The sequence below is a fragment of the Argentina anserina genome, chromosome 7 (assembly GCF_933775445.1).
Source record: "Argentina anserina chromosome 7, drPotAnse1.1, whole genome shotgun sequence".
Taxonomy (NCBI): Eukaryota; Viridiplantae; Streptophyta; class Magnoliopsida; order Rosales; family Rosaceae; genus Argentina; species Argentina anserina.
The window spans coordinates 18257677-18361894 of NC_065878.1; the positions used below are offsets into that span (position 1 = coordinate 18257677).

General features: G+C 38.7%; 9 protein-coding genes, 2 long non-coding RNA genes and 1 pseudogene across 13 annotated transcripts; 5 read left to right on the top strand and 7 right to left on the bottom strand.

Annotated features, from left to right (window-relative positions):
* Positions 1-770: 770 nt before the first annotated feature.
* On the bottom strand, positions 771-4167 carry LOC126802328 (probable receptor-like protein kinase At5g59700). Its single transcript, XM_050529940.1, has one exon. The coding sequence runs from the start codon at positions 3443-3445 to the stop codon at positions 1007-1009; it is 2439 nt and encodes an 812-aa protein (XP_050385897.1). The 5' UTR covers positions 3446-4167; the 3' UTR covers positions 771-1006.
* A 1468-nt stretch (positions 4168-5635) lies between these two features.
* LOC126803079 (uncharacterized) lies at positions 5636-7451 on the bottom strand. Of its 3 annotated transcripts, none has more exons than XR_007673053.1 (3): positions 6355-7451; positions 6232-6277; positions 5636-6071 (listed from the first exon to the last, which is right to left on the bottom strand). It is a non-coding gene; the product is annotated as an uncharacterized LOC126803079 (long non-coding RNA). The 3 variants fall into 3 exon arrangements; XR_007673052.1 differs by having other exon boundaries at positions 6227-6277; XR_007673051.1 differs by having other exon boundaries at positions 6207-6277.
* Positions 7452-10123: 2672 nt separating this feature from the next.
* LOC126802422 (chalcone--flavanone isomerase 1) lies at positions 10124-11500 on the bottom strand. The gene is made up of 3 exons (XM_050530049.1): positions 11204-11500; positions 10575-10798; positions 10124-10488 (listed from the first exon to the last, which is right to left on the bottom strand). Exons 2-3 carry the CDS (start codon positions 10767-10769, stop codon positions 10258-10260), a joined length of 426 nt encoding a protein of 141 aa, XP_050386006.1. The 5' UTR covers positions 10770-10798; positions 11204-11500; the 3' UTR covers positions 10124-10257.
* Positions 11501-12302: 802 nt separating this feature from the next.
* Positions 12303-20678, top strand: LOC126801618 (protein GRIP). Its single transcript, XM_050529034.1, has 18 exons — positions 12303-12615; positions 12700-12936; positions 13041-13136; positions 13707-13759; positions 13866-13962; positions 14352-14425; positions 14823-14943; positions 15466-15576; positions 16139-16215; positions 17251-17317; positions 17722-17787; positions 18671-18778; positions 18875-19005; positions 19158-19224; positions 19306-19373; positions 19471-19564; positions 19896-19966; positions 20063-20678. Exons 1-18 carry the CDS (start codon positions 12466-12468, stop codon positions 20439-20441), a joined length of 2067 nt encoding a protein of 688 aa, XP_050384991.1. The 5' UTR covers positions 12303-12465; the 3' UTR covers positions 20442-20678.
* Positions 20679-23640: 2962 nt separating this feature from the next.
* LOC126802909 (probable membrane-associated kinase regulator 4) lies at positions 23641-25000 on the top strand. Its single transcript, XM_050530624.1, has one exon. It carries the CDS (start codon positions 23644-23646, stop codon positions 24760-24762), a length of 1119 nt encoding a protein of 372 aa, XP_050386581.1. The 5' UTR covers positions 23641-23643; the 3' UTR covers positions 24763-25000.
* A 10761-nt stretch (positions 25001-35761) lies between these two features.
* LOC126803708 (putative F-box protein At3g58860) lies at positions 35762-36701 on the top strand. The gene is made up of 2 exons (XM_050531462.1): positions 35762-36568; positions 36675-36701. Exons 1-2 carry the CDS (start codon positions 35762-35764, stop codon positions 36699-36701), a joined length of 834 nt encoding a protein of 277 aa, XP_050387419.1.
* LOC126801488 (ankyrin repeat-containing protein ITN1-like) lies at positions 36551-38691 on the bottom strand (annotated as a pseudogene).
* A 14817-nt stretch (positions 38692-53508) lies between these two features.
* LOC126802281 (ankyrin repeat-containing protein ITN1-like) lies at positions 53509-57273 on the bottom strand. The gene is made up of 4 exons (XM_050529888.1): positions 57080-57273; positions 56375-56854; positions 55725-56143; positions 53509-54631 (listed from the first exon to the last, which is right to left on the bottom strand). Exons 1-4 carry the CDS (start codon positions 57099-57101, stop codon positions 53801-53803), a joined length of 1752 nt encoding a protein of 583 aa, XP_050385845.1. The 5' UTR covers positions 57102-57273; the 3' UTR covers positions 53509-53800.
* A 24243-nt stretch (positions 57274-81516) lies between these two features.
* LOC126803710 (uncharacterized) lies at positions 81517-85386 on the top strand. Its single transcript, XM_050531463.1, has one exon. The coding sequence runs from the start codon at positions 81517-81519 to the stop codon at positions 85384-85386; it is 3870 nt and encodes a 1289-aa protein (XP_050387420.1).
* Positions 85387-86902: 1516 nt separating this feature from the next.
* LOC126803711 (probable LRR receptor-like serine/threonine-protein kinase At3g47570) lies at positions 86903-88719 on the top strand. The gene is made up of 2 exons (XM_050531465.1): positions 86903-87800; positions 88238-88719. Exons 1-2 carry the CDS (start codon positions 86903-86905, stop codon positions 88717-88719), a joined length of 1380 nt encoding a protein of 459 aa, XP_050387422.1.
* Positions 88720-98527: 9808 nt separating this feature from the next.
* Positions 98528-99931, bottom strand: LOC126801945 (3-ketoacyl-CoA synthase 19-like). The gene has a single exon (XM_050529443.1). The coding sequence runs from the start codon at positions 99929-99931 to the stop codon at positions 98528-98530; it is 1404 nt and encodes a 467-aa protein (XP_050385400.1).
* Positions 99932-101032: 1101 nt separating this feature from the next.
* Positions 101033-103979, bottom strand: LOC126801946 (uncharacterized). The gene is made up of 4 exons (XR_007672887.1): positions 103672-103979; positions 102629-102870; positions 102082-102260; positions 101033-101481 (listed from the first exon to the last, which is right to left on the bottom strand). It is a non-coding gene; the product is annotated as an uncharacterized LOC126801946 (long non-coding RNA).
* Positions 103980-104218: the final 239 nt, after the last annotated feature.

A 104218-nucleotide genomic window follows, 5' to 3' on the forward strand; every position in this document is an offset into this window, starting at 1 on the left:
AGAGGAAGCTTCACGAGAGATCTGAGTAGCTTGAGACGTTTAAGAGGCAAAAAAACATACAAGTCTTGAGTTGTGTTCCACGTCAAGATTTCAAGATCACCAAGCCACAGAAACCCGCAACCAAGCCTTGTTTGAAGACAATACCGGTGGCAAAAAAGGCGGGTGGTTTGCAGACTATGCAACTTGATAGGCTTCTTGCTTGTTAGTGCTATCTAAGTTGTACTACGCTGTAGATTGATGTTATTTGGTACACTTATCTTGATTGAATTCACAACTTGATTCAATGCTTAAGAGATTCAGTAAAGATCAGAACAGAAAGAAAAGAATACTGAATTCTGGTATATCACTTGTTCTATTGTTCATATCATCTTACTGTCACTATAGCATTACCATTTACAATAGTAGATATTGTCTTGAGTTCAAGTTTCCGTCACCATGATAAATAAAAACAAAGATGGTAATTAAACAAGCAGGAACTAGATATCAGCGTTTCAGTTACCCCTGTATCAAAGAGACCAACAACAATGTCACTCACTTTTTAATGGTTAACCAATGAAGTTCCACACGACCTTGTTGTCTGCACTCTGCAGCTTGTGATACCTATATGGAGTCACAGAGAGTACTTGATCGATTCCTGCACATACACAACCACAAGACTCATATGTGTGATCTCTTGCCATACCATATGTCATGTTACCGAAATTTTCTCTTGCATACAAACACATTTGTATATATACAAAAGAGCAAGGGACCAAAGTCAGAACCTAATATTGTGTAAAAGCATACAACCACATTCATTCGAATATGAATACATGAAAGAACCTACTATGCATAATCCTGAAGGTTCTCTGGTAGATGCTTTGTCCATGCATATGTTTAGACACTGAGAACCGATTTGAATCTCACCTTACACCGTACATTACTCTCTTCACCAGGCAAAATATTACACAAAAATGAAAGAGGAAAAAGGAAAAAGAAAATTGATTTCTTGAAGCTTCATTGCAATCTACCTCATGTCCTCTCTCACCATCTGGGCAAATACCTTGCTCATCGAGACCCCAGCAATGTCCCTTAAACTTCCCATGCTCAATTCTACAGTAGACACAGTGCTGGTCTCCAAGTTGTTGACAGGACTAGCATGATTAGACCTTCCCTGATTTCCTTCGAGTTGAAGCACAAATTCCAAGTTCCACAACACATCACCCACAGTAGGTCGATCAACACCACATTCTGATAAGCACTTTGCAGCTACATCTCCATACTTCCTCAATGTGTCTGGCTTTACTTGACCTGCAAGACGAGGATCGACAATCTCCTCCAGCTGACCATTTTGATGTCGCTTCGTTGCATATTCAACTAGACTTACCTCTTCCCTTGGAAGTGATGGATCAATGGCAGGTCTTCCACAAAGGATTTCGAACATCACCACCCCAAATGAGTACACATCTGATTTCTCAGTTAGCTGTTGCCTTGTCAAGTACTCTGGATCAAGATACCCGAAACTTCCTTTTACAGCAGTGCTGACATGTGTCTGATCAGTCTCGGGGCCATTTTTTGAAAGCCCAAAGTCAGCAACCTTGGCCATCAAGTTCCCATCGAGCAGTATATTCGCAGACTTAACATCACGGTGAATGATTGTCTTTTCAGAGCTGGTATGAAGATAGTGAAGTCCTTTCGCAGCTCCAACGCAGATTTCAAGCCTCTTCCTCCAGCTTAAACATGGATGATCTGAGCCATACAGATGGCTTTTCAAGCTCCCATTTTCCATGTACTCGTAAATGATGATCAACTCATCTTTCTCATCACAATAACCGATCAAGGAGACCAAATGGCGATGGCGGAACTGAGACAACATTTCAATCTCAGTCCGAAATTCTGCAATACCCTGCTTTGATTGAGGAGCTCCTCTCTTAACCGCCACTTTGGTATGGTCCTTTAAAATTCCTTTGTAAACCTTGCCGAAACCACCAACTCCAATAAGCAGATTCTCACTGAAATTTTCAGTAGCCTCTTGAATTGCTGCTAACGGGAAGCGGTACCCAATCTTTGAGGCAGAAAACATAACCGTCCCATTGGCGTCTTTACCTTCTTCTGCATTCTCCATGACATCTTCTGCCTTCAAATGTATGGCATGTGCTAATCTTCTTCTATAAAATAGGAACAAAACGATAGCCAAAACAATAGCGAAAAATACTCCAACAGCCAAACCCACTATAACACCAAGTTTGATCTTAGAGCTGTTCCTCAACGAGACATCAAGGCTGCTCCTTGAGTTGCTTATTTTCATGATCTCGAGGCCATTAAGAATGGTGATTGGGTATAGATAACCTCCATCTGGGCTATAAGGGCCAACACTTACGTTCATCTTAGGGATATCACTTGCCCTCGTGATGACATCCATAAAATAAGGGCGGCCTAAGAAATTTGATGTCAGATTTTTAAGATCAAGACTGTCAGAGGCGTACAAATCATTGATAAAAACTTTGAACATGACCTTCTCAGTAGCGTTACTAGTCATGTCACAAAAGTGAAACCGAACCAAATACTTGAAACCGGGATCAACATCAAAGTTCCATGTCAGATTGGCAACCATTCTTGGTTCATTTGTCGTTTTGAGCATGGTTGCAGTGCCATAGACAGAAGAAGGAGCAATGTACTTCGTTGGTGAAGCAGAGAACTCGACAGCTTCTGGCTTCGACACATATCTTGCAGCACCCTCATTATTCAGGTACCAATAATCAGAATCCCAAAATCTCCCCAAGGTATCATTTAGGGAAGAAACTGTTACATTACCCATGTTCACCCTCCAAACTGTCTCCAATGCCAGCTTACTCAAACTTTGTTCAGTCTCCTTCAAACCAATGGCTCTAGCGCCCTTAGGAATAAGCTCATCAGGGAGCAAAACAATTTCCAATGCATTCACAAAAGCAAACGAATTGGAGGAAGGAGTGAAGGTCAGAACCAAGCTGCTAGAAGTTACATTTAGAATGTACTCCTTCATTAGAAAATCACCCTCTATTTGAAAATCTTTCAAAAGGGTAAAACTTTGAGCAGACACAGAAAACTTTGCTTGGCTCATAATGTAGCTGTTGTGAACAAAAGGGTGGAAGTAGAGGCGAACCCAATGACGCCCCTGCTTCTTTATTGGAAATGTGTAACGAGAACCTTCAGGGAATATAAGGGCAGTTTCGAAAACAGCTGGATCAATGGAGGAAGGAATGGAACTGGAATTTAAAGTGGTTTTGGCAATGAGTTTTTGTGGTGATGAAAGAACAGTTGAATAAGACTCATCTGGTAGAAACACACGATTACCAACTGTTTGATTGGTCGATGATCCACAATCAATCAGAAAATTATCTATAGGATCATATCCTAATGAACCAAACATCAAACAGAAAGCTGAAGAAACCCAAATGAGCAATCTAACAGTCCCTCCTCTCATCATAATCGAATCTTGAGAAAAAAAAGAGCAATGGGCAAAGAACCTTTCAAACACAAAAGGGGCAAAGCTAAGACTACAATAGAAAATTGCAGAACCTAGTGCCTTACATGCTTCATTACAAGATCAAAACAAAGAAGATGAACAAGTTCCCAACTTGTTCGATTATAAGAGAATTATATGGCTCCACAACTAGGCAGGGACAAAGCTTTATGTAATAATAAGATAACAATGGCAACACTAGTCTGCTATCTCTTTCATCAACAGAATCAAAACAAGAACAACCCAACAAAAACAGAGCCAAAAAAACAAACCAAGTAAGGTTGGGGTCGAGTTCACCTTAACACAACAATGAAGATCCACACTAAAGATTCAGCATTTTGGGATTTGATCACAAACCCAAGTAAAAGAGAAGTGCTTTCACTTCAATGAGCTCCGCCACCAGCTCAGTAGTCGTCGTCGATATAAATAATTAAACTCCAAAAACACAACAAACGTGGCGAGACCTAACGCTGACTGCAACAAACATCTTACATCTGTACTTGTATATTAATATCCCAGGGCCTAGTGTTTGACGAGTTCATACAATGATGAGCAAAAACACAAAAGGAAATGGGGTGGGAGACCATGGATAACGATCAGAAGGGTTGTCGGAGAAGTTTGAAGCTGACCAAATAATAGAGGGAATTGGGAGACAGCTAAGAATTGTTGGAATAGTTTATGGTGTTTTGGTCGTAGAAATCAAAAATGCGAGAGTGAGATGGGGTTTCGTGTGATGTGATGAGTAGGGGGGGGGGGAAGAATATTTTGACGTCGTCGGATTTCGTTGACGATTTTCTTTGTCGTTGTCAGCTGTTGGGAGCAACTACGCGTTTTCCACAACCACTTTAATTTGTAGCAGTGTGTGTGAATACTTTCGGTGAGTTTTGGAGATTGGGCCTTGTGCTTTGGTGGCAGGCCCAACTTCAGATAAGCGTTAGAACAATTAGGGTTTTGGTCACGTACAATTTGGTTTATGAGACACCATTCAAAGACCTAGTTAGTGACGTGCTTGTCAAGGCACACGACCTTATTAATAGGGCTGGGCACGGGTCCGGCCCGGGCAATTTTTTTCAGGGTCCGGGTTCGGCCTGGTTGTAGTGTGACGGGCCGGGCTTTTTTCTAAAAAAACCAGGACCCGGGCAAAACCCGGCCCGGGTCAATTAATTGCATGGCCCAGATAAAACTCGGACCGGTAATATCCGGGCCGAGCCCGCCCGGTTTTCCGGGCCTAATTTTGTTTTTGGCTAGTTGGCGGCGAATCGGCAGTGCGAGGCGACGACAATGGGAATTATGGGATTAGAATTAGTTAAGTTTAAGGTTATTTAGTTATGTTCCAGTGTCATTGTATCTATTCTATAAGTTTATGATCACTTACGAAAACCAATTACATAATAACACCTAATGTCCCGGGTTTCCGGGTTTTTTTTGTTTAAAGATTTGAAGGCCCGGAACCGGCCCGGACATAACAAAGCCCGGCTCGTTTATCACATGATAACATATGAGCCCGGCAAAAAATCCGGCCCGCCCGAACGGGCCCGGCGGTCCGGTCCGGGTTTTTTTTCTTTTTCGGGCTTTTTGCCCAGCCCTACTTATTAAAGCTCTGTACAGCAAACTTGAACCCCCAAACCCTGTTATATTCAACTTTTTAGGTTCTGATTCTAAGCTCCGAGTCGTATAAATTATGTTCAGCAAATTGACGATTACGATTGACGAGACAATCAAAGACGGATCGGTCCGATAACGTTCGTTATGTATCTTTGTTTATATTGGATACTGACATGTTAGAAACAATGACATGAAAGATACATTCATCTAACTAGTATAAGTGGAAAGAAGGTATGACATCTCTATTTATATTACTACAATTGAAAAATTTCTCAATTCAAGAAGAAATAACTGAATCAGTTTAGTTTTGTCTCTATTTATATAACAGAACTGATATTTTGATACTAATTATTGGTCCATGATCCCTTTAAACAGACTTGAAGCCATCAAGTGTTAAAGTAAGGTACTGAACTGGAATAATGAATTCAAATGAGTAACAGTTTTAAGCCAAATAAGCCACATTGCTCGTTTCACAAAGAAACTTATTTCATACCCCCAAAACAACAATAAATCCAAAAAAAAATAGGCATAATTGGTTCCTGTTGAGAATGAGTTGTACCTCATGATTGATAACTTCATAGCAGTCACTTTGTTATAAACATGATATACAAAAGCAGGGTTTAAATGAACATTATTAAAACTGGCTCATGTTCTATACTTTTGGCATGAGAGGTTAAATGAACATCAAATGTGTCCAAATTGATGAAATTAATCTAAACTGAAGCACACATGGGCTATTTTTTTATGATTTGCAGCTTGCTACTTCTTAGAATATCTAGAAGCTATAGAGGATTGAGTAAATGACACCAAATAGATTGAGGTTATACCTTTATGATTGAAAAAGGAAAGGGAGTTGCCGCCAATTATTTCTTCTCCCTCAGCATGAACCCAGAGTATCAACAGAAGAAGCAAGCATAGAAAACAATAGAAGCCATCAACCGCCAAGATATGCACCCCAAAAAATATAATCAAACACAACCCAAAGCTGGAAATAGTGAAATTTTAAAAGCAGTCAGCATATAGCTAAGTAACCATTACATGATACATGACGTTTAAATCATTTTCTAATCAACAAATACAGTAAATAACAACGAAACCGATGTAGCTAAGTAACCAATACCAGAAGAGAAATTGATGAACCTTACTCTAGTCGTACACTTGAAAATTTGATCTGCAAACCCAAACTCTCACCTACAAAGATAGACCAAGCAAGCATGAACTACAAACTTATAATCAAAACTTGAGAAACATGTGAGCTATAGACTTACACGGTGGCCGTTGTTCTTCACTGTAATTTAGACACATACTCCGACTGACACGGAGTTTATCACTATGGAAATCTGAAGCTGCATAGTGGATATTTTGTAAGAAACAAAAAACTTAATTACTTTACATATATTATTTATAATAAGATAGTATTGTTCAACTATAATGAAACTTTAGTCCCGCATCAAATGTTAATCTTTAAGCTTCTCTCGCTAATTTCCCAACTGGCTCATCCTTTAGATTCAATTACTCACCCAGACTCAGAGCATCTAATTAGTTTATAATAATAAACTAAACCCAATCGATTAGTGATTAACAAAAAAGGTTTGAGTTGGGAAAAAAATGACTAAACCCCATGATCCCATTATTGATCAATTAAAATGGAATTCTTTCGATTCTCTAAATTATAAAGCTTTAAACGAAATATATATATATATATATATATATATATATATATATGAAAACGATGGCTTTGAGCTTCCATAGCAACCCAGAACAAAACTTAGCCACATGCAAAAAGATCAAAACACCAATTGGAATCAAGTGAAAACCAAGAATAAAAACTTAACATGACTAAAGATACTGGATAAAGATGATTGAGGAAGAGAGATGGATAATTGAGCTTTGATTTCCTGCTCCATTTGCACAGCAACAAAGACAGAAACGAAAATCATACTCGCCCTACTTCGTTGAGAGAGAGAGAGTTCCGCAAACTGAACGAAAAACTGATTTGAGCACATCCAAACATAAGGCGATGGAAACGGATTGGACAAAACAAAACCAACGCGAGAAGAAACACATAAGAAATGCATTCCCTCAAAATGGCAAAACATAGTTGAAATACCTGGCTCGACAGCTGACAGCCAAACCCCTAAATTCGATGGCAAGAATGTAAATACCAATGAACAGTAAGCTTGATCTCCCTTCCTCCTCTAGGGGAGGCGCTTTGCGCTGGGAGATCAGATTAGCAACATCAGTTTTCCTCAGAGAAAAAAACTGAAGATGAGGAAGAGAAACCCAAACTAAACCACCTACAATCACAAAGAGAGACAGGAGGAAGAGAGCACTGAGAGAAGGAGAAGGGAGACACACAAATGAATTCAATCTATTTCACTATAATCACCAAACGAATGAAGGGGTTTTTTGAGAGGAGAGAGATGCAGATGGAGCAAGAGGAGATCAAAAGTAAAGTCAGCATTAAAACCCGGGTCCACAGAACCTATTCTTTTCACTTTCTGTAAGCCGAGCCGAGCCGACACCGACTGTAGTGCAACTGTAGCGATACTGTTGCTATACTGTTGAAATTGCAACCGGCGTATAATATATAGGAAATTAGTATGCAATGCAAATTTCAAGCTAGCAATAGAACAAACAAACACACACAAGAAAGTGAAGAAACGCTATTAATTTGCGCAGAAAATAAGTTTCCGCTAATTCCGTGTGAGGCCGGAGATGGAGGAGGAGGGGATGAACTCTTTTCATGATCTGGATCCACTCTTGTAAACACTTCCATTGCACTGATGATCGGAGGTAGGGTGGAGCTACTAGCCGAGGCCAATGTCACGTTAATTGTTGAACCCTCCACGATCACAGGGTATAATGTGATCACCTTGCATTTGGTGAACTCAAGCGTCACTGAGGATTTCATTTCACTGTTGATGTAGATCTGAATGATTCTGGTATCGCCTGGTTTAGGTAGGATTGTTGTTTCGGCGAAATAAAGCACAAAGTAACCTGACTGGGAGGTTGTTTGTGGGAGGCCAACGGACAAGGTTATTGGATGGGTAAGGTCTACTGATTCCACCGCAGTGCGTAACACTGAAATAGGAGGGTCATTTTCTGGGGAGAGTATATCTGGTAAGGTAGTAACTTCCGTGCAGTTTGGCGGCGTTGTTCCTCGTGTCCATATTCGGTTGTAGTTTTCTGATAATAACCCCGTATACCTGAATCATCAATCAATGCAAAACTCGACATCAACTGCCGGAAATTTCTTAGCTAGTTTTACATGGCATTCTTAATTTCTATAACATGCATGCATGTGACGCTGTTATATGAAACGAATCATACACAAACTTTCAGTTTTTACCAAGACAATTTGATAGTTGATACACAAGTTTTCTTAGCTACTTAATCGATAATTCGATATAATGGCAATATCTTGCAAGTGCTTGTTACGAAGATACGATTGTGTATGCTTACATACTGAATAGCTAGTTTAGGATTTTTGCAAGTACATACGTACCTTATTTCATCACCACCAAAGTTTATCCTGGATACTAAATCGAAAGTGTTGTTCGTCTCCATCTTAGAGTACAATGGATTAAAAGGAGACGATAACGGAACAGCTTCTATTGAAGAAATAAAGGGAATCCCTCCATCCTCAACTTGCACAACGCAAAGACTAATGAAACCTGACGCATGAGTCTCATACAAAGCTTCATGGTATAATACTGATCCTTCTTCCCCGGTTGATAATTTGACTGTCGACCATTTTTGGCCATCGATATGAGTCTCAAATGACGGAGGGTTCGAGAGACCATCATAATTGCCGTAGTAGAACCCAACCCGAATAAGGTAGCGTACGGTTTGCTTATTAACAGGCAAAGCATAGCAATTTTGTTGCGTCTGATCTGGGAATGATCGGAGGGTGTTCATTTCTACAAGTGATTGCTCTTGTTGAACTTCTTTGTTGATGCCCGTTTGGATCAAGTCCTTGTCAGTGACCCACGTCAGTAGATTTGTGGGATCGACTCGCACAGCATTGTTCCCACAATCAATGTTCAACCATCCAATAGTTACTGAAGAGTTGTCAAGATAGAACAATAAATCTCACAAAACCGAAATTAAGTTCAAAACATTAACGATAAAAGTAGTTCTTAATGATACACAAACATAATATTTACCCTGAACTTGGTGACACTAGCTGGGATTTCGAGGATCTCTTTTTTTTTTTTGAACTAACAGGTTGATTGCATATTTTGCGTGAGGCAAACATGCTGTAAGAAACTACATAACGTATGAATTTCACTTGCATAGATATATACTTATATGAATTTCACTTCAGCTGAGATAAGCAAGAGGCAGAACTAGTTTATGTCAAATAACGTACTCTGAGAAGAAACACCGAGCAGATGAAAAGCCAGAAGCAGCGCCACTGGTGTCCATGAATTTCTATTCATGAAGACCGGATTAATTGAAATTGTGATATCATCTGCAGTACATTGCTGTATGTTATACAGCAATGTTTTAAAGGCAAAAGAGAGGGGAACGTGCACGAGGGGAAGTGTGTGAAGTTTTGGGAAGGATTTGCTGTATGTATGGCATACAGCCGCGTACAACAGATTTTTCCTCAACTCTCTTATAGAAGCCCTATGATGGATGGCTATACTTAAGATTCTCTACCACACACACACATATATAAAGAAATTAAATCAAGTTCCCTTCGATATCTCCACCCGGCCGGGGACCCGTTAGTTACATCGATCACTTTCAAAACGAGCGGCCGGCTTCACATATACAACTAATACAAGTACAAGAAATACTAAAGCTTAGTAACCACGTTTTCCAGCAACTTTGGAACTGTACGTATCAATTTTGGTACATCGGCAACAATCCCAAATTAACATGTAGCGTACCAATGAATGTCGCATGTAGAAAGAAATTCAACCACCCTTTGATATCTCAAACCTTCTCATCCCCTTAATATTCGAATTCATTGGTCAACAGAAAATACATCACAAACTAAAGCAGGCCTTCAGATACTTAATAAGAGCAATGTAGAACAGAACAAACTAAAAATGCATGCTTGATTATTTCTCATATGGACAGAAAAGAAAGGTTATCAGAAGCTAAAAGCAGACCATCAAGTACAGAATAAGATCATTTCATTGTTTTTTCTACTAGTTTCAGGCCTTAACTTCTGCTTCCTTTGGGTACTCTTCCACTTTCCCATTTCCGGCCACGCAATGATCACTCTCTTTCAACAATTCTGATAGCCTTGTCGCGACACTTTTCCTTGCTTCAGGAGAAACACCTTGCTTTCCTATGATTGACTCCAGAACTGATTCTGAAAGTAACTTGTTCTCAATCACCGCATTCCCAACTTCGGGTATGGAACCATCTTTGGAGAAGCCGATCTGTATCCGAATCGAAACAAATATGTCAAAACTGAAGAACTCCAGATGTCAAACAAAATGTGAATGTGAATACTATGTTTACTAACCGTCAATGATCCATTTAGTGATTGTGTGAAGAAGATAGAGGCTCCGGGTGGGAAAGTCTGATCTTTGAAGACCTCAATGAAGTTCTCAATGACGTTAGCTTCTGCATCAGTGTATATTCCAAATTTCTTCCAAATCGCAACACAATTCTCTGAAACCTTCTCCGGGTATTGCTGGCCCGTCAGTGGTAGAATCATCGTCACCTGTGTGAATTTCTCAAACGGACCTGCAAAAGTGATATATATAGTCAACTAGTTTACATCCGACCAACATATTCAAATTTACTGCAAATAACAAAGGCAGAATCCATTTAGATGTTCATCCTAATTGTTCCAGTGTCGGTCCTGATCTCACAATTGCAAATCTACTGAGCTAATTTATATCAATCAGCTAATTAAGTGATCTAAGTTCTGTAATCACAATAATTATTAGCTCAAGAAAAGGTTTGGTCAAAGGTTACAAATTTATCATTTCCAGTGTCAATTGCTTAGTTAACAAGTAAATTCGATTAGACAAAAACTAGGCCTTGAATTTCAATGATTTGAAGTACATTACACAATCATAATCTCAAAATCCACAACTCTGTTTAGTTTTAGCCATTGATAAAAAAAAAAATCAATCCATTTTTTACCTGTTACAATCTCCCTGAAAAACTCAACGGACTCCGTCAACTCCTCGGCCGTCTTACCCTTCCACCTAGCGGCCAGCGCCGGCACGGCCTTATTCTCCAAATAGACTCCGATCGCCGAGAGCTTAACAAAATTCCCATGTATCTCTAGCCCCCTCACTCCTGATCACATCAGCAAAACACCAACAATCAAAACCAAAACTCAAAAGCCAAAGAAAATAAAACATTTCCGATTCTAATTGTGCCATTTGATGTAATTGTTATTTTTGGGATAGAGATGATTTTGGTAAGGAGAACTGTGTGTGAGGGTCTGGTTATATATGGTAAAACCGGTGATGCTTTGGTAGAGTTTGCTGTTTCCATGGGAGGGAGTTTCAGAGAGAGAGAGAGAGAGAGAGAGAGAGAGAGAGAGAGAGCATTCATGGAAGTAGATGGCGCGTGAGCAAGGGAAGGTAGGAGGCTTTAAAACGTGGAGGGAACTCAGGGAAGATTTCACCGGTGGATCAATGGAGGGAAATAAGAAATTTTATTTGGGTATGGATATTTGGGTCAGAAATTTTATACTACAACATGGTTCTTATTCTCATCCTAGAAAGTCCACTCCTTCCTTTCATATTTTAGGAGTAGTGTGGTTGAGTGGGGAATATATGGTTGGGGCGAAATGAGATTCGACATGTCAGTGACATATTTGGAGATGTAAGTTAGAGTAGTGTACTATTAGTGTAACGTTGTACATAATTTATGTCAACGAAAACGATTGACATAGCCATATAGGAATAAGTTTTGTCATTTCATCATGCCTTTGTAGTTTTTGGTTTAGGCGTAGTAGGTAGAGAGAGATGGGGTGGTGCCCAAATTGCCCATCAAACCACAATTAATTGAAAATTAAGAAAGGAGCTTTAGGTGTTAAGCTCAAATGATTTAGGGTTTTAAAGGTCTACTGTCCCCGTTAAGAGCACCATAAGAGATTTGCATTTGTTATTAGGAACTAGACCGGTAGTTTGCACTTTGCGTTACTAAGTCGACCAAAACGACGTCGCTTAAGTTGAGAATCGTTGCCACGTTAATATAAACGATGAAGTCTTCTTCTTCTTCTTCTTCTTCTTCTTCTTCCAAACTGACAATGGCTCTCTCGATCCAACACGAACCCTTCCCCCATTTCCCCTAAACCCCAAACCGCTCATCGTCTCCCTCAAATCAAACCCTAATTTTCGACCTAAGATTCGTGACTATATACTCGCCTCCACACAACACTCGTAGCAAAAATGTCGTGGCTGAGATCGGCGGTGAACAAAGCCGTGGAGGTTGGGAACAACAACAACCTCACCCGCACCGTCAAGAACTACGCTGATTCCGTCGTCCAGCAGGCCGGCCACGCAGTCGCCGAAGGCGCCAAGCGCTTCCAGGACCGTCTGGTAAGTCTCAACAGATTTTCGAATTGAAATTTACTACACACATTTGATTCTGTGCTCAGCGGTGAGGCGTTTGATGTTTCGCAGGGCAATCGGAGCTTTCGGAGTGTGAAGAAGAGTGTTCAGAGGTTGGAGGAGGCAGCTGTGACGTGTAGAGGACCGGAGAGGGCTGAGATACTGAGGCGGTGGGTGGTTCTGCTCAAGGAGGTGGAGAGGCTGAAGCTTTCTCAGGTGGAAGTGAAGGAAAGCGCTGCGGCGGAGCAGGGCAGTGGCGGTGGCGGTGCTTCGGAGGATGTTAGTGATATTAGGAAGAAGATTTCGATGGTTAGTAGAGTTGTTGTTCTTGTTTTTTTTTTTTTGGCTCTGGTTTTATAGTGAAAATGTGAAAGAAGCTTATGGAGTGTAATGTTGTTGTTTGTTGTGAATAGGTTTTGTATTACGACTCTGATGCTGGCGGTGAGCCTATGAATTTCCGGGATGTTTTTCTTATGAGTCAGGCTCTGGAGGGCATTACATTGTCTATGGTATGGTTTTTTAGTATTGAATGCCGCCAGTGTGGTTGGAATTAACCATGACATTGCTGTTAAGGAAACTTGCGGTTTTTTTTTCTGTATAGAAAGCGTTTGAACTATTGTTAGGTTGCTGTCGTGCATGGACGTGGGGGTGGTGAGTACATTGTGAATCAAAACTGATGCTGGATATAGTAAAGTTAACATTCATTTGGGCCTTGTTGTAACTACTAGGGTGTTTGAGAAATGATCCAGGCAGAGAAATGATGTTAAATATGCATGACCTAATGTTTCACATGGAGTAAATGGTTGCTTAAAAATTAGATGGCAGAACTTAACCGAGCAGGATGGAAAGTAATCTGAGTTTAGGATTGTTTCTCTGTGGGATGCTCTTACTTTTGCTCAGGTGCTGCCTCGTATGCTATTGGGTTATGGAACACCTGTGCTCACGACTTTAAAGAAGGAATATATTTAAGTATCGTATTTCTTTATCACACATACTTAATTACAAACTATTAAGTTGGCATGATTCTAAATTGCTGATTATGGAAGTTAACTGCAGGTTAACTTTTTTCTATGATTCAGATTATTGAAGCACCGAATGATGAAGAGGTTGCGTTACTCTCGGAGATGTTTAGGTAAAAATTAATCACTAATGAATTGTGTCCGCTTTAGCATGGGTATGCTCTGTTTAGTCTTCTTTTGTTTTCTCTTTCTAACTTTTGTTTAATATGAAATCTACAGGCTCTGTCTTACTGGAGGGAAAGAAGTTCACAATGCTATTGTGAGCAGCATACAGGACTTGGCTAAAGCTTTTTCTAGCTACAACGATGAAGTATTGGTAAATACATGAAACTTTTAGTACGGAATACATCTTATTAAGAAATTTGGGGATTTCTGGAAATCTGATTTTATATTTTTGTAAAGTGTGAGTAAAAATTGTTCTCGTTCTTTTAATGTCGGATATATTCATACAATACAACTGTCCCTTATGCCTCTACTAGAAAGGGTCATGAAACATGATGCAAATTTCCTTCACAGTTTCACTATACTATAATATTCTCAGATTTATTACTTTAATGGGAGTTATGATTACTCCGTTCATTTCATGCCATTTTAGTTCTATTACTTTAATGGGAGTAGTACTTGCTCTGTTCAATTTATGCCAAAGTAGTTTCTTCTACTTTCTCAAATGAAGGCTGTTAGTTCATCATATAGTTTTGTATACAGGTAAAGCGAGAGGAATTGCTTCAATTTGCACAAGGTGCAATTACAGGATTGAAGATAAATGCTGATCTCAGAAGGTGTGTGAAATTGGAGCTTTACTCTCCCCATCTCTCTGTGCTATTTGGTGTTGGTATTATCAAGCTTACTTAGTTCTATCAATATACTCAATCGTAGGTTATGCACATCATCTTAACGTAGCAATTTCAAGAGCAATATTTTACGTCTACACAAAATTGCATTTACTTATCCCAAAGAATGAATGTTGCTAACTCAGTTCACTCAGTTGATAAATGATCACGAGAAACTTCCATCTTCAATATGTTAATCTCCTTGACTAGAATAGGCAGTGAATTTAAGTTCTAGATCGAGCTCTCATTATATTCAGACAGTTGGACAACATAACGTCACTCATCTGCGATGAGGTTGGGCCAATAATCATGTTAATTACGTCTGTAGTATGTGGCCTTTTTACAGAATAGATGATGAGGCCTCTAAATTAAAGAAGAAGCTTGGTGAAAGGACGCCACTGATGACGTCTCCATCAACTGAAGGTCATGACAAAGCATCGGAAGAAACAAAATTAGAAAGCGTAGAGGTAAGGTTTGCTGTCATTAACTGTGCCTCATTGGTTTTGTATAATAAACTTGAAGTGCAAAGACATGGAGAGTACCCTGATGAAGAATCTTCATAGATTTGTCATGCTATTTATATTACTTGCTTGACCAAAGACAATTAGATTACTGCTAAGGTCATAAGCATTTGAATTAGCTGGCTTTGTCATTTTAATTGTAGTTGTTGTGCATTTTAACTATTTTTTTAAAGTTAAAGGTTCCTAGTGAATCTAAATTAAATGCATAAGATAAACGAGCATACAGTAAGTGAATCCAATTAAAGAGTTCCATGGGCTTTTTAAAAACGGGACCTAACAAAAACACAATCATGCGCACGATGTAGTTGAACTGTGCCCTGTAAAGATGTACATGTTCATTTTTAAGTGCTGTGTTTGATCCTTCTTAAGACTGAATTTAATGGATTGCTGAAAGTTTTAAATTGATAGTGTATTCTGTAGCATAAAAGGTTATTGATATGGAATTTACTTGGCTTGTGTTTCTGGTAGGCATTAAAAAAAGCACTTGCACAAATTCGAGCTTGTTCCAGATTAGAAGGGCTTTTACAGAAGAAGAAACTCTTGAACAATGGAGATACTTCAGAGATCCATGCTCAAAAAGTACGTCTTGCTTTGTTTTCTTTATCTCTAGTTGGTCACAAGTCTGAAAGCAGTCTCAAATTTTGTTCGAAGGTTGCCTCTTGTGACTTCTATGTTGTTTAGTTTATACCATTGCCTTGTGGTCCTTATGTTGGCTGTGATATGGACAAAGTGTCCATTAAACAATGTAAATTGCTAAATGCTGCTACTCTTTTGGAGATGCAACTATTTGTCTGTAGTACTAGGAGCACAGCTGTTGAATCGAAATGTGTAGAAGGTTTATCTAGCCTGAGGCAAGATATTTATTTTTATGTGATGCATGCATAAATTTTTTATCCACTGTTCTCATGTTTGATTGAAAAGTTGGTGCTAATATGTTGCATTTTTCTTTTTGGAATCTGCCATCTTATTGCTACGGCCTTATGAAATGATGAATACTTGTACTTCACTTTTATGTTTTTTGAGTGTGTGTGCAACTTCATTGTGATATTTCTCACTCATACACCCATGAATTTTCCCTGTTCGTTTACCCTGTCTGTGTTATGGAATTCTGTAACCAACACTATTTCAATTGTGTAATCAGGTTGACAAATTGAAGGTTTTATCAGAATCTCTTGCTAGCTCTTCGGTAAAAGCTGAAAATCGTATTTCAGATAACAGGTAGAACAAGGCAACTTCAGGAATCTATTATTCTCATGTTAAGTTCTTTAATTAGAGGTTTATTCGTGGATATACTTCTTTGTAGCATTAGCATATATATATATATATATATATAGGCCGTTTCAGGTGTGGACGCATGCGGACGTCCCGATTCCGGCAACGGTAGGCCGCAATGGCGCGGTGGATCAGCACAGCCGCACTACCCACCTCCCGGCGATCCCGTCTGTGCCGGCCGCAACTCGATCAGTGACCCATGGCGGCCGGAATCTGCAAAAATCAAGTTTCTGGGCAGATTCCGGCGATTTCGCGATTCCGGCCGCCGTGGGTCGCCGATAGAACTCCGACCGGCACAGATAGGACTGCTGAGAGGTGGGGAGTGTGGCTGTCGTCGCCGTTGCAGCCTGCCGTCACCGGAATCGGCGAATCCGTACCTTACGTAAGGTACAGACGTTCGCACCTGAAAATTCTCATATACATATATATATGCGTGTGTGTGTCAATCTAACAAACTTATCAGAATCTTTACAATTTTACAATCACCTCTAGGTTTAGTATTGAAACATTACAGCATAAGTAACCAGAGACCTTCATTTCCTCACCAGGGGATCAAAATCTAGCAGTTGAGAAGTGAGAACAAACCAAAGAAGTCATGGGGTTCACTTTTTCACTTCAATCTATTCTTCATTTCGTAGATGTAATGGTGTGACCACAAATCCATTAATCACCAGAAACGTTGCCGTAATTACGGTCAACACTTCTAAGAATCATAGCTCTTTTAGTTGGGTTTCATTATAACCATTAACCTGTATTGTCTATAAATCCTCTAAATAGAATGAAAATAATAATAATAATTGATTTTGGGAATAGAGAGGATCCTCACATTCTTAATCATAAAGGGACTTCAATGAAGTTCTTGTAAAACCCTTTGTTGCTTCTTGGATGATTCCGTATTTTTATGTAGTCTCTACTGAAAGAGTGTTTTCAGAATGTCTCATTCCGACAAAAATTAATGTATTTGTAACTCTTATATGACAGAATCCAAAAAGAGGAAGCTCTAAAAGTTCGTGTGACCAAGGCAAGTGAAGTTGGTGAAAGAGAGAAGGTACTGTGCTGGACTAACATGTAAATATGGGATGATTATGTAGTCTGTACTTGAATGCCACCTATTCCAAACAGACTCTTAGGTGATATCATTCTCTCTCTATCATGAGGACATGTCAACATACTTGAATTCATGTGGTGTTTCATATATATATATATATATATATATATATGTATTTAATTTCGAGAGCGGACGTCCGCAATATGTATTTAATTTCCAAGGTTACAGTAGCAGTCATTGTAATCCTCCTTTTCAGCTTTTGTTCTTTTACATTTAACCAGCTGAATTTTGTTTGCTGTATAATGTGTAACTTGGTTTTATTTAATATCAGAAATTAGGAGCTTCTTTCTTCCGTCCATAATTGTGGGAGGAAATTTTAGATTTTATCTTGACTTTCATTTCAGGAAATAGAAGCTGAGGTTGCAGAGCTTGAAAGACAAAGGGACGATCTTGAGGCTCAATTGAAAAAGGTTACTTCACTTACTTTATATCTATGATTTCCTAAATGCGTACTTCCTTGAACTTTTTCTTTTATTTTGTTGTATCTTGCCCTAATTATATACTCATGTTTGCTCCAACATAGAAAACAAGTATCTATGTATAATTACATTATATTTGCTCCTATATCCCGGTTTTCTTGTTAATCTTATATTCTGGTTCTTTTGATATTGCAGTTTTATGAAAATATGTATACGAGGATCATGCATGCATCTACTAATATTGTTTTTCAAAAGAATTTCTAAAAATCGTTCCTAGATTCGTTACCATGCTGTTAAAGTACACCCATTAGTTTCAAGCCTTGGCACCAACAGCTAGTTAAGGCACTATGCCCATACAAGTGAGCTAAGCAAGATTATCTCAAGTGAGAGGACGGTCCAATCATGTTGTTTGAAAAGATGTCCTAGCTGCGTGGGAATTGATCCCCCAAACTTTCTCTAGCCTTTTTAAAAGAGAAAAAAAAAATTAAGACTGTCTCGGGCACACAATATCTTCTGCCTGAAATTGTCTCATAATTCTTACCTAAATCTTCCCATCCTCGCTTCATGGAACTAATGGAACTCAAAATCTCAACCCAATTCTTTTGTAGGATTTTTCAAAGGAAAATAACAAATTTCATGAAAAATAGGAAATGAGTGTTTCAAATTGCGAAAATCACTGCTGATCTTATAGTTTTTTTATAATTATTGATCTTGGTTTCACTTTTTATTTTGCTGTTTGTATTATTCTCTGAAATTATATTTTTTTATGATGATGATGTTTTCCTTCTCCAAATGTGTATTGAATTAGCTTCCCTTCCATGATTGTGAATCTGAAAGAGGGGCCAATTTGATCATGATGATTCTTTTGGTACAGGTTAATATCTCATTGGCTGCCGCTAATTCTCGCCTTCACAATACCAGGGAAGAGAGGGACCAATTTGAGGAAGCTAATACCAAGATTGTTGCTCACTTGGAAACAAAGGTTTTGATTTTATCCTGGATCTTAACCACCTCGCCCCCACACGGTTCATTCAATTGTAGTCATTTTTTTTAATTCTTTTTTGAATTTTTTTTACAGGAAGATGAACTATCAAAATCCATTGCCTCATGTAAGGTTGAGGCAGATGTTCTACAGACATGGATTAATTTTTTGGAAGATACTTGGGTACTCCAGCGTTCCTATGCAGAAATCAAGGAGAAGCAGGTCAAGTATGTTCTTCAACTCTGTTTAATGCTAAATGTTCATTGCTCCATCACCTTGTTCCAAAAAAACCCGAAAGTTGTAGTTGAATATATGGTTTGTTTTCTTTCTTCTGCTGTATAGATAGTGTTTGAATAGTTATTTCTTTTTACGTTTTAAGCGATGAATTGGAGAAACATGAGGACTATTTTGTGAACTTTGCCATTGATCTTCTCTCTGCCTACAAGGTATTGACGCCTCCACATTGCAGTCTCTCTTTCTCTTTATCTATCTTTTTCTTTAAGTTAACATCTCATGTTCTAATGCAGAAAGAGTTGGGCCCTTCTATCAGCCGTATAGGAAAATTTGTGGAGAATCTTAAGAATTTGAGCAAAAAGTAATGTTTTATTCATCTTTTTTCGTTGACACCATGATACTTGTGCCTTTGTTCTGTTTGGTCTGTTATTAATGTATGTTGACCGAACATTATACAGGTCAGGAGTTGTATCTAATGCAGAGAATGAGGAAGCTAAAGTATTAAATCCATTAAGAAGTCTTGAGGAGGAATATTTGGACCATGAAACCAAGGTAAACACACACAGATCTCGAGATAAGGACTCTGGGTTCCTTTAGCGATTCAATAGGTAGACTTTCTAAATCTAAAATGCTTGATTTGAAAAAGATAAAACAAAAAAAAGAACTTACTAGTTTGCTATTTAGCATCTTGAGTGAGGAATGTAGGATGGTTCTGTATGAAAGTTAGTTTTTCATGTCAATTTTGGGTCTGATCCAAACTTTTCGTCTGCATGGGTATGCTTCAGAGTTCAGATTTTGGTTTCGAGGCACCCAATTCTGTTCTAGAACTTTTGTTGGTACTTGACACACAGGCATTTATCAAGTATTGTTGTTTTTATTTCAGATTATTACCACCTTCAGTGTAGTTGATAACATGAAAGCGCACTTTTATTCAGAACAGGCTAAAGCTTCCAGGTATGATTTTCTGGTGGTTTATTCAGTTTTCTGTTTTTTTTTTTTCATTTTTATGCAATAAAAAAACCCTAAATATGACTTGGCTTGCCTAACTAGGAAAGAAGATCCAAAAGTTAAGGAGCTGTTTGATGATATTGAAAAATTAAGAGCGCAATTTGAAACTGTTGAGAGACCAATATTACAAATAGAGACTCCAGTTCCCCAAGCCGAAACTCCATCTGGTGACAAGTTTCAGAGCGCTCCCTCTGCTGAGGCAGCAGACGGCTCAGCTTCGCAGAAAGCTGAGACAACGAAGCATTCGGAGTCGGGTGCAGTCAAGGTAGAGCAAGTGCACGACCCTGAAGATGACCTAGCAAAGCTCGAATCAGAGTTTGGCAAGGTTGGTCAAGACTACTCAACAGAGGAGGTCGGTGAGTGGGAATTTGACGAGCTTGAGAGGGAATTACAATCTGGTGATTCATCAACTACCAAATAGACATATAATTATGTCGGATAGGTGGCTGTCTATTTAAATTTTAATAGATATCCTCTGTATAAAGTATGATCAAATCTGTCCCTGACCACCCAAAGGCGTTGCATACTTTCTTAGTAACTACTTTGTATCAACCTTTACTGATTTGTTAATTCTTCGTTGAATTCTCAAACCCGTATGTTGTAATGTCGAATATTTAGACAGAACGAGTGGAATGGAAGGTGTTGGTGTTAGTTGATATTTTAGCTTCTCGGCTATCTCCGTCGCAAAACCTACAACTCAGAATGTGGTGTTGGATTGCTTTCTTTTCTCTGTAGTGGGGAACTGGGGATCACCCCTTCTGACGTTTAACTTTAAGCGGGCCTCCCATGCTTCCACACCAAGAAATGGAGGAGTGCAGCTGTGCAGGTAAGAATGTGGGTGCCTTCAGATTTTTTTGTTTATGCAGCTTAGGAATGGTATCCCAATATAGAAGTAGCAATTTAGTTTTCATCTTTCAAGAGCATCATCATTATTCCAGGTCCTATGATTCCAGCAATAGGGTACAGAAGCTAGTGGACTGGGAATTTCTTGCACAAAGCCCCTCTAAAAGTAGTTTGTAGAATGACTTCTAAAGGGTGATGCTGAGAACTGTTTAGCAATCTTCAACCCTCGGTGCTGGTGGGATAGCCGGCAAGGCTGCCCGTACACTGAATCGGAGAGGCTCTAGTTTGTCAAACAGGGAACCAATTAGATAATCCTCAATCTAAGGTTGTGGGTCGATTATGTAGAACTTGTGGCTTTGCTTTGCTTGATCTACTTGTGATCCAGTTTGTCCCGCATATAGATAATGCAATATGTTGGTCAGTGACCAAAATTTGCTGATGCAAGAGTTGAAGATTAAGTTGAGGTTGGAGGGTCCAAGGATAAAGAGGAAACACTTGCTATAGGAGACAATTGGGGATCCTACCAAAGTCATTTGTCTTGATGAAGAACCAACATTAAACGTACTTCTTCACATTCGTTCCCAAATATCAGTTCAAAACTACTCGTTTCTAGCCATTTTCCTACACGAAATTGTTATTCACGCTCTTAGTTTGCCACTATGTACTCTAAACTTTAAATTTTTCAGTTTGAAACACTTGTAAAAGAAGTGTCATAAAATGACAAACTAAGAGTGTGAATAACATCGTCATTCTAATATGTTTTTTCTAATAGGCAAACTGCCATTAATTTATTGAAATCAAACTAACAAAGGAGAGAGACAAAATAACTTGACCTCTTATGTCTGATACTCCAACAAAGAGAATAAACAAAAGCTCAATCTGACATGTGTACACCCACACATGCAAAACCATATATATAAAAAACTCCTAGCAAATAGCAAACATTCAACTAAGAAACCCTTAATTAAAGGACGATATGAAGCTGATAGCATTGGCAGACAGTTATGAGATACCAAGAATAGAGAAAATAGACATATCGTGATGCTTCTTGTAAGGATGAAAAGAATGCATAGCAGACTCTGAACAATTCTAAAAGATGACGTTAGTCTTTCAACACATTAAAAATCTTACATTAAATACATAGACATTAAGCTCATTCATGGTTTTAAACTTGAAAAAAATAATATTCTTATATGCTCCTATGCTCTGATTATTCTCTTATTTATATCGAAACTAAATGAAAATGATATGGCGATACTTGTGAAAATAGTAGTCAAAATACCAACAATGAACGATGTATTTTGATATCAATAGAATATATTGATCCATTGTTTTTCATCACTAGTGTCTAAGATAGCTCTCTAGACATAACCAACCATTTGGACTTTGGAGAAGGAGGGAATCCCCATGGCTTTGTTTAGTGTGTTGAAATTGAAAAATGAAACGGACAGAAAAAGATTGAACGTAAAGGTCGGGAAGTTGCTAGGTTAAACGAAGAAGACAATAATCAAAGTCTCGAGCTTCGCATGGCAATGCATCCGGAATTTCCATATCCCACCACCAAATGTCGGATTCTGTTTGTCTTTTGATGAGCTCCACACCTCTCACTCTCTTCCTCTATAAAAAAATCTTATCTACTTAAGCTCTCATTCCATTGTTTAAAGAAAACCAAGTTCATGATGGAAGATCCAAAAGCATCAAAGCTCTGTGTGCACGTACTGATAAAACTTGTTAGAAAGTTGGGTTCGTTTTGTTTTCTTTATCGTGATCATTAAATATCAGAGTGAAAAACAAACCCGGGAATTCAGTAAAAGTAGCTAGCAGATCATCAGGTGAAGTAGCATAAAGTCATTCTTTAATTAGTTCTAATTAACTATAAGCATTACTCTATTGATTAGAAGTGATTTTCAGGTTCTGCTTTCTGATTAGTAGGGGGACTGAGAGATAAAAGTGTCTCTTTAGCTCTAAGTACTTCATTACTATATTGATTACAAGAGCTTTTCATGTTGAGAGAGAGAGAGAGAGAGAGAGTTTTATATTGGAAGAATGCAGAAAAGCCAGGTTTTAAGATGTGAGTTGGTTCCCAATTTGAATTTGAGGAGTAACTACACACATGTATATATTTTCATGTACATGATCCTAACTGATGAGTATTTAACTCACTAGCTAATAGAATAGCTTATATTTTCATGTACTTTTGAATTATTCTGCTTCTATGCACTAAAGTCTCAGATATTAAGATCTTTTATCTAGTAAATCCAAAAACAATTTTAAGTTAAAAAAGCCAAGTAGATGATTAGTAGCTTGAAGAATCAAAATGAACTCATTCTTACATCATGCCATCATGGTGCTTATTAATTCTAGCGTTATATGCTTTTTAGCTGTTTGGTCCCAAATGACTTTATATGATTAAGTCCTAGTGATCAAAGTTGCTTAACCATTGCAGTTTTTCTCCTCCCAGTCAATTCTTTGTCTTCTACATATAACCAAAAGAAATGAGCCACAAGAAAACCTTTTCTCTTCAAGAAAAAAAAAACAGAATTAATTAAAGAAATTGGCCAACAAACTAAGGTCCACACTCCATATATATAATGTTTGAAATTGTATATGTGGAAATTGGAATAAACAGAGTGACTGCTACTTTGAACCCTTTTAAAAGGCTGCATAACCCCTTCAAAACCCTCACAAAGCTCAGCTTCATTTGAAATACTTCTCTTCCAAGTTTCAAACATCAGATTCTTTCTTGTATTAACACCATAGAGAAAGTACTCAAAGTAGTGATGGCTGTTGAACACTTATCCTATAATCCTTCAGAAGATGACTACATAGACATGGAAGTCGGTTCATACTCCGCCTTCTTCTCCCATTCCATGAGCTCTCCTCCACACCCAAGAGAGTTTGAGTTTCAAATGTCATCAAGCTCACTAGAAATAGAGCCTCCAACTACTTCACCAGCTGATGAACTTTTCTACAAAGGAAAGCTCCTTCCTCTTCACCTCCCACCGCGTTTACAAATGGTTGAAAAACTACTCCAAAACTCCATTTCATGCCATAAGCCAAAAGATAGATATGAAGATTTCTATAGTACCCCATTAGCTACTACTTTCACAACTCCAACAACAATGAGTACACCATTTGAATCCTGCAACATCTCACCTGCTGAGTCTTGTCAAGTAAGCAGAGAGCTGAACCGGGATGAGTATATATTCGAGTATGCAACTGAAGAAAGTGGATTTGGATATGTCCATGAAAACTCCAAAAAGTCTTGGACCAAAAAGTTGAAGCAGTACTCCTCACTTGGGTCTAAGCTCAAGGCTTCAAGGGCTTATCTTAAGTCCTTGTTTGGCAAAACTGGTTGCTCTAATGAGTCCAGTGCTCTAGCAGCAGCTAAGAATGCAGATGAAGGAATGGTTATGAAATCCGAGGACTTGAGTAAGTATGAGAAGATGGGAAAGAGAAAGCCCTTTGGACAAATTCAGAAGGATAAATATAGAATGTCTGCTTCTGGCATGAGGAGCTTCAACAAGAAAAAGTTCAATGAAAATGGTGCTGGTCTTCACAGAAGGTCATTTTCGTTAGCTATCAAGCGACATTCATCAAAGAATTCTACTTCCCCATCCTCCTCATCCTCCTCCTCCTCCTCCTCATCATCATCATCAGCTTCTTCAATATCATGTTCAAATCATTCAAATGGGACTCAGGGGCCAAAGTTTCTGAAGAGATGCAACAGTGCAAATTCAGAAATGGAGAGTTCAATTCAGGGGGCCATTGCACACTGCAAGCAATCTCAGCAAACACTTCGTTCGAGAAAGACTGCTAGTGAAGTTGGATTTTACTCATTGCCAACTTCACTGTCACCTTGTCAGGACAAGGAAGGACCACATCTTTGCCGGGGATGAGAACAAAGAGAACTTTGTTTTGCTGTGATTTTCTTTAACTTGCTTCACAAATTTTCTGAATGGAGATGGTTTGGTACACTGCCTCTAAAACTACCAAGCAGGAAAATCCTGTTATAGTTTGTTCAAAGCCTCAATGATATTTCTGTCCTACACTAGTATAGAACCTCAAATCGCATTCAACAGTTTGATTGATTGATGTGCTTTGAGTCATTTGCTACCTCTATTTTAGTGGTTTTTGATATTCTGTCTTTCCTTAACAAGCAATAATTTCATGTTTCTTTTCTTTTTTACTAGATAAATTCTTCCAGCTCAACATTAAACGTAGTCCTAATTCCCCACATTGCTGATCGATTTTCTCTAGATCACGTTCAACTGCCTAACAAATTTTACATTCCGAACAGCTGTATAGAAAGTGTAGGATAAAACGAAGCTATACTGAACATATACTCCTGAATTATTTTAGCTACTTTAGAAAACATGCCATCATCATTATCAAGTTTTCATCAGTGCTGCAGTAGTTAGATCTGTCGAAAGAGTGGAAACCAAGTCTACATTATCTGTGGCTCCTTTTTTTTCTTTTCTTTTTTTTGAGGTGAAGGAGGTCAGATATCTTTGTGGCTCCTGATTCCACATGATCGAAGTCAGGCTAAAACTGTTTATAAGGAAGATTACAGTGTCTGATTACTGGATAAAGAGAATGGTTACTATACAAACATTGTATCATTGATCAATCAGCTCTATCATTTGTACTAATACTTATTTAACTTCAAAGTAAACCTTAGATTAAGCAAAGATCACCATCATTATGTCCCAGCCAATCATCCAAACACGAGTTTCGAATACCCTCCTGTCTCTTAAGAATAGCTAAAAGACATATCTAACTCTCAATTGTTTCACAGTAGTGTAATACCATTGCATTCTGTACTCATTCTCTGCTTTCGGAAAATTGTATATATATGAGGTACGAGTAAATGCATGTCATTTGTTGATCCAAGAATCATTTTGTGTTCTTAACATATTCAACTTGAGATGACGAAATGCTATCGAGTGCAGGACAAACAACCTTTAGTTGGCTTTTGGTTACTTTCATTTGCTTTTCCATAATAATCTTAGTGGGTTATACTCCTTAAATTGAGTGAGCATGTCAACCAGAAATTTGACAGGATTAGAGGGCAAAAGAAGGAAATAATGGTTATTGCTTCATCTTTTTAGTTTAACATAACACAGAATCCATACCCATTGAAAAGTTAAAATATGTGGAAAGTTAGCAACATAGAGGCGGATTCAAAATCCGGTATATGTCTAGGGGAAGAGTTTTTTTTTTTTTTTTGTAATTTCTTGTTGCATATGAGACACATCAAAAGAATTTTTTTCACGAAACAATAACAAAGTGCACATGAGAAAACCTTTTCAATGTTAATATTAAATGAAAGTGAAAATAATTTTCTTATCTCCACTACTATAACTAAAAGTCTTCATTTGGTGTCAACAGTCTTACCTTAAAAATGATCTGCTAGAAATACTCATACCACATAGAATGATAAATTGAAATAATAATATATAGGGGAGGGTCAAAAAGAAAATAATAAAAGAAAATGAGAAAAATAAAATTACAATAGATAAAAAGGGCAAATTTATACCGTAAAAAGGTAAAAAGGAGTGCTAGAGACACCAACCATTTATACCAAAATCTTATTCCAAGTGCTGTGGATGTGCCAACTCACTAGCTATATTTGGAAGAAATTGCTAACATAAGGGAGGTCGGGACCTCCCATTTACTTTGAAAAATAACTAAAATGTTATTTACACCTTCTTAATTTTTTCAAAATGCCCACACTCTAATAAAATCAACAAATCTCTATTTTTTTACTTTAAAATTCATTCAATTGATTTAAACATATTACAATTTTATCGAGTTTCTCAGTATAATTAACAAATAAAATTTATCTACATTTATAACAACAAAATGCATTTAAACGGGCAGATCACAATAAATTGGAAAAATAAAACAGCTAAAAATTTACAAAAAAAATAAACGTCTATAAAATGAGAACAATATTTTTGTTTGGATGCATGTGAATTATTGAAACGATATTATCATAGTTTAGTTAGATGAGGGAGGAGTCTGTTTGAAATTATTAAGGTAAGAAAAAAATTTGAGAAATCAAATATATGGTATTGAGATCTTTGTTTTTTTATTTTAATTCTTATATTTGTATGTATTGGTAATTTTCATTAATTGACAAAGTCAGTACTAATTTGAAAAATGAAGGAGGTCGGTCTAAGTACTGTTTTGGGAGGTGTGAATAGAAGCACCCGAATGGAATCCTTACTCAAAGAAAAAGATAGTAAAGATTTCTATTCTTTGACGATCATTTGGTTTTTTATTCGAAAATTTGTTTGTTTGGTTTTGATAGATTTTGATTATATTTAACCTTTTTTTTTACTTGTATTATTTCTATATCATTAGTCTCTTAATAGAAAGATTGATGACAAGGCAAGTGCCACATCATTTGATATCAATATTTGGTATAACTTTTTGGTGTATCAAGTATTTTGTGTAAAGAAAAAGTGAAAAAAATGGAACTTCTATTCATACGTCCCAAAATGGCACATACACCTCCTTTTTTCAAACCAACCTTGACAAAATCAACACATGTGAAATGACAACAAATATTAAGACTACAATATAAAATAAAATAAAATAAATCTCAACTCTTATTCCAGTACATACGGCATAAATCTTAAATGAGAGAAAATATTCAATCGATGGTTAAGTAAAATTTTAATATCCAAGAACAATATATCCAAAATCATTCACAATTAATATTTAAGTAAAATTTTATGTTAGTTTCAAAGGTTATGTAATCTGTAGACATTATCTTTTCGAAATATAATGTGCATATTGTATCGATATTAATTTTTTAGGTTTTAGTTTCTGTTTACAGTGACTTTATTTTTCAGTTTCACTGTAATGATCATAATCAATGATATGATGTTAAAGAATTTTTAGATAAATAAATTTGGCAATGTAATGTAACTTTGAACAAACAAGTCAACTATGAATCTAGACAAACTAAGAGCTTATTGAATGGACAAAAAAATCACTATGATAGAGGTCTGATTAAAGGAGGTATAATTAACAATTGTGGAGGTACATATAATATTTTATTAATTTAATTGAACAATGAGTATTTTAGGAAAAATATAGAGGTCTAAATAGCACTTAGCTATTTTATAAAAGCGCATTGGACGTCCATTGACTAAAGAGGTGTATGTACCATTTTGGGAGGTATGAATAGAAACTCCCTAAAGAAAATGAGAATGAAAAAAACGTGCATGTTAATGAATTTTTAAAGGATGAAGAAATTATTCGCTTATGTGAAAATAAAGATGAAAACTCAAAAACTGCGTCGAGTGGGATTCAAACCTCAAATAAGAAGGAAAATGAATTAGACACTTAACCAACTAAACCAAAGCTGCTTTGGTTACCAATAAACACTTACATTTATATGTAAGAAAATTCTGTCTAGCCTTAAAGCCAGACGACCTACCACCTAGATCAGCCATTGTAGCAACAAAGAAATATTTATCATTGTTGTTATCATAAGTTTTATTTAATCTTTGTATGAACATTGTTACATAAATCACAATTTTTCGATGAGGGAGGTCTAAAAAACAGCTTGTTGGCATGGATTCTTGATAAAAATCTAAGACAAGCTATACATGAACTTCTCATAAGAGGTTGCATACCTTCAACGTGATATTGTGAGCAGTAAATGAAAGAACTATGAACCCACTTATTAAAAGGAAATGGTGGGAAATGAGCTGCAATTACCATTACCAGTTCAGGTGTTTGAAGTCTACTAGTCTAATGTACTTTTAAGCACTTTGCATATATAATACAAGGGGGTAGATCTGTGAAATCCCAAATTATAGTTAATAATATACTCCGATTATTATCCATTAGATTTACTAGCGATTAACGGTTAAGATAACTCATAAAAACTGTTAACACTCCTGTTTAAACTTCAAAGACATAATAGAAAGTAATAATTACTGCTCCTTTTGGAATACAATTAAGAGTGAATAGTTCTTTTCCTATTGAAACTCAAAAAGGGAGAAAAGAGAGACGATTAGTTTTTGACATTGCACGATGAAATGAAACTTCAATCTCTTCTCTACCTCAATCTCACTATTTTGATTTTTGAAGTTGAAGATTGAATAATTTTGAAGATGTATATCAGTTCATTGTGATTTTCTATTTTGAGCAAATTGTCAAATAGTTTAGACTTTGTATGTCTATGAATGCAAGATAAATTTGGTAGTCCATACGAAAAAAATGTTGATGCAATTTCTAATTTTTCGTAATTATGAGAAGAAATCACAATAATTATTTCATATTACAAAACGGGTAGTTAACATGTATAATTAATTCTAAAGAATTGTAAAAAAAAAAAAGAGAGAGAATGAATTCATAGTGTGTACACATATATATATATATATATAAGAAATAACTAATTAATTGTATTTATATTCAACTGTTAATCGCTGGTAGATCTAATGGATAGTAATCATTAATACCTAATTTAGTGCAAGAACTAAGAAGTCTTTTGCTCAAACAGCTTACATCAATTTCATGATGAATATTTAATTTCAAAGTAAACCTTAGATTAAGCAATTCACCATCAATATATCTCAGCCAATTATCTAAACACGAGTTCTGAATACTCTCATGTCTGTCTCTTAAAAATAGCTAAAAGACATATCTAACTCTCAATTGTTTCACAATGCCATTACATTTTTTACTGATTCTCTGCTTTTGAAATTTTTATATATATATGAGGTAAAGAGTAAATGTATGTCATTTGTTGATCCACAGATCATTTTGCGTTCTTAACATATTCAATTTGAGATGATGAAATGTTATCGAGTGCATGAGTGCATGACAAACAACCTTTAGTTGGCTTTTTTCATTTGTTTTTCCATAATAATTGATAAAAACACAAAGTGTGACGATATTAATGAGTTTATACCCCAATTTAGTTTTGTTTTTCATTTATTTTTGTGTTGTTGAGTCATTATGTTATTTTTAGACTCTAGAGTTTTAATTTTGTATATTTTCTCTAAAAAGAATTCCGATATGCTCCTCCTTGTTTGTAGGAAAAAAAATTTGAGAAATGACCATTAGGTTCTCAAGTTGATTTCTAACCTTATTTCTCAATTTAGTTAAAAACTAACCATATGAAGGTACAAATAGTCAGTATTACCCTTAGTGTATATTTTGCTGCATTTTCGTTGAGTTGAGATTGAGATCGTTGATAATCATGCCAACTAAAACTTTGCTAACCTGTGAATTATCATCCAAAAAAAAGGTTGAATCTATGAGGAATTGATTGACGAGACTGTAAAGATTAAACATGCTAATTTGCCATGAGTGAGGGGCCATAATAAGATATATTGAAGGATGAAGGATGAGTTGGCTGGGATTTAGGTGTAGCCATGTGGGTGTAATATATGGAGTAATTGATATTGAGAAAAGAGAAACCGGGCAAGAGGATGGAATGTCAATTAAAAAAATTCTCGTTCTAAAAGTCATGGGAGATTGGATTGGTCCATTATTGTTGGATCTATAACTACCGAAGGAATGAACTCTTAATCGAACAAAAGGAATGGAGGAACTAATCAAATTATAGAGATTAGATACACTAAGATAAAGATCTTACAAGTGATTATCGATCATGTTATTAAAAAAGTTGACAGTACGTATAGGTTCAAGCCGACATATATAGTCGGTGATTATCGATCTTGTTATTAATGAAGAAACAACGAGATGTACACTAAGGGTAATACTGACTATTTGTACTTTTCATATGGTTAGTTTTCAACTAAATTTAAAATCAGGTTAGAAATCAATTTGACAACCAAATAATTGTCATTTTTCAAAATTTCTAGTAGAAAACCTTGCATGGTTGGGAAAAGAAAGATGAAATCAGAAAATGAATGAGTGGGATGTTATGCAAATAACGGATCTTTGACTAAGCAATGAAGAAGGGAATAAAAATAAATATTAAGGCCATAAGTGAGATGTTATAGAAAACTAAAAGGCATTGTCCCATTATCAGAGAGTCATAAGTGATAGATAACCAAGAAAACGGAAAAACTGGGTGTATTCAATAATGAATTTATTAAATTGTTTTGGATTTTGAGAGTTTAGACGTATTCAATTCAGATTTTTAAAAGTCTTTTAAAATCTTGTGGTATTCAATTAAGATTTCAAATAGTTTTTTTGAATCTTTTGGTATTCAAAACTCCAACGCCTTTTTATGATTTTATTAGTTTTGCAGATTATGAAAGATTCTACGGGGCTTAGTATAAATATCAAACCCTATAAAAAATATGGCCTCCATACATGAGATTTTGACAGACTTTGTATTCCTCTCCACCAGATACAATCAAAACGATAAAAGTTAAATCGACCATGAACTATCTCCAGAGCTATTTAGTATTGACGATCGATGATAGGGGTACCTCCTCTGGTTGAGTGGCCAGTCACTCTTGTCACATCGTCGTCAACTCCTCAGGTACGTTTTTACCACGGTCTCACAGCCAAGGGGCTATCTTCTTTTCTATATTGTTAATTTTCTATTTTTTTATGTGGGAAGGATTCATAAAGGGGCAGGAACATTGCCAAAAGTGACATAGGTTCAGAGGGATTTACTAATTTGACATTGGACCTTACTTTTTCAATACATGTTTGTGTTGGATGTTGTAGAAAGATTAAAAAAAATGTTGCTTTAGGTCAGGTACTTGCTATGTCTGATAACTCGGGATCTCTGATATGTTCTCATTGTTTCGTTATAGATGCCTACAAAAACTGAAATATGGATTATTAGTTGGAAAAAAGTGAGGTAGTAAAAGTATGGATTTGCAAGTTTGAATAGGTACGTAGCATTTAACTAAGTAAACTGTGTTAATAGAAGGTCTCATACTCTCATTACACTTATCACAGGTTATTGTCATTAGATGTTACATTGTGCTTGGAGGAGAACGTTTATGTGTTAAGATATTCAAGATTGCATTCTCTGCCTGCTATTAATATATATGGGCAACTTATGTTTATTTGATTAGGGTTCTTATTCTTTTATCTTAAAAATGGATTTTTACGTGTTTATTTTTCTCCTTCAAGATGGATTTTTGCGTGCTTATTTTTCTCTTTCAAGATGGATTTTTGCTCCAGCGTTATGCACCATTTGAAAACTCTTTAGACAAATAAGTTGTCTTATATGACTTCTCTTAGTTCTCTATGCTTTTTTTATTAGTTGTACGCATCACTTTTTTTTGTCTTTATCAGTTGATATCCTGTGGTTATTCACTATGATTCATATGATGCTAAGATATGCAGTAGATGTCAGATGCAGTGCCAGTACATCTCAGCACCAGTTTAACCATTTGAGGGAATGTAATGAATTATATCTTACCATTATTTTGACCAATAAGAAACAACTTTGGTTAGAATGAGAATTGTAAATAGGTTCACAAGTTTGATTTTTCAAACATGTAAATCCATGAGTCTAGTTGGAATAGCAAATTTTGAAAGTATGTACATAATCATGTAATAAATATATCTCATATTATGTTCTTTATCTGTTTATATGGGAATCGCAATGCTTCGAGTCTCTTTATCTTCAGGAGTGTGTTCTACAAGTTATTTATACCTCTAATCATATCCATGTGATTTCTATTGTTTTGAGAAACCATGGTAGAATATGGGAAGAATGAGATGTGTGTGCACAATATCCTACTGCTATTTCAGTAGGGAATTACAATGCAGGAAATGACATTACAATTATGAAGATATAAAAACCATCTTCTCAAACTAGTGATCTAATTACTATTTTGAAGATATATATTCACAATACACTGATATTTGAAGGTAGGTTCTGATCATTTACATTGGCAGTCATACTTGATGATGACTTGCACTCATACTTGATCATTTACAGCGACATTGTTGTAGGGTCTTAAAATAGAATGCAAAAGAATCTATCAAAATCTAAATAAATCTTGCTAGTAGAATGCATTAGAGTATGTGGAAATCTATATGGAATCAAAACCCATAGAGTCTGCACAATCTATGGAATATAAAAAGTCATGCAACTTCTTTTAAAATCCAGATTGAATACAACCCCTTAAAGTGATGAGATCTCTCATGTAGGCAAATGTTGAAGTGTATGATTGACAAAAGCTAGCCAGTGTTCCTCTATAAAGTATAAATAAAGAGCTTGTGAGACATCTTCATGATCATTCCCTGACCGAAAACCTTTCCCGAAACTCTGCTCAATTCACTTTCTAGATTTCCAATACTTACAAGGCCGTGACCATCATCCATCCACCACTCTACAAGCTCTAAGGCGCTAAGTCAAGGACGCTCCACCACCATAGCAAAGACGAGTTCATCACTTTGTTGTCAATCCGCTATGGAACACTTCAAAGTGTTACTATGTCTTTAGCCATTTTTATTCAATTCTTGTATGTAAAAACATGTGAATTATTTTGTGATTTGCTTGTTTGGATTTGCAAGTTGTGTAATTGGAGAAATGGAATTTTCAGAATATTTTTATTAATATTTTTGAGATTTTTAGTATATTATTACGTAAATTTCAATAATTATTTGATGATGCATGTTGCAATTTTGTGCCCTTTTATGTGTTTAGGAAAATGTTTTTAGTTAGGTTTATAAGTTTGCATGCTAGAATCACGCTAAGTATTTTTGTGTGTTTGTTTAATTTACCAAGGGTGGTTGTTATTTGTTAGACACAAAGTAAACGGATAATAATTAGTGCTACAAAGTGGTGAAAAAATCATGCTTCAATGGTTGAACAATTCTAGAAACAACATGTTAATTGCTATGTGCAATGGTTAATATGCATGTTTGAGTCCATTCTTTAGTTAGATAGACTACTATTTGAGAGAATTACACCAAGTGTTTTCTATAATTAGTAGTATTAAGCATGGTACGTAAGGACTTTTCCGATCCAAGTCTAGATTAGAAAGAATTAGATAAATGACTTTGACCTATAAAGCTTTTCATTAGGTTCTTATCTGTACATTTAAGGAAGGCACAATTTTGTAGCATGTTGAAATGAATTATTTGTTTTTACACTTAATAATTTACGAGTGGTGTTAATTCAGGTTAAGGAAGTCGATCATTGTATCTATTTTTATTTTTATTTTTATTGTCCATAGATTAGGAACCAAATTTCTAAACCCCCAACTTTACTGTTTTATTTATTAATTGACCTTTAATAGTTTAAGGTACCTTAACAATCCCCGGATATAACTATCATTGTTGTCTTATACTAACAATGACAATTTTGCAGGGTTAATTATGAGGCTAATTTCGGCCGCATCAATATAACATAATACATAGTTAGCACCAAAGAAATATTTACATTTTTTTGGTATTACACGTTTTTTTTTAATTTTTGTACGAATAATGTTACATAAATCACATTTTGTCCATGGATTGACTTGCATTCTTGATAAAATCCTAAAATGAGCTATACATACATGAACTTCTCATAAGAAGTTGCAGTCTTGCAGACCCTCAACAGGATATCGTGAGTAACTAAAGGAACTGTGAACCGATTTATTAAAATCAGAGAGGGTTGGAATGAGCTAAAATTGCCATTACCAGTTAAGTAGTTTGAAGTCTAGAATACTTTTTAAGTCCTTAGCATAATACAATGAGATATTTGGGGAAATTAAAAGAAGCGAAGCAATTTACTTAGTAGAATTGTTGTGCGTACGTAAATTAATTTGACCTATGTGTATACTTTGCTTTGTCTCAGATAGGGGCATAGAGTAAGAGCATGCACAAGCATGTTCATCAAACCAAAATGTCAAATACGATTTCATGCGAGTCAAATAACTCGGGATCATTTTTGCCACAACAATGTCTAAACAGAGTTAAAAGCATTATTTTCAATTTCTCTTACTATTGCCTGAATAAACTTACATTATTCAATAGGGTCTCTGCACCATCTACTTTTACGTTTAGTGCATGTGGATGGTTCGGCCCTGCAACAGAATGAATGAGATCAAAAACTATATTGATCGGTATGCATTTTACTGAAAATGTTTGTTTTGTAAGTTTGAGCACTAATGTTGAACGTACGCTATAAACTAACACATTTACCCTCCTACAGAATACTTGGTGAGAACATAGCAGTCTCGTTCTACATGGACATGGCGATCAAATAAGCAGGGATGTATAGTACTCTCGTATCAGCGCTATGTGGCAGAACTTATGGATAAAGAAATGCGACCATGGAGGTAAAGGCCGTCATGAGGTCATCACAAACTATGTAATGAAATGTGAGTAACGCAAAAATGCATCAACTACCGTGAGTACCGTCCCATATATATATAAACCATAGATGATCGCAGCTCCTTACGATTGTGATACAGCAAAGATACAGTGATACATGGCTATGTAAATATCAGATTTGGGATTAATACTATGTAAATCTCCAACTCACCCCTCCCCTCCCATCCCATCTATCTCTTCCTTGTCCTTCTCTCATTTGAGTCATTTCCCTCCAATCAATCCAATAATCAACTGGAATTCAACCCAAACAAAGAGAAAGACAAAGACAAACTTGCCCCATCTATTCAGATGTGGCGCCCTTTTGGCGAGGTTGGATCAAAATTGTAAAAAGGGGCATTTCTGTCATTCGCTATCTTCCCGTGCCAGGCTTTGGAGTCCCATTTATCCCTAAATGTGACAAACTTTAGGTTACCATCTACTCAAAAAAAACTTTAGGTTACCATATTGTGAATAATTTTACTATTTTAGATCCGGTTTACAATTTCGAGTTAAAGTAGGTTTTCCTAGTCCTAGATGGATTCTATCTAAACTCATATATAAGAAGCTATGGCTGTTACTGAGTACCGTACAGACGACCAAACAAAATCACACAAGTGAAAGCACGTTATGGCTCACTTACCGGACATTGTTATCAACCAAATCTTCCGAATGGTTGACACCAAAACCGCTGTCCGCATGAGCTTTCTTTCTAAGCAATGGGAAGGCATGTTGTCTTCACTCCCCGTGATAGATTTTGACGAGGGTGATTATCAACAGTTCCACAAAGACGAGTTGTCGATTCAGCACAACCAGTTCATCAACATCTTACATGATTATTTGAAAGTATGTGTCAAAGATCGCGAAGCAAAACCGACAACCCTCTTGGATAAATTTAGGCTTCGGATGACAAGATACTCATCCAGAGACGCCAGTATTGTGTATAAGTTACTGTCTTGTTCAATCGAGAGAGGAGTGAAAGAGTTAGATATCAGCCTTGGAGGGTTTACCGTGAAACGTTACTACTACCTGTGCCGGACCAACCTTATCAATGCAAAAACTCTGATCACTCTAAATTTGGAGCATGTTAGAATGAAGAACATTGACAGTTTTGTCGAGCCTATTGACTACTCTGTCTCTGTGCGCCTTCTTCCTTCTTTGAAAACCATGTCTCTTAAAACTGTTCAATTCGATCACAATGCTCTCTTCTTCTTAGTTTGGGAATGCCCTTACATTGAGCATCTATCGTTAGCTTCATGTTCTTTTGAATTCCCCGAGATTCTTCTTAAAAGTCATACACTCAAATCCATGGAAATTAAGAACTGCAAGGCTTCGAAAGCTGAACTTCACCTCGAACATCTTGAATCTCTTACCATCATTTCATCAGACTTTCCGTTGACAAGTGTGGACTTGAAAAGATGCTTGGAATTGAAACATGTGAGTATTTATGCTCAGTACTTGGAACGTTTATTTTTACATGGAGAATGTCATGCTGTCAAAGCCATAATCGATGCTCCAGCTCTAAGTTTTATTGGTTACACAGGTCATCTGGAGTCCAAAGTTTCTTTAAAAGCTCCAAATTTATATAATTCATATATCGAACCGTTGAAGGAAGAGTTACCACCGTTCACTGAGCCATGGAAGCATGTTCAAAAACTGAAAAAATTTCTTCAACAATTTGGTAATTGCAAGGAGATGACCCTCTGTGTTGACCATTTTGAGGATCTCATATTTCCAGAGGATTTCAGAAAGACCTCGGCTTCACCAATATTGCCAAATCTTGAATTTGTTGAACTTGCAATTCAGAACCCTCCTACATATGAGAGAGATAAGCAAGACTTGAAGGACTCCTTGCATTGGATGGCACCTGCTCTAACTTCAGAACCCTCCTACATATGAGAGAGAGAGAGAGAGAGAGAGAGAGACTTGAAGGACTTAATTTTACCACCTTTTTCTCTGTTTTGGTCTCGCCTCTGACCACTGTAATTTGTACCACCACAACCGCCAACGATGTAAAAAGGGCAATGGCATTGAAAATGAAGAAGATTTTGAATGGAGGAGTGTTCACTACCACAGCAATCACATCATTGTTATCACCACCGGGCACATTGAAGATAGCTGCAAAAGCAAGCAAATAGAACAGCCACAACAGTGACTGAGTTCGTCACATTGTTGATTCCTTCTCTATGGAGCTTCCTGAGATCTTTCGAAATATTCTGAACATTGTTTTTTGTTTTTTTGTTTGTTTGTTCAAGCTGGATATGAACATCATTCTTGATCTGAGTCACTGTCTTTCTCAATTCATCCCTTGGTTGATTCAGTTCATTAGCTCTAACTTCTGCTGATTCTTCTGAAAGTGGAAGCTCTTCAGCAATGTCAAGAGCAGTTTTGTGGTCCCTGTTCAGTGCATTAACATTGCTGTCTGGTAGGGATAACAACTTAATTACTATCTGCAAGGAAAGACTAAAAAAATAGTTAGTGCAATCATTTCATAATTTCAATTGATCAATTTACTTACTCAAATTAAAGGATAGATGTTAAGCATCCAATTAAAGAAATATATATCATATTTGAAAAAGAGAAGAAAGCTTTTGCACAAACTGAGAACAACTGTGCGCAAAAGCTAGTGAGTTTATATTAGTTTTCTTGGGCTAAAACTAAAGTATGCAGGAAATACAGAAAAGTGACAGAAGCAAAATATTGACTCTACAGGAGCTGCAAACCCATGTTTGAGAGGAACAATGCTAAAGATGATGGAAAATCTAAGCCAATTTAATCACATTTTCACACCCGGCAAGCAAATAAGAAGTTAAAGTTCATTGTAATTATATTAACATCAAGAAGTTAGTTTAATTCAAAAACTGGCATTGATTGTTACACAGGTTTAGCTCATCTTATAGCTATTACATGTAGAAATCATATAATGAGTAAAAAAAGGACTTTGAAAAAGAAACTGAATCTCAGAATAAATGGTTAAACACATAGGATAGGCCAATAGAATAGGTAAGTAAACTTATGTACATAATAAAAACAAACAGAAGTTCTCGCGCACAATGGTGGAACTCCAAAGCTTTTTGGGGAGGTAAGCAAAAAAGGTAAATCATCGGGCAAATATAAAGTACCTCAGCTCACTTCTTCCTGGTGGCTACATGCAATGCAATGTTACCAAATTTGTCAGGAAGCATCACAATTGCAGTTTTGCCCTTTCACCATAAAGAAGCAGTTTCACCACCTCACAGCTTGTCCCTTTCACAGCCATATGCAAGGCAGTTTGCCATTTCTTGTCAGTCCTTCGAGCCAACTGTGGATCCCTATCTAGCAATATTCCTACAATCTCCACATGCCCTGGTTTGCAGCCAGATGCAATGCATTCTTCCCATTTGCCTTTGATATCTCCAACAAGGTAGAATCCTTTGACAAGAGTTCATCAACCACACCACAGCTATATGCCCTCTTTGAGCTGCAGATATAAGTGCCGTTGCATTGGATGGGCCAGTTGTCTTGCTTAGGCCGGGGTCAGGTACGAGTGTCAACACAGTTTCATTCTCACATTCAATCCGTCATTGAACAAAACTTGATAGCATTAAACCAACCAAGTACTTCCAATCCTATATTCATCCATAGTCTATAAATCAAAATTGATCATTCTTTATAATCACAAACATAAAAACAACTACTTAGACATCTCCAATTCATCAAAAGCTAATCAGAATTCACCAAAATTTTCATAAAGCATCAGAGATTAAGCTGACGAAATCATTACCATGATGGCCTTGAGTGCAGCAATATGCAAAGCACTAAACCTGGACCGATACTTCTTCACAACACTCTCCTCATGAAATACTTCAACTACTCCTTGACCACCTCCGATTGTCCTCTATCCGCTGCCGTGAACAACACCGTCACACCCAGCTCATTCACCTCAATCACCACCACCGCCACCCTCACCACAGCCATCCCATCATTTTTATCAGCAATGTCAACAGCGGTTTTGAGGACCCTGATCATAGCATTAGCATTGCTGTCTGGTAGAGATAACATCTAGTTTACTATCTGCAAGGAAAGATTAAAGACAAAAAGTTTATTTTATTCAGAGAATTTATTTAGTTATTTCAATGATCGATTTGCTTACACAAATTGAAGAAATGATGTCACTTCCAATACAAGATAGATATAATATTTGAAAGACAGCATAAAGCTTTTAAACTGAGAACAACTGTGTTCAAGAACTAGTGAATTTATACTAGCTTCCTTGGACTATAGCTTAAGCATGCAAGAAATACAAAAAAGCCAGGTGGCGAAAACTACAGCAGCTGCAACCCATGTTTATGAGGAACAATGAAGAAGATGATGATTTCAAAAAATTAATCACATCTCCACACCCATCTAGCAGATAAGAACTTAAAGTTCATGGCAATTATATTAACATTTACAGGTTAGTTTGGATCACAAAAGGATATCGACTGTTAAGAAGGTTAAGCTACGGTAGGGAGATGTTGGTGGTATTCTAGCAAACTATACTAGAGAGTGATTATCAAACTATGCCTTTCATCCTATCGTAAAGACAAACATATAATCCAACGCACCAAAAAGAGTCCTAATGACACTTCAAACCAATGGCATCGGTTTCGAACAAGTGCTTGAAATTCGCAAGACGCTTATGGCATTATGATATGTAACCACATAGCATTGAATAATTACATTTGACTTGAGCCACTTACAATCCAACAGTATCAAAAGGAATTAAACTTGCAACGTTACCATTCAAAACATGCATCGGTAAACAAAAAGGTAGATCAAAGAGAGTTAAAAGTACCTACCTCAGCTTGCTCCTTCGTGATGGGTACTTGTAAAGCCGTGTTACTAAACACTGGCTGCACGAAAAGTACGAGAATCAAAACATTTCCATCATCACATTCAATCAGATTTGAACCTGTAACAATATCATACTCAGACTCCTAAACTAAATTTTGAACATTAGCATTAAACCAGTGTGCTTTCAATCCTAAAACCATCCATAGTTCTATAAACCCTAAACCAAAATCGATCACAATCTTCATAATCACGAAGTAATCAGAAATTAAATACTTAGGCATCTCCAGTTCATCAAAATCTAATCAGAATTCACCCAAAATTTCACAAACCATCAGAGAATAAGGTTAAGTACCATCACCGAAACTTTACAACTCCTGATCCTCTCTATCCGCCGCCGCGAACAACGACGTTCACCGCCGCCGCCCTAACCTCAGCGCCGCCCGACCAATCCTCCATGACCGCCGCCGCCATGGTCAAACAACCAACCACCGCCACATCAGCACAACAACAAAATCAGAATTGTAACCGCCACCGCCGTAGTTGGACGCCCATCAAAGCAACCGCCGCCATCATATCCCTCACCACACCATGCCTACTGACAGCGGCCGGTCCGACGACGTCTGAGGGACGCGCCGCCCGCGCGTGTAGGCGCGTTCCAAAACGATCTTTAAATATCAAAGTGCTATCAGTCGTTTTGTAAATAAATACCAATCTATATACAATCGGGGCCACATCGTTGGAAAGGCGGCGTGACACGTGTCAGATATTATTTCTTTATATTAATCAATGGCTATGATTGTGTTTCTGTTGTTATCCGACGGCTGAGTACTCACAGACACAAGTTCGTTAAACAACGACGCCGTTTCATTTGCCCCCCTTATATTGAGACAAATGAGTCTTCTTCATTTCTTAGTTCTTCTTGTTTCAGTCTTCATTGTTCTCTATAGTCTCTAGTCTGAAACCTTTCTCAATCGACGACGAACGTGTCTTCCCAAATTGTACAGCAGAAAAGAAATGGGTATCCAATTTCTACTCGATCATTCTTTGTTTTTCCTCTGTATCTTGTTTTGTGTTCTTTAATTTATGTGGTCTCCCTACTCTGTTATTTCTTGTATTGATCATTTCCTTACTGAATTTCTTGTTAACTATCATTTTTCATAGCCGGAGGTTCGAGAAGTAACAACAGGTACAATGCAAGAAGAAATTTCCATATCTCAAACGCTAGAGCTCAGAGCCTCGTCCGAACTAGTAAGCATATACCTGCTTGATCATCAATCTTTTTATTTCTTATCGTATTTCTTCTGAGTTATTAGCTTTCAGTGTTACATTGTTTCTTGTAGTTTTCTTCAACTCTCATCATTATGCAATCCGTTACGCTATTTTGCTCACATCATATTTCTTTGAATCAACAGTATTCTTGAAGCTCTCTCTATCTTGTCTTCTTGTTGTTTTCTCGGCAATATTTGTTTTTTTTTTGGGTGGGGGGATTGTTAATTAAGGCTTAGCTTTCTTTTATCAATCTGCATTTTTAGGGTTTACAAGAAGCATCATGCATTGTATGTATGATGTGAAGTAGTTCCACGTTTATGGCTCTGTTTTTAAATTGGATAATCACGTACACACACCTCAATCTATTATGGCGTCTTTTTTTTATTTTCTGTTTACTTTGTTGCTTGTTGCTGTGTTGTGTGGTACGAATATTTCAGTCTTTGTTTGGTCTTCCCAGACCTAAGCTTGGAACAGTGTACCCAAAAAATTGATCAAGACACCCACCCGTGTGGGAAAAAATAACGTGTCAAGGTTCTTTACTCCTTCCTCTGTCAAGTAGTGACTAAAAAAAAATTCAATTTCCATAAACTTAATTTACTAAAAGTCCCAAGTAGAAGTATCAACTGTTCTAAATATGAAAGTTCGGTCATTTTTTTCCGATCGATTACAAGAAATTAAGTTAGGCTATTGCTTTGCATGCATTGTTTCCTTCTTTTTGCATTTTGGTTCAGTCCTATAATAAGTTAACCATATTTCAGATTATGGGGAAACTCACCCGCAGCCGCAAGAGTATAACCAAGGGGAAAATCACCAGCAGCCGCGAGAGTATAACAGAATCCGCGCTCAGGTGCAGAGCTATGAAAGTAAGCGTTAGTTTACATAAATTTCTTTCATTTTTTTTCTCTGAGAAGAAGTTTGGAAATTTGTTAGATTGCCCTATGAAGCATTTACATTAATTGTTCAGGGCATCGGACCATATTTGTTACGTTTAGTGTCGATGGATATCCCCTGGAGCAGCATGATATTGAGGAATACAGCACTCGGTAAGGGTTAATCTTTTAGGTATTTGTATTTTATTTATCTTTAATTTTAGATTATCTGACTTCTAATCAATTCTTTATGTCGTAAACAGTACTGTAGGTGATGATGTTGCTGTCGCATACTACATGGACATGCCAGAAAAAGGATGGATCGTGCTATCAGACGAGTGGTATGTTGATCAGCTTCTGGGCGTGCATGGGATCAGAAATCAACCCATGTTCGTTAAGCGCTACAAGGTCAACACGCGTCAAACGTAATGCCTGCACAAAAGAAAGCAGAAGTGTTGTATCACTGGTCCCATAGTCACTGCCGACTGCCATGTGCTTCTTACGTTTGTTTAATCGCTCGGAGTTGCATGCATGAATTCGAACTAGTTGATTGGTACTTTGGTAGCTGGTGAAAAGTTTATCTCATTCTTAGCTTCTTCTTCTTCTCTTTTGTAAGAACAAATCTTGATTTTTCATTTAGTTACAGTAAAGATATGTAACTATGTACGTAGTGATCGTCTCAGAAAAGGAGATATATAACTCTATGGCTAACGTTTGGGGTTCATCTGTTATTGTGCATCAATGTATGGCATACACACAATTGTGTGTGGTGATGTAGGGGTATCATGTTATGCACGTGGGGCTGTAAGAGTAGTTTGTGGAGAAAATGTTGCTGCAGCGCATCACATAATTTTCCAACGTTTGGCTGGGTTAGTAATAGTAAAATGCATAAGCTTTTCTAGACGGATTTTAGTTAGTCGCCCAGTTCATCATAAGCTTCTTCTTCTTCTTAGATTGTTCGATCTATACGTGCGAGAAAAGACTTTAACATATCATCCCCTTCCGGCGGCTGCTTGTATGTATATATATATAACTTGACGCCTTCATTGATCATAGAGATCGTAGAAGTATAAGTATACCATAACCCGGTCTCAATCAAGCGACGAACTTAGCCCGGCCGTCAGAACAGCATGCAGCTTGGTATTTTTGTTGACACCTCTGTATATAATGAGCGAATAACAAAAGTGTTTCTCCTCCATTTTCCGTAGCTGCATGGCATATATATTGAAATCAAAAGTGCTATCACTTTCCGATTGGACATGAAGATAAACTACATCGTCAGTCTAGCTTAATTAATTGATGGTGAGGACCTCGTCGTCGTTGGCAGCAAAGTTGAGGAACGTTCCGATCCAAATGAGATTATCAGACCTTGAATAGAAGAACGTTTAAAAAAAAAATTAAAAGTAAATGTTCATTACGTACAAAACCTAAGTACGATACATGAGTGTTCAGGCCAGGGGCGGAAGTAAGTGATGGGATGGTAGGACTATAGCCCATCCGAAATTTTGGCTAAAATATCCCCAACTTTATGTATATCATGATCATCTCCCTTCTTTCCTTGTTTGGCTGTTAGTTTCGTTAACAAGCGCTATTTCTGAGCCCAAAGATTTTTATCTTTGTTTTTGTTATGCTGCAACTTGTTATAGCCAAGCAGTAAGAAGTTGATGAATTCATGTAAGTGTTTAATGTTGGTAGTTTTGATTGTATCATTGAATTTGAAGTTTGTTTGAGACACTGCCCATTCGATCGAATTTTTTATGCAAAGTATACTTGCTCTTGTTGTTTCTGGGAGACTTTGTTCATGAAGTTATATTCCTTTTCTTGTCATATTTCAATGTCTCAAAATTGGGATTATCTGGGTTCGTTTAGGGTTCTTTAGAGATTTGTAGTTTGTTCTGCAAAACAGAAATTGAATTGAGTTCGTTATTATTGAGGTATCTCTTATTTTTCGTATAATTTTCATTCTCTTATTATTTCTTATCATGAGATACTGAGAAATTTGATGTGGATCGGATCTCATGTGTTGTGGCTACTCAAATAGTTATTATGAGGATTTTCCAGTTTTCCTTTGCAATTGGTCATATTTGTCGACTTTCCGAGTTATCAAGCTCTAATAATGAATGAGGTTGTTTTGTTATATCATAGGATATGGAAACTATATGCCTCGAGTGAGGTTTATAAGAATGATAAGATTAGCTTTCGGGTGGTATATTTTGAAACTTGAAGTAAATCTTTGTTGAAATCAGTTCGAAGCAATTCGACTTTTTAGCGAATATAGAATATGAAGTGGATAGTATGCCATTTACCATTTGATATCCGATAATGTTGATTATTGATTCTTAATTTCTTATCATATGTCATGGACACAGGTTTGCAACTTATTCTGGAAGTGAAAATCAGCTTCATGGATGATGGTCTTGGGAAGATAAAAGTGATTCCAGATCATTTTAAAGCATCCCCATCCAGTGGTGACTCTTCTCAAAACGTAACTTCATCTATTTCACGGCCAAAAGCAGATAATTGCTTGAGGCTAATTTCATATGTTCTACATCGAAATATAATGTAAATTGGAAAACGGTGTGTTGATTGTATTCACTTTGCTTGATCTCAAAACGTAACCTCATCTATTTCACGGCCAAGAGCAGATAATTACTTGTGTTTTGTGCATATGATCTGCTCGTCTGTCTGGCTATTTGTATATTCGAACTATAATGACTCTTAAGTATTAACAAGTAAAATTCTACTTTGAATTAACGTTGCCAAATATGGTATGCTCACTTTAATCTTTGTTTTCTTTATGATAGAGTTGGACAACATTACCAGGAGAACCTCCTCCCCTTGATGATACTAATGTTGATGACTGGCTTCCGCGTTTTGTTGTATTGCAAGGGACCTGTATGTTCTTCTAGTTCTTATCCGCAGGTAAGTAACCATTTAATCAGACATAGTCATGTTTCTTGTGCCTCCTTAATTTGTGTTTGCCAAATTATTTGCCACTGTCTGGCAACAAGATATAGTTTAATGCTGTAGGATATCCTGGTTTGATTGATTGGCATGATTTCTCATTTCATTGCATTGTGCATTTCGTTTAAATCTTAATTTATGGTCAAAAACTCAAATTGGGGTATGGTAGAGCTAATTTTCAAACTTTGAAGCTCATACGAAATTCTCTATCATGGCTTCTCCTATAACGTGTAACATAATATGTTCACTGATGAGCTTTATTTCTTGTTCATTTTCCAGATATAAGTCTCAAGACTCTACCCTATTATCTGATATTGTTGAAATAGGCCTCTTGCTAAGCTTTACACAAGATGATGAAGGAACTCGATATGCATTTTATATTTTAACATGTCAAGGACTGCGGTACGAGTGCTCTAGTGTTTCTGAGATACAGGTAGGGTAGGACGAAGTTTCTGTTTCAAGATTGACATTTTTTTTGGCTTAGTCCTAAAATCTGTGATCAATCCCCTGATTTTCGTCCCTCTTTATGTCCCTCATGTTGTATTTTTGAATTTAAATAGTAAAGGCATGAGGCTGAGCCTCCAATTGGGTTCCAAACCTCAAACAAAAATTTGTATGCATGTGAAAAGTAGCTATACCCATCTTGAATTCCTAGTTCCGCCCCTGGTTCAGGCCAAAAGAAAAGGGCGTTTTGGATTACCCAGTTCATGGTGGATTAACGTACGTTTTCTCAGTTTGGTAATACACTTGATAATCAATACAAATGAAATTCAGGGTGAATTCCACAGTGCACAATTTACCATGGATGTAACGACCCCAAAATTTCAAGCTTAAAAACTCAAAATTCTAAAGTCGTTAAACACAAAATAATCTCAAATAAATCGAAATCATTAAAGTGTAACAGCGGATCAATTCTGAGTTCTCAATACAACTCAGACAACCAAATTATTACAACCCAAATTTATAATCCATACATAAAATGGAAATGTAATAATCCTCGTAAATCACTCACAAATCTCACAAATAAAATTACACAAATTCTCACACACAAATCCACGCTGAAATCTCACCACAAGTAGGATATGACGACGTCGAGCCTCTGTAGTCGTCACTCAACCTCCACTAATCAGCACCTGCGGAATTATCCTCTACACCATCGAATTGGTGCACCGGGATTGTAAACACAAACCCGGTAAGCTTATAGCTCGTATGAGTAAAAAATCAAAATATAATTCGCATAACAAAATATACGAAAGATCACAAAACACAAATATAAATGCCCTCATGAGTCAATGGACAGCCCATCTGGTTGTCCCAAAGAAAAATGAAACGAAACGCTCATGAGAAAATTAAGTAACCCTTCTGGTTACCCAATGCATTTATAATACGGGTACCAAGAACGCTGGTACACATCTGTTACCCTTCTCGTAATACACCGCTGATATTGGATAGCCACCCGCTACCCAACATCCAAAATAAACTGAGTACCCATGAGCAGATAACCACCCGTTACCTCACATGCAGTACTAAGGCAGACAGACTAGAGCTCTAAGTGTATCGTAACTTTCGCCCGGCCAAAGGCTAGGTTCCGACTTGCCAAACACGTACAATAATCTCACATCATATTGTACCAAATCACGTCCCAAGACAAATCAATATTTTAACAATCTCAATGTTAAAATCATGTACAATAATCTCACATCATATTGTACAATTCAAATCACATGCTCAATACATTCACAATAAAATCATAACGGTATATTATATAGCAAACTATATATATTCGTACGTATTTACCATTTATACAATATATATATGGTCCACTATATCTTATACATGTCATATTTCACAACACTTGCTCAATACACAATCTTCCGTCATCAAAATGATCATTTCTAATGAATTAATAACAGTATATAATATAATGAACTATATATATATATATGCACTTATTACCATTATACAGTATATATATATAATCCACTAAATGTATACATGTTGTAATTCATTATTAAATACTCTTGCAAAATCTTGAATCACCGCGAGGGTAGATTCGTAAATATGTGAGATTTTACTCACCTTATTGACTTGAGCGTAATTCCACAATTCCCGAAGATAATTCATTTCCTTGATCTAACGATCACCTTGAAAAGATAAGAAAAGCATTTAGAATCGTTTCGTAAACCTTTAAATGCCGAAACAGTAATAATCAGTTACTATTCAGCAATTTTCGGTTTTACGAAGTTACTGTTCAGTATTACTGTTCACTGTTACTATTCACGATTACTGTACAAATATACAATTAATACGTATTTCTGTATGTATAAATATTATATACGTATTTCTGTACGTATAAATACTATTTAAATGTAAATACAATCTCAGTAAATAAAATTTAGTAAATTACCCTTTTACAATTACTTTTTACATTTACTGAAAGTAATTTATATTTACATTCACCGTAGGTAAAATTTAATTACATTTACCGTACGTAAATAAAATTTACATTTACATTTAAGTAAATTACCAAAATACCCTTCTGTCAAAACTGTTCACACCGCCGCACGTGGCGGCGCGTGGGGCACACACGCCACCCGCCGACAGGCTGCGCGTGGGGCTCACTCGCCGACGCCACCAACGGCGCGTGTCACGCCACCGCCGCCCCAAATCTCTCATTTTCTTCCTCCTCTTCCTCCCCACGGCCTCACGCCGCCCCCAGACCCTCCTACGTCCTCACACGCGCCGCCTAAGGCGGTGGTACCCCTCCATCCTCTCCAACCTCCGATCTCCACCAAAACATCACAACACCACACGAAAATTCAACAACAACATCACATCAACAAACCTAGGCTATCCTCACCTCGATTGGAGCTCGAAAACCACCGGAGGCGAGCTTAGATGCGGCGGTGAGAAAAACAGGAACTTGGAGACGTTCGAGCGGCTTCACGACGGCGGGGCACGGGCTGGCGATCTGGAGGGTTGCTGTGGATGTCCCTGCGACGACGCCGAGCCAGGCGGTGCACGTCACGGCGGCCCAGAGAGGGAGGATCGAAGAGAGAATTTCTTTGGAGGAAGAGGAAGAAGTTTCGGGGTGAGAGGGAGAGAGAGAGAGAGAGAGCGGCGGAAATGAAGGGTTTCCTGTTATGGAAACCCTAGTTAAAAAAAATTCCTTTTTATACTAGTTTCCAAATCGGAAACTAACTTCCGACGTGAATAACTTTTACGTACGATGTCCGTTTCGATCGCGTCACATACTCACGAACTCGTATCGACGAGCTCTACAACTTTCATGAAGAAAGTTTTCACAACCGAGCGACAGAATAAAAGTCGATAAAATCGTTCGGAAACGTAACGTTTTTCGAATCAAACGTTCCGATAACGTTTCCGTTTCCGTTCCGTAAAGTTGCAAACAATTATATTTATTTAAACTGAAATTCATAACTTTATAGAATTCAAATTGAATCAAATAATGTATTGAAATTTAGGGTTATTACAATGGAAGCGCAAAGAAATATATAGCAGACGCAAAAGAAATTTTAAGAGAAAAAAAGTTGATGAAAGTAGTTAATTCCACGGCCTAACCCTTTTTGTTACTCCCAGCTAGAGGTCCCGGAGTTTAGACTAAAATTCTTGATGGGTAATATGTCACCCTATGATAATTTTAGGGGTATTTCACTATACACCTAATTTTTTAAAGCTTTTTTAAAATAAATTTCCCTAATTTTCTTTATTATACACTGAATTATTGTCATTCTCTTAAATCTAAATTACAAGATGTCACTATTAAAAGCTGATTAGTCAATCAACAAATTATGTTCTCATTTACTACTTTAATTATAGATTTTCATAGTCCCTTAATAATTGTAATATATATTTTTTACGCATCATAAATTTAGAAATAATGGAACATTCTTTAATTACATATCTATATTTCATAAGTTTTTCCAATTTCAATCAATTCAATATCAAAATCACTTAATGGTGACACAAACTTTTTTTTTTGAATAATTAAACATTCTATTTCATATCACAACAATGCAACATATGTTTGAGGTATATATAAGATTTTGTATTTTTAATTACAACCTAATGATTAGGTATGTATCTATATGGATGTTTACATATTTCCTAGGAATTTTTATATCAACCTGTTTGTTAGGTATCTATCATTCCAAAGATCTTTTTCATAGGTTGAATTTGTAATTTATAATGTTATGCATGCTTCTATCTATTAGGTATCAGTAGAGAGTAAAAAAAATGAAAAGTTGAAACCTAAAACAAAGGTTTATTGCCATACAAAGTTCATGTACATTGATCTGAAAAGAAAAGATTTGAGAAAACATATATACATACATATTGCATGGATAACGACATATTTACCTTATTGTTAGATTCATAAAATTAAAATGAACAAATGATACAAATACACAACAAGCTAGTTTGAAATTCTCTTTTAGGATCTATAAAAGTTGGACTAGTGTTTGTGTTCTGAAACTTTGATATTAGCTATATAAAGAATTTTTCTCAAGAAAAATTTGAAATCAAATCTTTCAGAAAACTAATGTAATGAAAAATTATTGGAGTGTTTGAATTAGACATGTAAAATGAAAAATTATAAATAAATGCTAAGATTAAGCAAACTAAAATGATCAAAAGGGTAAAATAGACTTGTATAAAAAGAATTTTTCTCAAGAAAAATTTGAAATCAAATCTTTCAGAAAACTAATGTAATGAAAAATTATTGGAGTGTTTGAATTAGACATGTAAAATGAAAAATTATAAATAAATGCTAAGATTAAGCAAACTAAAATGATCAAAAGGGTAAAATAGACTTGTATAAAAAGAATTTGGGTGTAGATTGAAAAAACATTTGGGTGTGGGTTTAATTTTAAATGGGGGCTCCAATCTTGGGTTATCTCTAATTTTCTCATAATTTTATGGACTTGACATTTGACACTAGTGGAGCATGATCATATATTTTAATATTGTGGGAGTAATTTTACTATATATTTATTTTAGGTCAGGGTTAGTTGTTTGAGTAAGAGTAGTTTTCCTAGTCCTAGATGATGGATTCTATCTAATTAAGATTACCCATATTTAGCTCCGAAGTTAAAGAGTGGATTTCTTTATTTGATCAACCGTTTGTTCACATTTCCACATCTCTACCGTATAGACCCTAAAATATTATGTATAGATCACTTCTTTAAAGTTTCATCCAATTTAATGATTGTTTGAGCTTTATTAATCATGATTTATACAAATGGACGTTCATGTTGAACAATTCTGTGTGTTCATTGATTTAATACAGCTTTGATATACCTTGACGATCACCAAATTGATTAAAAATTTGTGTAGATGATCTTGTCATACATACTTAAATACTAAATAGTGGAGATGTAGAAATGTGACCGAAAAATTGGTCAAATAAGGAATCCCGCTCTGGGAGGAAACTATATGTATATATATATATATAGTCATATAGCTATGAGGCTATGCTTTCTATTTGTAGGTGAGGAGAACAAAACAAGCAAAAACACACAATGGACTTGGTTATAAACAAGATCTTCCGACTTGTTACAACCAAAGACACTCTGCGAATGAGCTTTCTTTATAGAGAAAATTAGTGTTACACCCATTTTTCAAGCCCTCTTATAAGATTAGCTCTCACCCAATTTTATTTTTAATCTACACCCAAAATCTTTTTCAACATTCCTTACAGGGTTTTATTAAATAATTAACATATTCCAATTTTCTTGTTCAATTCATAGTTTTACACTTTTACCCTTCCAATTAGTTTCCTTTTTCAACACCTTAAATATAGTTGTCAGAATTTTTCAAATGCAATAAATATTTAAAATTTATAAACATCAGTGAATGTAGTGTAAATTAAGGAAATAAATTAGGTAGAAGAAATTATATGAAAAAGTCAAACGACAAAATTAGATTGATGCATTTTTTATTTATGTGTTAATCGCATTGATCGAATGCAATAAAATCTTTTTTTTCTCTACCTCTAAGTTCATTATTTATGTTACTTACCATAGTCAGGAAACAAACAAAAACATAATTTTCATTCTTCGACGTGTCTAATTCTCTATGTTTGATTTTATTTTATACTTTTATGAGAGAATGAAAAGTTGTCTACTTACAAAACAGATACCAATCTCATTACCTACAAAACAGATGTCTATTATACATTACCTACAAAACAAATGTCTAATCTACATTACCTATGAAACAAATATATACTTTGCACATACCTACTAAACAAATTAAATACCTCAATTGATATTCCAATACTCAAGAAAAAAAAACCTACCACTACAATAGAAGTAACACTCAATACATACTTCATAGATTCAAGACCTCTCACCCTTGTATACCTACTAAATAGAACAAAAAAACAATGAACACCCAAAAACACCACACAAGAAAAAACGTACATTCATATTACTTGTAATCAAGACTAGAAACACACATAAGTATGTACCTACTCGTTAGAAGGAAAATTAAACACATACCTATCATGGAGAATCATATCTCGAATAGAGGTATTGGAAAACATATACTTTTTCGCTAGAAGAAAATTCAAGAAATCCACAAAACAGGTGTACTAACCAAAATCAACACAACTATTTTCACACTATTGATGAAATCATATCACCTCTTATAGCATTGAAATTAGTTGTGGTGATTAATTTTAAAACTTTAATCAATGGTATGGGAGCTACAATCAAATGATAGAAAAAATAGGTAGGCGCAATATGTGGAAAAATGAGGTAGTATGAGTTATTATTTGTCCCAATGACAAACTTGGTAATCTTGCAAATTTAGGTTTTATTATTCAGGTTTAAAATTTATTTTTCTTAAATTTTTTATTTAATCTAATAAATAGGTGGGTGTAAATTGAAGTGAAGAGTTAAATCTAAAATAGGTATACCTTTTAGGGTGCACATCTAAATGCCCCTTCTTTCTAAGCATGTTGTCTACACTCCCCATTTTAGAATTCGACGAGGGTGATCATCGGTTTCACAAAGACAACGACTTTGTTCAGCACAAAAAATTTACCAACATAACATTACTTGGTAGTCGGTAGTTGGTACTATGTGAGAAAGATAGAAAAGCGAAGAAATAACTCCCTCAGACAAATTCGGGCTTCGGATAATTAGATACTCATCCGGAGACGCCAGTATGATACATAAGTTACTGTCTTGTTCAATCAAGAGAGGAGTGAAATAGTGGGATATTAACCTTGGAGGGTTTACCGTGAAAAACTACTACTACCTGTGCCCAACCTTAAATTTGGAGCATGTTAGAATGAAGAACATTGACAGTTTTGTCGAGCCTATTGACTACTGTCTCTGTGCGCCTTCTTCCTGCTTCTTTGAAAATCATGTCTCTTAAACCTGTTCAATTCGATCACGATGCTCTCTTTTCTTAGTTTGGGAGTGCGGAGTGCCCTTACATTGAGCATGTATCGTTATCTTCATGTTCTTTTGAATTCCCCGAGATTCTTCCTAAAAGTCATACACTCAAATCCATGGAACTTAAGAACTGCAAGGCTTCGAAAGCTGAACTTCACCTCGAACATCTTGAATCTCTTACCATCGATCATTTCATCAGATTTTCCGTTGACAAGTGTGCCTGAAAAGATGCTTGGAATTGAAACATGTGAGTATATATATGCTCAGTACTTGCAACGTTTATTTGGCCGTTAATTTTTACATGGAGAATGTCATGATGTCAATGCCATAATCGATGCTCCAGCCATTAGTTTTATTGGTTACACAGGTCATCTGGAGTCCAAAGTTTCTTTAAAAGCTCCAAAATTATATAATTCATATATCGAACCGTTGAAGGAAGAATCATCATTGTTCCCCGAGCCATGGAAGCATGTTCAAAAACTGAAAGATTTTCTTCAACAATTTGGTAATTGCAAGGAGATGACCCTCTGTGTTGTCCATTTTGAGGATCTCATATTTCCAGAAGATTTTAGAAAGGCCTTGGCTTCACCAATATTGCCAAATCTAGAATTTGTTGAACTTGCAATTCAGAACCCTCCTACATATGAGAGAGATAAGCAAAACTTGAAGGGACTCCATGTATTGGATGGCACCTGCTCTCATATGAGAGAGAGAGAGAGAGAGAGAGAGAGAGAGAGAGAGAGAGAGAGAGAGAGAGAGAGAGACTTGAAGGACTCCTCGCATTGGATGGCTAATTGGTTGGACACCTATTCAAACTAGATTAATGCGTAGAAATTAGGAACACAAATCTGTTTAGGTATACCAAACACTGAAATCCAACCTTTTTTGGCTTGATGAAAGCAGTTATTTTCCTAACTCTTTCTACTCCCAGCTAGAGGTTTCTAATTTTTGGAATCGATCAATAAGCAACATGTTACGCATTATCTTGTAGAAGTAGGAGATTCTCTAATCAAATCGTTAAGCGCATGCAAAGAAAAAAGGGTTTAAATCTTGATTAGTTCAAGTTATAACAAAAACTGTTTCTTGTCTTCACAAATATAACATATATACACAGAGGCAGTGTTACAGGACAATTGCGGTTGTTCTAATATGGAGAAAGGAAGCAGAGAATAACTGGGGACAAATACGTTACACTTATTTAACTCCGGGATCATTCCGGAAGGGGTGTCTCCGAATACTCTGCTCCTATTAAAGTGTTTCAACATCCATTGGAGTGGTGTTTCAGTCGCTAAGAACCTACAAGTTCCGCAAAGGATTCACACATCAGATTAAAGGGCATATATTCGATCAATTTCCGAATTGGAGTAGTCTGAGGGCATCCATGAGTTGGATCCGCTCCTCCTTGTGCTCTTATCTTTCTTCCTCAAGGCTCGGTGCCGCTTTGACTTCACCACATAATATGTCATGGTGCCAAGAACCGCTGCCATTATCATTCCCCCAACAACTGTTACCAGAATTGCAGCCCACTTATGATGTCGACCAACCACAATATAAGAGGAGGCCATGAATGCCACTGAAGTGCAAACTGAGGCAAGCCACATCAACTTGTTGATGATTTCTACCACCTTTTTCTCTGCTTTTGTCTCGCCTCTGACCAATGTAATTTGAACCACCACAACGGCCAAAGATGTAAAAAGAGCAAAGGCATTAAAAATGAAGAAGATTTTGAATGGAAGAGAGTTCACTACCACAGCAGTCCCATCATCCTTATCACCACCAGGCACAGTGAAGATAGCTGCAAAAGCAACCGTTGCAAACAGAACAGCCACAACAGTGACTGAGTTGGTCGCATTGTTGATTCCTTCTCTATGGAGCTTCCTGAGATCTTTTGAAATATTCTGAACATTTTTATTGGTTTTCCTTGTTTGTTCAAGCTGGATATGAACATCATTCTTGATCTGAGTCACTGTCTTTCTCAATTCATCCCTTGGTTGATTCAGTTCATTAGCTCTAACAGCACCGTATTTATAAAGACAAGCTCTGACTTCTGCTGATTCTTCTGAAAGTGGAAGCTCTTCAGCAATGTCAAGAGCGGTTTTGTGGTCCCTGTTCAGTGCATTAACATTGCTGTCTGGTAGGGATAACAACTCATTTACTATCTGCAAGGAAAGAAAAACAAGTTACCACAATTCATTTTATAATTTCAATGATCAAATACCTTGCTCAAATTGAAGGATAGATGTTAAGCATCCGATGATAAAAAAAAGTTTATCATATTTGAAAAAGAGAAGAAAGCTTTTGCACAAACTGAGAACAACTGTGCGCAAAAGCTAGTGAGTTTAAGCGAGTTTTGTTGGACTAAAACTAAAATATGCAAAATTAACTCTACAGGAACTGCAAACTCATGTTTGAGAGGAACAATGTTAAAGATGAGGGAAAAGATGAGGGAACCCATCTTCGATCTCAGGACCTCATGGTCTCTGCAATTAAAGCATAGCCTATAGACCACTGAGTGACCAGCAAAGTTCATTGTAATTATATTAGCATCAAGAAGTTAGTTCAATTCAAAAACTGATATTAATTGTTACACAGTTTTAGCTCATATTATAGCTATTACATGTAGAAATCATACAAGGTGTAAAAAAAATTACTTTGAAACAGAAGCTGAATCTCAGAGGAAAAGCTTAAACACATAGGAAAGGCCCATAGAATAGGTAAGTAAAGTTATGTACATAATAGAAACAAACAGAAGTTCTTGCACACAATGGCGGAACTACAAAGCTATGTTTGGGAGGGCCAGCACATGTTTTTTGTACCAAATCTCATGAAACACATTGCTAAGTACATATGCAACAAGCAAAATTTTCAAGATTTTGCAGGGGCCAGGACCACCTCTGGCACCAATGAATCTCCAGTAGTGCTTGCACAAATACAAATCAAGGTTCTATGTTCTTCTGCCTTCTGCCCACTAGAGGGGGTGTTCTAGCAAGCAAAGTAGAGAGTGGTAAACAAGCTATGTGTTTCATCCTATCTCAAAGACAAACGTATACCTTTTATGATCCTTAAAACAAAATGCCATCGTCTATGCAACAGGTGCTCAAAATTCACCAGACGGTTACGGATTTATGATATGTAACGACATAACATTAAATAGTTACATTTGACTTATTAATATGAATTGACTTATAACGTTATCGATCAAAAGATACATTGATAAACAAAAAGGTAAATCATAGAGCAAATATAAAGTACCTCAGCTCGCTTCTTCCTGGTGGCTACATGTAATGCGGTGTTACCAAATTTGTCAGGAAGCATCACAATTGCTGCATCTGCATCAAGAAGCAGTTTCACCACCTCACAGCTTGTCCCTTTCACAGCCATATGCAAGGCAGTTTGCCCTTTCTTGTCAGTCCTTCGTGCCAACTGTGGATCCCTATTTAGCAATGCTCTTACAATCTCCACATGCCCTGGACCCCCTGGTCTTGCCGCCAGATGCAATGCATTCTTCCCATTTGCCTTTGATATCTCCAACAAGGTAGAATCCTTTGACAACAGTTCATCAACCACAGCTATATGCCCTCTATGAGCGGCAGATATAAGTGGGGTTGCATTTGATGGCCCAGTTGTCTTGCTTAGGCCAGGATCGTGATCTAGGAGTACCTGAACAATGGCTGCAACACAAGTACGAGAATATCAATACATTTTCATTCTCACATTCAATCAGACATAGACCAAAATTGATCAGTAGCATTAAACCAACCAAGTACTCCCAATCTTATATTCATCCATAGTGTATAAACTAAAATTGATCATTCTTCACAATCGCAAACATAAAAATCAACTACTTAAACATCTCCAATTCATCAAAAGCTAATCAGAGATTAAGCTGACAAAATCAATACCATGATGGCCTTGAGTGGCAGCAATATGCAAAGCACTAAATCCGGACCGATTCTTCTTCACAACACTCTCCTTATTCGAATACTTCAGCAACTCCTTGACCACCTCCAGATGGCCTCTATCCGCCGCCGTGAATAACGCCGTCTCCCCCAGCTCATTGACCTCATTCACCACCGCCGCCCTCACCTCCGCCACCTCCGAGTCAAACTCCTCCCCGCTGACGGTCCCCACCATCTGCGAGTCGATATCCTGCAGAATCTGCTTCACCGCCGCCAGATCGCCCTTCTGCGCCGCCAGGTGGAGCTCCGTGTCGTTGTGCCGCCCCGTCACCTGCTTCACATACTTCTTCTTCCCCGCCTGGTCCATCCTCTTCCCCGAGTTCGACAGCACCAGCGCCGGCGGCGTCGCAGCCGATGCAGCCGCCGACGGCGATATCTCCGATGGTGACGCCATCATCACACCCTTCTCTATATCTATCTCACCTAATCAAAAATTCAAACCAACATAACTTGAATCATTCACCGGACAAAAAAAAGCAACAACCTTTCCGGTAAAGAATCCCTCTTTATCTATTTCTGATCATCTAAGCCATGTGGGCTGGGAGAGTAGCGATACAAAATATATTCAAACTCGAATTGAGAATCTTTCTTTTCAATCAAATCAGCTAATAAATAAATAAAGGTCTGATTAAGCAATAAAGTAAGTACCTTGTTGAATAGTTGAAGACATGGTGGTTTTGGTGTGGGAGTGTGGGAGCTATGGGGATGAGTTTTTCATGTGAGATGGGAAAGTGAAGGAGATTGGGAGGCTGATAATGGAGACAATAAAGGAAGGAAGGGGAAAGAAGACAAAATGGGTTCGGGGGAAGAAGGTGCAGGGAAGGAAGGGAAAAGCACTAGTCCCTCTTGTCGTCGTTGGAGTGACGGCTAGAGACTCTTTTGGATATTCTTTATTTCTGGCGGAAGTATGACTTTCCATGTCACCTGGAATTAAACTGCCACCATTTCACTCTTTACTGGTCTTACTTGCAATTGCCGTGAAAATACCCGTCACTCCCTCTTCTACTTTTCTTTATTTTTTTTCCTTTCTATTTTTTTTTAAATTTTGATTCATATCATCATATGCTATGAAGTCTGAACTTGTTCGACAGAAAATTAGGAGTGGTATCGATATAGAATAAGGGGTGGTAAAGATATCGTTGTCAAAAAGTAATTCATTCGTGTAATTAATATGTTTTATGAGTCTTTGTGAGTAATAAAATTTTAATTTTTTTTTAAATAACGCGAAAATTTAAATTAATGAGTAAAGTACGAAACAATATGAATACATTATTATCTTTTCTTAGACAACGTAAATTGAGAACGTGTGAAATGACTAAGCATTAACCAACAATCCTAGAAAAAACTAGAACTACAACCAGACCTTAATTAGTTATTTCTATACGAAGTCTTTGTAGTCGGCACATGAGTAACATATACCTTATTTAAAAAACCGGACCACCTTACATAGAATGAGCCTCCCCAGGTTTCAATGAAAACTTGATCAATCTATTAAATGCCCGAGGCCTAGAACAACATAAACCAAGCACTGGCCCAAGATCAGCAAATCTAAGCCTACAACCTTTCCACCTACAGCCAGATCTACTAGTTCCCACATCCCCCACGTCCCAAGTAGCTAAGGCACAACTAAACTCTCGTTGACCACCACCAACTACCGTGGTATTGTTGAAACAATTGTCGTCTTGTCCAACAAAGACATTCAGAATCAGGTACTGATGCACCACCTGCAATCCTTTAATACCATTGGTGTTGCCGGCGACACCAGGGACCAACAAAGCCGAGCCCGAACTCTCCATGTCAAAATCCAAGGACTCCAACACAAACACAAAACTCTCTTGAATGAATTGAGATCAATTCAGTTGGAAATTTATGACAAACCAAGGCAAAGGCATAAATTTAAGTGATGACTGGTAGGAGTGGCACTTCTGAATCGAGTCGAAATAACCAATCAGCACAACTATCAGCACACTAAGACTAATAAATAGCCCAGTCTTGCAATACCAGCAGTGAGCCAGTAGCACTAGCTGTGCAACGAGCCACCCCGCGGCCCAAACCAACTACGGACACGCCCTGAATGATTTACCTCAATTCAATTATAAAATGTCAAACCCTTGACCTCATAAGGTAAGTGAACTCAACTATTCATTATTACTCTGCATAAATTATTACCAACCTGACTTGAGCTTCAGAGAGTTGAAGACCACGCTGTCGTGGTCTCCACTTTGACGACTCATGCTACTTATGACAGGAAAAGAATGAGGAGCACGGCTTATCGCATAAATAAAGAGTGTAGCGTATTGTATCAGCGCATTACACTACATTAACATTGACGTCGTGTGTGGGAATCGAACCCACAACCACGTGGTTAAAAGCCACATACTCTACTAGTTGAGCTAAGGTTTGGTCTTCTTCTTCGCTTCCTCTTCTCCAAAACCCACAACACATCAAAACCTGTCGAAATAAACCCACACACATCTCCACCGCCATGTCTTACTCCACCGTTGATCCACCCTCCACCTCCTTCATCAGCAACACCACCACCACCAAGGTCAAATCTCATCTTCAATCCCCATAAAAAGCTCCCACCTTTACTTCTCAAGTTCTCATCTTTACCTCCAAAGCTCTCACCTTTATGTTTTTTTTTGTTCTTTGCAGAAGAATTTGGGTCTCTGCTTTCTCTCCCACGTCATCGGCGTCACTTCAGCGAAGCAAGAGATCAGTCTCCAAGATAATCTGCTTCGTCATGGCCCCATCAGAGTGGAGGCCAACCACTACTGCCTTGGTTAGTCAAGTTTTGTTTTTGATTGGTTTTTCCATTTTGGGTTTATTGGGAAGCTTAATATTGGTGTTGGGTTTTGGTTGGTTTTGGCAGATCAGGACTGGAATGACGATGACAAAGAAGAATCAGAAGATACTAGACATGAAAGATTGAAACTTGCTGTATGAATGAAGGAAGGGTCAAAGAGATATTACTTACAAAAGTAAGAACAACGTAGGTTGATTGATTGGATTGGATATGTGTGGATTGAGAAGAGAAATTGCAAGGGCTTCTAGATGATGACAAGAATTTTTTTTTTTTAAAACCGAATCGAATCAGTCGTTTTAGTTTTCAGTTTGACTTTTTCGTGAACTGTAAATCGAACCGAATCGAGGCCCAATTTTAATTTAGTTTTCAGTTTGGTCTCAAAATCGAACCATTTGGGCTGAATCTACCCCTAATGATTGGAGAAAAGTAGGAAGGACTAGAGCACCATCCTATCAGTTTTTAATAATGACATTTTATAATTTAAAAATAAAAGAATGTCAACAATCTAGAATATAATGAAAAAAAAGTAGGTAGATTATTTTTAAAAGAGTTTTTTTTAATTGGGTTTATAGTGAAATACCATCTTTTTAGGAGAGTTACTACAAAAAATATGAACAAGAGGCACATACCATTAGTAGCTTTTACCCCATGTGGCCATTTCCTAAAACCCAAAAATCCCCCTACAAATGTGGTTTTGAAATTATATTTCCACTAATGATATGTGCCTCTTGTTCATATTTTTTTGTAGTGAGGCAGGATAATTATACAGTATTGCCTAAGTGTGGGAGAAATGAGTTGTAGCTACTAATAAGTGATCGAGTGCCTTGTTTCGACTTCTATATTATGAGTTCTTTGTGTGTAGATTTCCCCTGAGATCCAACGGAGACTAGCAATGTTGTATCTTAGCAATGTTGTATCTTAATGGTGAGTAATAAGTGATGTAATCCAATTGGGTTTATGGGAATTATTAGAGGAGGCAAACCGGTCCAGTTCATAGCTATACTCTGTCTAAATGCAAACCCATTTGTTACCATTCTTCGGATACCATTTGTATTATTATGTGAAATTCCCAGATTAAGAATGTTTTATTATATTCTCAAATGACTCCTGGATTTGGTCCCTAATAGCATCTCCATTAATTTGTCACTTAGAGGCCCAATAGTTCTAAAAGGCAACCTGAAATCAACTCCAGCTCAATTGCTAATTGCATGTGTATTTAACATCTTGTAGGCCGGTTAAATTTGGCACCTTTGAACGCGAGTGTCTTTATTTATTTATTATTGTTTCTTCATCCTCAACGCTTTTAGTCTCTCTCTGGTACTCGACTCTTTGTACAAAAGAAAAGAAAAGAAAAGAATGACATATATTAAGATAATATTTAAATTAAACATCTCTATTAGAAATTAAGATTAGTTAAAATAACAAATACTATATGTGCCATGGGACTAGGATATTCTCCTAATAGTTATATCCTAATATCACCTAATAAAACAATATTAACTGTCTGATCTTAATTGAGAGTCAAGATGTGTCTAACATTAGGCTTTTCAGTTTTTTACTCTCACGTCTCTATCTCTTCCATTTGTTCGTTGCAATGTCTCTTCATATTCTTGTCCCATTTTGGAACAAGACCGGCCACCTATAGCCCAAAAACTCTGAGAAATTTAGATGAGTTCCATTCCATCATTATTAATTCACCACTAACTGGGCGTTCAAATGCATAAAGTGATGCAAAAAAAAAAAAAACCAGAACAACCTTCATGTATATCAACCAAATTAAATAGATCTCCAGCAAAATGTTTACATATATATATAAATCTGCATATTAACTTCTGGGTTTTCATCCAACATCTTCAATCTGCTATTCTGCTTATTTTTTTCCCTCACTAGTAAAAACAAAAAAGACCTCTTAATCTTCAGGATAGGTGTTGAAAAACAAAGATATAGAACCCACTAATTAAACAACAAAAACCCTCGCATTGGAAGCATAAGACAATAACCCAATCATAGACTTCAAGTCGCATGCCCCATGACCCCAAAAGTGGTTGTTGTGTTTCTTGAAACAGTTATCTTTTTTAAGAAATCGGATACAACAAAGAGCAAGAGAAAGAGGTTGTTCTCATCAGAAGACACCCCAAATGGATCTTTTGGCTAGCGTGCAAGACAAAGAGAGGGCCCGAGCCGCCGCGGAGGACGCCGAAGCCAACCGTTGGGTAGAGTACCGGACGGAGACAAAGATGATAATGGGGGTTTCAAACGAGAAATTGCAAAAAGACAGATAGGGGAGTAGATGAGAAAAGACTCAAAAGTTAAGGTTGGATACATCTTGGCCCTCAATTTAGATCGAACGTCAAAATTATCTTATTAGGTAATATTAGAAGATAACTATTAGGAGAGGATCCTAGTCCCTATCGAAGATGCTAATAACCTCATGGTTCTGGACTTCTGGTCAACTAAAGTTAGCTAGCTACTTCAGTACTTCGGGATGATCTATTGAGGGAATTTAAGCTAATTAAGAGCTTTCCCACTGACAAAACTCAAAGACTCGCAAATTTCCTGAACCTTCAGCCACGCTAGAAACTAGTTCAAACGTGTCATTCTCATCAGTCAACATTTATCAACCATGACTAGTAGTACTAGCATCGGCATCAGCCTCGATTGGTACGCATAGAGACATCTTCGAAGTTCAAACCCGATCCCGCATCAAACCACCTTCTTAATTAGTTAATTTCCAATACAATTGAGAAATTTTGAGAAGGTTTTATTGGGTCGTGGTTCGTTTCTAAATTTCTCTGAATCAATGAAAGAAAAAGAAAAAGGCTTGCCCTCCATTGATGTGAGGCCCTCAGCGCCGCAATGCCTGTCCTGCCTCGAGCCTCATTCATACTTCAACCAAACTAAGCCATATATATCATGAGCTTAAACGAATAATTGAACAAAAGAAATCAGTCCATTTCAGTTAATATACATCTTTTCAAAGACATGCATGATTGACCTGCTGGATTAAAGACTTGGATTCAAGGCCAAGTCGAAGTCCTGTCTCTACCTGCTCACTGCCAACAGCACTGATAATAATTAATGAGCCATAGCTTAGACTCTGCTAGCTACATGAGTACTTGAAAGGTTGTTAAATACCATGCACATTTTGACAGCATAACTCGACTTTTCTTGCCTAATTTTTTCCTACACCGGCATACTAGCTTCCTGCTGCTTATACAAACTGAATGAAGAGCTTCACATACCTTCATGTCCTGTCCATTCTCCTTTTCATCAACCTTCTTCAACCTTCCTCTGTTGTAAGTTCGTTAGGCAATGAAACCGATCACTTGGCTTTGCTCAAATTCAAAGAATATGTAGTCGCCGATCCACACGGGGTTTTGAACTCATGGAATGACTCCCTTCACTTCTGCAAATGGGGAGGAATTACTTGTGGCAGACGGCATCAAAGAGTAACAGCCCTGAACCTACCACACGCTGATTTGAGTGGAACCATATCACCTTACATTGGCAACCTCTCCTTTCTCATGACCTTCAGCCTTTACAACAACAGCTTCTCTGGCAAGATCCCCCAACAAGTCGCTCAGTTGTTCCGACTGCGACGTCTCAATCTCACTTCCAACATGTTAGAGGGGGGAATTCCAGTCAACCTGACATCCTGTCCGGAATTAAGTGTCATAACCATTGGATTCAACCGCCTTACTGGAAAAATTCCATCAGAGGTTGGCTCGTTGATGAAGCTTGTGTATCTCAATCTAGAGCAAAACAGTCTGACTGGATTCATTCCCGTAATAACCCTAAATTTCAAACAATATTAGTTTGATTTGATTTCTATAAAATTTCGAATTTTAATTTAAAACGAATGTGATTGTTTGCGATGTTACGAGACGAAACGCGGAAACGTTCTCGGAACGTTTAATAAGAAAAACGTTACATTTCCGAACGAAATTATTGACTTTTATTCCGTCGCTCGGTTGCGAAAACTTTCTTCACGAAAGTTGTAGAGCTCGTCGACACGAGTTCGTGAGCATGTGACGCGTTCTAATCGGACAATTTACGTAAAAGTTATTAACGTCGGAAGTTAGTTTCCGATTTGGAAACTAGTATAAATAGGTTAATTGTGTGTTTAGGGTTTCCATATCAGGAAACCCACACTCTCTCTCTTCTCTCCGCCTCCCTCCCTCTTTCTCTCTCCCCGAAAACTCTCTCCCTCTCCTCAGAAAATTGCCTCCGTGCGATCTGCTTCCCTTGGCCTCCGTGTCGTGCACCGCCGCTCCCTACGGCATCACGAGGCCCTCCGCACTAGACCCCGAGCTCGCGCCGCCCTGTTTCGCCGCCGAGAGTCTCCCCTCTCTCTCCGAACCTTCTGCATCTCGTCACGACCTCCGCCTCCAAGCCGTCGCGTTCCTCACAGCCGGTCCCTGGAGCACCGCGTGACCTCCGCAGCAACCCTCAAGCCCACCGCTATTCGAATCGACGTCGCACGCCCCTCACACATCACCGACGACAAATCGAGCTTCCATCGTTCGAATTAGGTAAAAATTGATGTAATTGAATTGTGGTTTGTGATTGTTGGATGTTTGGGATTGATTTGGGAGGTTTCTGGATCGATTGGGGAAGGATTGAGGAGAATCAGAGGCGTAGGTGGCGAGGGTTGAGCACCGCTGCCTTAGGCGGCGCGTGTGAGAGGGTGAGGTGGTCTAGGGGCGGCGTGAGGCTGTGGGGAGGAAGAGAGAGGGAGGAGGGAGAGATTGGGCGCGGCGGTGGCGTGCTACACGCCGGTTTTAGGCTCGGCGCGTGTGCCCCACGCGCTGCCACATTGAGTGGCGCGTGCACCCCACGCGCCGCCACACGCGGCGGAGGCGTGAACAGTGATTCCGAGAAGGGTATTTTGGTAATTTACTTAAGTACGGTAAATGTAAATGTAAATTTTATTTACGTACGGTAAATGTAATTTAATTTTACCTACAGTAAATGTAAATATAAATTACTTTCAGTAAATGTAAAAAGTAATTTGTAAAACGGTAATTTAGTAAATTTTATTTACTGAGATTGTATTTACATTTAAACAGTACGTATACGTACATAAATACGTATATAGTATTTATACGTACAGAAATACGTATTAATTGTATATTTGTACAGTAACCGTGAATAGTAATAGTGAACAGTAACACCGAACAGTAACTTCGTAAAACCGAAAATTGCTGAACAGTAACAGATTATTACTGTTTCGGCATTTAAAGGTTTACGAAACGATTCTAAATTCTTTTCTTATCTTTTCAAGGTGATCGTTAAATCGAGGAAAGGAATTATCTTCGGGAATTGTGGGATTACGCTCAAGTCAATAAGGTGAGTAAAATCTCACATATTTACGAATCTACCCTCACGGTGATTCAAGATTTTGCAAGAGTATTTAATAATGAATTACAACATGTATACAATTTAGTGGATTATATATATACTGTATAATGGTAATAAGTACATATATATATAGTTCATTATATTATATACTGTTATTAATTCATTAGAAATGGTCATTTTAATGACGGAAGTTTGTGTATTGAACATGTGTGGTGAGATATGACATGTATAAGATATAGTGGACTATATATGTATTGTATAAATGGTAAATAAGTACGAATATATATAGTTTGCTATATAATATACTGTTATGATTTTATTGTGATTATATTAAGCATGTGATTTGAATTGTACAATATGATGTGAGATTATTGTACGTGATTTTTAACATTGAGATTGTTAAAATGTGAATTGTCTTCGGACCTGATTTTTGGTACAATATGATGTGAGATTATTGTACGTGTTTGGCAAGTCGAAACCTAGCCTTTGGCCGGGCGAAAGTTACGATACAGTTAGAGCTCTAGTCTGTCTGCTTTAGTACTGCATGTGAGGTAACGGGTGGTTATCTGCTCATGGGTACTCAGATTGTTTTAGATGTTGGGTAGCGGGTGGCTATCCAATATCGGCGGTGTATTACGAGAGGGGTAACAGATGTGTACCAGCGTTCTTGGTACCCGTATTATAAATGCATTTGGGTAACCAGAAAGGTTACTTAATTTTCTCATGAGCGTTTCATTTCATATTCCTTTGGGACAACCAGATGGGCTGTCCATTGACTCATGAGGGCATTTATATTTGTTGATTTGTGATTTTTCGTATATTTTGATATGCGAATTATATTTTGATTTTACTCATACGAGCTATAAGCTTACCGGGTTTGTGTTTACAATCCCGGTGCACCAATTCGATGGTGTAGGGGATAATTTCGCAGGTGCTGATTAGTGGAGATTGAGTGACGACTCCGGAGGCTCGAAGTCGTTCGTATCCTGCTTGTGGTGAGGTTTCTAGCGTGGATTTGTGTGTGAGATTTGGTGTGGTTTGATTTGTGAGTTTTGTGAGAGTTGTGAGGATTATTACATTTCCATTTATGTAATGTTGAATCATAAATTGGGTTGTAATAATTGGTTTTCTGAGTTGTTTTGAGAACTCAGTAATGATCCGCTGTGCATTTTAAATGATTTCGATTTCATTGAAATTGTTTGTGTTTAACGACTTTAAAATTTTGAGTTTTAAGCTCGAAATTTTGGGGTCGTTACAGTTGGTATCAGAGCCTAAGTGCGTATTTGGCGATTATCAATATCATCCGGGAGCGATGATCCGACTGCAGGCGGGCACCCATCACATGCTCCTCGGTATTGATATGTCGTCGGGTACGCGAGAGTGTTTTTGGAGCCATACCTAATGGTTTGGTCCTCTGGGATGTATCGTGATGATACTTCGATGATTCATCTTATCCTGAAATTTCATGTTAATACCTATTGAATCTGTTTTAGTTGAATTCGAGATTTCACAAGTATTGACTCAGTGTTTCGTTGTTTGAAGGTGATGAACGCTGATAAGGGCCGAGGACGGGCGAGAGGCCGAGGTCAGGTAGGGCCGCGGACCGAGTCCGCAACGTGGAGAACCTGTATGAGGAGGCTGCTCCACATGAGGAGCAGGTTGAGCCAGTTCCTGCGGTTAGAGATGACGGTCGAGTGTTGAAGCTGATCAAAGATATTAGTGCACTGTCAGCACCGACCTTTCATGGGGGACTAGATCATATGGTAGCTGACCATTGGATCGAGGGTATGGAGACTTATTTTGAGATGATAGAGTGCACAGAAATTGAGAAGAGAAAGATAGCTACATTCTTTCTCAAGGGTGATGCTCTAGACTGGTGGAAGAGCATGAGACAAACTGTGGATGTGTCTACATTCACATGGGGAGGTTTCACCACCATATTCCGAGAGAAGTATTTTCCAGCCTCAGTACAGGAGGACTTAGGGTTGGAGTTTCTGGCACTGGTGCAGGGAGACATGACCATTAGAGAGTATGATGCTCGATTCTCACAGCTGTATCGGTATGTCAGGCCTATGGGTACGATCGCTTTAGCTTAGAAGTATCTACGAGGGCTGAAACAGGAGTACAAAACCATGATATCAGTCTTTTGCCTGACTACTAGGGAGTTGATATTTGAGAGTGCCATGAACTTGGAGCAAGCAAATAAGACTCAAGTAGGAGATGTGGGAAGCAGAGACATAAAGGGAAAAGGCAAGGCGATCTGTACAGGTAGCGAGCACTCAGGACTGACGGGTAGGTCATGGAAGAGGCCAAGACCCCACTATCAGGTTCCGGCAAGGGCGGCACCCCTAGCTAACAGGGTTGCACCATTCAGACCATTGGCAGCGGTGAGGTGTTAGGGCTGCAACGAGATGGGACATTACGCCTCAGCATGTCCGAAACTGAAGAGAGCAGGCTGCCACCGGTGCGGGCAAGTGGGACACATAGCTCGAGATTGTATCCGACCACTGCAGGGTAGGCAAGAACGGCCGCAGAGACAGCTACCAGCGGGCCAAGCTAGAGTGTTCGCAGTGGGTCAGCGAGACACAGGAGTGGAAGGTACATTATCACTGTTTGACTACCTTGCTAGAGTATTGTTTGATACGGGAGCATCGCATTCATTCATTGCTAGTTCGGTAGTAGAGATACTAGGATTGATTCCTACACCTCTTGGGGACGCCTTATGTGTCACTTCACCCCTTGGAGTGTCACTTGAGTTAGAGACAATCTGTAAAGCTTGTCCTATTTTGATTGGAAGTAGAGAGTTCTCTGCTTCGTTGATTGTGATTCCGGACCACACTTATGATGTGATCTTGGGAATTGATTGGTTGAGACCACAACATGCTGTAATTGATTGTTTTGACATGGTGGTGTCCTTTCATAGACCCGGAGAGCCAGTGTTTCGTTATCGTTACCTCAAGTCTGATAACGCCATGAGATCAGGAGTTTTGGCACATGTGGAGTCAGTGGATCAGAAAGTAACTATCGCAGACATTGTGGTAGTATCTGAGTTTGGTGAAGTGTTCCAAGAGATACCGGGGCTACCTCCTCGAAGAGTGGTAGATTTCTACATTGATGTAGTACCTGGTACAACACCTGTGTCAAAGGTGCCATATAGAATGGGGCAGAATGAACTTAAGGAGCTGAAGGTGCAGATCGATGAGCTATTAGACCAAGGGTTCATTAGACCTAGCGTTTCACCTTGGGGAGCACCTGTTTTGTTCGTGAAGAAGAAATATGGTTCTCTGCGGTTATGTGTGGACTACAGAGAGCTGAACAAGGTGACCATCAAGAATAGGTATCCCTTACCTAGGATTGATGACTTGTTCGATCAGCTCAAAGGTGCTACGGTGTTCTCTAAGATTGATTTGAGATCCGGTTATCATCAACTCAGAGTGGAGGAAGAAGATATATCGAAAACAGCCTTCAGGACCCGGTATGGACATTATGAGTTTGTCGTCATGCCATTTGATCTAACGAATGCACCAGCTGTCTTCATGAGTTTGATGAACCAAGTATTTAGTCCGTACTTGGTTGAGTTCGTAGTGGTGTTTGTGGATGACATTCTGATATACTCCAAGACACAAGAAGAACATGTGGTGCACCTGAGAACAGTGTTGCAGACCTTGAAGGAGGCGAGACTGTATGCCAAGCTAGAGAAGTGTGAGTTTTGGAAAGAAGAGGTCAAATTCCTTGGTCATGTTGTCTCAAAAGATGGAGTACTAGTAAACCCGTCAAAGGTAGAGGCAGTAAAGAATTGGAGTCGTCCAAAGAACCCTATAGAGATACGTAGTTTCCTAGGTTTGGCAGGTTACTACAGGAGGTTTATCGAGGGGTTTTCTAGTATTGCATCTTCATTGACCAAGTTGACCAAGAAAGATACTCCATTCGTGTGGACGGATGCATGTGAGAAAGCATTCAACAAACTAAAGACTAGACTGACCACAACTCCAGTTTTGACGATTCCATCAAGTGGTGGTGGCTATGTCATTTACAGTGATGCTTCGCTCCAAGGTTTGGGTTGTGTGTTGATGCAGCATGGAGGAGTTGTTGCTTATGGCTTGAGACAGTTGAAGATTCATGAGAAGAATTATCCTACACACGACCTAGAGCTTGCAGCAGTTGTGTTTGCCCTGAATATTTGGAGGCATTACTTGTATGGAGAGAAGTTTCAACTCTTTTCAGATCATAAGAGTTTGAAGTACTTGTTCTCTCAGAAGGAGCTGAATATGAGGCAGAGGAGATGGATGGAACTCCTCAAGGACTATGACTTCACATTAGAGTACCACCCGGGGAAGGCAAATGTGGTAGCTGATGCCTTGAGCAGAAAACCGAGAGGCGTGGTAGCTTCACTTATGGTCCAGGAATGGCTCATGCTGGAAACTGCATCAGAGTTTGATTTGGTACCATCGGAAGGAGAACCAAGGGTCTTTCTTGGTAGTGTCACGGTGCAACCCACATTGATCACGAGGATCATACAGGGTCAGGCGCGGGACAGACTCTCTCAAGCTAAGTTGGCAGATCTTGTAGTTGATACGCTTGATGAGTGCCCTTCTGAGTGGAGAGTTGGACCCGATGGAGGGTTGAGGTTTGGGGCAAGATTGTGTGTCCCAGATTGTGATGATCTCCGGGAGGAGGTCCTTCGTACGACACATCGATCACGTTATACCGTTCATCCAGGGAACAACAAGATGTACAAGGACCTTTGCAGGCAATTCTGGTGGAACGGTATGAAGAAGGATGTAGCGGAGTTTGTATCGAAGTGCCTTACATGTCAGCAAGTGAAAGCAGAACATCAACGACCAGCTGGCATGTTGAAACCATTGACTATTCCTCTTTGGAAGTGGGAGCAGATATCTATGGATTTTGTGACCGGATTTCCTAGATCGAAGAAGGGTCACGATGCCATATGGGTGATTGTCGATCGGTTGACAAAGTCGGCTCATTTCCTCCCAGTGTCGATGACGTACTCAGTGGACGTGCTTGGGAAACTATATATGGATGAGGTAGTGAGACTTCATGGTGCCCCAGTTTCTATTGTTTCTGATCGAGATGCACGTTTCACTTCGAAGTTCTGGGGTAGTTTGCAGAAGGCGATGGGCACTACCTTGGATATGAGTACAGCTTTTCACCCCCAGACGGATGGACAGACAGAGAGGGTGAATCAGGTGATGGAAGACATGTTGAGAGCATGTGTGTTGGATTTCAAGGGTAGCTGGGAAGATCATTTGAGATTGATTGAATTTGCATACAACAACAGCTACCACTCTAGCATCGGTATGTCACCTTATGAGGCTCTTTATGGTAGACCATGTCGTTCACCGATCTGTTGGGCCGAGGTTGGTGATGAGGCACTGATGGGTCCAGAGGTTGTTCAGGAAACCACAGAGAAGATCTCAATCATTCGGGATAGAATCCGGACCGCACAGGGTAGACAGAAGAGCTATGCGGACCTAAAGAGGAGACATGTGGAGTTTGAGATCGGCGATCATGTGTTCTTGAAAGTTTCACCTATGAGGGGTGTGGTGAGATTTGGCCAGAAGGGAAAGTTGGCTCCGAGGTACGTTGGGCCCTTCGAGATACTTGAGAAGGTGGGCGAACTAGCTTATCGACTAGCCTTGCCTACTAGCATGTCGGGCGTTCACAACGTCTTCCACATTTCCATGTTGAGGAAGTATGTACCAGATGAGTCACATGTGATCGATCATAGCACCATTGAAGTGAAAGAAAATGCCACATTTGTGGTTGAGCCGGTTCGAATTCTGGATAGGTCCACAAAGAAGCTTCGGAGGAAAGAAGTGGAGCTAGTCAAGGTATTGTGGAGTCACCACGATGAGGGTGATGCATCTTGGGAGCTAGAGTCAGACATGATGACCAGATATCCACAGTTGTTTGTCGAGTGAGTTGAATTTCGGGACGAAATTCCTTTAAGGGGGGTAGATTGTAATAACCCTAAATTTCAAACAATATTAATTTGATTTGATTTCTATAAAATTTTGAATTTTAATTTAAAACGAATGTGATTGTTTGCGATGTTACGAGACGAAACGCGGAAACGTTTTCGGAACGTTTAATAAGAAAAACGTTACATTTCCGAACGAAATTATCGACTTTTATTCCATCGCTCGGTTGCGAAAACTTTCTTCACGAAAGTTGTAGAGCTCGTCGACACGAGTTCGTGAGCATGTGACGCGTTCTAATCGGACAATGTACGTAAAAGTTATTAACGTCGGAAGTTAGTTTCCGATTTGGAAACTAGTATAAATAGGTTAATTGTGTGTTTAGGGTTTCCATATCAGGAAACCCACACTCTCTCTCTTCTCTCCGCCTCCCTCCCTCTTTCTCTCTCCCCGAAACCTCTCTCCCTCTCCTCAGAAAATCACCTCCGTGCGATCTGCTTCCCTTGGCCTCCGTGTCGTGCACCGCCGCTCCCTACGGCATCACGAGGCCCTCCACACTAGACCCCGAGCTCGCGCCGCCCTGTTTCGCCGCCGAGAGTCTCCCCTCTCTCTCCGAACGTTCTGCATCTCGTCACGACCTCCGCCTCCAAGCCATCGCGTTCCTCACAGCCGGTCCCTGGAGCACCACGTGACCTCCTCAGCAACCCTCAAGTCCACCGCTGTTCGAATCGACGTCGCACGCCCCTCACACATCACCGACGACAAATCGAGCTTCCATCGTTCGAATTAGGTAAAAATTGATGTAATTGAATTGTGGTTTGTGATTGTTGGATGTTTGGGATTGATTTGGGAGGTTTCTGGATCGATTGGGGAAGGATTGAGGAGAATCAGAGGCGTAGGTGGCGAGGGTTGAGCACCGCTGCCTTAGGCGGCGCGTGTGAGAGGGTGAGGTGGTCTAGGGGCGGCGTGAGGCCGTGGGGAGGAAGAGAGAAGGAGGAGGGAGAGATTGGGCGCGGCGGTGGCGTGCTACGCGCCGGTTTTGGGCTCGGCGCATGTGCCCCACGCGCTGCCACATTGAGTGGCGCGTGAGCGCCACGCGCGGCCTACCGAAGGTGGCGCGTGCACCCCACGCGCCGCCACACGCGGCGGAGGCGTGAACAGTGATTCCGAGAAGGGTATTTTGGTAATTTACTTAAGTACGGTAAATGTAAATGTAAATTTTATTTACGTACGGTAAATGTAATTTAATTTTACCTACAGTAAATGTAAATATAAATTACTTTCAGTAAATGTAAAAAGTAATTTGTAAAACGGTAATTTAGTAAATTTTATTTACTGAGATTGTATTTACATTTAAACAGTACGTATACGTACATAAATACGTATATAGTATTTATACGTACAGAAATACGTATTAATTGTATATTTGTACAGTAACCGTGAATAGTAATAGTGAACAGTAACACCGAACAGTAACTTCGTAAAACCGAAAATTGCTGAACAGTAACCGATTATTACTGTTTCGGCATTTAAAGGTTTACGAAACGATTCTAAATTCTTTTCTTATCTTTTCAAGGTGATCGTTAAATCGAGGAAAGGAATTATCTTCGGGAATTGTGGGATTACGCTCAAGTCAATAAGGTGAGTAAAATCTCACATATTTACGAATCTACCCTCGCGTTGATTCAAGATTTTGCATGAGTATTTAATAATGAATTACAACATGTATACAATTTAGTGGATTACATATATACTGTATAATGGTAATAAGTACATATATATATATAGTTCATTATATTATATACTGTTATTAATTCATTAGAAATGGTCATTTTAATGACGGAAGTTTGTGTATTGAACATGTGTGGTGAGATATGACATGTATAAGATATAGTGGACTATATTTGTATTGTATAAATGGTAAATAAGTACGAATATATATAGTTTGCTATATAATATACTGTTATGATTTTATTGTGATTATATTGAGCATGTGATTTGAATTGTACAATATGATGTGAGATTATTGTACGTGATTTTTAACATTGAGATTGTTAAAATGTGAATTGTCTTCGGACCTGATTTTTGGTACAATATGATGTGAGATTATTGTACGTGTTTGGGAAGTCGAAACCTAGCCTTTGGCCGGGCGAAAGTTACGATACAGTTAGAGCTCTAGTTTGTCTGCCTTAGTACTGCATGTGAGGTAACGGGTGGTTATCTGCTCATGGGTACTCAGATTGTTTTGGATGTTGGGTAGCGGGTGGCTATCCAATATCGGCGGTGTATTACGAGAGGGGTAACAGATGTGTACCAGCGTTCTTGGTACCCGTATTATAAATGCATTTGGGTAACCAGAAGGGTTACTTAATTTTCTCATGAGCGTTTCATTTCATATTCCTTTGGGACAACCAGATGGGCTGTCTATTGACTCATGAGGGCATTTATATTTGTTGATTTGTGATTTTTCGTATATTTTGATATGCGAATTATATTTTGATTTTACTCATACACATTTCCATTTTGTGTATGGATTATAATTTGAGTTGTAATAATTGGTTGTCTGAGTTGTATTGAGAACTCAGAGATGATCCGCTGTGGCATTTTAAATGATTTCGATTCGTTGAAATTGTTTGGAGTTTAACGACTTTGAAATTTTGAGTTTTTAAGCTCGAAATTTTGGGGTCGTGACAGTTGGTATCAGAGCCTAAGTGTGTATTTGGCGATTATCTGTACTATCCGGGAGCGATGATCCGACTGCAGGCGGGCACCCATCACATGCTCCTCGGTATTGATATGTTGTCGGGTACGCGAGAGTGTTAGGAGCCATACCTTATGGTTTGGTCATGTAGGGAGTATTGTGATGATACTCCGATGATCCACTTTCTTCTGAAATTTCATGATTGATATCAATTGGATCTATTTGTCAAATTCGAGAATTCACAGATATGACTGAGTGTTAATTGTTGATTGGTGATGAATTTGGAAAATGGCCGTGGACAGGGCCGAGGACGGACGAGAGGTCGAGGCCGAGTTAGGGCTGCAGGCCGAGTCCGCAATGTGGAGAACCTTTATGAGGAGGCTGCTCCACTGGAAAGACATGTTGATCTTGTTGCTATCGTTGAAGACGATAGTCGTGTGTTGAGGTTGATCAAGGACATGAGTGAGCTGCTAGTGCTGTCATTTCATGACGCTTGGATCATATGGTAGCGGACCATTGGATCGAGAGTATTGGGACTTACTTGGTAATGATTGAGTACTCTGAGTTAGAGAAGAGGATGATAGCCACATTCATTTATTAATAGTTGGCAGTGGAGGGGTTAGGATTGATTCCTACGCCTATGGGAAACTCTTTATGTGTCACTTCGCTTTTGGAGTGTTCCTCGAAATTGGAGACAATGAAAGGCTTGTCCTATTGTGATTGGAAGTAGAGAGTTCTCTGCTTATTTGATAGTGATTCCGGACCACACTATGATGTGATTTGAGGAATTGATTGGTTGAGGCCGCAGTACGCGGTGATTGATTGTGTTGACATGATGAGTTCTTTCATAGACCCAGGAAACCAGAGTTTCGTATCTGTGCCTCGAGTCGGATAATGCCATGATAGCTAGAGTCTTGGAAAATGTGGAGTTTGTGGATCTAGAAGTAGCTATCACAGACATTGTTCTACTATTCGAGTATAGTGAGGTGTTTCAGGAGATACTGAGTTACCTTCTTCGTGAGTTGGTGATTTCTTTATTGATGATGTTCTTGGTATAGCATCTGTATCAAAGGCGCCTTATGGGATTGGGAAAGAACGAGTTTAAAGAATTGTAAGAGCAGATAGATGACATATTAGACCTAGGGTTCATCAAACCTAGTGGCTCAGCTTGAGTTGTGCCGGTGTTATTCGTGAATAAAAAAAAAAAAAAGAGGTCTCATGCGGTTGAGTGTGAATTATAGGGGAATGATTAAGGTGACCATCAAGACTATGTATCATTTACCTAGGATTGATGATGTGTGTGATACGTCCTTAAGGTGGTGATACAATTATTAAACTGAGATTCACATTACGTCGTTGTTGCGTTTCAACTCGTTTTGTTTCGGACATTGACAATTGAAGTTACACATTGTTCTTGGCTGAGCAAGAAATCTAATGTGTTAGAGAAATTTCATTTTGACGTCACGAATTAATTATTTTGCTAGATGAGCATTTAATTGAGAACGCTGATCTTTCAGGATTTAATTATTTTGGTGTTGGGGATTGGAACTTCACAATGCCACAGGTCCAAATGAGACGCAATGGCGGTGAAGTAACTGTATTGAAGGTAAGGTATGAGATGACCTTAGCTTAGTAGTGTTTTGACGAATTTTTCGTGACAAGCACCTTCCAACCGGTAAAGAAATGGTTGAGAATCAGATTTTCTTTTCAAGTGCAAGTGGTGTTAGTATTCGAGACTTAGATGCTCTTTTTCCCTCTATGCACCAAATTATTATTGTTGGATAAGGAGATGTTGACTCAAGTGTTCAACAAGGGATAAATTTTACGATAAGAGAGTGATCAATTATATTGCTGTTTGCATAGGAGTTATTTTGGCCGAATGCATTGCCCATGAGAGTCATGATAAAAGTAAAGAAAACAACTGTTAGAGTGGTAGTGCGGCAACAATCTTGGGTTAGTCTGGAGGAGATGGTGGACCCAATATCAGGATTCAGTTGTTGAATTGTTTACTGAATTTATTATATTACGACTGTGAAAAAAAAAATCAATACTATGGATGATGCCACTGGGGCGTTGTGTGGGACCATGTGTCATACATTTGAGGTATGCAAGAACCAAGGGGTATGGTATATCACAGTTGTGGTTGTGTTTATTTTGCACTATAATTCCACCTAATTTTCATGTTCCACTATCGGGAGATAAATATTTTCTTTACCTGTCCTGCGACTTGAAGCAGATAGTTGTAACTTCTTTTCTGACGGTGAGCTTTGGTGAAGGTGGTAGGATGCGTGATGCATCTCTCTTGTGGTGGTGGTAGAATTTTCTACAGCCTTTTGCGTATATTAGTCGATTCTCTGGTGAACTGTTTGAGAGTAATTCTTAATCCAAGGTGGTGTTCTGTGGTGGTTGTGAACTCAATGAGTTAAGATTTCTTTTATCGTGTTGCCGATACAAATGTGGTACTTGGGTGGGTATCATGCACGACAACTTTTTATGGTTATAATAAGATGATCATGAAAGTGGATTATTTTGTTGATTTGAAAGGAATGGTAGGTTCGTTATTCTAACGATGATTTGTGGTGAAGTCATGAAGGTATTGTCGTGATAAAGTACGTTTATTTGAAAACCACTATGTGTGATGTAAGTAGTAGGCATGTGTTAATCATTGATTTGACTCATGTTAGATGTTGAGAGTTTTGACCATGCTGAGTGGTAGGAGCTAACTCATGACGTGGGGATAGTCTGTCAAATCGCAAGAGAGTGGTGAACTAGACAAAAGAGGGCGTTGACGCCTCCATGCTGAAAACATCATTATGTTTCGGGAGGATGATTATATTTTGAGTAGCTCACATGCGACTATTATTGTTAGGCAATGTGACAGATTGTCTGATGGAGGAAGTTTGAGGTAACGGAAGATAGGTTGAGAGCATGTATGCTGAATTTTAAGGTAGCTGTGAAATCATTTGAGATTGATTGAGTCCGCCTACAATGACAGTTACCATTCCAGCATCGGCATGGTACCCTATGAGGCACTTAAGGTAGACCATGTCGACCACCTATCTGTTGGGCCAAAGTTGGGTGTAGTGAGATTTGACAAGAAAGAAAAGTTGGCCGAGGTACGTTGGGCCCTTTGAGATACTTGAGAAGGTGGGCGAACTAGCATATCGACTAGCCTTGCCTACTAGCATGTCGGGCGTCCACAACGTCTTACACATTTCCATGCTAGAGAGAAGTTGAGCTAGTCAAGGTACTATGGAGTCACCATGATGAGGGTGATGCATCTTGGGAGCTAGAGTCAGACATGATGACTAGATATCCACAGTTGTTGTCGAGTGAGCTTGTCCCGAAATTCCTTTAAGGGGGGTAGATTGTAATAACCCTAAATTTCATTACATTATTTGATTCAATTTGAATTCTATTTAGTTATGAATTTCAGATTAAATGAATATAATTGTTTGCAACGTTACGGAAACGGAAACGTTCTCGGAACGTTTGAATTGAAAAACGTTACATTTCCGTAACGTTTATATCGACTTTTATTCTGTCGATCGTTTGCGAAAACTTCCTTCACGAAAGTTGTAGAACTCGTCGATACGAGTTTGTGGATATGTGACGCGTTCGAATCGGACGTCGGAGGTAAAAGTTATTAACGTCGGAAGTTAGTTTCCGATTTTTGAAACGAGTATAAATAGACATTTTCAGATTAGGGTTTCCATTATTGGAAACCCTTCTCTCTCTCCTTTCGCCGCCTCCCCTCTTCCCTTTCTTCTCTCTCGGTTCTCTCTCTCTTCTCGAGCTTCTCCCTATCCCTCTCGACCCCGAGCTCTCTCCCTCTCTCGGTTCACTCTCTCCCCTATCGCGCCCTCTACCGAGTCTCTCCCTCTCACCGATTTGCTTCCTCCCTCTCCCACACACCGATTTACTCACTCGCTCATCCTCTCGGCTCACCTACGATTCGCCGCCCTCCGAGTACGGTGTCCTCACCGACGGCAGCTGTGACTTCACCACCACGACGCGACCACCCCACAAGCAAGGCGCAGTCCCGGCGACACCGTGAAGCTCGGCGTGGCTCTCGGGATCCAAACACAGTCGATCCGATCCAATCAACGATCAAATCTTGTTTTAGGTATGGGTTGGTTAAATTCGATTGTTGGAATTGTTGGTTGTGTAATTGTGAATGTATTGGGAAGGTTTTGAAGTAGATCGGAGGTGGTTGGAGGAGATGGTTACCGCCGCCTAGAGGCGGCGCGTGGGAGGGCGTGGGTTAGTTTAGGAGGGGTCTGTGGCTGGGGGAAGGAAGAGGAGGAGGAGGAGGAGAGATTGGGCATGGTGGTGACATCACACGCGCCGGTTTTGGCTCGGCGCGTGGGCCCCACGCGCGGCCTGCCGGATGTGGCGCGTGTACCCCACGCGCCGCCACGTGCGGCGGTGTGACAGTGTTTCCGATAGGGGTATTTTGGTAATTTACTGAAATGTAAATGTAAATTTTATTTACTACGGTAAATGTAATTAAATTTTACCTACGGTAATTGTAAATATAAATTACTTTCAGTAAATGTAAAAAGTAATTTGTAAAAGGGTAATTTAGTAAATTTTATTTACTGAGTTTGTATTTACATTTAAACGGTACGTATACGTACATAAATACGTATATAATATTTATACGTACAGAAATACGTATATAATATTTATACGTACAGAAATACGTATGTAATATTTATACGTACATAAATACGTATATATTATTTATACGTACAGAAATACGTATATAATATTTATACGTACAGAAATACGTATTAATGGTATATTTGTACAGTAACCGTGAATAGTAACAGTGAACAGTAACACAGAACATTAACTTCGTAAAACCGAAAATTGCTGAACAGTAACCGATTATTACTGTTTCGGCATTTAAAGGTATACGAACGATCCTAAATTCTTTTCTTATCTTTTCAAGGTGATCGTTAAATCGAGGAAAGGAATTATCTTCGGGAATTGTGGAATTACGCTCAAGTCATTAAGGTGAGTAAAATCTCACTGAATTACGAATCTACCCTCGTGGGGATTCAACATTTTTGCAAGTATGTTTATCAAATGAATTACAACATGTATATAATTTAGTGGACTACATATATACAGTATAATGGTAATAAGTATATATATATATATATAGTTCATTAAATTACGTACTGATATTAATTCATTAAAAATAGTCATTTCGGTGACGGAAAATTGTGCATGAGTATGTGATTTAAATGGTACAATATGATGTGAGAATATTGTACGTAATTTTTCAGGTGTTTATGAAATATGACATGTGTAGGATATAGTGGACTATATATATATTGTATAAATGGTAAATAAATACGAATATATATAGTTTGCTATATAATATACTGTTATGATTTTTATTGTGGTGATATCGTGAAAGTTTTAAAACGTACAATATGATGAGTGATTATTGTACATGATTTTATCACGGAGAATGTTAAAATGTTGATTTGTCTTCGGACATGATTTTTGGTACAATATGATGTGAGATTATTGTACGTGATTTTTAACATTGAGATTGTTAAAATGTTGATTTGTCTTCGGACGTGATTGGTACAATATGATGTGAGATTATTGTACGTGTTTGGCAAGTCGGAACCTAGCCTTTGGCCGGGCGAAAGTTACGATACAGTTAGAGCTCTAGTCTGTCAGCCATAGTACTTCATGTGAGGTAACGGGTGGTTATCTACTCATGAGTACTCAGATTGGTTTGGATGTTGGGTAGCGGGTGGTTACCCAATATCAGCGTAGTACTGCATGTGAGGTAACGGGTGGTTATCTGCTCATGGGTACTCAGATTGTTTTGGATGTTGGGTAGCGGGTGGTTATCCAATATCAGCGGTGTATTACGAGAGGGGTAACAGATGTGTACCAGCGTTCTTGGTACCCGTATTATAAATGCATTGGGTAACCAGAAGGGTTACTTAATTTTCTCATGAGCGTTTCATTTCATATTCTTTGGGACAACCAGATGGGCTGTCCATTTACTCATGAGGGCATTTATATTTGTTGTTTTGTGATCTTTCGTATATTTTGATATGCGAATTATATTTTGATTTTACTCATACGAGCTATAAGCTTACCGGGTTTGTGTTTACAATCCCGGTGCACCAATTCGATGGTGTAGGGGATAATTCCGCAGGTGCTGATTAGTGGAGGTTGAGTGACGACTACGGAGGCTTGAAGTCATTCATATTCTACTTGCGGTGAGGTTTTTAGTGTGGACTTGTGTGTGAGAATTTGTGAGATTTGTGAGTGATTTGTGAGGATTATTACATTTCCATTTTGTGTATGGATTATAATTTGGGTTGTAATAATTGGTTATCTGAGTTGTATTGAGAACTCAGAGATGATCCGCTGTGGTATTTTAAATGATTTCGATTCGTTGAAATTGTTTGGTGTTTAACGACTTTGAAATTTTGAGTTTTTAAGCTCGAAATTTTGGGGTCGTGACAGGTTTGATTTGTGAGTTTTGTGAGAGTTGTGAGGATTATTACATATCCATTTATGTAATGTTGAATCATAAATTGGGTTGTAATAATTAGTTTTCTGAGTTGTTTTGAGAACTCAGTAATGATCCGGTGTGCATTTTAAATGATTTCGATTTCATTGAAATTGTTTGTGTTTAACGACTTTAAAATTTTGAGTTTTAAGCTCGAAATTTTGGGGTCGTTACAATTCCACCTTCGTTGGGGAATCTTTCATCAATCACTATACTTTCGTTGTCAATTAACTACTTGGTGGGCCACGTACCAGAGGAACTAGGCTGATTGAGAAGCTTGTCTATCTTTGGCTGTGGTGCCAACAATCTCTCGGGTACGATACCTCCATCTCTTTTTAATAAATCATCTTTGATCATCTTTGCAGCAACGGATAATAAGTTTAGTGGCACTATGCCGCCTAATATAGGCCCAAACATGCCTAATCTCCAAATGCTTCAACTTGGTGGAAATGAATTTTCTGGACAAATCCCAGCTTCAATTTCTAATGCTTCTCAGCTTCAGAATCTTGATCTTGGGGATAATAATTTTGTTGGGCAAGTTCCCGCTAGTTTTGGAAATATTCCCAATCTCCAGCTGCTAAACGTGGAGAACAATAATCTAGGGAGTAATTCATCTAATGACCTGAGATTTATAACATCATTGACAAATTGCAGCAATCTGGAGGTGCTTTCTCTGAGTAATAATAACTTTGGAGGTGTTTTACCCAACTCTGTAGCCAATTTCTCAACCAACATGACTGAACTCTACCTTGGGGGCAATCAAATAGTGGGAACAATTCCTGAAACAATGGGAGATCTCAACAATTTAATACTCTTGGGCCTAGAAGAAAACTTGTTCACAGGTAACATTCCAGAGTCTTTTGGGAAGTTACAAAAGCTGCAGAAAATAACCGTACGTTCCAATAGATTATTGGGCCAAATCCCATCCTCCCTTGGAAACCTCACCCAATTATATATGCTCTACTTATCTATGAATGAATTGGAAGGAAGCATTCCTCCATATATTAGTAACTGCAAAAATCTAGAGGTAATAGATATATCACACAATAAGCTCAGCGGAGATATACCTTCCCAGGTCGTTGGTATGTCCTCCTTATCTATCTTACTCAACTTATCGCAAAACATGCTAACTGGCAGCAGGGCCGGCCCTGAAAAATTTGAGGCCCAGTGCAAAGAAAAAAAAAAGGCCTTTCTCCACACAAAAAAACAAACAGAAAAAAAAATTGGCCTTTATACTGAAAAAAAAAACAAAAAAACAGAAAAAAAAAAAATTTGGAACATGGCCCAGTGCGGTAGCACTGGCTGCCCCCCCTCAGGGCCGGCCCTGACTGGCAGCCTGCCTGTGGATGTGGGTAAGTTAAAGAATATTAGGACGCTAGACATCTCTAGAAACAATCTGACAGGAGAAATTTGTTAGGACCACTCTTCACTTTTCCTAATCTGCTCTCTGTAATCATTGTTAGCACATGACAAGTTAGTCTTGTATCTTTCAAGTCTGTAAGTTATTGTCCCTTTCAAGACTAAGTCAAGTCAGAACCTTTTGTTCCTAGAGGATATGACTCTTTTGTTCAGAACGGTGGCTACAACCACCGTGTTCTGTTTATATTACTCTCAGCCTTTTGAAAAGGGAGGGGAGAAAAAATCATGTCTTGACTTCATTTCTGCATCTTTATTTCTTGTACTTAGTGGTTTACTCTATCATCTGGTATCAGAGACCTCTGATCCATGAGAGGGCTCCAAGTATCTTCCAACTACCATACTTACACCCCACCACCTCCCCCACATCCACACTCCACCACATCTTCTCCCACAGAAACTTCACCACCTCCTCCACCGAATATGCAGGCCAGGTCCACAGACATTCCATCATCCTCATTTCAACCTGAGGAAGTCACTCAAACTCACCTAGCAGAGGTACGACAAGCAGTGGAGATCCTACAAGATGAGCTTCATCATGCCCTCGACGCAGCAATTGACCACCGGCGTGCGTTTGAAGATCGAATAGAGGCCAAGATTGATGCTTTTCATCAAATGATGCTCCGCAACACCTCCACTACCACCCAAACATCATCCGAAACAACTCCCACCTCTGCTACACCTACCATTTCCTTTGGTAGCATTGCATCAATTGGCTTGTCTATTCCAACCACACCAGCCCCTACCAACATCACTTCCACTTTTCAACATTCCCCCCACACTCCACCGTACACATCTGCCCCAAACATATACTCTACCACCACGTCCCTACCTGCCTTCTCCTTTCAACATACTCCTCCTCAGCCGCAAATACAACACCACTATCCTCCATCCACTCATCCCCAGCCCCGCCCTCACCTGTTCCATAATAACATCCCACAACTACACAACCTACAACACCAGCCCCAATTTCAAACCCAACAACACCACTACCGACCTCCGAAAGTGGAACTGCCTCGATTCATGGGCGACGATGTATCCGGTTGGTTTGCTATGGCCGAGAGATACCTCAACCAACAACGAATATCCCCAGAGGAACGAATAGCAACTGTGGCAGCTCACTTGCGTCCTAATCCATCGTTATGGATGAACTTCTTCGAGCAACGCAACCCTTATGCCACTTGGGATCAGTTTCGAGTGGCCTTCTTAGAGCAATTTGGTGGTGGCTCTATTACTGATTACAAAACATGTATCTCTCGCCTCCAGCAGCGTTCCTCCGTCGATGCCTTCATCTCTGAATTCACGGTATTGGCTTGCCGGATTCCAGATTGGCACGATAATGATTTTCTGTCCATATTTATCGGTGGGTTGAAGCCAGAAATACAACATGACGTCCGGATAATGGACCCCACAACCTTAGCCACGGCTCAACGATTAGCACGCCGCTTGGAGATCAAAAACAATGACAAAGCACTTGGCCGTTTTCCTCGTCCGTTCGCCTGGCAAGCTGCAAACAGACAAACCACCTCTGGCCCTGCCACATCCCTTTCTCCACTTATACCCAACTCAAACCCCCTTCAGCTTTCTCAGACCCGTGCCCAATCCACCCCATCCCCCATCATTCCACAATCAACTTCCCAAAACCCAAGACATGGTCCCAATGTTCGCTCTTGGCTTTCACAATTTCAACGGGAACGTCGTGCTCTGGGTTTATGCTATCAGTGTGACGAGAAATGGCACGACAAGCATGTATGCAAGCGACCAGTGTTGGCCCTTCTGGAAGACTCAAACCCATGCGAACCCATTGATTCATTAGCAGTTTCGGAAGAAACAGAATTTACCGTGGTACAGGACGAGGCACTGGCCATCCATGCCATCACTAACACCAAGGTAAGTGAGATGATGAGATTTCTGGGCACAGCCAACAATCACCCAATCCGGATCTTTGTCGATTGTGGCTCGGCCATGAATTTTCTCAACCCAGAGGTCGCATCCAAAATTGGTTGCGTCATTCAGCCTCCCACCTCCATGCGTTTCAAATCTGTCAGCGGAGAGCCGCTTAAGGCGTCGGGTACGGCCACAGATGTTAAGATTGCTTTCCAAGGATACGAATTCACCAATTCCTTCATGCTCTTACCTGTGACGGATTGCGACTTGTTGCTTGGAGTTCAATGGTTAGATAATCTCGGGTTTATTGGGTGGCATTTCGCAGAGAAAGTCATGGCATTCACTGCAAATGGGCGTTGCCATGTCTTGAAGGGTATTACAGCAAAAACGTCCACATTGGACCAGAATGAGTTGTGTGCTCTATTATCTTCAGATCAACTGGAATGCTTCAAACCCGGGCTCAAGCCCACGGTCCAACATGAGACAATCCACCCACCACAAGTCCAACAACTCCTCACCTCCTATGCAGATTTATTCTCTGCACCCATTGAATTACCACCCAGACGAGCCATTGATCACTGCATTCCTTTACAACCGGGCACCGCTCCGGTCAACGTCCGACCATATAGATATGCTCATTCACAGAAATCCGAGCTGGAGTCACAGGTAAAGGAAATGCTTGCACAAGGTATCATACGACCAAGTCGGAGTCCCTTTTCCTCACCGGTCTTGCTTGTTCGCAAAAAAGAAGGCACATGGCGCTTTTGTGTTGATTACCGCGCCCTCAATGCCGTAACAATTAAGGATCGCTTTCCTATTCCGGTGGTGGATGAACTCCTTGATGAATTACATGGAGCCACTTACTTCACCAAGCTTGATCTACGTTCTGGCTACCATCAAATTCGCATGAATAAGGAAGACATTCCCAAAACAGCCTTCCGAACTCATGAAGGGCACTATGAATTTGTGGTAATGCCTTTTGGGTTATCTAATGCTCCTTCCACTTTTCAAGCATTGATGAATGACTTGCTTAAGATGTTTCTACGTAAATGTGTACTTGTATTCTTTGACGATATCTTGATTTATAGCAAGGATTTGGAATCTCACATGCAACATCTTGAGATGGTTTTTCGTATTCTCCATGACAACAAGCTGAAGCTTAAGGAAAGCAAGTGTGTTTTTGCGCAACACAAAGTTCAATATTTGGGCCATGTCATTTCAGGGGAAGGAGTGGCTGCTGACCCAGAAAAAATAACTTGCTTGCTTAATTGGCCGAAGCCCACCACTGTCAAAGCCATGAGAGGTTTTCTGGGGCTCGCCGGGTATTACCGAAGGCTAGTACGCAACTTTGGCATTATTGCACAACCCCTTACTCAAATGCTCAAAGCAAATCAGTTCCAATGGTCTCCTGCTGCCGACACAGCCTTCGAGCAGCTGAAACAGGCAGTCACCACCACTCCAGTCCTAGCTCTCCCAGACTTCTCCAAACCCTTTACGGTAGAGACTGATGCCTCCGGCACCGGTATCGGCGCAGTTCTGTCCCAAGATCGGCATCCCATCGCTTACTTAAGCAAGGCCTTATCATTGTATCACCAAAATAGCTCCACCTATGACAAAGAGATGATGGCAATCTTATTTGCGGTGAGCAAATGGAGGCACTACCTCTTGGGCCGCCGATTTACAATCATCACTGACCACCAAACCTTGCGCCATCTCCTTAACCAACGGATTTCCACTCCGTCACAACACCGGTGGCTTTCTAAATTGATGGGTTATGATTATGTGATTGAGTATCGTGCTGGTGCCCACAACACAGTCCCAGATGCCCTTTCAAGACAATTTGAGGTTTGTCCAATCATCACCATCTCTGCCCCTGTATGCGATTTTGTGCAGCAAATTGATCAGGCTTGTTCTCGTGATGACGAGGCTCGGTCCATTAGGCAGGCACTACTGGCCGGTACGCCAACGAAGGTAGGGTATTCTCTGGTCAATGATCGGTTGCACTACAAGAATCGCATCTTCGTGCCCCAGTCATCAGAATTCAGAGCCAAATTGTTGTTTGTATTTCATGCCTCTCCCCAAGCAGGTCACTCGGGCTATCTCCGCACCTATGTGCGCCTCGCTCGCAACTTTGCTTGGCCGGGTATGCGTAAGCATATCAAACAGTTTATTGCGGGGTGTGACCAATGTCAACGACAATCGTATGAGACGATTAGACCACCTGGCCTTTTGCAACCTCTGCCCATCCCGGATGAGGTCTTTACGGATATATCGATGGACTTTATCGATTGACTACCTCGCTCCGAGAATTATAATGCAATTATGGTTGTGGTGGATCGCTTGTCTAAGTATGCACACTTCATTCCAGTTTCACATCCTTATTCAGCCACAAGCATTGCAGAGGTGTTCACTAAGGAGGTGTTTCGGCTCCATGGAATGCCTAAAACCATTGTCAGTGATCGGGATCCCATATTCATCAGTCACTTTTGGCGTGCATTCCATCAGTTACAAGGCACTAAGCTTTGTCACAGCTCGGCATACCACCCACAATCGGATGGCCAAACTGAAGTGGTGAACCGATCATTGGAGCACTATCTTCGGTGTTATGTCGCCGACAAGCCAGCTTCTTGGGCTGAACTCCTGCATTGGGCGGAATGGTGGTACAACACCACCTTCCATTCTTCCATTCGGATGACACCATTCGAGGCCCTCTATGGGAAACCTCCCCCTTCCATCTCACGGTATTTGCCCGGCTCCACCTCAGTCCACAAGGTCGACGTTGCTCTCCGTAGCCGCGATCAGTTACTCACCCAATTGAAGCAACATTTAGAATCAGTCCGGAATAGAATGAAACAACAAGCAGACAAACAACGCACTGAAAGAGAGTTCAAGGAGGGTGATTGGGTATTTTTGAAACTCCATCCATATCGGCAACAGTCCTTAGTCAAACGACCTTCTCACAAACTTGCTCCGCGATTCTACGGACCATTTAAAGTCATGCATAGGGTCGGATCTGTCGCATATCGCCTTGAGTTGCCTGCTTGTTCCAAAATTCATCCTACCTTTCATGTGTCTCTGTTGAAGCGACGTGTGGGTGAAGGTACCCCAATTTCTACCACCTTGCCTCCTTTTGATGACAATGGTGAATTACTCTGGACACCCGAACAAGTGCTGGATATGGCAGTACAGCGCCGTAAGAAGCGGTCTGTTACTATGTGGCTGATCAAGTGGCAAGGCCTACCAGTCGAAGACGCTACATGGGAGGTTGCTCAGTCCATTGTGGCAAAATACCCGCATTTTGGTGCTTGAGGGCAAGCACCCACGTAAGGGGGTGGGACTTGTTAGGACCACTCTTCACTTTTCCTAATCTGCTCTCTGTAATCATTGTTAGCACATGACAAGTTAGTCTTGTACCTTTCAAGTCTGTAAGCTATTGTCCCTTTCAAGACTAAGTCAAGTCAGAACCTTTTGTTCCTAGAGGATATGACTCTTTTGTTCAGAACGGTGGCTACAACCACCGTGTTCTGTTTATATTACTCTCAGCCTTTTGAAAAGGGAGGGGAGAAAAAATCATGTCTTGACTTCATTTCTGCATCTTTATTTCCTGTACTTAGTGGTTTACTCTATCAAAATTCCAGAAACCCTTGGGGACTGTCCGAGTCTTGAGTTTCTTTACCTACAGGACAATCTCTTTCAAGGTATGATACCTGCTTCTCTGGCTTCTTTGAAAGGTCTTCAATATCTATATCTTTCGGAAAACAATTTATCAAGCCAAATTCCAAAAGATCTACAAAGGCTACCATTTTTAATGCATTTGAATCTTTCGTTCAATAATCTGGAGGGTGAGGTACCGAAAGGAGGAGTTTTTCGAAACAAAAGTGCAATATCATTGGATGGAAATACCAAACTTTGTGGTGGTGTTTCGGAAATGCAACTACCAGCGTGCCCCATCAAAGTCCCAAAGAAGAGAAGCTTGCGTGGTTTCAAACTAAAGTTAACAATTTCTTTAGTTGCTGGATGCTCTCTTCTGTTTGCAGTCATGATAGCTCTTTATTGGAAGAGAGAAACTCAAAAGAAGAAACCCTTATCTGAAGTGTCTTCAATCAACTTCCTTTCAATGGTGTCATACCAGGCACTTCATCAAGCTACTAACGGATTCTCTCCAAACAACCAAATTGGATCAGGCGGTTTTGGCTCTGTATACAAAGGGATTCTTGATCAAGAAGAAAACAACATTGTTGCTGTAAAGGTCATTAACCTACAACAGAAAGGAGCTTCCAAGAGTTTTGTGGCAGAATGCAATGCGCTTAGAAATATCCGGCACAGGAATCTTGTGAAGATCATAACATGTTGCTCCAGTGCGGATAACAGTGGTAATGACTTCAAAGCTCTAGTATTTGAGTATATGTCAAATGGAAGTTTAGAGGAGTGGCTGCACAAAGAAAACCAATCAGGAAGACTAAACCTTCTTCAACGACTGAACATTGCTGTTGATGTGGCTTCTGCACTGTGTTATCTCCATGATCATTGTGAACCACAAATCATTCACCGGGACTTGAAGCCGAGCAATGTTCTTCTTGACGATGACATGGTTGCTCGTGTCAGTGATTTTGGGTTAGCAAGATTCATACCACTGACCAAGGACTCTTCTGGAAATCAAAGTAGCACAGCTGGTATAAAGGGAACGGTTGGTTATACTGCTCCAGGTAATAATCTTTCACCATATAATTCCTAAATTTGTGTTTACAGAGCTTTATTAAGATGAATTATGAATATGGCCAGTAGTAGCATTATAGCTTATATACTTAGTGTGACACAATTGCATTGAAACCACCTGAAATTTTCAAGCCCCACGTACTAGTACTAGTTATCAATATAGGATTATAGGATAAGAAATCTAAAAGATTGTACCAGGATAAGACATATCATCTCTCTCTCTAAAATAGAAAAGATATTGAAGATAGAAATCGACTGTCTCTGTATCAATCCAACAATGAAATTCATTTGTTTAATGCATTCATACATCTTTAACCATTGATAATCAAAATGTTTCTACCCCTAAAAAAAATGTTTCTATACTAGGTAGGTTCTAAATTAATTGGATGCAGAAAACTGATACACTTGATTGTTTTATGAGTTGCAGAGTATGCAGTCTGTATTGAGCCATCAAAGCAAGGGGACGTGTATAGTTATGGAATACTTTTGTTGCAAATGTTCACGGGAAGAAGACCCACCGATGAAATGTTTGTAGACGGTTGCAATATCCATACTTATGTTAAGATGGCCATACCAGGAAGACTAATGCAGATTGTGGATACCACTCTTCTTGCTGCTTTACAAGAGGCAGCACCTGTAACGAGACCAAATGAAGTGAACTGCATCAGTGGTTACAACAATGATGATATCGAAGCAGATGAAGAAAACATTATTGACGGTGAGAATTTAAGCAAGATGAACACTTATGTGTGGAAGTGCATACTTCCAACCCTTAAGATTGGACTAGCATGTTCGGAAGAGTCACCAAGGAATCGGATGTCTATGGAGGAGGTCCTCAGGGAACTACACCATATTAAAATTGCTTACACTCGTGTTGACATTCGTCAGGAGAGGCCGAGAAGAAGCTAAAGAGGTACTGCATGTTGTTTTCTACTTGATGCACTACAAGAAAAATGACATTCAACAACATCATAATAACAACATGCTTCAAATGAACGTTGTTAATTACTATAATCTACAACATGCAAAATTTGTGCGTTGTTGAAACACATATATCACAACATGCGTCATTGACATGTTATCAGTTCAATATTCGACAATGCATTATGCGTGTTGTTATTTTTAAGTTGTCGAATGTATATATCAATAACAAGCGGAAATGAGTGTTGTTGAATAGTGTTAACATAACAACATGCAACACGTTGTCGTATAATCTTAAAAATGTTGAGACACAACAATAGTAAAATTACGTTGTTAAAAGTTTTTAAAATAACAACTTACGGTGGGTCGTCATATTATTTCAAAATTTTAAGACACTAAAAATGCCAAAAGAAAAAATATGTATAAGTGTCTGGTTTAGCCTAAAATCCCCAAAACACTGTCTCATTTCAAATTTCTCTCTAATCTCTCTCTCTCTCTCTCTTCTCCGCCGACGCCGCTTCACCGAAGCACTGTGGCTTCATCTCCGGCTCGTCCGATGTGGCATTGGCACCGAAAATCAATCAATTCAAGGTCGCTGCACTCGATTTCGACGAATCTTTCGGTGTTCGATATCAGGTTCCACACGCTGTAGTTCTCAATTTGTCACCGCCTAACTTCTTCAGCTTGACGGAGCCTTGTCGCGACCTCCTCGATGTTCTAATTGTGCCTCATGAAGCTATTTCGAGGTATCAATCTATTCAATCCCTCTTTCACTTGATCAAATATCAATTCAATCAATATTCATCGTATTAGGGTTTCAATTTCAAGTGATTTGTGCGATTATAGTGTTTTAGGGATTGAAATCCTCAATTCTGTTCCATCTCAACTGTCAATTTCGTTTTTGATTTCGAATCCCTAATTTCTTCATCTCAGCCTTCATTTGTTTCGTTTCTCTTACAGGTTTCGAAGAAGAGCTTTGAACCGTTTCCTTCAATGATGAAGATGTGCAAGTCAAGACCTCCAAGCACTCCGTTGCGATGTAGAGGTCATCGAGATCACGATCGATTCGGAGCTGCCGGGAATTGTCAACGGCATGGTGGAGGTTGAAGAGAATGAGAGTGTGATTACTGGTGAACTCGGCTATTACACTAAGCGGTAGGGTCTCTGTTGCAGTGTTAATACTGGTATACTTGTTTCGCTTTGATAAAATTGTGGAGATTAAGATTTGTTCTGCATAAAAAAACACTATTATAAAGGACGCTTGGATTGTATTTCTATGAAATTTGTGTACAATTTCTGTTAAAATGAGTGTTTAAGTGGTACGAGTTTGGTATAGGATTGTGTAACGACCCCAAAATTTCGAGCTTAAAAACTCAAAATTCTAAAGTCGTTAAACACAAAATAATCTCAATAAAATCGAAATCATTAAAGTGTCACAGCGGATCAATTCTGAGTTCTCAATACAACTCAGACAAACCAATTATTACAACCCAAATTTATAATCCATACATAAAATGGAAATGTAATAATCCTCTCAAATCACTCACAAATCTCACAAATAAAATCACACAAATTCTCACACACAAATCCACGCTAAAACCTCACCACAAGGAGGATACGAACGACTTCGAGCCTCCGGAGTCGTCGCTCAATCTCCACTAATCAGCACCTGCAGAGTTATCCCCTACACCATCGGATTGGTGCACCGGGATTGTAAACACAAACCCGGTAAGCTTATAGCTCGTATGAGTAAAAATCAAAATATAATTCGCATATCAAAATATACGAAAAATCACAAATCAACAAATAGAAATGCCCTCATGAGTCAATGGACAGCCCATCTGGTTGTCCCAAAAGAATATGAAATGAAACGCTCATGAGAAAATTAAGTAACCATTCTGGTTACCCAATGCATTTATAATACGGGTACCAAGAACGCTGGTACACATCTGTTACCCCTCTCGTAATACACCGCCGATATTGGATAGCCACCCGCTACCCAACATCCAAAACAATCTGAGTACCCATGAGCAGATAACCACCTGTTACCTCACATGCAGTACTAAAGCAGACAGACTAGAGCTCTAACTGTATCGTAACTTTCGCCCGGCCAAAGGCTAGGTTTCGACTTCCCAAACACGTACAATAATCTCACATCATATTGTATCAAAAATCAGGTCCGAAGACAATCGGTTACTGTTCAGCAATTTTCGGTTTTACGAATTTACTGTTCACAGTTACTATTCACAGTCACTATTCACAGCACTGTTCATGTATTACTGTGCAATACACAAAATAATACGTATTTCTGTATGTATACATACTGTTTGCGTATTTCTGTACGTATACATACTGTTTATATACGTATACATAATGTTTACGTATTTCTGTACGTATACATATTATTTAAATGTAAATACAATCTCAGTAAATAAAATTTACTAATTACCTTTTACAAATTACTTTTTACAATTACTGAAAGTAATTTATATTTATATTTACCGTAGCACGCCACCGCCGCCCAAAACCTCTCTTTTTCTTCCTCCTCTACCTCGGCACGGTCCAAGACCGCCCCTACACCATCACACGCTCCCACACGCGCCGCCTAAGGCGGCGGTGTTCCTCATTTCCTCCCCTCCTCCGATCTTACTCCACAATCATTCTAAACTATCCAAAATTCAACATCAAACACTCACAACCAATAAACACATCCATTAATACCTTGATCGAAGCTAGAACCTCCGATTTGGTCTCGGAAAGGCTTGGATCGTCGATGAATTTCAAATCCTTGGAGAGAACTCGGATCGATGAAGTTTGGTCTCCAAGTTGAAGGCAGAGAGCACCAAGGCGAGGATCGGCGTCGAGAAGCCCTCCTCCGTGCTCGTGCTTCGTCGGAGATGCGCCTAGGATGGGGACGTTCTTTCTGCCGAATCCAGGGGTAGCTGGTGGAGCTCCGGCGCTGTGTGGAACGGCGTGTCGAGCTTGGGGTCGGTAGTGGAGGGTCGCGTGATGCTTCCTAGGCAGGCGGTGGGCGACACGGTCGAGCGGTGAGGGAGATCGCCGATGATGGATTTTCTGAGGGAGGGAGGGTGCGAATCGGGGAGAGAGAATGGGGAGGGAGGCGGAGGGATGAGAGAGAGTGGGTTTCCTGAAATGGAAACCTTAACCACACAATTATCCTATTTATACTAGTTTCCAAATCGGAAACTAACTTCCGACGTTAATAACTTTTACGTACATCGTCCGATTAAAACGTGTCACATGCTCACGAACTCGCATCGACGAGCTCTACAACTTTCGTGAAGAAAGTTTTCAAAATCGAGTGACGGAATAAAAGTCGATAATTTCGTTCGGAAACGTAACGTTTTTCTTATTAAACGTTCCGAGAACGTTTCCGTTTCCATTCCGTAAAGTTGCAAACAATCATATTCATCTTAACTGAATTTCATAACTTTATTGAATTCAAATCAAATCAAATATTGTTTTGAAAATTTAGGGTTATTACAGATTGTACATGGCATCTAATTTGATGTTTATGAGAGTTCAAATATGAAACCATATGTATACAGTTGGGGATTTTGTACTTGAATGATCAGAAAATAAACAATGTAGCCTTATTTCAGTGGTATTTGTATGCAATTAATTCGACAAAAGTATGTTTTAGTTAGCAGAGTAGTTTTATGTTTGAGTATTCTTAGTTCATAGTGTCTTCTTGTATGTTTTTGTTACCTAAAATATGTATCGTTCCGTATTCAGGGTGGTTACTGATGGCCCTTGTTAATTATTTGGATTTTCTAGTTCTAATGAGGTTCTATAATTAGTTTTGGTATGTCCATAAATATAGTCAGGTTGCCTATTTGTTGTTGATAGGTGATTAAACTTTTCTTCTAATAAGTAATTTATGCAATGCTGCACAATGCCAAACCGGAAGCTGTTGAACTTTTAATGGAGGTAAATCCAAATATTAATCTGCTAAAATTCATTGTTTGCCAGTCCTTTTTTTTTATTGGGACTGATAGTTTGTCCAATGCAAGGTTGAAGACCTTGATCTGTTAGTTGAGCATGTTGATAACACAAATTTTAAGAGGACTTGTCTCTACCTCACCAATTCAGCAAGGTAGGCAGACTGTGGCCATGATTCAGACTTTACCCAATCTACCTCACCTATTAAAACTGGAAGGAGTTAATGTCAATGAGTCACTGTGCTACTTTGTATCTTAACGCATATACCTTCCTAAACCAGATGATATGTTAGTTTTGGATATTGCTTTTATGATATATCTGAAATTTGGAGAATATCAAATGCTCTGCAGATTGCTCTTTTCCTTGATAATAAAGAGGTTTGTGCATTTTATTAACTTAACTAGCATGTGTTATGTGGATAAGAACATTGAAAGAAGATTATCACAAGTTTTTATAACATGTCTTGACAATTTTACGTGTGTTTGCAGTATGTATGAGACTATCAATATGTTCTATGAGGCTATGACTGTGAAAGGCGCAATTTTATAGTTCAGGTAATTTATGATATGATTTGGAACTTGGGTTGTCTAGACATATGATTGTTTAAGAGGACTTAGAAGAAACATATAGAATATTGAGGTTCTTTATGCTTACTTGAATTTAACCCATTTACGTTGTAGATCATCATTGCTATTTGTTTGGTCGACTCAGATTTTTGCTCCACATTTCCCCCATCTTCGTGCATGTCATTAATATTCTTTTTACTGCCCACAGAAATATCATAAAGATGCAGTAGAGCACATGGCTCCATGAATATTAATGTGGAACAAAAATGTTTTCTTAGCTTTTTCATATCTTTATATTTATTTATTCATGCATTCTTTCATTTCCTTTTATGATTGCATAATCCTCGTGTTTTTGTGCAAAATAACACAGTATGGCATTGGACGTGTCAATATCTCTGAGTTGTTTCACCAAAGACGTTTAGAGGGAAGATAATTATATTGCCTCTAGTGTGGGAGAAATGATCGAGTTGTAGCTACTATAATAAGTGAGTGCTTTATTTCGGCTTCTAGATTATGAGTTCTTTGTTGATTAGATTTCCCCTGAGATCCAGCGGAGACTAGTAATTTTGTACCTAAATTATGAGTTATAAGTGATGTAATACAAATAGGTTAATGGGAATTATTAGAAAAGGCAAACCAATACAACAACTCTTCAACTATGTTGCCGCCGGAAGATTAATCCGATAACACTTAATCTCATCCTGCCACTAGGCGGCAACGACAATTTGACAAAACAATGAACTCGCCGCATACCTAGAGCAGACAAAGCACTCAAGGTGCACGCACATATACGAGGCCCGACCACGCGGTCCACGCATACATAACTTATGTAGGAACTTATTATGCGCCGATAAACGCACGAATTAGGTAAACAAAATAATAAACAAACCAAATAACAAGACAAATACCTAGGGTCAGGCCCAAGAATAGAACCGAAACCCAACTCTTATTCAAGGGAACAGAGAGATTGGAGGCCACCGACCCTGTCTGGTCCATCACCACTGTAATCACTGTCGGGACCCGCATTGCGCTGCCACCACCACTCCATGATTGCCGGAACACCACCATCTTCGTCGTACCAAAGATGTCATGCCGACGATGGCTTGGATCCGTGTTCAACAATGAAGCCATAACCCAGGTTGAACCAGCCTGATCTGCCCCAAAAATGCCGCAGTAGATTCGCAAACAAACCACTGCCACACCCACTTCCCGTCGGCCAAGACAGCGAGCAATCTCCCAAACCACGACCACCGACCCGATCTCCCTTTCCCTCACAATTTCCACTACCGCGACCCAATCTCGACTACAGAGATGGGAACACCGCGACCACCAGGGGTCGACTGCTTTAATTCTTTCATTAGTATGCTTAATATAAGCAAAAGGCTTCACAAATCCTCCATTTCTGAGACTATAATTGTCATGACCCCGAAATTTTAAGTGTTAAACTCAAAAATTGAAGACATGAAAAATTCTAAAACAATCTCAATAAATCGAAATCATCTTATAGTCACAGCGTATCGTAATTGAGTTCATAGTACATCTCAGTCGATTTGATTATAACAAAACCAATTTATAATTCAAGCATTACATCAAATAGAAATGTAAAATCCTATCAATCCTCACCACAAAATAGAAATAAAGAAACTTCAAAATCTTCAGAGTAGTCCTCCAATTCTGCTAATCCACACCTGCATAAATATCCCCTACACCATCGAATAGGTGCACCGAAATTGTAAACACAAACCCGGTAAGCTTTGCAGCTCGTATGAGTAAAACAATAGTATAACACGCATAGTAATACAAGAGAAAAATACTGAAAACATTTAATTATAAATGCACTCATGAGTCACATGACGGCCTATCTGGATGTCCAATAATATCTGAAAATATAAGTGCTCATGAGAAATTGAGCAACCCATTTGTTTACCCGAATACATTTATAATATGGGTACTCATGAGACTCAGGTACTCATCTGTTACCCCTCATGCAGTACGTTGTCGGACATTGGGCAACCCATATGTTACCCAATATCCAAAAATATGGGTACTCATAAGCAGGTAACACATCTGTTACCCCTCATGCAGTACACCGGCAAACAAACTAGAGCTCTAACTGAATTGTAACTGTCACCCGGCCAAGGCTAGGTTCCAATATGCCAACACGTCCGAAGACAGGTCCGAAGACATAAAAACGTTTTAACATGACCACGTACAATACAATCCTCACATGTTATTGTACAAAAATCAAGCTACTCATGCTCAAATACATAAATATTAGTGGTATAAATAAACTCATTTGGAAATATGAATATGACAGTATATAATATAGCAACTCATAGATATGTATCGTTTTTACCATTATACACATACACAACCCACTATATCATATACATATTATAGTTCGGTCTTTTAACATAAAGCGTGATTATGAATCACCGCCAAGGGTAGACTCGTCGTAGTGAGGTTTACTCACCTTATTTTCCTGAGCGTAATTTCCACAATACCGAAAGCAAATCCTTCACTTGTTTTGTCAATCACCTAGTTGTATAAAAAGTGGTTAGAAAAGTTACATAAAACCTCAAATGCCGAATCAGTACTACTGTTTACTGATCAGCAAGTTACGGTGTTTACGTAATTATTATTCACGTAAATACTGTACACCAATGTACTGTTTTATTCTAATTACTGTTCCAGCAAATACTAATTACTGATTTACTATTCAGAAAATTACTTTTACATTACTGAACAAAAATTACTTTTTTATATTTACTGTACATAATTACTTTTTACAAAACTTAATGTTTGGAATCACTGTTCACGTGCCAGCGCACGTGGCGGCGCATAGGGTTCACGCGCCGCCCTCAGGTAGCCGCGCGTGGGGCTCACGCGCCTCCGTAGCTTGCCCACCGCCGCCCAAAACTCCCTCCTCTCTTTTCCTCCATCCTTCCACGGCCTAACGCCGTGGCTTGTCCTACTCACTTGCCCTCACGCGCCATCTTAGGCGGCGGTACAATCTCTCCCTCTTCCTCCTCCAAATCTCTATAAATCGCCACAATTTCACACAAAATCAAACATAACAATTGATTTACACATTCACTTACCTATATTGAACCCTAAAACAGCCGGGAAGTCGCCGGAGAAGCTTGAACCCAGGCGGCGGTCGAATTCGTGCAAGGGCGAGGCGGCGGCGCTAGTCGAGCTCCAATATTCTTACATGTGGCACCAGGGGCGAGAATCGGTGATGACAAGCTAGCCCCTGTGCTCTGGTCTCGCCGGTGAAGAGCTTGGACGATGGTGGATGTCGCAGAATCCTCGGGTCGTCGCTCGAGTTTCACGGCAGCGAGGACGAGTGCGTCTCACTCGGGGGTTGATGTAGTCTAGCTCACGGAGGTCTTGGAAGCGGCGGTGAGAGCCACGGCTGCCGGTGAGGCGAGATTGCCGAGAGAGATTTCTAAGAGGGAGAGAGACTCGGGGTCGATGGGGTGCGGTTGCGGGGGAGAGAGAGTGAAAATGAAGGTTTCTGTTTTAGGAAACCCTAGTTTCCTAAAATTCATTTTTATACTTTTTCTAAAATCAGAAACCAACTTTCGTCGCTAATAACTTTCACATCGACGTCCGATTAGAAAGCGTGACGTGTCCACGAATTCGTATTGACGTGCTCTACAACTTCCGTGAAGGAAGTTTTGGAAACGAACGACAAAAATTGAAGTCAACTAGCAAGTCACAAAACGTAACGTTTTTCCAATTTAAATTTCCGAAGACGGTTCCGTTTTCGTTTTGACATCGTCGTGAAGCGAAAAATGCGATTTATTAAATTTTCCAAATTTAATAATTTTCAGAATTCATACAATTTGAACCCGAAAATTCAGGTTATTACAATAATCAATTTTCTGAAATATTAACTAGATTAATTAATTTCAAACTTTTTTTTTGTTATATGATACTTTTTTTGAAAGGGTGTTATATGATACTTTGGTCCGTAGTTATTTGGATACTATTTTATTGGAAAAATTTCTCAACTATTGTAACTTCCAGTTCATAGATCACTTTGGCGCATCAAGTTCATATAAAAATATTCTCCATCAAATGAGTATTATTTATTGTTACGTACTCCGACGCTATGGAGGGGGCTGATTGGTCTCTATAGAGAATTAGAGATACAGAGTGTAGGTATTCATTGCTACCAGCAGCTACTTCACATTCAAAGCTGTGTCATTGTGTAATTAACCATTTATATGATTTATATCAAACAGATATACACACAGCACAGCTGCACACACCCTCAATGAAATTTACTACTTCGAATGGTAACTGGTAAGCAGGTAAGGACAGCAAGCATAGCTAAGTTTGTAAACTGCACAATGGACCAACATGCACATGGGTGAGAACTTTTCCAGAATTCATTGATAAATTATTGTGTAGGAGCTAGACATTGCAGTACTCTGGCATTTTTAGTATCTGCATCTGAAATTTATGCATATATTAAATGGTGCAGAACAGTACTGCAGAAATTTATAATTGATGATCTTTCCTGATTCAGAACCATTCTTAATGGGTTTGTTCATGAAATGAGAAAGTTGTTCATTCACAACCTTCCTCACTTTTCTCCTTTTGGAAATGCAATGTGTTGTGATTCTTATGCAATGAAGATGCATAATAGATGTGAAAACCTCAGGAAAAAAGAATTTCATTCACGTCATACAATTAATCACACTTCCATGCTCCTTCTTTAAACTGTAATCTTTTCCTTTATGATTATACATTGAATTATATCATCTGCTTATAAGTACACATTTATTTCAGAGTTCATTAGATTACATTCTAGGAAACAAAAATCTGACAGCACTATACTGTCATCAATGACTGTCCCTAGTTATATCTGCAGTTTACAGAGCACTCTTAAGTCTTGACCACTGATCTTGATTCCAGTAGATTATTGACAATACAAGTCATTACTATAGAAATTCATAAGAAGGATCTCGTTTGTGGTATTACTCCTCTAGGACTTTGGTGGACCTTGAACTACATAGCGGAACATGAAGCTGATAATAAGCAATTAAAATCATGTATTCAGCACACACAAAACCCTGATCAATTAAATTGGCATAAAATTGAAGCACCTGCTCTAGCTAGCTAGAGGGTTTATGTATGCGATACATGCGCTCTTATCTTCTGACAAGAAGATTACAAACAATTCTCACACTACCCTTTACATGAGCAACTTCAAATAATTGATCATATTATTAAGGCGAAGAACTATCAAAAACTTAAGCGAATAATGTGCTGAAATCAATCCTAACAAAGTTGAGATATTCATCATTTAGCCAACTGAATTTCTCCATGAAAGGATTGGCTATACTTTCTGGAGGATAACTATCTATGCACCTTTCCCAAACATTGGCATCATCCAAGTCCCTCAGTACTTCCCAAACAATATTGTTGCACTTAAAACCTGCTCCAAATCCACTCATAAGAATCCGATCACCCTTCTTAAGCCTCTTTTTGGCTTCCATGTATCCTAAAGCATACCAAAACCCGGCAGCTGATGTATTACCGAATCGGAAAAGCGCCATCCTAGAAGGCTCAAGATCATACTCGTTTAATGCTAAGCTCTTGCCAATCCCATCTATAATTGCTCTTCCACCAGGGTGGATACAAAAGTGCTCTATTCCAGCCTTCATATTCAAACCAACTCCCACTGCTTCTAGCTTCTGACTCTTGGTACCCCTTTTCTTCCGCAGCCTTGACTCCACCAGGTACCGGAGTATTTCCCTTAATGGAAGTACTTTTGGCACTAGGACTTGTAGGTTCATTGTGAGAGCAAGAGCTGCTGCTCTAGTGAGGTTTTTGGTAAGCCGAAAACCTGGGTAACCACTATCGTCTTCTAGCTGTATGCAACAGTTGTAAGCATCATCATTTGATCCGATATGTGTTCTTACCAAAGTGTTCAATTTCAGCATAGCTTGGTGCTTAAGGTATCTTCTGTTAGTGAACAGCATCGAACAGCCTCCTGACCGAAACAAACAGTTGGTGAGCATCATCGATTTTTCTTTGCCGCAATACCAATTAGGAGCCATGGACTCCGTGCTCACAACAAGGGCGTATGAGTCTTTGTAGGACTTGAACAAGCCCTGGACAACATCAACAGCCACCAGGCTTGCGCTGCAGCCCATTCCAGAAAGATTGAATGTCTTGATGTCCTCCCTCATATTGTAACGGTTCACTATTCTAGATGTTAGTGAGGGTGAAGGGGAGAACATGGAGACATTGACCACGAGAATGTCAATTTGTGATGGTGAGATTGTAACGTACCTGGCAAAAAGCTTGTCAAGTGTGTTGAAGATGATTTCATCCATCTCAGATAGTGAATCTGCTAGGGTTGGCTTGTCTTCCCGGCCTTGGAGGATGTTCCGTGGGCAGGAAGTTTCCTCACCAATGCCGGAATTGACAATGGTTTTCAACAGAAACCTGAATTCTTCCAGCCCCAGATTCTTGTTTCGCATGACGATTTTCGCACATGAGTCGGTTTGGAGCTTTGTTTCCTCTGTGGGTTTGTAGCACTCATAGGCCAGTAGATAGCAGGATTGGTCTCTCCTTTGGATAAATGACTTAAAGAGACAGCAAAAGCCAAAGAACAGAGAGGCTAGACACATTGTCAAGAGCAACTCCATGGCTAAGCTCACTGTGTGTGCAGTGGCGGATCTTAAAACAATTTATTGGAGGGGCCAAAATTTTTCAAAAAAAAAAACAATATATTCTAGAGAATTTTCAGTGCAATTCGTGCATTTTCACATACAATGTAAACGTTGATTAGAAAAACTTATATATATACATACACGGTGTACCATGAATATAAATTATTTTTAATGACTAAGATTGTGTTGTATATCATACACGTCGTGCATTCAAGATTTTATGAATATATTCCAAATTTTAAATTAAATACTAATTAATACATTATTATACCATAAATATAGGATAATTATACCATAATTATAAAATTATATAACATAACTACACACAATTATATCATAAAATATAACAATTATATCATAATTATACTATAATTAAGTGACATTTTAAATTTGTTGGGGGGACCATAGGCCCACAACCCCCTCATGCCATGAATTGTTAGAACTTGGAAGAAAGCAAATTTGCCAACTATCTAAATTTTGCACACTTCATGCCTATCTCATAAATTTACGACATGTGTCATCTAGTTTAGCAAGTCTAACCATGGTTAAGAAAAAATAATGCATTGTAATAAAATTTAAGTCTTAATAGAAACACTTATTTAAAACTATTTCTTTTTAGATTAATCAATACTTTTGATTTGTTTGAGAACGGGAATGACTTTTCATATTCTTTGAATCTCTTAACTTGGGTTCTAGCTCTACTCTCATGAAATTTCATTCAGCTTTCTCTCATAAAGAAGGTATGGAAACTTTGTTCACTACGCCAGACACACACTTAGGTAACGGTAGAAAGTCGTCGCCTGAAGAGCCAAACCGTCGCATCAAGTCTCGCGAGACGAGATAGTCGTTGCTTGTCTCCTAAATTTTAAGTGACAGACTCTTTGATGAAATGACGATTTGGTTTCCGTCTCTTCAATTGAAGCAACGAAGCAGTCGTCGCCTGAATTTAACTCGAGATGGTTCTTTCTAATATTGAAGCTATGAGATTTGTGTTTCCGTCGCTTCAATTGGTTGAATTGATTAAAAAAATAATTGTTGAACACCATTTCACTTGCTAAACTTGCATATATAACACAATTGGAATCCAATCCACAAAAGCACAAGATAAATCAACTTAAACAACATTTGAAACACTACCTACCAATTGTATAGTGTACACAAGTCCCATTCTAGAGAAATTTGTTGCTTGAAGCACAAAAAAATAAAGTACAAAAGAGTGCCTCCATTGCAGCAATGCCTCAAGTACTACGAGCCTGTGCAGCTTGCAAATTCTACAGCAATGCCTCCATCACTTGAAGGCGCTCCTTGATTGATTGATTTTCTTCCCTAATGGCTTGATTTTCCTCCCTCATAGCCTGATATTCCTCTGTTGACTTTTGAGCTTGCTCTTCAGCTTGGGCAGCTACCTCCTTAGCCTGCTGCACGCTCTCCTCGAGCTATCAGGCTCTCCTCAGCTTCTTGAGTGTTGATGATGGTCCGTGCTCCTCCACGTCTCTTTGCGGTCCATTTTAGAGCTCTTCCTATGCCTGCAATATAACAATACTATCAGTAAATTAACGCTGCATTAAAATGTTCAAAGACACAATCTCTACTCTATTAAAAACAGTGCCTCTAATTTTTATCCCTTTTCTTTCTCCCAAAGACTACTTGATTAGATCTAATTGATCATCAAGTGGGACTGGTTCCACATTCCCCGGGCCTGCATCCCCCCGTACTTATATCAACTCATCAACCTTCCTCTTCAACTCTCCTTGCCAAAAGCAAAACTAACATGTTTTCCCATAAAAATCAATTTCACTATAACACAATAATCAGTAGGGATATCACTTCAAATGTTGTCACCTACACCTAGCTTGATTCAAATGGAGGCAATGCCTTAGTTTCTGTTCCCTAACCTAGATTACTAAAGGATATTACGATTAGAACATGCTTACAAAGATTAGAACAAGCCACCACTTTTTAACAAATATCTTAACCACCTATATCTCTACCTCATTAATAAATCCACATATCAGCAAACAAGAATTATATTCATCCTTCCAAATTAGGGAAAACCAATGCCGCAAACCAACCAACTAAATAAAACACCAAAACAGTAACATGCTTACAAAAATCGAAATACTCACCACTTTATGCCTCTCGTTCTTGTTAGGTAGGTAAGCATTCATTACAACCGCACAGTACAAGGCAAGATGTCCTTGCTTTAAATGCTCATCTGCCCTATGATAAGAGGTTTTGATACGGAGTGGTGGTTGATCGGCTCCGGGTTTTTGTTCTGATTTTCCTCGTTGCGCACGTTTATGACCTATATATATATATATATATGAGTTAGAACAGCTCAAATTATAAAATGAATATCAAAATTATGTGTAAGCTTGTACTAATAAATTACTTAATGATTGGTGACCAAGTAGTCCCACTGATCAGGACAGTGAATGAATTCAAGGGGAACAACATCCCCGTGTTTGTCAAAGTGCTTGTGGCACTTATATTTCCAATCATTGTACCTTTGATATGATTTTTGGTCAATGAAGTCCCACATTTTGACATCCCTTCTTAGTATATCATAGTAGTTATGCCAAACATAAAAAAATAAATGCATATTATAACCTTAAATATAATTAACAAGAGACAAAGTGAAATTTATAAAATCAAAAAATCAAACACGTTTACCTCCAAGTATTTCTCAACAGCCTCTTTTTGATAATCATCGAGCTCATAAAATGTAGGTGCAAGCATTGGCACGTGCGCCTTAATAGCGGCGCCAATGTCACGGACTAGGAAGCTACGGTTATCATTTGAGTGAGGTCTGCCGTGGAAATCCAACCACACAAGCTTGATTTTTCCTCCAATGGCCTGCACCATTTGTGATGTCTTGTTGCTTATCACAACATGATGTTTCAAAACTACACTCTCTGCACATAACAATGAATGAGTAATTTGACCCAGTTGTTGACAGAAACTAACTCATAAAGCATTAAAGCATAATAGTAACTAGTAATCTATGATCGATGTCGATATGAAATATCAATATGTGATGTCAGTATGTGAAAAAATAAGCAGAACAAGGGCATACATACACTGGAACAACAAGTCGATGAACATTCACGCTCAAAAGAATACTTATAAATGGTTTTTTTAACTCATACGCATTGCAGGGTTCTCTTGAACTGGAAGTTAAACTCCATATATCAACCATATGCTCTTGTTTATAGGAAATTTACCAAACTTTATAAAAGATTAAAAGGTACAAGTCCATTGAGTCAATCAAACACAAATATAATCAAGAAGTTTATCTTTCTAGGCCATGCACACAAAAGCCATTGTCTAACATCAATTTCTATTTGGAAAAGACTTGGCAGCTTTGATGAAACCTAAAGGGAATCAACAATGCAGTTTGCGTTCCCTAAGTCAGTATCTATCCCAAGTAACCTTTCTTTGCATGAATACTCAAACATCACTGTTTTTGAAATCTCCCCTATACAATCCTTTCATTTATACAATTCTGAGATTACTAAAGTCACAAACACACCAGAAGCACAACTCGGCCCCTTCATTTATACAATTCTGAGGTCCTAAAATTAAACCCAGATGGAAAATCACACAAAGCTCTAAACTTTACGATCACATAAAACAATAACATCAAACACATACTAAGAAAGAACATAACTTTAACTAATATATACACACAAAGAGCTAGAAATAGAGAAACAAACCTGGGCTGGTTTGGGTGTTCTTGTACCGAATGCTCAGTGGGCTGCGACGGGGGCTTCGCCACTAGTCATGGCGGAGTTGGCAGTGATTGATGTGTTGATGAGTGGGTGAGGCGGTAGAGATTGAGCAGTGGTGGTGTTGCGGAGGAGAGGGCAAGTATGCGTTGGAGAGCGGAGGAGACGACGCATCATGTGTATCATCCAGTTGAGCTTGTAAGGCGGCAGCTGCTCGCCGAGCTTGTTAGTGGAGAAGGCGGGCTGACTTTGGAGGCATCGCCGGAGATTGGGGTGGAGTAGAGAGAGATTGTGGTGGAGGGGTGCTTAGGGAGTTAGAGTTCAAGCGACGATGTGAAGTGGTTTATATGTATCCATTAAAGCAAAGAGTTTAGATAAAGTCGTCGCCTGAATTTTTTAAGTCGTCACCTGAGTTTTTAAACATTCAATTTAAAATTTGGCGAAAGCATTCAGGTGTTGTGCAACCAATGTCAACTATTCAAATTTTGGGTTAAATTTTTGGCACAAACACTCAGGCGACGGAAGCAAATGATAA

Excerpts from the sequence above, each read along its gene's own strand:
- LOC126802328 (XM_050529940.1), bottom strand. The coding sequence starts at position 3,445 with ATGATGAGAGGAGGGACTGTTAGATTGCTCATTTGGGTTTCTTCAGCT.
- LOC126802422 (XM_050530049.1), bottom strand. The coding sequence starts at position 10,769 with ATGATTCTACCACTGACGGGCCAGCAATACCCGGAGAAGGTTTCAGAG. Across the intron at positions 10,489-10,574 it reads CACTAAATGGATCATTGACG|ATCGGCTTCTCCAAAGATGG; the intron begins GTTAGTAAACAT and ends ATTCGGATACAG.
- LOC126801618 (XM_050529034.1), top strand. The coding sequence starts at position 12,466 with ATGTCGTGGCTGAGATCGGCGGTGAACAAAGCCGTGGAGGTTGGGAAC. Across the intron at positions 12,616-12,699 it reads AGCGCTTCCAGGACCGTCTG|GGCAATCGGAGCTTTCGGAG; the intron begins GTAAGTCTCAAC and ends GATGTTTCGCAG. Across the intron at positions 19,565-19,895 it reads ATTTGGACCATGAAACCAAG|ATTATTACCACCTTCAGTGT; the intron begins GTAAACACACAC and ends TTTTTATTTCAG.
- LOC126802909 (XM_050530624.1), top strand. The coding sequence starts at position 23,644 with ATGGCTGTTGAACACTTATCCTATAATCCTTCAGAAGATGACTACATA.
- LOC126803708 (XM_050531462.1), top strand. The coding sequence starts at position 35,762 with ATGGCTCACTTACCGGACATTGTTATCAACCAAATCTTCCGAATGGTT. Across the intron at positions 36,569-36,674 it reads GATGCTTGGAATTGAAACAT|GTCATCTGGAGTCCAAAGTT; the intron begins GTGAGTATTTAT and ends TTGGTTACACAG.
- LOC126802281 (XM_050529888.1), bottom strand. The coding sequence starts at position 57,101 with ATGTCTTCAACTATTCAACAAG. Across the intron at positions 56,144-56,374 it reads TGCCACTCAAGGCCATCATG|CCATTGTTCAGGTACTCCTA; the intron begins GTATTGATTTTG and ends CTTGTGTTGCAG. Across the intron at positions 54,632-55,724 it reads CCAGGAAGAAGCGAGCTGAG|ATAGTAAATGAGTTGTTATC; the intron begins GTACTTTATATT and ends CTTTCCTTGCAG.
- LOC126803710 (XM_050531463.1), top strand. The coding sequence starts at position 81,517 with ATGAGAGGGCTCCAAGTATCTTCCAACTACCATACTTACACCCCACCA.
- LOC126803711 (XM_050531465.1), top strand. The coding sequence starts at position 86,903 with ATGCATTTGAATCTTTCGTTCAATAATCTGGAGGGTGAGGTACCGAAA. Across the intron at positions 87,801-88,237 it reads GGTTGGTTATACTGCTCCAG|AGTATGCAGTCTGTATTGAG; the intron begins GTAATAATCTTT and ends TATGAGTTGCAG.
- LOC126801945 (XM_050529443.1), bottom strand. The coding sequence starts at position 99,931 with ATGGAGTTGCTCTTGACAATGTGTCTAGCCTCTCTGTTCTTTGGCTTT.